This window comes from Lithobates pipiens, unplaced genomic scaffold (genome assembly GCF_037356315.1).
Source record: "Lithobates pipiens isolate NorthernLeopardFrog02 unplaced genomic scaffold, aLitPip1_a1.2 Scaffold_22, whole genome shotgun sequence".
In the NCBI taxonomy this organism is placed as follows: domain Eukaryota; kingdom Metazoa; phylum Chordata; class Amphibia; order Anura; family Ranidae; genus Lithobates; species Lithobates pipiens.
In genome coordinates, this window is record NW_027507784.1 from 301,783,689 (window position 1) to 301,912,000 (window position 128,312).

Here is a 128,312-nt window from a genome sequence, read left to right on the forward strand (position 1 = left end):
CGCTCGATTCATCACATCGCTGGGCTCCGTTCCCTGCGAGCGTTGCGACGCACGGGGACGGAGAACGGCACCAAATTCAAAAAGTAAAACACACACATTACATACAGTATAATATAATCTTACCGATTACATTGCTGCATGTAATTATTTCACATCCCCTTTGTCCCTAATGGTCTGCCCAGTGCCCGGCATGCAGTTTTATATTATAAAAATTGTTCTCCTGGAAACAGGAGATTGTCCATAGCAACCAAAACTGTCCCTTTACATCAAAAGAGGTTTTAGACCAGCTAGAAAACAGCGATAATAAATTAGAATCACTCGCAGAATTGAGCGATAGTGATTTGTGGGGAGATCCATCATCAAATCCTGAAAAGTAATGACAGCGACAATTCTGCAACTGAGCAAATTTCAGTGTTTTTGATTTGATTACATTATTGAATAATTTTTATTATTATGATATTATTATTTGGTATAATTATTTATAGTTATTTATTATATCATAATTTATGATTTCATTTTTCAAACCTTATCATACGCGGAATGTCTGCTAGACTCTGGTTTGGACAGATTTAAGTAAGTTATTCCTAAGCCCTTGTACACACGGTCGGAGAATCCGTCGGAATGTGTCCTATCGGACCGTGTTGTCGGATAATCCGACTGTGTGTGGTATGCATCGGACTGATTCTGTCGGAATATCCGTCGGACCCAATTTTCCAACTTGTTGGAAATATTTCCCGACCAACTGGGCCGGTCGGACATACTCCGATCATGTGTAGAGAATTTTGATAGGACCAAGTGCCACGCATGCTCAGATCAAATTCCTACATCAAAGCTATTGGCTACTAGCCTGAATGTATTCCCATCGTAACAAAATAACGTCATCACGTTCTGAAAGATCGGATTTTTCGACAACTTTGTCCGACCGTGTGTATGCAACAGTTTCGGACAAGATCCGACGGACAAAATTCGTCGGACAAAATCCAACGGATTTGGTTGTCAGAATGTCCGACCGTGTGTACAAGGGCTTACAGTTAATCGGTAAAAACCTAGGTAGACAGGAGCAGAGTCAGGAACTAGAACAGAGAATTATAACACAAAGACAGATATCTAGGATGACAACACTCACTAAATGCACTGTATCTGTGGAACATTGTCACCCGAGGTTCTCCGACGGATTTGGTTGTCGAAATCTCCGACCATGTGTACAGGGGATAAAAATTACAGGAATACAATATAAAACACCAAATTTTCATGCAAAATAATGGTACCGCTTTTAGCAATTTTAGTATGGCTTTAGTGGGTAAAATGTATATGTTTTTGACTGCAGAGACAAAAAACATTTGTAGGAACAAGATGGAAAATTTTTCTGGAATGAACAAATTCCTAACAGTGATTGTGGGTTTTGTTTGGGAAAGTCAGTTCACACCAATATAGAATGTTATTGTAGTACCTTCGAACTAGATTTGTCATGTCATCGATTGTAATAATGAGAATTTCATATGAATCTTCCTACAAATGTTTCTTCGCAAATCTATTAGTGTATGGTCAGCTTTACTTTGTTTTTTTCTGTTGATTTTAGCTGTCATGACCAGTCCCCCAAAGCTGCTCTCCAACCGATCATGTCACCACTTCTCTCACCAAAATCGTCATGCCCACCCTAAAACCAGTGCAACACCAGCGGCCACATTGTCGGGATGGAATGTGGCCACTGATAGGAGTGCCTGCTCATATTCCATCGCTGCAGAGCAGAGGACTGAATAGCTCACTGTCCCAATACTGTGGGGTGAGGAAGCATTAGTGTATGCTAGCCCATCCTCTACTGAAATATGAGCACTGGATTCTTCATCGGGAAAAGGTGGGGAATAAAAAAATTCTTCGCCCTTGTACACACGGTCGGAGATTCCGAAGGAATGTGTCCGATCAGAGCGTTTTGTCGGATATTCCGACTGTGTGTGGTCTACATCGGACTGTTTCCATAGGAGTATCCGACGGACCAACTTTTCCAACTTGTTGGTAAAATTTTCCGACAAAATGCTCCGATCATGTGTAGAGAATTCCGATCAGACAAAGTGCCACGCATGCACAGATCAAATTCCTACACCAAAGCTATTGGCTACTAGCCTGAACGTAGTCCCGTCGTAACGAAATAACGTAATCACGTTGGATTTTCCAACAACTTTGTCCGACCGTGTGTATGCAACAGTTTCGGACAAAATCCGACAGATTTGGTTGTCGGAATCTCCGGCCGTGTGTACAAGGGCTTCCAGTCTGACAGCATTAGTAAACCGTGGCTGGCAAGAAAAAACAAAACCCTGCAAAGGCAATTGCACAATGTGCTAGTATGCATCTCATACTAGCACATTATGAAATACCATAGAACCAAGCCATCCAGCGGAGCACTGTCACCGCTGAGGGGGCTTCCATCTTTAACCCGGTTTTCCTTCTGGGTTCGTGGGCTCCAGCTGTATGAGTGGTTGGAAACGCGTTGACTCCTGCGCATGCATGAGGGAGCTGTCGGCTGCTGTATGAAGCTCTGAAGGTCTGGCATGGCATGCCCGATCTTCAGAGCGCATGCACCATTTACATCAGAGGCTGCGTCCATTAGGAATATCTCCTAAACAACGCAAGTATAGGAGATATTCAATGTACCTACAAGTAAGCCTTAATATAGTCCAAAAAAAGACTTTATTACCACTTTAATGTCTGGTATTATAAGTTTATAGCCATCAAACAGTATCAGTTAAACTCCAAGCATTCCTCATTCATCTAAACAAACATTTGTCCTTTAGCCTCGTGCGGCATCGTTATTTTCCAACTAGTGTGCCATAACAAGCAATGCAATACTTTGGGAATGAGCTGTAAATTAAAAGGAGTAAGATCAAAAAAGCTTTTGGCAGTTAATATATTTATTGCTACAGATCTACACATCAGGCCTAAAAGAGGGACAGTTGGTGATGACAGAGTGACAGAGGGATTATGGTCCAGAAGAGGGATAGTCCCTCCAAGAAGGGACAGTTGAGAGCTATGTATAGGCCACAATGCTTCTGACCTCCCCCATGTCCTTAGCAGAACCTGTGGACTGTCCAGCCACAGTGAATGAGCACCATCAGTTCTCAAAGTGACTAGTGTACACTCATCAGCCTTTAGATGCTTTTCTCTTTTATTTTTTTTAGATGCTTAAATGTAACCCATCGATATACAAATAGGGGAGTGGTGATACAAATTGTTTTCCACAATGTTCAAAGAAGCTGTTATCCTTATTTATGCTTCATTACCTACTGCGTTCATGACATTGAGCAAGCATACAGTCATGCTGAGAGCCCTGACCTTCATACTTGTTCTGGTGCAAGGACTCAAAAGTACCAAAGCAAGGATGAGGATGACAACCTGGAGCTTTCACCTTTGAAGTGACCCTGTTCCGAAAATGTACTTATGTACCTACCTCTCCCACTGTCCATTCCACCAAATGCCACTCTACTGAAGAAGGATCCTTCACTGCACTTAGTGGTTCCTCCTACTGAGCCCAACATCACTACAGAACACAGAAGTGATGTCATAGTCACATGGAGAAACCAAAGAAGATTGACACTACCAGAAGTGTCAGTACAAACACATAGCTCCCAATTGTTCCTGATTTCAAGGGACTGTCCCTCATTTGGAAGAAAGTCCTTCTATCCCTCCTTCCTCCTTGTTTGTCCCTCATTTTGGTCTGATCTATATAGTTGTATATAAAATGCACTTTTTTTTATCTATCAAAAAGGGTTTTTCAGCACTAAACCTTTCATCTAATTTCTAAATTGCTGCATTTGTAAATTTCAAAAGCCACTATAAAGGAATAGTAGTATTAAAAAAACACTTGTGGGTTTAACAAATAATTTTTTTGGGGATAATTCTCCTTTAAGGGGGCATGGCAGGGGTGCGTCCTATGGCTGTATAGGTTTGCTAATAGGTGTCCCTTGTTCCCATCTCAAAATGTTGGCAGATATGCAAACATAGCCCATTGATTCTTTTTCAATGGAGTGGTATTTGGAGGTTTGGGAAGTACTTACTCTCTTTACAGAGTCACTTTAAGCACTTGCTGACCATCCTATAGCAGACCACCAGATCATGTATATATATATATATATATATATATATATATATATATATATATGCGATCCTGCACTTCCACCTGTGGGGGGTGTGCATGCCTGCCGGTGGGTCGCTTCTGCTGTGATTATTCACGGCAGCAGCTGATCTGCGCGTGCCGGCCACTCGATGTCCGCCAGCACCCACCAATTGTCAGGCAGAGACTCAGAACGTAAAGACAGAGTTCCATTCTGACAGAGGGGGGATGGATTCTGTGTTCTAAAATCCATCTCTTCTCATAAAAACAACACGCACTGTAAACACAAACACTGGCTAGGCACACATTTAACCCTTTGATTGATCTAGATGTTTAACTCCTTCCCGGACAGTGTCATTAGTATAGTAACAGTGCATATTTTTAGCACTGATCGCTGTATTAGTGTCACTGGTTCCTGCAAAGTGTCAGTAATGCCGCGTACACACGATCAAACAATCGGGTGGAAAAGTCCGGCAAACTCAAGTCCGCCGGACAATCCCCCCGTGTGTAGCCTCCGGCATACTTTTTTGACCCGAAAGTACGGCGGACTTAGAAAGTAGTTTTGCACTCCAATCTTCCCGCCGGACTCGCATTTTGGCGGACAATCCGGCCGTGTGTATGCCAGTCCGCCGTACTTTTGAAATGAACGGACTTTTCCCGCCCGGAGAAAAGTCCGCTCATTCGAGCGGGTCTTCAGGTAGGCGGGGCCCGCGAAGGAGACGTCGCTGGCCCCGCCACCTGGTATGGACTTAAAGGGGAACCCCAACGCCAAAAAAAATCGGCGTGGGGGTCCCCCCCAGGTCCACATCAGACCCTTGTCCGAGCACGCTACCCGGCCGCCCCCCCCCTCCGAGCCGTACCAGGCCGCGTGCCCTCAACATGGGGGGTGCCTTGGGAAAGGGGGGGGCCGCAAGCACCTTGTCCCCATGTTGATGAGGACAAGGGCCTCTTCCCGACAACCCTGGCCGTTGGTTGTCGGGGTCTGCGGGCGGGTGGCTTATCGGAATCCGGGGAAGCCTCCTTTAATAAGGGGGCCCCCGGATACCGGCCCCCCACCCTATATGAATGAGTATGGGGTACAACGTACCCCTACCCATTCACCTGTGAAAAAAGTACAAAAAAAACACAACACAGGGTAAAAATAGTTTATTGCACAGCTCCGGGGGTCTTCCGTATTCGGGGGTCTTCTCGCCGGACTCCTCCGCTATCTTCTTCTAGCTCTTTTGCTAGCGGAAGAGCCCGGCTTTCTTCCTCGCTGCTGCCTCTTCTTCCGACTTCAGGGGTCTTGTCCCCCTCTTCGGTTCTTCTGCCGGGCCACCACGCCTTCTTATAGCTCTTTTACAGGCGGTGGCCCGGTCTTCTGTCGCCGCCACCGCCGCCTTCCGTTCTTCTTCTTCTCCTCCTTCTTCTTCTTCTCCTGGAGATGTTGACTCGACGCTCTCTCCGGCCGCAATGCCAGGGATGCGCTGCGCGGCGACTTATATAGGGACAAGGGGCGGGGTCATCGGTTGATGTCACATGGGTTGATGTCACAGGGTGACCCCGCCCCCGTACAATGTCACAGTCCCGGAGGATGCTGGGACTGTCGCCATGTGACATCAACCCATGTGACATCAACCCATGTGACATCAACCGATGACCCCGCCCCTTGTCCCTATATAATTCGGCGCGCAGCGCTTCCCTGACATTGCGGCCGGAGAGAGTGTCGAGTCAACATCTCCAGGAGAAGAAGAAGAAGGAGAAGAAAAAGAACGGAAGGCGGCGGCAGCGGCGACAGAAGACCGGGCCACCGCCTGTAAAAGAGCTATAAGAAGGCGCGGTGGCCCGGCAGAAAAACCGAAGAGGGGGACAAGACCCCCGAAGTCAGAAGAAGAGGCGACGGCGAGGAAGAAAGCCGGGCTCCTCCGCTAGCAAAAGAGCTAGAAGAAGATAGCGGAGGAGTCCGGCGAGAAGACCCACGGAGCTGTGCAATAAACTATTTTTACCCTGTGTTGTGTTTTTTTTTGTACTTTTTTCACAGGTGAATGGGTAGGGGTACATTGTACCCCATACTCATTCACATAGGGTGGGGGGCCGGTATCCGGGGGCCCCCTTATTAAAGGGGGCTCCCGGATTCCGATAAGCCCCCTGCCCGCAGACCCCGACAATCAACGGCCAGGGTCCTTGGTCCTCGGGCCCTTGTCCTCATCAACATGGGGACAAGGTGCTTTGGGGTGGGGGGGCCGCGCGGCCCCCCTTTCCCCAAGGCAGCCCCCATGTTGAGGGCACGCGGCCTGGTACGGCTCGGAGGGGGGGCGCTCGCTCGTCCCCCCCTTTCCTGGCCGGCCGTGTAGCTTGCTCGGACAAGGGTCTGATGTGGACCTGGGGGGGACCCCCATGCCGATTTTTTTCGGCGTTGGGGTTCCCCTTTATGTCCTACCTGGAGACGCACTCGAAATGAGCGGACTTTCCTCCGCGTGTGTGGGCGAGTCCGTTCATTTCAAAAGTAGGACGGATAGTACGGCGGACTTAGTACGCCGTATTAGTCCGCTGAAAAAGTGCCGTGTGTGGGCAAGTAGCCCGTTCGTAAAGTCCGACGGACAGTCTGGCGGGAAGTCTGCCAGACTAAGTCCGTCGGATAGTCGGCTACGTGTGTACGCGGCATTAGTGTCCGATTGGCCACTGCAATATCGTTGTCTTGCTATAAGTCGCTGATTACTAGTATAAAAACAAAATAATTAAAAATTCCAGTATATATCACAGTTTGTAGGCGCTATAATGTTCACATAAACTAATCAATATATGCTTATTGGGATTTTTTTTACCAAAAACATGTAGCAGAATACATATTAGACTAAATTTATAAAGCAATTAGATTTTTTTTATTGGATATGTTTTATAGCAGAAAGTTAATTTTTTAATTTTTTTTCAAAATTGTCGGTCATTTCCTTGTTTATAGCGTAAAAAATAAAAAATGCAGTGGTGATCAAATACCTCCAAAGAAAGCTCTATTTGTGGGAAACAAGCGGCATACATTTTATTTGGGTACAACGTTGCATGACTGCACAATTGTCAGTTAAAATAATGACGTCCCATATCGCAAAAAGTGGCCTGGTCATAAAGGGGTGTAAATTTTCCGGAGGTCAAATGGTTAAAAACCAGTCAGCAATGGCAGCTCCCATATTTCTTTCTGATAGATTCCTATTAAGGTTCTTTAAACTTGCTATTGACCTCTGTATAGCAGGTCTAAACATGTCTCAAACAGAACAAATAATTGTGATGTATGCAGACTTTTCTTCTTCCTCTCCAATCCTTATTCCGCCCTCCCTACCTTTTAAATCTATTTAAAAAAAAGAGACCTATCCAACTTTAGTTATAGTAAATGTGAGGCACCTAATGTTACCCTTCTGAATGACATGGTGCAAACACTGAAGGAGACATTTTCATTGGGCACACTCACATCTTAAATATTTTGGCGTTAAAATTGTTAAAAAAGTTGACATTGACACATGTTGCAGGTCAGAGCTGTTCCAAGTATATGCACAAGATGATTATTATACAGGATTTATATAGCGCCAACAGTTTGCGCATTGCTTTACAAAATGAGGGCAGACAGTACACTTACAATACAATTCAATACAGGGGGAATCAGAGGGCCCTGCCCGTTAGAGCTTACAATCTAGAAGAGAGGGTCAAATTATACAAAAGTAAAAGGGGTTGTAAACCCTCGCCGTTTTTCGCCTTAATGCATTCTATGCATTACGGTGAAAAACATTTTTTAATGCAGCAGCGCTCCCGAGCCCCCCTTATACTTACCTGAGCCCCAAAATTTGCGCGACGGGAACGAGCACACCAGCACAGCCATTGACTCCCGCTGCTGTCAATCAAATCCAATGACGCAGGTGACGAGGGGCCGAGTCATACATTCGGCGGCTATGGTCGCCGAATGCTGGACTCGGAAGCGCGGCCACAAGGTAACCCCCTCGGGAGAATGCTTCTCCTAGGGGGTTATCTGATGTGGGGAGGAGCCGCGAGAGCCGCTGGGGGACCCCAGAAGAGGATGTGCTGCTAACGGCGATCAGGCCGTTAGTGGCGGCTCCCGCGCACATGCGTTGGAGTGACGTCATCGCGGCTCCAGCCAGTCACAGTGCCGGAGCCGCGATACTCAGAAGTCACTCCGGGATAGATGGCAGAGGTGGAGGAGGACAACGAGGGTTGCTTCGGGGGCTTCCATCTCAGGTAAGTTATTCATAATGAGCTAGTATGCTATGTATACTAGCTCATTATGCCTTTGCCTTGCAGGGTCTATTTTTTATTTTATTTTTTGTATTATTTTCGCTTTACTTCCTCTTAAGTTGTTGTTATTTTTATTTATTTAATTAATTGGGTGAACGGAAGCCCGTGGAGGGATTGATATAGAGAAGTAGCAGGCACAAAATGGTTGGTAAGGTGGATGACCCTGGCAGCAGTATTCATGATGGACTGAAGGGGGGATAGCCTATGTAAAGGTAAGCCAATGAGGAGGGAATTGCAAACCCCCCCCCCCCCAAAAAAATAAATAAATTGGGCACTCATCTGCATGATTACCACTTAAGCACATATCCCCCCTAATCCAAATCCAAATCAGCCCCCCTTCTGAAATCTGCCCTCCCAGCACAAGTCTTTGACCCCCCCATCCCCCAAATCCCCCCAGCACAAATACCCCCCTCCCAAATAAAAATCACCCCTCCTAATACAGAGCCTCCACCCCCATCCCCCTCCTAGTACAGACATCCCCCAATCATCCCCTACTAGCACAAATCCACCTCACAAAAAAAAAATCTCCCCCTGGCACAAATCCTCTTCTCCCTCTACCTTATCACCTCTTCTAGCACAGGCCTCCCAGATCCCCTCCTAGCATAAATCCTCTTCTCCCACCCCCTTCCCAACACAAATTATTATTATACAGGATTTATATAGCGCCAACAGTTTACACATCGCGTTACAATATAAAAGGAAGACAATACAGTTACAATAAAATAAATTACAAGAGGATTAAGAGGGCCCTGCTCAGAAGAGCTTACAATCTAATACCACCACCCCTAGCACCCCCCCCAAATTTCCCCATCTAGAGCAACTATTTTCCCATGCTGCCCCCCAAATTCCTCCTCCCAACAGAAATTGTTATTATACAGGATTTATGTATTTATGTAATGCCAACAGTTTATGCAGTGCTTTACAATATAAAAGGGAGACAATACAGTTACAATAAAATAAAATTCAAGAGGATTAAGAGGGCCCTGCTCATAAGAGCCTATTCTCTAATACCACAGCTCCTAGCACCCCCCCCCCCAGAACAATTCTTTTCCCATGCTGCCCCCCAAATTCCTCCTCCCAACACAAATCCTCTCCCCCCTCAATCTCCTTGTGGTTCACCCCCCACCTCACATGACACCACAGTGCCCAGGGCAGCCGACCCTCCTTCCCACCCCTTTTACCGGCCCTGCACCCACCTTGCTCCATGCCCTCAGTGACACCTGGCATACTTTGCATAGTACATGTACTATACTACATGTACAGAAATCTGTCCCTACCATTAAAGGGACCTTAAAGGTTTGCAGTCCTCCTCTGGGTGGACTGATCCTTTAACCACTTGCTTACTGGGCACTTAAACCCCCCTCCTGCCCAGACCAATTTTCAGCTTTCAGCTCTGATGCACTTTGAATGACAATTGCGCGGTCATACAACACTGTACCCAAATTACATTTTTATAATTTTTTTTTCCACAAATAGAGCTTTCTTTTGGTGGTATTTAATTACAACTGGGAGTTTTATTTTTTGCTAAACAAACAAAAAAAGATGCAAAAAAAAAAAAAATCATGTTTAATAGTTTGTTATAAAATTTTGCAAACAGGTCATTTTTCTCCTTCATTGAAATGCACTGATGAGGCGGCACTGGTGGGCACTAATAGGCTGCATTGGTGGGCACTGATAGGCTGCACTGGTGGGCACTGATAGGCACGGTTAAGGTGGCACCGATAGGCACAGATAAGGCGGTACTGATAGGCACAGATAAGGCAGCACTGATGGGCACAGATAAGGTGGCACTGATGGGCAAAGATGGGCACAGATAAGATGGCACGGATGGGTGGCACAGATGGGTGGCACGGATGGGTGGCATGGATGGGCACGGATAGGTACCACTGATAGATGGGACTGATGGGCACTGATAGGTGGCACTGATAGGTGGCACTGCTGGGCACTGATGGGCGTCACTGATGGGCACTGGTAGATGACGCGGATGGGCACGGATATGTGGCATATGAGGTGCAGCAGTGTTGTTGAGGCAGATTGTGGGCACTTATAGGTGGCACTGTGGGCACTGATAGGTGGCACTATGGGCACTGATGGATGGCACTATGGGCACTAATGGGTGGCACTATGGGCACTAAGGGGTGGTACTGATGGGTGGCACTTTTACTTTAATTAGGTTGCACTGGCAGGGGGCAGGTGGGCACTGATGACTTGGCGGTGATCGGCTTTTTTTTTCTCCTCGCGCTGTCAGCGCGAGGAGGAAAAATAGCCGATTACCGGCTCTGTTGTGATCACATGATCAGCTGTCATTGGCTGACAGCTGATCACGTGGTAAGGGGTCGGGATCGACCCCTTGCTCCAAACTGTGATCAGGCGAGTCTCATAGACTCACTGATCACAGAGCGCACCGCGCGCCCCTCAGGGGGGCGCGCAGGCCGCTTGTGCACGGGACGACATCAATAGACGTAGTCCCAGGAAAGAAGGTCCGCGCTGTAGCCGTCATGCGGCTATATCGCGGATCTCGAACGGTTAAGGTGTGTTTATGTAGCTTTATGTGTTTTCTACAGAACTATCCGACCAAAACACATTTACTTTCTTCATTTGCAATGGAGAAAAAGTGTTGCACATAGACGTATGAATTTATTTACATTTCTTAGTATTATTAATATACTTCAGTACATTGCACATTAATGCAGGTACAGAAAATGTGGTGCTCATGTGAATGGGGCCCAATGAATTTTCTGTAGGGCCAGTCACTTACAGACAGACACCTGCTCCCCCAACCTGACAAGCACTGTATTCAGACAAGAATACATAAAAAGCCCTGTCTTTGCACGTCGGTCACAGCTGAGTTAATAATCTGGTCACTTGCCCTAAATTCCTAATAAGGGTCACAAATGGTCAGAACTGTCCAGTGTGTCAGTGGCTTGTGACCACCTGTGATTGAGCCTGCAGTGACGTGGGCGTGTGTGTCGCCTGAGCCCCTCGCCGTCAGCTGCAGCATATATATAGAGGAGCTAACCGTCCCAAATTTCCTGGCTTGACACCATGAGAGGACCAGGGGTTTTGTTCTGCTGCCTTGCGGCTTTTCTTCTTGTGAGAGCAGGTAGGAGACTCTTGATCCTTCGGCATATGCTTCTTTTGTTTTTATTTTTTCGTTTTTTTGTATTGCTTTGCGGCGAAGATAGGTTTACACATGGCTCTGGCTGCTGAGGAACTACAGGTCTCAGCATTCCATTCAGCTGACTAGCCAAACCAGTAGTCAAAGCCAGGCAGCTGACCGGGAGGCCACTTCCCAATCTGTTTATTATTTTAGATTAAGGCTAATGCAAAAGTACCATATACAGCTCTGGGACACTGGGAGATAAATCTAAAACTTATTAGCGAATACCTAATTCATAATTGTATATTCATTCATTAAAGAAACCGTACAACTGTTCCTGACCCCAAAGGACTAAAGGTACCCAGGTTATAAGGGCTTGCATTTGGAACGGGGGAACAGGAGTGATCAAACCCATAAACACTCATTTCTACATTAAGGAATATACAGAGTACTGGCAAATCCCTGTTAATCAAGAAAGAACAACAGGAATCAGCCCAGTCATTTTTCTGCCTGTCTAGTTGACTTGCTGACCCTCAGTGCTGGCCTGTATGTAGCAATCCATGGTAATAGTGTCCTGTTATTGCATCACAATGGTTTAGATTCTACGAAATCTCCTCTTGTATAAATTGCCTAACTTGGGCACCACTGTACAACATACATGACGCAAATAGAAGTCATTATACAAATTTTAATTTTCAACACTTTTACATCAGGATAAGGATCTTTATTTTCAGTCCAATAAGATTTAATATTTCAATACAAAAAGATTTCAAAATTCCAGTCGCATGGCTAAAATAAAAATCCTTATATTTATGTCAGAGCTTTGTGAATTTAATATTTTTTCAACATAAAAAGGGTTTGGAGAGAGAACCACATTCTACCATAGAAATTAGAACTTGAAAGCATTTCTGGAAGTGAACGAATGAAATTAAATTATTGCAATGCCATCTGGTTGATTATAAATAGTTACATAGTTGGTAAGGTTGAACAAAGATACTAGTCCATACTGTATTCTGTTTGTTGCTGTCTCTAAATTGCAAAGGGAAGACCTAGATTTTCGAATTTAGACCCTTGTAAGTATTTGTACCTTTAAACGATCCTCGGCAAGAAAGAACCAGTCCACCAAAAAGTGATATTTAACTAGAGGTGGATCATGGTGAGCTGAACCATCCACTGGCTTTTTATATGTCTTGAATACTCCTATAGTGAAATCTCCCAGATATAATTCCTGATTCTGAACCAGACCAACTGGGGGTCTTGACCACTCGGCCTTCCTGACAAGACCCAATTGGGGGTTTTGACCACTCGGCCTTCCTGACAAGACCCAACTGGGGGTTTTGGATTTCTTCACCCACCTCTGTGTGGTCCAGCTTGTCCTATTGCATTTTTCATAAAATACATGAAAAAAACAAACAAGGAGAGTGAGAACCCATAAAAATGATGGCAGCAGGTATGCAGACCTAGCAACCTAGCATAGAGATTTCACTAACAGAGTTCCCAAGAGATATAATAAATAGTCAGGTAGTTTAACTCTCCAGGGTCTATTGTACAAACTGTGAACTATCAGCATTGGGTGGACTGTTCCTTTAATATAGATCACCTTCACCATAAATACCCTATTCTGGGAATGTTATATATTCTTCTTATCTATTTGTTGTATCTTGGCCTTTAACATTTTGAACTGCTGGTTTTAGAATGCAAAGAAATGCAAAGAAGTCTAATATATATATATATATATATATATATATATAAAAAATATGCAATGATGGCATTGGAGTTCTAATTATATCTTATCATAAGTATCATGAGTCACTTACTCAGGTATAATGTCCTTGGATATAATTTGAACATGTTGGCAGCTATGGCGTGTAGAAGCTTAAAAAAATGAAGCAATGGCTGGAATTCAATGCATGTATTTCACTGAATCCTAGCGATAATGTGATCCCAGGGACTCTTCTGCTCCAAACATTATTAGGAGCTGAGCATTGGAACGGGCTGAGGGTGTTGAATAACAGAAAGCTTTTAATGATCCAAGAGGACTGCAAGTTCCCAATTCAATATCAAAGGGGTCATTGCTCATTGCCTACTTTTGATGAGGTGATCAGCATGTGACCTTAGAACGTCACCATGAAAGTTAATGACTTTACAGTAATAGCAAATTAAATTAAAAAACAATGTTAGCACTTATATACATGGGAATTTGTGAGTTTTGTTGCATTTATTGTACCTGCTGAAAGTTCATAGCATTGACCTGTGTTTTTTACAAGCTGTGTTAAAGAAGAACCCCAAGTCAACAAGAACTTGGGATTCAGAGGAGGGTAGTCATGTGATTACCAGTTATTTCTTTGCCACTAATCCAGACAACTGCAGAGGTGAAACTCTGGCACACTTCTGCCCACCATATGCCAATCTGCAGCTGGACAGAAACAGCTGAGAACCACTGAAACGATGCACACAGGGCAGAAGTATGCCAGGACCAAACCTTGCAGTTGAAGATCTCAGGACTGGAGGTGTGGTAAGTGTAACTACACTCACCTCTACATTTTACATTAAAGTTCGCAGTATTTTAGATGTCAACGATGACTCTTCAAACAGTATAGGTTCTAAAATTGTCAATCCTTTCTTTACTTTACTGCTTAGAGAGTCACTCACCTTTCCAAGAATGCAACCAATAAAGTTTCTTGTTCTGCATTCTAGTTCCAGGTCAGTGACTTAACAGGTAAGGAACCCAGAATCAGAATGACATAGTTACAGTATATCTTGGCAGAGACTAGTAACACTTTTTGGGTACCTCAGGGTAATTGGCATAAGGTGCAAGTGTACACCTTGCACTTTAGGGCACACTTACCAACTACCATGGCCCCCTCCAGCAATCACAAGTCCTCCTCCACTGCCATTTTTTTTTTGCAAACTCTTTATTTACTTTTTTCTAGGGGGCACAGAAAAATGGGGGGGGGGGGGGCACAACCTTTTGAGAAGACATATCAAAAGATACAGGTGTAACATGCATTCTAACAAATACATAGATTCCCAATACCTATGTGACCATAACGCACATGTGTGGCCATAGTGGGCTTCCCATGTATTCTTTAAGTGAATGTCTAGGGGGATGCATATTACTCTTGCAAATACAGTATGCCAACATCAGTTGAATGGGTGACAGGGCAAGTATAGTCATATGGCTTTAATGGTAAACATAGGATGGGCCTTTTTGAATTGGGGCAAAAAGGAGGGAAGGGAGTGGAGGTTATTGCCTTTATACCAGACCTTCTTGGTCTGGTGTGTTCCTCTTTGTCCACTAAGTGGCCAGTGATGACATAACTCCTGCATATGTGAGGTTAGGTACAGTTACATCCTGACACTTGGTCCTATTCTTGGCATACTACAGATGTTGGTAGTGGGTGGGGGTAAACTACAATGTGTATGCACAGCAGGTGGTGTACCCAAGAAAAAGTTTTTACAAAGTCTCTTCTACCAAAAACTCTACCCCGTAGCAATTTGTTTTTCAATTTAGTTTCACTTTAAAGGAGACTGCTACATATTAAAGCATATCCCCAAATTTGACTTTATTTAATGGAATCCCTGTGCATTGTGGGGATATACTCACCCTATCATCCCCACAGCTATTGGGATGTCATTACATAAAATGTTACCACCGCTTTTGTGAAAGCTGTATGATGTAATAGCTGTTACAGTGATGTCATTCATAGGTGTACATATAAAGCCTTGTTAGTATGGCTGATATGAGATGGATCTCTTTGGGAGGATGTAGGAACAGAATGTGTGTTATGAGTGCAAACAGTGCTCTCTGCATGTCTATCCTTGGTGGCAACTGGGATCAAAGGATGACAGCTGACAGCTACAGAAATATGAGGTGGCCCTGGGGTGTAAAATGACAGCTGGACCTAAGAGTGTAACAGTTAGAATTCCGGGTGGAAGGGCGGTAGAAGGAGTTAAAAGGCTATTGTACTTTCTTGAACTATCCAGGTTAAAGGGTTACTAATCTTTTAGTTTATGGTACAATTCTTAGGACTTGACCAACATCTACTGTTTCTCTCAGGAGCTGTGGTTGTAGATCTGTGTTGGGGTTTGAAGGGGGTCCTGTTCTTCTTGCATGTTATTTTATCCCATATGATATACTATATTAAAAGGAGACACTCAGTTAGTGAGGGATACCCTACCCACACCCTTTTACATGGCAACATTCAGCGTTCACAATAAAACTAGCGAATGTGTACCCATTCTGGCTGCGCCATATGTTATATTCCCCAAACTACCGAAAAGCTGTGTTGTACTTCACATACTCCAGTATGCCCCACCCAGCACACTGTGTTGTACTTTATATTTTACAGGTTGCCCCACTTTAACGCTGTGTTTTACTTGACTCCAGGCTGGTCCACACTGTACTCTGTGTTGTACATGACATATTCAGGCATGTACTGGCCATCGGGACTACCGGGAGTTTCCCGGTGGGCGGATGGCTCAATGGGCCACTCTGATGTAAGGGGGCTGGTGATGGGACACTCTGATGTGAGGGGGTGCTGATGGGACACTCTGATGTAAGGGGGCTGGTGATGGGACACTCTGATGTAAGGGGGCTGCTAATGAGACACTCTGATGTAAGGGGCTGCTGATGGGACACTCTGATGTAAGGGGGTGCTGATAGGACACTCTGATGTAAGGGGGTGCTGATAGGACACTCTGATGTAAGGGGGTGCTGATGGGACACTCTGATGTAAGGGGGCTGCTAATGAGACACTCTGATGTAAGGGGATGCTTATGGGACACTCTGATGTAAGGGGTGCTGATGGGACACTCTGATGTAAGGGGGCTGCTCATGGGACACTCTGATGTAAGGGGGTGCTGATGGGACACTCTGATGTAAGGGGGCTGCTGATGGGACACTCTGATGTAAGGGGGCTGCTCATGGGACACTCTGATGTAAGGGGGCTGCTCATTGGACACTCTGATGTAAGGGGGTGCTGATGGGACACTCTGATGTAAGGGGGCTTCTCATGGGACACTCTGATGTAAGGGGGCTGCTGATGGGACACTCTGATGTAAGGGGGTGCTGATGGGACACTCTGATGTAAGGGGGTGCTGATGGGACACTCTGATGTAAGGGGGCTTGTCATGGGACACTCTGATGTAAGGGGGCTGGTGATGGGACACTCTGATGTAAGGGGGTGCTGATGGGACACTCTGATGTAAGGGGGTGCTGATGGGACACTCTGATGTAGGTGGGTGCTGATGGGACACTCTGATGTAGGGGGGCTGCTCATGGGACACTCTGATGTAAGGGGGTGCTGATGGGACACTCTGATGTAAGGGGGTGCTGATGGGACACTCTGATGTAAGGGGGCTGCTCATGGGACACTCTGATGTAAAGGGGGTGCTGATGGGACACTCTGATGTAAGGGGGCTTCTCATGGGACACTCTGATGTAAGGGGGGTGCTGATGGAACACTCTGATGTAAGGTGGTGCTGATGGGACACTCTGATGTAAGGGGGTGCTGATGGGACACTCAAAATGTAAGTGGGCCGGTCTGGATGAAGTCCAGGGCCAAATTTCTGTCCCAGTCCAGCCCTGGACATATTCCAGGCTGGTCCACTCTGTACTCTGTGTTGTACATGACATACTCCAGGCTGGTCCACTCTGTTCTCTGTGTTGTACATGGCATATCCAGGCTAGTCTACTCTGTTCTCTGTGTTGCACATGAAAACCCAGGCTGGTCCACTCTGTTTCCTGTGTTGTACATGACATATAGAGACATACTTATTTTGTACCCCACATGGTATGTTATATATTTCAAACCTCCCAACTTGAAATGCGTTGTTGCTTATTTAATTTATATTACTATCACTGTATAGTTCAGGAGTACTACACCTGGGGTATACTTATATCTTGGGGATGTGGGAATCACATGATGGGGATATGGGACTGAATAATGTAAAAACAGGGTCCTCTGCATTACCGAACCTGAAATTACATGGAAAAAATCAACTTGTGTCTAATAACATGCAAATACCATTGTACCTAGACCTCAGTTAATTGCACAAAAACAGCAAACAATCTTACTAGGTGTGGTTAGTTGGTGTATTTGTGATTTGCTATTTTATACACATTAATATGATAAATGTTGAAAAAAAAGTGTAAGCTCTTCTGTTCTTAGCTAACCTTATGTCAAGTAAATTTGATATCTTTTGAAGTCAAACTGTCCCTAGTGCAGTATGGAATGAATAAAAGGTTAGTTGCCATGGGCAGAATAAGCAGCTCTTGTCAGTTAGTCCACCCAAAAACAATATTCAGTGTATAGTAGGTGCGGCAGAGTTAAACTACCTGATGGTATCCTATATCCATCAAGGGCTCTATTGGTGAGATTTCTGGGCTTTGGTTCCTAGGTACACGCACCTTCTGTGGCCATTATTAGGGATTCCCACTCTGTGTAATTTGTTTTATTGATTTTATTACAGAGAATGTAGCAAGAAGAGCCAGAACACACAAAGGTGTTGGCAGGGACTCCAAAAATTCCCAATTGAAAAAAAAAAAAACAGGGAATATGGCAGGAAGATCTTATTGATGTAGCATCCAAGCCAGGGGCTGACTCTGCCCACCAGGCACCACCTATGACCAAAGCACCACTTTTTTGGTGGAGTAACTTTTTCAAGTTGAACCCTGGGGAACTGAGAAAAAAACACCCTTATTGGGGATCTTCTTTTACTTTTTTTTTGGGGAAGTGTTTGTTTTTGCCCAGGGTACCACTAAAAATCTATATTTACTTACCTTACCCTTCACATGCTCCTCCTTCCATGCCACTGGTCCCCCAAAGCCTCTTTTCTTTAGCGCTCCATCCAGTGGCCACAGCCCTGATGTCATCACATACAATGCAAGTCCAAGAGTCCTGCATTGTAAGGGAGGATGTCGAGGGCCAGTCTACAACTTGGAGCATCAGAGAAAGAAGGTGAGTGCCGGTTGCCCCGGGAGCAAGGGATATGGTGAATAAAAATGATTTTTCCTGGTACCCTAGTCAAAATGAGCATTTAACCCTTGCTGTGTGGATAGCCCCAATGCAAGGGTAGTTTATTCAGTTCCCCTGGAGTTCTGTTTAATAAATATGGCTGCATCCAGTGGTTCAGGCTTAAGATTCAGTTTCAGCCAGGGAAAGAGAGGATTTGAATATATCTCTGTAACAGCGCCAAGAAGGGCTGAAAAGTGAAAGTAAGATAGAAGGGGAATTTCGATATAACAATGTCATACAATATCTGCATTATATCATTGCTTTATGAGACAACCATGTGTCCATTTCTCCCACAGAGTAACTGTTAAATGTTTGGGGAGGCTAGAATTACAAAAATAAAGTGTTTAGTGCCTGACTGTCCCTTGTGTTATTTGGGATTCCCTAATGGTCTGCTTAAGGCTTGACAGCCCAAATCATCTACAATGACCAGAAGTCTGCCAAAAAATGTTGAGCTTATGAAATGGAAACCATTAAGGGGGAATTTATGTGGACTGTAATACTCGGGTGTGTTCGGCGGCTCTCAGATGCTGCATGCACATGTGTAGAGCAGACTCCGAGAAGTTGAGGACCTCTAGTTCTTAAGTAAGTCCTTCTCCTGGTCCTAAGTGGTATTGCACATGTTGTTTTAGCAAAAAGGTAGAGTTTTTTTGGCTTTTTTGATGTTTTATTTATAAAGGTTTTACCATATTGGGAAAATGTGATAGTCAGTGATGCCCCCTTTGCTATTTCAAGTGAACTATGCAGGGCAAAGCAATAGGTTCTGTAATGCCCTCATCCTCAGCAGCACCTATTTATTTTCCTTTTTGCTCCTTCGCCCCTCCATTCAGCAGGGTGAGGAAAGACAGTCCTGTGTAAACTCAAATCAGATTGCCAGTTAGAACTTACACAGGGGTGACTGTCTACCAGTTGGCATGTGACAGTGCTGGGCCAGTTAGCAAGCACTGGCACTGTGATATGGGCTGAGATGATGTTCCACACTTGGGAGTCTCCATTTTTTTCCATACTCCCGATGGCTGAGCAGAACAGTGGGGGAAGCTAAGTGAAGGGGAATATATGCTTATAGGTTTAATGAGTTTAAAAACTATCACATTGCTTTGCCAGAAATTAGAAGAAGTTAAAAACCAGGCTGCTTAAAGCCCATCTTTCTATAATGACTTTACTTTCTGTACCAGTAATCAGAACTGCACAACACAGTTCTAAAAACACTACAGAAAAAAAAAATGTTCTGCTAAGTGCTGCTAAATAAATCTTTAAGGCCCCATCCACACAAGACGTCAAATGCTTTTACAGGCGTTTTGCTTTTTTCTGCCTCTAAATGCCCCTCTATGTTGGCCCATGCGTTTTTGCACACATAGGACTTTACAGGCATTTAAAGGCAGAAATTAACCCATCACTTACGTGTTCAGAAGAGGAATATTTGGGCAAACGCGCATAAAACGCGCAGTAGCCATAGATGTGTTTAGGTGTGTTTGTATATTAATACATTTTAATGGCTAGAAAAAATGAGTATTGTGGCCAATAGAATGTATTATTACCAAATTAGCAAGCTTGCATAAACACGCATGCAAAATGCGGCTTTAGGTGCATATTTTTAGCTGTGCTTTCCTCCCCAGGAGCAAGGGAATCCAAGGGGAAAAAAAACGTCCTGTGTGCATGAGGCCTAAAGAGTTCTGAAAGGATACGTTCGCCTTTAAAAAAATGAAATAAATGCACAATTATAATATTAATGTAATATAATATAATAATAATAATAATGTTTACTTAGGAGCATGGAAAGCATAGCACCAGTGATCAGAAGATCACTGGTGCCATGCCGGGCTCCTACAGACTGTCGGAGAAAGCTGTCTGCCCAGGGGGCGGCCCAACCATTAAGGGCACACAGGCACCACCCCCTCTATCCACACCACCCCCTATATAATTAATAGATAGATTCATGCATAGCACGAATCTATTGACGGCCGCTGCGGCCACCCCCTATTCATATGTCCGGCCCCTTTCAGGATGCCGGGTGCATGAATTACAGGGGTGTTTTTTTGAAGCACCTGATTAGGGCCATAGGCTCTAATAGGCTTCAAAATAGGGTAGACTCGTGGCGCAGATCATTGCACTCAGAGCCCACCCAGGTGTGTTTGAAAAGCAAATTAATATTCGCTTTTCTAACATTGAATGGCCTCTCCGCCAATCAGGAAGTGCAGGTCTGATACCCATTTCCCGATTGGCTGAAAGGTCAGACGATCCTATTGGATGCCTAGAAGGAGGGGGATGCAGCTGCCAGACATGCTGCCCGCCTGCTTCCTAGATAAGGTAAGTGCGGGGCTTTGATGTCCCGACTGTCCTCTGGGGGTGGGGGGGTGGCTGTTTGCCGCCCCCCCCCCAAAAGAAAAAAACACCAGCCGCCACTGTGTCTGGTTAATTGAGAACTACAAGACGACAAGGATGTTGATACTTGCAGTTCATTCATTCGCAGGACTCTGTAAATGAATGATGCATCCATGTGGGAGGAGCCCCACAAGGCCACGTTCTCTTCAAAAAGGGACAACTGGTACGGGGAACTTCTCCCTGTACTGCTGTCACACAGAGGCAGTGGATCGCCAAGTGGCTGCAGGAGAATGTTACATGTGCCACCCTAAAACTAGATGGAACATGTAACATGTTCCCAAAGGTAAACTTATCCTTTAAAGGATAACTAACCGAATGACAAAAATTTTATTTATGGGTTTTCCCATTCTGTAAGCTGGACTCAAACCCATGGAAAGGGAAGGGTTAAGTAAAGACCCGGCGACCTACCTTGTAAAAAATATGCCAAGAAAATTCTATGAGAAAGGCTCCCAAGAGTATCAGACATGGTACCCAAAGACCTGGCCCATAGAATTGGCAAGTGTTGAATAACACATACCCAAGAGGCTTGTGTCGCTCCATCAGTTTGCTGGGCCACTGGATACGTGGAATGGTCACTGGGGATTGCGGTGTTGGTGACCGGGAATTTTATAGTAGTTTTATATGAAGTAGACTGGTGTTGAATGGCATTCCAAAGCACAGTTCTTTGAGTGATGACCTAAAGATAGCAATAAGGAGCTGAAATAACATCTTTAGTCTTCTGAGCGTCTGTCACAGGTGTTGTCACATGTTCTAGTGTACAAAATGGCTGATGCTATAAAGAGCCAACAACCATAGTTATGTAACCCAACGAGCTATGTGTAACTTTACATTCTGGGCAGTCCTAAACTGGTACATCTGTTTATGTATGCTGTGGGTCGTCGTCCCACTGGGGGCCCATTAAAGAAGAACTCTGCTATGCAGTATATCTGAATTAGCAACACAACATTGCATATTGCCCTAGGGCATCCTGCAGTCAAGAGCACATTAATTCTGAGTGACTTTAGCTGCTTTTTGTACTTGATACATTGTAAAAAATTGTAAAAAATAATAGGTGTATTCTAAAATAAAACATCATATGTGTTACATAAAAAGTGCATTGGTAAAGCTGTAACTTTTTTATGATTGTTTTACAGTTCTGACATCTCAAAGCCCAATAGATATTAGCAAATGTGCTATATGTAAGAGGGATACCAGTGATAAGCAGCTGGATTCTGGAGATCGGAATTCTTTATTAAGCTGAACTTCAGCCTTACCTTCAGTTTTGCACAGATGTACAGGCTTTTTACCTGTACTGGAATTGCTTTCTCTGATTTCACTGCACACTGTGAGCTTCTCACAGTGTGTATTAGAAGCTGCTGCATGTCAGATAGCGCCCATCTCATTTCCTAGCTGAAGGACATCCAGCATCATCTAGCAGCTCTGGTCTCTCCAGGCTAACTGTCTCTGGCCCACCCCTTCATTCATTGAATTTCATTTTTTTTTAAATTATGGATGATCAGCATCAGATGTGGGCATTACCTAGGGCAGTCTGCATGCAAATTCAGTCTGCCTAGGGACTCTCACTCCCCCAGACTGACATCTACCCATCAAGACATTTTGATATTCGCATAATCCTTCCCAGGAGCCAGCATACTGCTTGCTCTGAGGCTGGTGGTTCTGGAAGCAAGGTACTGTGCCATTTTCCAGGAAGCTATGTACAGCCCCCTCCCACCAGCCATGATCTGTCTACATTGCATAAAGAAGCACAGAGACCAAGCAATGTCTAAAATAAGGTATTTTATAAAAACAAAAAGATTTTAATAAAAATTTTCATTATCGCATTGATAAGGGGAGAAAGGAAAAACCAGGAAAGGTGGAAAATAAGCAGACTAAGCTTCAGATTTAAATCTCTCTGAGGCCTGGGTTCGCACCTATGCAAATTGGATGTGGGTTTCTCTGCATCCAATTCGCATAACAGAAGATTATGACCAGCTCTCTATGGAACCAGTTCACACATCTCAGCAGCGGCTTTGGTGCGAATTGCACTGGAGCCCTGTGCGTCTTTTGGTCAATTTCAGGTCCAGATTCTACCCAAAATTCATGCTGAAATCGGACCTGAAACGGTGAATGGAGACACACTGGACTCCTGCTGTGAGCGGGATCTATTGTGAACCCAGCCTTACATATTATCCTTTTGTTATGCCCTCTGTGGTAATTAATCAAATGGACCCCCTTGAGCAATTTTGGGATGGTCGCAATAATAGATATGATATTGATTCTACCACACATTTTCCCAAAAATATTGAATGTTTCCATTAGGTGTGTAAGAAGAATGGTGCAAAGGTTGAACATACAGCTTGTAGGTCAGATGTGCATGCGCAGTCTGATGGTCTACAGGCACCAGAATAGGGCAATAGGATTATAAACACGAACATATGGATAAGTGGGAATGTGTCATGAAAAAGGGGAGGTGGAAGAGATAAGTGGTGATGACAGACAGTAGTGTCCAGGAAGGGTTTTCTAACCTGCCCAATAGACCAGTCCCCAGACAGTGGCTGACTGGCAGAGTTGGGGGCCTCCTTCAAAACGTGAGATCCTCTCTGGTGGGTATAGCTACATAGCAATAGATGTAGTGCCTCCACTGTACTCTTCATTCAGATCCACCCAGGACAAACACTACAATAATAACGAACAACTATCATTCCAAGCTCCATAAAGATATTCAGTAAATGTATCCCTTCTTGGGTTCCGCAAGCTGTGGTAGTGCCCCGAGTTGATGATTTCTCACAGAAGGGTATGCATACCTCCCAAAATTTTTAGATGGGAATGAGGGACACCTACTAGCAAACGTATGTAGGCATAGGGCCTGCCCCCTGCCACACCCCCTTAAAAGGAGAGTTAAAGCGGAGGTCCAACCTAAAGTGGACCTTCCGCTCATTGGAACCCTCCCCCCCCCTCCGGCGCCACAATTGGCACCTTTCAGGGGGGAGGGGGGTGCAGGTACCTGTACAGTACAGGTATCTGCACCCACTTCCGGCGTAGATTCTGCAGAAGGTATGCCCCTTTCCGCAGAATCTACGCCCCTTTCCGAAGGTCCCCCGCTGCCTGCTGGGAAACACATGGATCCCAGAGACAGCGGGGACCATCCTTATTGCGCAGCGCGACTCGCGCATGCGCAGTAGGGAACCGGGAAATGAAGCCGAAAGGCACCACTTCCTGATTCCCATACTCAAGATGGCGGCGGCAGCACCCGACAGACGATCGAGAGATCGGCTTCGGGTGCCGAGATCGCGGGTGGGCTGGGCGGACTCCCTCTTTAACCAAAGAAAAGTTTAATTAAATCTTCGAGATTTTATTTTTACCACTAATATTCCTTTATATTGGCTCTTAAAATTTACAAATGCAGCAATTTAGAATTTGGATGGAAGGTTCCAGCACTGGCAAACATTTTTTGAAAGATAAAAAGTGAATTTTATATACAACTATATGGATCAGACCAAAATGAGGGACAAATGAGGAGGAAAGAGGGACAGAGGGAGATTGCTCCAAATCAGGGACAGTCCCTCCAAATCAGCGACAGTTGGGAGCTATGGGTATGTGTCTACACAATATCCATTTTATTTTATGGTACATTTATGCTTCATTTCCTTCTGTAGGCCCTATTTTTTTTGTTTGCCAAATGATATGTCTCAAAACCTAATGCCACGTTTCCATTTACAAGCTTAATATTCATTGTGTCCTGCCTCAGTTATACATTTAGTGATGGCATACAATAAAGCCAAATTTAAGTAAAAAGTACAGGCCCACGATATCCTGAACAAAGGACAGGGGGAAAGCCTTCGAGAGCCTGATGTCTTCCCTTACAAGCAGCCTGGATTGTACCCTTGCTCGCCCTTGGGTAAATTTAGGATGCCATCCGCTCCCTCAGGCTCAGCGCTCGTAGCTGATCATTCTAGTCAGCGTGCTAAGTATGGAAACACTGCTGTAATTGTATACCGACTGGCTCAGCACTGCCAGATCCCTATTCTCTCCTTCCAGCAGCCATTCTGCTTTGCTCTGTCCCTGCATGGTCAACTGGTCCTGAACCCCCCTCCTCCTTCCTGCGCACTGTCACTTATGCAGCAGCTGCTCCCCTCTCACACAGCACAGTTGTGGATGGTGGCTGTCTCCTTTTAAGGTTATATTTCAGCCTCAGACCTCAGTCCGTCAGGCAGGAACCAGCTGTGACTTAGACTGAAGACTCCACAACTTTCTGTGGAGCCGAAAATGCCTTTGCGCTTAAAGGGGAATTTTCTTCATTTGCATTGTGTACATGTTCACCTTTACAACAGTTTGGGGTTGTAAAATATCATTCTTCATAATTTTGTATTATATTTTATGACCACTCCTCTCCACTTTTATAAATTGTATACTTTGGCGTGCTTCTGCTTTCTCCACTATTCTCTAACAGTAAAATAAACGAATTCATAACGTGGAACTTCACTACCCCGTCTATACCTTCCTCTGCGTTGCCATCTTCAAAGTTCTTGCACGTGTGCAAATATGCTGCTGGTCTAAACCAGGTCCCAACTACCTGGCAGACTCTGGGGGCAAATCTGCACAATGTGCATGTGTGTGAGTTTTTCTGCACATGCACACATCACCACCAGTTCAGGTATGTGAGCACTCTATTTGCCGGCAACGTTTTGTGCGCATGCACAGAAAATGATGCGCATGCGCATATGTACATACCTCCCAACATTTTGAGATGGGAATGAGGGACACCTACTAAGAAACGTATGTAGGCATAGGGCATGCCCCCTGCCTCACCCCTTTAAAGGAGAATAAACCAAAAAAAGGGTTAATTAAATCCACAAGGACTTTTTTTTTACCACTTCTATTGCTTTATATTGGCTTTTAAGATGCACAAATGCAGCAATTTAGAAATTAGATGAAAGGTTTAGCACTGGGAAACACGTTTTGAAAGATAAAAAGTGCATTTTATATACACCTATATGGATCTGACCAAAATGAGAGGGAAAGAGGGACATTGCTCCAAATCAGGGACAGTCCCTCGAAATCAGGGACAGTTGGGAGGTATGGATGTACAGTACACTGCCTTCTGAGATAGCTGTGACCTAGCAAACCCAGGAAGCACTAAAAACACCCAAAAGGTACACATTTTGATACATTTTGTTTGAATCTTTGTTAAAGGGCGGTTGGAATGATCAAAAAAGAAAATTGTGGCTATAAGGATTTAAAGTGGTTAAAGTGTTACTAAACCCAGGAGCCTGCATTCACTATCTCTGGTCCCCCACAGTACCGTATATACTCGAGTATAAGCCGAGATTTTCAGCCTCTTTTCTGAGGCTGAAAGTGCCCCCCTCGGCTTATACTCGAGTCACCGCCGTCTGTCTACCCGATCAGCGTGTCGAGCAGACAGACGGCGGCCATTCAACTATTCAAAAGCCGCGCCTCCCTGTCTGTGATAGGCGGAACACTCAATTTCCCAGCAGTCAGTGGTCCGCCTATCACGGACATCCGCTCATCCTCATACTACGGACGTGGATGAGAGGATGTCCGTGATAGGCGGAACACAGACTGCTGGGAAATTGAGTGTTCCGCCTATCACAGACGGAGGCGCGGCTTTTGAACAGTGGAATGGCCGCCGTCTGTCAGACGAGAAGAGGTGCGGCGATCCTGGTCGCCGCATGTGCAGAAGCACACAGGCTCGGGACGCAGGCTCGGGACGCAGGCTCGGGACACAGGTAGGCTGGACACACAAGGCTGCACACACAGGGATGGACGGACACACAGGGATGGATGGACACACAGGGATGGACGGACACACAGGGATGGACAGGCATGTCTCACCCTCGGCTTATACACGAGTCAATAAGTTTTCCCATTTTTTTTGTGGTAAATTAGGGGCCTCGGCTTATATTCGGATCGACCTATACTCGAGTATATACGGTATACAGAACATGGAAATACAATTGTTTTAGTAAATATAAACTGCTAAATACCTTTCCTCAACCGCAGTATATAGCAGTTGTCTGACTTCTGCCAGTGTCTGGTTAAAGCTTGCAGGAGGAGTTTTCATTCTCCTCTGACTGTCCTATGAGGCTGCAGGACCCACTGTCCAGACAGTGCTGATTGGCCCTGTGCTGATCACATGCACTCTCCCAAGAAAAAAAGACCTCTTCACCAATACACACCAAACTGAGCATGTGCAGAGTGCAACCCCAAGGCTCTGTACTATCAGGAGATGGATTGGGGACTAGGGAAGAAGGGGAGGATTGGAGAAGACAGGATCAAACTGCCTTTTTACACAATGCGGAGGATTAACCCCTTAGGTTCCACAATGAGGATAAGAAGCATGCTTTACTGCATATACAGACTGATTTAGTGTTGTGGGTTTAGTAACACTTTAAGGCTTAAGGCTTTTTACCTTAATGCATTCTATGCATTAATGTAAAAACCTTCCATGGGCAGCACCCCCTAAATCAGGGGTGCCCAACTGGTGGCCCTCCAGCTGTTACAAAACTACAAGTCCCATGAGGCATTACAAGGCTGACAGTTACAAGCATGACTCCCACAGGCAGAGGCATGATGGCACTTGTAGTTTCGCAACAGCTGGAGGGCTGCCGGTTTGAGACCCCTGCCCTAAAGACTTACCAGAGCTTGATCTTAACCCAGTGCTGCTCTATCTCTCTCTCTCCCCTCAGTGGACATGGAGGCAGCAGTGGGAGCCATTGACTCTTGCTGCTGTCAGTCAAGTCCTGTAAGGAGGGAGAGGGGTGGGGCTAAGCCACATTGAATTTTCCAATAGAGGCACACAGCCCGGCTGCTCTGCACAGTGAGCAGACAAGAACCTGTGAATGACATTTAGTTTGCCATAACCTAATATGAATAAAAAATAAAATACTTGTTTTTTTCCTTGTTTATCAACCTTTGTTGCCCCTCTGTGCTGCTGATTTCCTGCAGCCTCTTTGCAGCCACTCTTCATCTACATGCACTTCGCGGTGGATGTATGGAATATCCAAGGGAGCATTTTCTGTTTGGTTGACAACAATGGACCATGCCTGCATAATGTGTGGTAAAACAGCCACTTTGTTGTCTCCATTGGAAGCCCATGTGACTGGGTGACAACACAGGAGCACAATGTGGGGACAAAAGGCAGAGCGTTGTCACTGTAGAAAAGGAAGTGTCTGAACAAAGACCTTCATGGCAGGATAACAAGGTATTATTTTATTGAATCCTGCAGATTTAAAACTAATAAAATGTACTTTTAATATTACATTAATGTGCTAAACTTTAAAGTGGTTGTATACTCCATTTTTTAACTTTTACCTACAGGAAAGCCTATAATAAGGCTTACCTGTAGGTAAAAAAAATATCTCCTAAACCTGTACGGTTTAGGAGATATTCCCCTCGGTATGCGCCGCTGACTGCAGCGGCGCATGCGCACAAGGGGATTCTCGGCCTGAAAATCCGGCAGTGGCCGGCTGGCCGGAATGAAATCTCCCGCGCGCATGTGCGGGAGTGACGATATCGCGGCTCCGGCCACTCACAGCACCGGAGCCGCGATATCCGGAAGAAACGCAGAGGGAGCATGTCAGCTCCCTCGGCGTGGATCGGGCCAGATGTCGGGGCCTCGTTCTAAGGTAAGTATTTCATAATGAGCTAGTATGCGGTGCATACTAGCTCATTATGCCTTTTGCTTTGCAGGTTTAAAAAATTTTTTTTAAAAAATGTGCGGGTTTACTACCGCTTTAAATATACTTTAAATACAGCTGCACAGTGAATAGGTTTCATTTTTGTTTACCCACGTGACCACTGGACCACTGAAGCACCCTAAATCATAATGCATATTTGCATTAAATCATGAGAACATATGGTTCTATTGGTCCTTTAAGGTATTTTTCTATCTGAGTGTATGCTGAGTAGACATGACCAGAGTAAGTGAATTGACCTCGCTTCCACTTACTACTGCTGCAATCTGACCAGGGCAGTGGGGTTATAGGAGGCCCCTATCATATGCCACCATCTTGGCAAGGCAACTAAATGAGGTTTCGTCATACTGATGACACACCATTTTCAGATTTGGGTCCACAAGACCATTACATAATAACAAATAAGCGTGCAATTAATTTTGCTCTGCTTAATTTATTGATGTAAATTTTTAAAAGCAAAAAATGCAAGTTAATTTAATTAGAAGGACAGCAAAAATTAAAAACATGAAAGGTAATTGTAACAACAATGCTAATACTTTTTTTTTCATTATTATAATTGCTATGATTTACTTTTGAATCACCAACCTATAATGCACTTCTGCACATCAGAAAATAAAAGAATAAAAATGTAAATCATTAATAAAAACATGCATTGGAGCAGAGCACAGTAAAAGAAGATGGATCTGCCTGAATACGCTCGTAACGTGTGAGATGGGGAAGACTATACCATATGTAAGGGCAAAGGCAGACGGTCAAGGGAATATTCATTGGTTGGTATTCACTGATTGGGATAGAGAGGACTATGAGGCAGTTCCCATGAGGTTGGTTTTGAGTGTTTATTTTTTCTCTTGACTTTTAATGGTCCTTTAAAATACCATATGTGGAATGGGTGGGAATCTCTGTAGTGGCTAGTTGTTAGCAGGAAAGAAACCTTCTCTGCATGTAATTTTCATATCTACAAGTATCTAAAAGAAGTGGAAGGCAATTACAGAGGAATTCAATGCTTGATTTTGGGGAATGTTTACACTATTCAGCATGATACTTTGCTGCAGTTAACTAAGACCTTCCCAATATTCTATGCACTTAGTCGTTTTAGGCTGCATTGGGCTGAAGATGGTCGCTTGTAGTGTCCCCAACAAATATTACTAGAGGACATCGGTTCAGGAAATAGTTGCTTTAAGGATTAAATTTGTATTTCAGTCTACCATTATGAGTAATTTCTGGAAAAAAAAAAGCTGGCTCAACTTGGTGCCTTGAGTCACTATAATATCTCTTCTGATACTATAAGGTATTGTTTATTTCTTATAATGAATGTAAGGAATGTCATTGAGAATACATACTATGACATGCTTTCTTCTTCCCTCCCATATGTAAGCAGCCTTGTGAACAACATTGAGATCAAAGGCATAGGGGAAGGGGAATCAGATACGGTTACCACCCATGGACATTGACACCTAATAGTAATGGTCAGTTGGTCAGAGAAGGCCCCCTACCCTATCTAAGTTTGCTGCACAAAAAAAAGGTTAGGTAAAGAAAAGGTGATGTCCCCATCCTTAAAGGGAGATCATTTCACAGGATTTTGGATGCTTGGTGCACTCCCTAGGAACTCATCAGAAGGATGGTGACTTTACACGCAATATGGAAAACAGAGGAAAGGTAAATCTAGCTATACATGTAAAAATTTCTCTCATTCAATCCAAGTTGAATAAGAGAAATCCATAGATACCCCCATCCACGCCAAGCAGTGTGGATGGACGAATCTCTTGTTGCCAGCTATTGTTTACTAACAGCTGGTACCCGTCAAAATACCTAAACAGTCAATCTTCAGTTGATTGGCTGCCATCACTTTTTGGATAACTTTTTTCATCTCCTTTGATTCCTTAGTCGACATTTGTTAAGCCAGGTGCTGCCAAGTCTCAAAATTGGTCCAATTAGTAAAACAGCTGCTGCCCCTTTCTTTAGAGCTCTGCCTATCTCCACATGCTGATTATAAAAGGGGGGAGGCCTTTGCCCACTCAGACAGGTGCATGGAAGAGAAGACACAGACAGGGCACAGCATATACGGTAGTCTCCAGCCACATCACAGAGCTGCTGCAGCTACCAGAGAGTGCATTTCCTGTCTCTAGTAATATTCCACATGTAGAGAGAATTTTGTGTATGGGCTCTTACCTGTGCAGGTATGCTATGGCAGCCAAAATCCTGAGTTCAGGATTAGTTTAGAGAGAAGACTGAGCACTTTGTTTTGGAACTTTTATGCTGAGAGTTTCCAGTAAAGCTTTTGAAACTTTGTCCTTGCCTGGTCTAAAGTTACTTAAAGGGGGTGCATGGTGGTAATGATCCATGGAAGAATAGGGCCTGTAATGCAAACACACAGGGTGAATTTGTGGCATGTCATTGCTAGGGGCAACAAGTACAAGAGAAGGATGATATGACAGCCAGACAGCAGGAGAGTAGTACTGGCAGGGGTGACGGGTCTCATGTATAGAGAGGGGAGCAGTTCATAGCCTACCCCCAAGCTGTCTGTGCCCCAGAAACCGGGACTGGACCCACATGCCGGAGACCCTAGGGACCTAGCCCTGCGGTACATAAGAGAAAAGAGTTAATTGTGCACACGCATGGGGTCCACGCTAGTTCCTGGCGGGACACTGTTCTGTCACTGGGAGGGAGGTGACAGAGTCAAGTTGGACTGGTGGAATGGGACACTGCTCTGTGGTCTCTCCTTCAAAATGTCACATCACAAATATGTGTATGTATTGTGGGAATGGGAGGCACCTGTATGACAGCTTCAGGTTATGATACAGAGACACCGGGATGTGTATGGCTCGCTTCTAAGTTGATGTGCTGCCCATAATATTGATGCCACATGAACACGGCCCTGCCTGTTCTTGTGCATTAGCGAGCACATACACCAGAGAGCCTGGAAGATGATGTTTCTGTGTCAGGGGTATAGCTATGTGTGATATTGACCCATCGAAATATCAGTTGTGGCCCTTTGACTTTTCTCCATCTTAAAGACAATCCTGCCATTTTGACCTATGGTATTTTAAAGGTAAGTATGTGCAGCTGATGGGGCCAAAATTAAAGTGGACCTATTGCTTTTTTCTACATAGGCAAATAAAAAATTAACTTTACCTCACCTACCTTGTGCCCAAATGCACATGGGAGGCTTATAGGCTTGTTGTCAGAATCTGCCAAAGTTCATGACCTCAATAGGCCTTCTACTTATCTAATGTCTGTAGATACATTTAGGTCATATGGGGAGGTTTGTAGCATGCCAGGAATCTTGAGAGAACCTCTAGAATAGTTCTATTTGAAAAAAATGTATAATTGTATTTACCTATTAATTACATAGTTACACAGTTAGTAAGGTTGAATAAAGACACCAGTCCATCCAGTTCAACCTGAGTGAGTGTCTACAATTGTCCCTATCCCTGTACATTGCACTCTCATTGCTCCCTACCCTCAAGGAGCCCACAATGCAAGGTCCCCATTCATATACTAGGGCCAATTTTTGACAGAAGCCAATTAACCTACCTGCATGTCTTTGGATTGTGGGAGGAAACCAGAGTACCTGGAGGAAACCCACGCAGCCACAGAGAGAACATGCAAACTCCAGGCAGGTAGTGTCGTGGTTTTGAACCAGCGACCCTTCTTACTGCTAGGTGAGAGTGCTAACCACTACACCACTGTGCCGCCCGAAATGCTCCATGTTGTCTCATGAATTAAGGTTGGTCTACCCAAACACTGAACTAACTGTGGGCAAGAGACAGATCCACTTTACTAGACCCAGGACTAGATTTTCCACCCCTGGCTATAGTTTTTTTTCCAGGTCTGGATTTTTTCCAGAAGGCCTGTGCCTATACATGACACAAAAGTCAGCGTTTTCTGTACAGTTATTATCCACACATTTAAAGTGTTTGTTAACCCCCTAGAAAAATAGAGATCCTGTTCCCTTAAAGCAGATTAAACAGCACAGTGCTCTTGCTGTCTAATTTGCCCATCTCTAAACTGTAGAAAAACCTGACTGATCCTGCCACTTCCTGTGTCCCTCACTCTGGGCTGACCACGGTAATCAGGGCTGCTGAGCCCTGACCACTGTAGTCAGCGCATGTCCCTCTGTCATCCGCAGCCCTGCTCTGTTCTCCTCTCTCCCCCTCACCCCCTCCTCCCTGCCTGTCAGCTCTGTGTTCTGTGTCTCTATCTCCTCCCTCCCCCTGCCACTATTAGTATAAATTAAAAATTAAAAATGGTCACTGGCAGCCCCTCTATTATAAGCATGTATAGCACACTGTATAAATCTTGTATAAAAACGAGGTATGTAAAAACCTTTTAAGAGCAATCTTCAGGCCTGTTCTGTGACTCGTGGCCGATCTCTAGGGCTACTGCAGGAGGGGCTGAGCGGCCATGTGACCTCCCCGGCTGACCTCAGATGGAGATCTTGGCCCCCACTGCAGTAGCCCTGTTTCAGAGCTGTACAGCGGCTGTGAGTCACCTCACCAGCCTGAATATCTAAGGCTGGGTTCACATATGAGCCGTATACGGCTCACAGCCGGGGTCTGGTGCATCCTGGTTCACTGTTTCAGGTTGGATTTCAGCCCGAATTTTGGGCTGAATTTGGACCTGAAATGGACCAAAAGATGCACAGCGCTTTTCTGCAAAACACACCAGACCTGCTGCAGAGATATGTGAACCAGCTCCATAGAGAGCCAGTCAACATATTCTGCTATTGTGAATTGGATGCGGGGGAACCCACATTCAATTCCCAATGGTGTAAACCCAGCCTAAAATGGTATTTACATGCCTTGTTTTTATAAAAGACTGTGTGCTATGCCTGCCTATAATAGAGGGGCTGGCAGTCCTTTATACTTTTGGGTTAACAACAACTTTAGGCTTATTTACACATTTCTAACATTTTGTAAGGTGGTTCTGATTAGTAAAATTTAAAATTGTTCTGCAAAAGAGATTAACCTAGCAGAGGGTGTTGTTTTGGACTCCAAAGGCTGTGTGCCTACAGGTTCCAGTGAATAAAATCTGGCCCACACTTCAATAAAGCTAGCTAGAAGACTAGGTGGTAATGACATGTTGTGTCCAATGAGAAATAGAGAGAACAAACATGTAATTCATCACATCCCATACAGGATAGGAATCACGCTTTTAATGAGTGCTAATTTACAGATGACACCATTATCCACATGTTTCAGAAACATCCAAGCATCAGGCACACCATGGTAGATCAAGGAAACATTTGATCTACAATGTGAATATAGGCCGCAGTCACATTCCTGTTGCATAAACAAGTTAAATACTTTGTATATCTCCAAAAGGAACCATCACCGTGGGACTCCTCCAATCCAAGCTCAATTGGATAACAATAATACAAGATACGGATCACTCCATTTTCATAGCAACATTTTGGACCATCGACAGGTCCTTTCTCAAGCCTGGACAACACTGGTCACTATGAAAATGGAGTGATAGTTGACTTTTTATGATCTGACATATACACAACAAAAGAGCTATTTTAAACGTATACTGGGAGAACCCCAGGATGCAGATTAATTTTGGAGATATATGTCGTGAAATAACATGTCATCGTTTTCTACTATCAGTTCCAGTATGTAGCTTTGTTTAGTTTGTATCACTCGTGCTGCATGATTAGCGGTATCCCCTTTCTAAATTTCAGCATCTGTTATTATAACAGTAATTATGAAACATGATCTGAGGAATATCCTCTAGAAATGAGAGAGATCAGCATAGCTTGGCACATCTTGGACATGCTCAAGAAAGGGCATTTCCCTGTGGCACTTGTCCTCTCAGAGTCACACTGGGAACTGGGCCTGGGAACAATCTTCAAACATACAAAAGGGGATTATCATGTCAATAGAACTTGGAGAAACTCTTTTGGAACCTATATGGTCCTCAAACTCTTCATCATCAGCTTTTTGGCTGTGCGTTTTGACTTTCTTTTTTGAACCTTATTTTGTTTAGTAGATAATATGTAAGCATTGTTAGATCAATTACAGAAATATGTGAGTTTAGAACAGAATTTCTGCTGAAGACATTTCAAGGACATGCATCATTCAAAAAAATAGCAAATATTTAAGAATAACAATTCAATTATTTATTTTAAACTATTATTTAGTTTTAAAAATGAGTGGAAAATACTACAGGAGTTGGGACACATAGCCCTTGTACACGCGGTCGGATGTTCCGATGGACAATGTCCGATAGGACCGTGTTGTCGGATAATCCAACCGTGTGTGGGCTCCATCGGACTGTTTCCGACGGACCAAGTTTTCCAGCTGGGCTATAAAATTTTCCAACAACATGATCCGATTGGACTATGTCCAATTGTGTGTACTGAATTCCGATCGGACAAAGTGCCACGCATGCTCAGATCAAATTCCTAGACCAAAGCTATTGGCTACTAGCCTGAACGTAGTCCCATCGTAACGAAATTATGTCATCACGTTCTGAACGATCGGATTTTCCGACAACTTTGTCCGACCGTGTGTGTATGCAACAGTTTCGGACAAAATCCGCCGGACAAAATCCGTCGGACAAAATCCAACGGATTTGGTTGTCAGAATGTCCGACCGTGTGTACAAGGGCTTACAGTTAATCAGTAAAAACCTAGGTAGACAGGAGCAGAGTCAGGAACTAGGATAGGGAATTATAACACAAAGACAGATATCTAGGGTGACAACACTCACTAAATGCACTGTATCTGTGGAACATTGTCACCCGAGGTTCTCCTGATTTTGGACAACAAACAGTTCCACCTCTCCTAATCTCCGCTGCATAGACAGTAAGTGTTCTGTAGTTCACAGAAGAAAGCTGATAACATTGTTTGAGATTTACATTCACTGCCCAGGAAGTTGCAAAGACATTATTATTATTATTATTATTATTATTTTTATTATTATATAGGATTTATATAGTGCCAACAGTTTACGTAGCTCTTTACAACTTGGGGGTAGGCAGTACAAATGCAATACACTTTAAAGTGGTTGTAAACCCTTACAACACACTTTGACCTACAGGTAAGCCTAGATTAAGGCCTACCTGTAGGTCCAAGAAATATCTCCTAAACCTACACGGTTTAGGAGATATTTGCCGAAAGACAGGCACCGCTGTCTACGACGCATGTGCCATAGACATCGGCGCGCAGGCGCACTGAGCTCGCCGCCGTCAATGGCGATATGCCACGCGTTGCGGCTCCCATGCGCATGCGCGGGAGTGACGTCATTGCGGCTTTGCCGAGCAGCGAGACCCACCGAGAAGATGGATGCGCCGAACCACAGGGGACAGCGGTGACACCGCTGGCTCCTGTGTCAGGTAAGTGACACATAATGGACTACTATGCGATGCATAGTAGTCCATTATGCTTTACCTTTGCAGGGAATGAAAGAGGAAGTAAACTCATCAGGGTTTACTTCTTCTTTAATACAGTAGGAATCAGAGGGTCCTTCGAGCTTACATTAGAACTCTAACAAGATCGAAATGATTTTTCTTGCAGAAAATTTACTTAGCCCCCCAAAAAAAGAAATCTAATACAGCCGCCACATCTAGAGACAGGTAAACTGCTTTTCTTGAGATAAGATATATTTTAAGTTTTTGTTTTTTTTCAAAATAGGATATGATTTTGTTACATAACCATGGCAGTTCTACATTATTTTGGCTCACCCCTTGAGCAGCTAGTTTAGTTTAGTATTTAGTAGCATTCTTTATTTCCTTTTTTGTAATTCCTTTATTTTGTTTTCAAAAATTGCCAATTCACAAACGACAAGAAGAAAAGGGTTGCCCAGAGTGTACAGTGTGTTCAAATAAAAGCAAAAAGACCAATAACAATTTCAAAGACAATGCAACAGATCAGAAACCACTATGAATTACAGAAGAATTGTTGATCTTAAATATTTTGCTTTTAGATCATTATCAATGCTAATCTATAGTTCAATGGATTAGCATTGATAATTATCCAAAAGCAATAGATACAGAACCAAAATTATTCTGTAATTCTAAGTGGTTTCTGCTACTACCTACGCCAGCTACTATCTTCCCATACCATTTGTTATTTTTAAATGTGTCTTTGAAGCTAGAGGCTGGGTGTCTTTAATATACATTGATTAGAATAACCCTAGAGGCTGTTTATCCTGACACCCTATTTATTGAGATCTTTAGTGACCTCATGGGAGAAATCTATGCTAAGCAGTAGCAGAAGACAGCTCTGAGATGAGCCCGCAGTGGCAGCACCAATGTAACCCAACCCCTCTGAAGTCTTACTATTATAGGTTTTGCTTACTAAATGCCAAGTACCTAGGCTGACGCCGGGAAGAACTATTTTAAGCAGGAGGACTGTACTCTGCTAGTGTGGTAGGAGACACCTCTATTCACTGACATATTCTGATTCCATACCTAATGCCCCCTTCACGCGGGCTGATTTTCCAACAGAAAATGTTCTATGGGAGCTTTATGTCGGAAATTCCGACCGTGTGTAGGCTCCATCGGACATTTTCCATAGAACTTTCCGTCACACAAAATTTGAGATCTGGATCTCAAATTTTCCGACAACAAAATCCGTTGTCGAAAATTCCGGTCGTGTGTACACAATTCTGATGCACAAAGTTCCATACATGCTCGGAAGAAGAGCCGCACTGGCTATTGAACTTCATTTTTCTCAACTCGCTGTACGTGTTGTACGCCACCGCGTTCTTGACGTTCTCAATTTCCGAACAACTTTGTGTGACCGCGTGACAAGTTTGAGCCAACATCTGTTGGAAAAAATCCATGGATTTTGTGGTTTGGAATGTCCAATCATGTGTTTTCGGCATAACATACATTAGATGAGGGGGAGGCTGTACAATGGGAGGCTCGTGGCTTCTTATATGTCTTGAATTCTCCAAAAGCGAGATCTCACTGGCATGATTTCTGAGTTTATCACTGTACAACCTCATGTGTCATGATGATTCAAGTGGTGGTAGTTCTCAAAGGTCCAAGGGGTGAGACGGAAAAAGCAGATTGGAGACCCAATAAAAGCTTCAAGGTATCCACCAGAAAAAGAGAGGAGAGAGGCTGGAGGCATTTACAGTGTAGCATGTATCTAAATACACAGTTATTTCCTTGATTAAGAGAAAAGACAAAAAGAAAAGAGAAAATGATTTGCATTTGGTAAAGCTGTGGTGACCTAGACAGGTAGAACCAAGCAACCGTCCACGAATGCAGGTGGAGAAAAGGCCCTGTCTGCACACAGGTTAAAATTGATAAGTCTCGATGCCGCAGGGGCAGGGCGGTCTTTAATATTGATTGGAACCTGGGCAAAAAATTTCTTGGGCCCCCCCCACCCCCCAATGCGATTCCACCCTCCACCTGCTCTGAAACATACAATAAATAGCAGCTAGACTTAAAATCAATTTACTGTATCAGATCAGGTAGCAGTTGCGATTGGTTGCCAGCTGTTACAGCATATCATTACTGCTTACTGACTGGTTGCTAGAGGTTACAGGACACATCATGGCTCACTGATTAGTTTGCTAGAAGTTACAGCAAATGATTTCTGCATGTTAATTGGTTGATAGAGATTACTGTACAGTAATACTGCTCACTGACTGGTTGCTAGAGGTTATAGAACATAATTCCTCACTGCAGGGGGCATGATATACATATGAATGTCGTCTTTATTTACATATCAATGCCACCAGCCACAGCTATTTACATATGAATGGAATGCTGGTTATTTACATGTAAACACAGGGTCTGCGGGTGAGTCATCTGTAAACAACAATAGGGCAGAGCAGGGCAGCAATAGTACCAGCACTTCACACTGAGATATCGGAACACAGCATGGGACAAAAACTTCAAGGGACAAGGGAATTTAAACTGGGATAGTTGGCAAGTATGAGGCAACTGCTTTGGGCCCTACAACAATGACAGGGCCCAGGGCAGCTGCCCCTTTTGCCCTGCCTTAAAGATGGCCCTGCGCAGGGGTCCCAATCCTGGACCCTCTATGGGTTCTCAGGTGGGTATTGTACTGGTAGGGTAAGAGAAGGGGAGGTTGGGGGGAAACAAGTCCTGTATGTGTTACTTTACTGACCAGTAACTGGTACTGAGTTCAACATGGAGACTGCCATTGCTGATATCCTGCTGAAAATGCAAATTCCATTGCTGTCATGTGAATCCAGTACTTCAATACTTTCTAATTCCCTGACCCTAGCACTGACTTTTGTCTGTTTACACTTGCTGCATACTTGTTCTGGAGTTGTATTGATGCCAAAGCCAGTCAAGCAACTAGTATTTCTAGGAGTTAGCAATTGAGGTTTCAGTATTTCTCACAGTAAAGGTTTCCTTTGAGGATTTCACTTGCTATCTTGGGTTGTTCCCATAAATAAATGTATTACAATACATAAATGTGAACGAGCAGTTTTATGACTGAACTGCCTTGGCCTTTGCTAAGGAGCACTGGTAGAGCATAGTAAAACAATACTGAAATGGCTCCTTGGGGAAATTTTAATGTTGATCAGTGCTCTTGGCTACTACTGAGACAGTAAGTAGAAATAGCCTATATTTTAGAAGGAAACCCATATTTGATGGTGAGCAGGATATTTGGTGGTTCTCCTTCGGCCTCATTAATCAATGTCTTAAGGAGACTAATTGTCACAGTTTGTACTGTAACAACTAATCAAATTCTCACTTTTATCCTCCTATATTACAATGAGAGAAAGAAAGGGAGAACCTGATTGGTCTCTATGATAGTTAACATTAGATTGTCAGAGGCAAAGGTTTCTTCTGGACTCTGATAAATTAAGCTTATGTAACTTACTTATTCCAACATTTTCTTTTGGACAGAGCAGAGAAGGGTTAAAACCCTGCCAGGTTTTTTGCCATGTTTGTCCAACTGGGGGTTTACATCCACTTTAAGATGGCTTATATGCCTCACCCAGCTCTTCTCTGTGGACTACAGAAAAAAGGAGATGAAAAGAAGCTTCTCAAACAGGGGGACACATAAAACAATACACATCAGACAGGGGTTCTGAATCTTCCTTTCTCTGCAATTTATTGCTCTGTCTCCGATACAGGGATTCCCCTAAATCCCTGTTCCGGATATTTCACAGGAAGTGAAGGGAAATCTCAACAGGGAGCCAGCCACAGATAAAGTTTTGACTTGAGATCGTCCTACATAAGGCTAGCATGTGCTGTCCCCGCTCAGCGATGGTCTGTTGTTTTAAAATACACTGCTCTGAAAGCTACAGTCAGCAGAATTCATCGTAGAGCTAGTATCAAGTTCCAGACAAGTTTGCTATGTGACATGTCATCTAGTTATAATAATTCCTTAAATATAGGGTAAGTCCGTACTGTACCAATATAAACTATGTTTGTAGTCAAAGCAAAGTAGAACAAAATGTCACATCTTCACACATACAACTGAATACAGTTGGTTGATGTAGAAGAAGTGTACCATGACTAAATGACCTTACTGTAGAACAGAGCAACTACGATATCCATTAAGAACCAATGTAAGGGATATCATTATCATTATTAATATTATTATGCAGGATTAACAGGATCTCACAAAAGTGAGTACACCCCTCACATTTTTGTAAATATTTTATTATATCTTTTCATGTGACAACACTGAAGAAATGACACTTTGCTACAATGTAAAGTAGTGAGTGTACAGTTTGTATAACCATATAAATTTGCTTCCCCCTCAATATAACTCAACACACAGCCAATAATGTCTAAACCGCTGGCAACAAAAGTGAGTACACCCCTAAGTGAAAATTTCCAAATTGGGCCCAAAGTGTCAATATTTTGTGTGGCCACCATTATTTTCCAGCACTGCCTTAACCCTCTTGGGCATGGAGTTCACCAGAGCTTCACAAGTTGCCACTGGAGTCCTCTTCCATTCCTCTATGATGACATCACAGAGCTGGTGGATGTTAGAGCCCTTGTGCTCTTCCGCCTTCTGTTTGAGGATGCCCCACAGATACTTAATAGGGTTTAGTTCTGGAGACTAGGGATGGGCGAACGGTTTGGCCCGAGCATAAGTTCAGGCCAACTTTGCTTGTTCGGATGTTAGGAGAACAACAAACATTATGCAGTGTTCCTGCAAATTCAAAAGCCGTGCAACCCGTTAAAGTCTATGGGACACTAACATGAAAAACCAAAAGTGCTAATTTTAACGGCTTATATGCAAGTTATTGTCCTAAAAAGTGTTTGGGGACCCAGGTCCTGCCCCAAGGGACATGTATCAATGCAAAAAAGTTTTAAAAGCAAAATTTCTTTGCGGGAGCAGTGATTTTAATAATGCTTAAAGTGAAACAATAAAAATTAAATATTCCTTTATACATCATGCCTGGGGGGTGTCTATAGTATGCCTGTAAAGTGACACAGTTTTTCTGTGTTTAGAATAGTACCACACCAAAATGACATTTCTAAAGGAAAAAATGTCATGTAAAACTGATCTATATGAATCAATATAGATAAAACTCATTGACAAAAATGGCAGGCTTCAGGAAAAGAGGGGGGGTGAGAGAGCGCCCCCTCATAAACAGTACCAGACCACATGCCATCAACATAGGGAGGGTGCTTTGGCTTAGCCCCCCAAAGCACCTTGTCCCCATATTGTTGGGGACAAGGGCCTCATGCCTTGCCCGGTGGTTGTGGGGGTGTGCGGGCAGGGGAGCTTATCAGAATCTGGAGGCCCCTTTAACAAAAAAAGGAAAAAAAAACCTGCAACAGCTCCACCTCCATGGGAGGCTCCCGCCGAGTGAAGCTTCTTCACAATGACAACTGTTATATAGCTGAGGGCGGGGCCACTCGGTGGCGTAAATGGGCAACCCTCGCCTTGTTCTGACATCATGTGGCTTCAAAGGGGGCGAGGTCTCCCGTTTACATCACCGAGTGGCCCCGCCCTCAGCTATATAACAGCTGTTACCGAGAAGAAGCATCACTTAGCAAGGCAGTAATCATCTTGGAGGTGTGTTTGGGATCGGTATCACGTTAGAATGCTGCCCTGCTGCCCAGTCTCCCAAGGGATGGGGATCATGCTCTGCTTCAGTATGTCACAGTACATGTTGGCATTCATGGTTCCCTCAGTGCCAGCAGCCTCAGAACATGACACTCCCATCACCATGCTGGACTGTAGGCAAGACACACTTGCTTTGTACTCCTCACCTGGTTGCCGCCACACACACTTGACACCATCTGAACCAAATCAGACCACAGGACATGGTTACAGTAATCCATGTCCTTACTCTGCTCGTCTTCAGCAAACTGTTTGCAGGCTTTCTTGTGCATCATCTTTAGAAGAGGCTTCCTTCTGGAACAACAGCCATGCAGACCAATTTGATGTAGTGTGCGGTGTATGGTCTGAGCACTGACAGGCTGATCCCCCACCCCTTCAATCTCTGCAGCAATGCTGGCAGCACTCATACATCTATTTCCCAAAGACAACCTCTGGATATGACGCTGAGCACGTGCACTCAACTTCTGTGGTCGACCATGGCACGGCCTATTCTGAGTGGAACCTGTCCTGTTAAACCGCTGTATGGTCTTGGCCACCTTGGTGCAGCTCGGTTTCAGGGTCTTGGCAGTCTTCTTATAGCCTAGGCCATCTTTATGTAGAGCAACAATTCTTTTTTCCAGATCCTCATAGAAACTTCCAGTGACCAGTATGAGAGAGTGAGAGTGATAACACCAAATTTAACACACCTGCTCCCCATTCACAACTGAGACCTTTTAACACTAATGAGTCACATGACACCGGGGAGGGAAAATAGCTAATCGGGCCCAATTTGGAAATTTTCACTTAGGGGTGTACTCACTTTTGTTGCCAGCGGTTTAGACATTAATGGCTGTGTGTTGAGTTATTTTGAGGGGGACAGGAATTTTACACTGTTATACAAGCTGTACACTCACTACTTTAAATTGTAGCAAAGTGTCATTTCTTCAGTGTTGTTACATGAGAAGGTATAATAAAATATTTACAAATAATGTGAGGGGTGTACTTACTTTTGTGAGATACTGGATATAGCGGCAACAGTTTGCACAGCGCTTTACAATGTAGAGGGTGAACAGTACAATTATAATACAGTTCAATACAGTAGGAATAGGAGGGCCCTGCTCATGGAGCTTACAATCTAAAGAGAGGGGGAGATGGTACAAAAGGTAATAGCTACGGGGATGATCTGACAGTGGTGACCTGGGTATAGTTCTTAGGTGGAGGTGGGGTAGACTTCCCTGAATAAGTGAGTTTTCAGGGATCATTTAAAGGTGGACAGGGTAGGGACTGACCGGACATATTGGTTCAGGGAGTTCCAGAGGATGGGAGGGGCTCTGGAGAAGTCCTGGAGGGAGGAGGTAACAAGGGAGCTAGAAAGCAGGAGGTTTTGGAAGGAGCGTAGTGGAAGATTTGGGCGATATCTGCAGACGAAAGAAAAAAAAGCCCCCTTGAGATTGGGATTTTGAAAGTGACTGGAAACAGCGGAGTATGTAAAAAAAATAATTTAAGTTTATTATATATGATACAAACAATCATGAATTAAAAATAAATCATGTGGAATATACCAATCCAATTTGAATGTATATTGAATACATAAAAAGTGTCTCTTTGTAAGACCCATATAAACAAATAAATATTCTGTGAATATGGGAAAGAAAAATGTGGTATTGAGTATTTGCTAACCTAATTATATAGAAAAGAAACCCACTATTCACAGAAAACAGCTGGTAGCAGTCACCACATCCCGAATACAGGGAAAATATATATATAAAAAAATAATAATTTTTTACAAACTCCGCTGTTTCCAGTCACTTTCAAAATCCCATTCCCAATGGGACTTTTTTATTCTTTCCATATAATCGGGATGTGCTGACTGCTACCAGCTGTTTTCTTAATAATTAATAATATGTAATAAAACATAAATAAATTATAATTAACCCCTAACTGTAAAAAACATATTAAATTATTGGAAATAATAATAATAATAATAATAATAAACACCCAAACCCAAATCAAAAAAAAAAAAAATAATAACAATATATATTTTTTGTGTTAGGGTGTTTGATTGTTTATTATTTTTTATTTTACTGAAACTTATTGAATTTTTCAATAGTAGAAAAGGTATAAACATTACATTGTCAAAATGGTGACACACACATTGTATCAATACACATTGAACAGATAATCTTCCCTAAATTTAGGGCTAGGATGGAAACGAACATGTAATACAGCAGGGATATGCAATTAGCGGACCTCCAGCTGTTGCAAAACTACAAGTCCCATCATGCCTCTGCCTCTGGGTGTCATGCTTGTGGCTGTCAAGAGTCTTGCTATGCCTCATGGGAGTTGTAGGTCTGCAACAGCTAGAGGTCCGCTAATTGCATATCCCTGTAATGCAGTAAAACTGGATTAGAGTAAAGTTTATGAGGAATCCATTAATAAGAGGTAAGCAGCAATTTGAAATGTTGAAGGCGAACATTTGCAGAAAATGCTAAGGGGACAACTTCAGGGAAATTGAGTCAGTATCATGCTTACCACAGTTTGCTAGCATCCTACTATTTCTGTAACCCAAAGAAAATATTTGAGCAAGAGGCCAATGGAGGAGTAAAAAAAAAGGGGGCCCCCCCTTTTAGGGAGGGGTGGGGACAATAAATGGGCAAGGCCTCTGTTGCTCATCTGGAACCTATAGAGACCCTACAAAAAAAGGGGATTTGTGCAACAAGAAAATAGAAGAAGAAAAACAAGGAGAAAGGGAGAAAGAAAAGGGAGGCAGGGAAACGAGTACCCCAGGGGTTCTTGGCTGTGTCACATATCAAGGAATTATTTTATTTTTTTAAGGGTTAGGGGTTAATTATTTGTTTACTATTAGTTAGTATTCATTTATTGAATGAATTTATTATTTATTTATGATTATTTTTATTTATTTGTGTATTTATTTTATATTTATTTATTCATTATTTATTATTATTATTATTAGTAGTAGCAGTAGTAGTATTAACACCTTAACCCTAATAAAAAATAAATAACCCAATTTCAGGTAGCTAGTTCAGCTAAAACTAATTCTCATACAGCTAATGCAAATTCTTCTGCAGCTACTGTTCATTCCCTAATGTTCAATCGCTAAAACAAATTCTCATGCAGCTAATGCAAAATCTTCTGCAGGTAAAGCTAATTCTTCTACAGCTACTGTTCATTCCCTAATGTTCATTCACGAAAACGAATTCTCATGCAGCTAATGCAGAAAGATTAGCATTAGCTGCAAAAGAATTTGCATTAGCTGTATGGGAATTAGTATTAGCTGATCTGGCTTCCTGACATAGGGTTATTTATGTATTTTATTTTTGCGAGGGTTAAAGCGTTAATACTACTACTACTACTACTACTACTACTAATAATAATAACTAATGAATAAATAAATGTAAAATAAATACACAAATAAAAATAATCATAAATGAATAATAAATAAATTCAATAAAAGAATACTTAGTAATAGTAAATAAATAATTAACCCCTAATCCTAACCTTAACCCTAACCCTAACCTAACCTTAACTCTGACTCCTTACCCTAGCAAAAAAAAAATAATAATAATCATTAATAATATTAATTTAAAAATAAAGAAAGCAGTGCTTTGCCTCGTTAGCGTTTAGAAGTGTTTTAAAAAAGCCTTTTTTTTCTTCAAAATAGCCAAAAATGAAAAACGCCTCTAAACAAAACGTGGCTAAATGCAAGTGGAGTTTTTGCAGCAAGAAAAAAACTAGATCCAAAAAATTCTAAATGAATGACATTTAGTTAGCTAATCAAACAATTGCCATGAGTTGTTTTTTTCTTAAATACTGTTTTTACCATTTCTTTCTCTTTGTTCATCTTGGTGCTGCTGATCTCCTGCAGCCTCCTTCTGTCTACAAGCACTTCAGTACCGCCCGTAAAATTGTTGCTCAGCACTGGCATCCTGGTCGTGACAATGATGAACAATGTGTGTTGGATGACAATGGAGGAGGAAAAATAAAAGACAATTGTCACACCATAACAGGAAATGCCTAAACTTCATGTCAGCATCCCTAACTGTCATTTAAATGTAAGCTGCAGATTTTAAAAGAGTAAAACAGTTAAATACACAGATGAAATATACCGTATATAAGGCAGCTGTTAATCTGCCAAAGCATTTGCATTTCTGTCCCTACAGTCCAGAGATTTACACAACTCTGCCACGCAACAAAACCCTATCCAACAGGGGAATGGAACTTTCAATGCTGCAGTTTTGCTTTCACTTACAGGTCTCCACCCTACCCTGTGACTAGACAGTGAAAGGAGAAGCAGCGCACTGATGAGCCCATCTCTCTGCTCTCTCCTCCTTTCACCATTGTAACACCTTGCTCCTTGTGCTGCTTCTCCCAATCCGAACTCTACAATAGACTGATACCAAGCCATATTCAGATACTTACACTGCTTGAATTAAGTAAAAAAATACATTTATTGACATACCAATGATTATGGGGCTGTATTATTTCAAGACTTCTACACCTGCCTGGAGTTCAACTTTAAGCTTATAAGAAATTTCACTGGCTGTGTTTAGATGCACTTTAACTGCCTGCCAACCATATACTGTATATATATATATATATATATATATATATATATATATGTATATATATATATATGGCAGCAAGGCAACTCTCCTACTAAGTACGTGATCCTGCACTTCTGGGTTCATGGAGCATGCACGCACCGCCAACGGCCCACCTCCTGCTCTGATTAGACACAGTGGGAGCTGATTGTGGGTACAGCAGACTCGATGTCCACTGGCACCCACCTTCAGTACAGTGACAGAACTGCGGACTGCCTATGTAAACAAAGCAGATCGTCGTTTTGTCACGACAGAAGACATGGATCCTGTGTCTCTTGCTAAGCAGGGGCACTGGTGCGTGCCTTCTCCCAGTACAAACACCTCCTCCACAGTAAGTAAGCACATGTCAGGCACACATTTATTTAACCCTTTTATTGCCCCTGGTGGTAACCCCTTCTTGGCTAGTGTCATCATTAGCACAGTGACAGTACATATTTTTTAGCACTGATCACTGTATTAGTGTCACTGGTTCCCAAAAAGTGTCCGTTAGTGTCTCAACTGTCCGCCACAATATTGCAGTACCGCTATAAGTCGCTGCCACCATTACTATTAATATTTATAAATAAAAATATTGCATAGTTTGTAGATGCTATAACTTTTGTGCAAAGCAATCAATATATGCTTATTAGGATTTTTTTTTTAACCAAAAATATGTAGCAGAATACATATTGGCCTAATTTTTTTTAATCAACATCCAATAAAATATCCAATAAATTTTTTTTATTGGATATGTTTTATAGAAGAAAGTAAAAAATGTTTTTTTTTGTTTCAAAATTGTCAGTCTATTTTTGTTTATAGTGCAAACAATAAAGGCCGCAGATGTGGTCAAGTACCACCAAAAGAAAGCGCTATTTGTGGGAAAATAAGCATATACATTTTGTTTAGGTACAGTGTCACACGACCGAGCAATTGTCAGTTAAAGTAACGCAGTACTGTATCGCAAAAAATGGCCTGGTTTTAAAGGGGAGGGGTAAACTGCCCGGAGCTGAAGTGGTTAACCATACTTAAAGTCCAACTCTGCAAGGGTTAATTGCTCATTTTGTGTAGTGAAGAGGAGATACCATTTTACTTACCTGATCCCCCCCCCCCCCGTCCCCTGACAGATGGTGCTCCCTGGACTGTCCTGAGATATCCTCACATCCACTGCAGGACTATGGACCCTGCTCTAGTCTTGATGATGCCAGGGCCCTAAACTGATGGAGTGTGGGGGTGCAGACTTTGCAGGGACCAGTCCAGCTGCGGAGAGGAGTGGGGGATCAGGTAGGTAAATGTCCTTGGGAATAAATGAGCAATTAACCCTTGCGGTGTGAGCACAGCCCCACAGCCACAATACTAAGACCACTGAAGCAAAGTATAGTTTACCTAAATAGATTACAGTGAGCAACGCTGCAAGCTTCAGCTAGGATTACATCCATGTGCTAAGTCACTGTAACAGCTGCTTGACTGCACACTTGCTAAGTATATAATGAGAAATGTCCTTTCAGAAATATGCTGTAATTACTTTTTTTAATTGCTCCCTTATTTAAAATGTTTTGCAATTTAGTGCATCTGTTTCTCATTACCGTTTCACTTACACTGCATGTTCTTCCGATCTGTCTTACCTGCTTATTGCTGCCAGTTTGGTTGTTGTACTTTGCATTCCCTGGTAACAATCAATAAGAACACACGGTATGTACTGTGGCCATGGTCTAGTGAATTCCAGTGTAGCAGAGTGCCTATTGACTCACCATGCCCAAATGCAGATCCATTTCCCAAAACTTTCCAAGTTCCTAAACATGCCAAGCAGGGCCGTCTTTAATATTGATTGGACCCTGGGAAAATATTTTCTTGGGCCCCCTCTTCCATGCAATTTCGCTCTCCACATGCTTTGAGACATACAATAAATAGCAGCTAGACTCAAAATCAGTTTACTGAATCAGATCAGGCAGCGAATGCGATTGGTTGCCAGAGGTTACAGTGTATCATTACCGCCCACTGACTGGCTGCTAGAGGTTACAGCACACATTATGGTTATTTTCTAGAGGTTACAGCACATGACATCTGCTTGTTGATTGGTTGCTAGAGATTACTGTACATCAATACTGCTCACTGATTGAATGCTAGAGGTCACTGAACATCCTTACCACTCACTAATTGGTTGTTAGAGGTTACTGCACATTGTTACTGCTCACTAATTGGCTGCAAGAGGTTAGTGCACAGCATTACTGCTCACTAATTGGTTGCTAAAGGATACAGCACATCATCTCCTCACTGCCTGCCTGTATTCATATGCACCAAAATTCTGGGTGCTGCAGCACCATGTTATTTTGAAGAAGGGTTCCACCTCCAATTTACTTACTTTTGCAGAGCATGATGTGAGGCTTAATGACTACAATTGTTGTACAATGATGGGGCCCAGGGCAGCTGCCCTTTTTGCCCTGCCTTAAAAACGGTCCTGATGCCAAGGGAAGATATGTTTTTCTGCTTTCCTCCTTCAGTAGCCCTGATGAGGCAGAGGTAGCTGGACAAGTGATCTGCAGCCTGGTGAGCGGACCTCCACTGCCAGTACCACCAGGCATGCAGCCAAGTAGGAGTCTAATACCCTGTACCACACAATCGGACTTTCCGACAAAAAAAACATGTATTTTTGTTCGAAGGATATTGGCTCCAACTTGTCTTGCATACACACGGTCACACAAATGTTGGACAACAATTACGATAGTGACATACAACACATACGTGATATCTCCATTACAAATGCTAGTTATATCTCCGGCTTGTACTTGATTCTGAGCACACGTGAACTTTTGTCTGACGGTCTTGTGTACTCATGATCGGAACGTTCAACAACAAACATTTGTTGGTGGAAAATTTGAGAACCTGCTAGCCAACATTTGTTGGTGGAAAGTCCGACAACAAATGTTCAATGGAGCATACACATGGTCAGACTTTCAGCCAACAAGCCCACATCAAACATTTGTTGTTGGAAAATCCGAGTGTCTGCATTTATACCTACGAATAGCAGTTTGCGTTCAGGGCAGATCACTCTCATGTGATCACTGCATGAGCGAGTGGCTGCAATTAAGTGCGAGCCAGCAGCCTCCCATAGCTGGGGTTCCCACATCTAATTGGAATGTGGGTCCATTCGCAGGTATAAATGCACCCTTATAGCAAATAGCTTCTCCAGAAGACCTTATTCCTGTGGAGAGCCTCTCCCTTATTGCTGCCAAAGTGCTCCAGTTCCAGTGGGGTAGCCCATTTGTCCTTGGACCCCTCCAGCAGACCTTCTGTGTTACCAGAGCTACCCCGGACTTCACTGAGAGGCATGACGTTTATATAACACCAATTAGCTGTTTTTATCCTGAAGTGTTTTACTACTTATTGATTTTCAGCTAGACTCCGTTGTTATGGAGTCTTGTAGAGACTATGATAAGCAGCCACATGTTTCCCTGATTGAGCCACAGAGACATTACTGTGAAGAGTCCATGTTTGTGCAACTTTCATAATCCGTTTTGTATTATTTTGCTTAGTCCTTACCATCCTGACCCTGTTTTGCACGATTGCTTATAACTTTGCACCTGCTTAGTAAACTGTAAGTTACAGTTAGGCCTCATTTACACTAGCAGTTGGGGGCAGTAAAACCATGCGGTTGGGGGGCAGTTTTATCGCACCCAACTGCTCTCCCTTATTCTGCAAATGTAGATGTTGGGGGTGCACAAATGCAGAAAATGATCCCCACTGTCAGGCATTACCGCCTGCCGAACATAACCCATAGGTGCTCAACCTGTGGCCCTCCAACTGTTGTGGAACTACAAGTCCCATGAGGCATTGAAAGCCACTGACAGTTACATGCATGATTCCCAATGGCAGGGGCATGATAGGACTTGTAGTTCCTCAACAAGGCCACAGGTTGAGCACCCATGGCATAACCCATTCTACTGATTGAGGGAGCCCCATAATTGCCCCACAATGCATACAGTTGTGGCGAATTAGTGCAGAGTTCAAAGCAGGTGGTAAGGGGGCAATACAAGGCCTCTTCACCACCTGTCAACTGCTGTCTTGAAGAAACCGGATCACTCTTCAGAGAGCTCTGCTGGTGTAAATAAGGCCTTACTCTCTTTTTCATCATTTGGTCGATTACTGATCTTGTTACACTCTCAAAAGAGCATTCAAGATCTATGAGGCGGTACTGGATATCATTATTTGCTATACTACAAATAGTCTGACAATAAACAAAGGCAATAGATTACAATACTAAACTCATGTCAGCCGCTGAGGATACCCAACAAACAAACAGGCAGCACTACCTATTTAGTGCTCTGTCAGCCTTTTCACTCAGCAGCAGGCTCCTACAGCAACAAGAGTGACCTGATCATCATTCAGCTCACATATATAGAGGTCTCTGGACAGCTTGGATGAATAATGTGGTCTGACTACCAGGTAAGATGTGGATCAAGAAATAGAGGATTTATCTCACCCAAAGCTCTACAAAGCCTCCAGGCTCCAGGACCTACAGCAGAACTTTCAGAAGATGAGAAAACAAAAGTTTATTTTCTCCACATTGGTCAAAAACCCTGGAGCCCTTCACAATTTGCAGTTGAGAACCTAGGTAACGCATATATACTTCCCATACATATATTTAAATATATATACTGTATACACAGTATGTGTATTTCAGTGCAAAAAAACAATCCTATTTTCCCATTTGCCCTTTATCCTCGTTCGGGTTATAAGTATAGGGTCCATTTCCATTTTTGTGTTAAAAAAAACCTGTATGCATAAAAGGAAAAAAATAAAATCAGGGAAAATTGGATAAAAAATACATCCCACATTGTGCTCTCTGCAACCCATAGAAACAAATCATTGAAAACTGCGCTATTGAATACAACGATATAGTTAAAGTGGAACTATAGCCCAATTTTTTTTTTTCATTTTGGATAGCGTATGGGAGGGTTATAACCCCTGTAAGGTTCATTTTTGCCATCTTTCTGTCCCATAGCCAAACAGGAAGTGGGAGGAAATCCCTGGGGAATTAACCACTTCAGCCCCGGAAGGATTTACCCCCTTCCTGACCAGAGCACTTTTTGCAATTCCGCACTGCGCCGCTTTAACTGACAATTGTGCACCCAAACAAAATTGACGTCCTTTTTTTCCCTACAAATAGAGATTTTTTTTTGGTGGTATTTGATCACCTCTGCGGTTTTTATTTTTTGCGCTATAAACGAAAAAAAAGCGTCAATTTTGAAAAAAAACGCATAATTTTTTACTTTTTGCTATAATAAATATCCCCCAAAAATATATAAATATAACATTTTTTTTTCCTCAGTTTAGGCTGATACATATCCTTCGACATATTTTTGGTAAAAAAATTCGCAATAAGCATTTATTGATTGGTTTGTGCAAAAGTTATAGCGTCTACAAAATAGGGGATAGATTTATAGCATTTTTTATTAATAATTTTTTGTTTTACTACTAATGGCGGCAATCAGTGATTTTTATCATGACTGCGACATTATGGCGGACACATCGGACAATTTTGACACATTTTTGGGAACATTGGCATTAATGCAGCAATCAATGCTATAAAATTGCATTGATTACTGTAAAAATGTCACTGGAAGTGAAGGGGTTAAGTGTGTCCTGGGGGCATGTTTCTAACTGTCTGGGGGATGGGCTAGCAGTGACACAACACTGATCACTGCTCCCGATGACAGGGAGCAGATGATCAGTGTCTTGTCACTAGGCAGAACGGGCAGATGCTGTGTTTACATTGGCATCTCCCTGTTCTTCAGCTACGTGACACGATCGCGCGTATCCTCATGGACATCAAGTCCGCGGGTCCCGTGGGCACGGTCACGGAGCTCACGGCAGGCGCGTGCATTCACACAGTGGGAAATTCAAAGTAACGTACGGGTACGTTCATTTGCCCAGCCGTGCCATTCTGCCAACGTATATATATACAGGTGGCGGTCGGCAAGCGGTTAAGGGAATCTCATGGGGACCCCCAGGTCACCAGAACTAGTGACCCCATTCGAAGAGTTCCCCTATATTACTTTTCTGGGGACAACCCAAAATTTGGAATTTCCGTTCACTTTCACTTTTAGTGATAATAACAAAAACAAGACAAATAGAGAGGGTGATTCTCCTTAACAAGGGGCACAGACAGCAATAAGAACCTGACAGGTGTTGTAATCATTCTTCACTCTATCTAAAAACTAAAAGAAAAAATGTTGGCTTTAGTTATACTTTAACGCTTACCTCCAACTAAAAATATTTTTTTAAGTTTAGTAAGGGAAAGGGTTAGAACTGCTCAGATTTTATTGCTCGCTGGAGAGATTTTCCCTAACTTCCTGTCCCAGGGCTGGGGTATTGCAAGAAAAACAAATGTGGTGGTGCATCTCTCTAATGGGAACAGAGTCAGAAACAAAATCAGTCTTGGGATTTTACTGTTCATTGCGTCCTTCTGCTTCAGTGTTTTGGTGACACATGTTCCCCTTACTATCTGTCCGGTTGTCACAATGGCAAGAAAAATGAAGAAATTTCCCCAATGGGGATGCAAACAGCAATTACTACAGTTATATGTTGGTTTAGTGTTGAGGCTATGATTGTCAAATCTGGGAAAACTATCCATTACTATTATAACCCAAGGTCCACCTTTCCTGTCAACTTTATCTACTGCACAGTTCATTTTTGTATATTGCAGTACATAGTAATAATATTAATAGTAGCTTATTTGCAAACTACCCTGCATGAGGCCACATCACAACCCAGGAAGACCAAAGTATTTAAATGTACATGACCTCTCGTCATTTTTAGGGCGTCTTGGAGGAGGCAGAGCAGCTACTGAATATAATTGTCCAAGCTGCGAAGGATATTAGTTGGATGTGACACGTCCCCCCCCTCATTCTTAGCCAGGAAGTTAACCTGACAAGGGCAATGTGTTGAGAAGGCCTGGGACAATTATAACCAGCCGCCTGTGCCCTTTCCCTCCTAATGGCTGAGAATGTAAGCTATGTAACTTACGCTGCGTCAGCTTTGACCTCAGAGGCATATTTTACCCATAATCCTTTTGTGCCAGGAGACTAAGTATCAATGACACAAAAGTGATAGTGCCGGTGGAGGGATGGCTTTAGTGACCCTATCATGTGGATAAGCTTTCTGTACAAGGCCGGGCCCTATTTCCCTTATCAGCAGTATAGCAGAGGCCGTATGCTGATATAGACAAGAACATTAAAAAAGACATTTTGTGGTACGGTCTTGTTTTAAAGGACATCTGACTCTTAAAGTGGTAGTAAACCACAGTTTTTTTTTTTTTTGTCACCTACAAGGCAATGTCATAATGTGCTAGCATCCATCGCATACTAGCACATTATGTGAAACTTACCTTAGAACAAAGCCTCCCAGCGACACACTGTCAGTACTGAAGGCGCTTCCATCTTCACCCGGTCTTATTACTCGGGTTTGCAGACTCCATGTCAGAAAGCATGAAATCAGACCAAGAAAGAAGTACAGTTAAAACACACTTGTTTAATAATAAAAGTAAATAGAACAAAACATAGTCAAAACATAGCCAGAGTTCAGGAACCGGAACAGATAGTCAGACAAGCCAAACATCAGGGAGCTGGAGATGTGCGTAGTAAAACAGCAAGCAGGATCTGGAGCCAGAAGGGATGTCAGCCAAGCAAGTCTTTTAACAGGAATGCAGGAAAGCTTCTCTGTAATGTTGACCAAGGTGACGGCAAAAGATCATCTGGGCTGGACAGCTTAGGTAGGCAGGACTGACGAGCAGGATATCAGCTGAGTAGCTGGGGAGAGATAAGAGCTGGCAATTCACTGATTGCTGAGCGGCCAGCTCAGAGAAGGAAGGGCTGAACCCAGCCCTGACACTCCGGCTGTGTGGGTGGGTGGAGCCACGATGATGTCACTCCCACGCATTCCACCATTTAGGGCACAGGACTCTGAAGGAATGACCCAGGTGTCCGTTCCTTCAGAGCACATGCGCTCCTATGTCACCGGCAGCATGTACAGTAAATATCTCCAAAATGGTGCATGTTTAGGAGATAGTTACAGTACCTATAGTATCGGTAAGCCTTATTAAAGGTAAAAAATTATGCATAGGAGTTTACTCCCACTTTAAAGTGTATGTAAGCCCTAACAATGCACTTCTCTAATTTTCTTCCTTTTTTGGGGGGGGCTACAGAATGGTTAGTTTCTATGTTGAGAATATATTAGGGGGTGGGTACTGCATATGTTTTTGTTTTAAACATGGTACCCACTCAGAAGGAACCACACACACACAAGGCCCTTAGTGCCCTAGTAGTTTTGTAATAATTGCTCAGAGTTCCAGCAATCACACTGGAGAAACATTATGGCACACTGATGAACAGTGGTGGTACCTTGTATAACCCCAATGTACTGGTTCACTGGCAGGAATATTTAGAAGGTTCCTACAGCATTAAACAGTGTCCCTGAGACCCCTTTCACACTGGAGCATTTTGCAGGCGCTATAGCGTTAAAAATAGCCCCTGCAAAACACCCTAAAACAGCTGATCCATGCACTCCAGTGTGAAAGCCCAAGGGCTTTCACACTGGAGCGGTGCGCTGGCAGGGCATCAGAAAAAGTCCTGCCAGCAGCTTCTTTGGAGCGGTGAACTCACCGCTCCTCCACCGCTGCTCCCCATTAAAATCAATGGGGCAGCGCTGCGATATCGCCGGCAAAATGCCACGCCGGCAGTGTTTTGTGGGCGTATTTAACCCCTTTTTGGCCGCTAGCAGAGGGTTAAAACCGCCCTGCTAGTGGCCCAATAGCATTGCTAAAACGACGGTAAACTGCGCTAAAAATAGCTCCGCTTTACTGCTGACGCCGGTGGTGGCTCAGTGTGAAAGGGGTCTTACTCTGTTTCTACCCACCAGGAACCTTTCCCTGCATTGTCCCTAAAAATTCACCCATGATGTAAGAGATTTAAAGGCTCCCTCATTCAGATGGTTGCCTGAACTCTTACCGAAATTTGGCATCAAATCAGATACATATTTTCCCAGAGAGAACTGACAGAGTCAGGGGGTCAATTCACTAAGAGATAAATACTGCATCAGTTTTTGAGTTAAAGCGGAGCTCTACCCAAAAGTGGAAGCTCCACTTGTTTGCTTCCTCCCCCCCCGCTGCCACATTTGGCACCTTATTTTTGACAGGTACCCGTCCCGACTTCAAGAATACCTTGCCACGTCAAGGTCCCCCAGAAGTTCGTCCCCCTCCTCCTTCCACCCCTGCCAGGCCATTCAGAATGCGCAGCGCGCTTCACTGCTGGTTTCCTCGAAAAGGAATGGCGGCGGCAGCACCCAAGCGCAGATTGAAAAATCGTCTGGGGTGCCGACATCGCGAGATCCCTGGATAGGTTAGTGTCTTATAATATTAAAAGTCAACCGCTACAGTGTTTGTAGCTGCTGATTTAAAAAATTGGGCGGGGCAGGAGGTTCGCTTTAAAATAACTCATGCGGTATTTATCTCAAAAGTAGTCAATTCATTAAATAAAAATGCGTTATTTAATAAGTGCTTTAAATATTTATGTTTTGCGTTAATTAGCATTTAAATGTTGCATTATTTTTGTTGTTTTTTTGGCATTGTTTTTATTTATTTTTTATTTTTGCAGGCTTAGGCCCCATTCACACATGCGGATCCATTTTCACAGCAGGGATCGCTCCGCTGACGGGTCCACCTCTGCTCACTGTGCAGGGACAGACCTGTCAGATCTCCGGGAGATCGGATGAAAACGAACCACTTGTGCATTTTCATCCAATCCGATCCGCTAGACGGGTGGAAAATAGGGTTTCCATCCATCTGGATTTAGCGGATCGGAGCGGATGTCAGCGGACATGTCACCGATGACATCCGTCACTCCATAAAACTGCATGGAGCGTAGGTTCAGGTCCGCCAGAAAAAAACTTACCCGAACTGAATGGTCCGCATGTGTGAGAAGGACCTAACACTGCACCAGAAGGCACACAGCAATATTGTAAAACTATCAAAATATTCATTGCTTTCATTCACAATCTCCCTCTGATGAAATGTTACAATTTATTTCATAAATAAGCTCAGAGGAGAACATTTTCACACTGATACATTGTATACTTTTCACTTCCTGGTCAGTGCAGAGTCCTAACATTCACACTTCAGCGTTTTGAATCAGGGGCAGATTCTGCCCACGATTTTAAAGCATCGATGTGTGAATGACAAATGGCGGGTCTCACATTTGAGATGCCATTCATTTGAATGACACCTAAAATTTGCAGTGCAAACCTGACGCAATTGTCACGTGATAAATCACGCTGCAATTTAAGGCAACCTGCATCACGTTAAGCATGTCCCCTAAAAGTAGCTCCTGAACTTTTTTTGGGGTGACAAGCTTCACGCGATGCGGGTTGCTGTGATTGCTGCGTGATTTATTTTGCAACGTTTGCGGCAGACCCGCACTGCGATTTTTGGTGTCATTCAGAGTAATGGCACGTATACAATCTGCCCACGATTCAAAATACTGAAGTGTGAATGCAGTCTTAAGCCTCATACACACGGTCGGACTTTGTACAAACTTTTCCGTGGACTTTTGTACAAAGGGCGTGGTCCACAAGTTTCACGGTCGGACTTTTTGACAACAAACACGAACGTAATGACGTCACAACGTACTGACGCCGCTTCAAAAGAGGACGTTCAATGACTCCAGCGCCACCTTTGGTGAACTTCTGTATTGTAGCCTGATCTTTTGCATTGGTTCTGAGCATGCGTGTTTGTACCTTGTACAAAAGTCCGATGCTTTTGCGTACACACGGTCGGACTTTGCTCCATCGGACTTTTGTTGCCAGAAAGTTTGTCCGTTCGCACAGCCAACAAAAGTCCGATGAAAACAGAAAAAAGTTTGTCCGATGGAGCGTACACACAGTCGGATGTTGCTCCAAAACAGCTAATTTGCATGTTTGTTGTCAAAAAGTCCGACCGTGTGTACGGGCCTTTATGCCGTGTACACACGATCGGACATTCCGACAGCAAAGGTCCAAAGGAACGAATCCGTCGGACAATTCGACCGTGTGTGGGCTTCATCAGACCTTTGCTGTTGAAAAATCAGACGGACTTTAGATTTAGAACATGTTTCAGATCTTTCCGATGGACTCGAGTCCGATCGAAAAATCAGTTCGTCTGTATGCTAGTCCGACGGACGAAAACCGAAGCTAGGGCAGCTATTGGCTACTGGCTATGAGCTTCCTTATTCTAGTCCAGTTGTACGTCATCATGTTCAAATCCGTCGGACTTTGGTTTGATTGTGTGTGGCCAAGTCCATTCGTTTGGAAAGTCTGTCGGAACTCCGCCGAAAGTCCGTCGGGAAGACCGTCTGACCTAGTCTGCCGGAAAGTCCGGTTGTGTGTACACGGCATGAGGCCTCATGCGCACTGGACATTATAAAAAAGCCAGTAACGTTAGCTGTAGAAAGCTGTAGCTGTATAATTCGTTTTGCAGTAGCGTTTTTCACAGTTTTTTCGTTTTTTTTTAATTTTTTTTAGCAAAACTATACTCTCACATAAGTTTATGGCTCAAAAACGTGGATAGATGCCAAATAGCTGCGTTTTCAGCATTTATCAGCATTACAGCGTTTTTACAGCTGAAAAACTCCTCTTAACCACATGCCGACCGCCATGCGGCAGAATGGCTCAGCTGGGTGAAACGGCGTTATGTAACATCACTTCGCCATGTGGCCACTAGGGGGCACGCACGTGCTCCCCCCTCTCGCCCCCCAGGCTGATGCGAGTGCCCGGAGGCCGCGATGGCTGGGGGCACACGGAGAACCCGGAACTGTAAACACATAGTTTCCGGTTTTCTGAGGGGAGAACTGACCGATCGTCTGTTCATACAGAGTATGAACAGACAATCTGTTATCTTACCTGCAGGGTCCCATCCCCCCTTCAGTTAGAACACAAACTAGGACACACATTAACCCCTTCACTGCCCCCTAGTGTTAACCCCTTCACTGCCAGTGACATTTTTAATCACAATGATCGCTGTATTAATCTCAATGGTCCCAAAAATGTGTCAAAATTGTCAGACGTCCGCCATAATGTCGCAGTCTCGATAAAAATTGCTGATTTTACTAGTAATTGCCATTACTAGTAAAAAAATAAAAATATTAATAAAAATGGCATAAAACTATCCCCTATTTTGTAGACACTATAACTTTTGCACAAACCAATCAATATATGCTTATTGCAATTTTTTTACCAAAAGTATCTAGAAGAATACATATCGGCCTAAACTGAGGAAAAAAAATGTTTTTATATATTTTTGGGGGATATTTATTATAGCAAAAAGTTTAAAAAAAATTGTTTTTTTTCAAAATTGTCACTCTTTTTTTGTTTATAGCGCAAAAAATAAAAACCGCAGAGGTGATCAAATACCACCAGAAGAAAGCTCTATTTGTGGGGAAAAAATTACGTTGATTTTGTTTGGGAGCCACGTCGCACTTGTCAGTTAAAATGACGCAGTGCAGAATCGCAAAAAGTGCTCTGTTCTTTGGCCAGCCAAATGGTCCGGGGCTTAAGTGGTTAAAACCCACTAGTTCTAGGGGTCTTTTCCTGAAAAAAAAGGATGATAACAGCCTATGTGGACACATAGGATAACATGTTGGGGAGTTTACTGGCTGCAGAAAAAATGCCTGAAGCCAAATACAGCAGCTGTAAAAACGTCCAGTGTGCATGAGGCCTAATTGTTATTTTGTACTTTTCTAAAATACTGCCAGCAAACACCAGGTGATTAATAACCAATGTGTATGTTTTTTAGTGGATTGATTTTAATGATTTATATCATGTTCTTTTTTGCAGTATTTACCTCATTATTTTAACAAATGTACGCTATTTACCTCACATTCAATACTTTACTTTGATGAATTGACTCTTTTATTATCTCATGCGATATGTTAAAAAAAAAATTAGTCACATGACCTTCATATCGCATGCGGTAACCTTTTGTGAATTGACCCCAGTTTCCCTTAAGGGCCGGTTCACACTGCAGGCGATGCGAGACGACACTGACTTGCCTCGCCGCGACCTGCCGCGACCTCAGCGGCAACTTGCAGATGACTTCTGTATAGAAGTCAATGCAAGTCGCCCCGAGGTCGCCGAAAGTAGTACAGGAACCTTTTTTCTGAGTCGGAGCGACTCGAGTCGCTCCTCTCAGAACGGTTCCATTGTACAGAACGGGGGCGACTTGTCAGATCGAGGCGAGGCAAGTCGTGTCGCCTCGCATCGCCCGCAGTGTGAACCGGCTCTAAAGGCGAAGTTCACCTTTTCGGAGCAGAATTTCACTTTTTCTATTGTTATTTTTGGCCCAGCCATCCCAATGTGCTAATCTCTCACCTCATTCATGGAAGCTTTAAAATTTCATATGTGTTTGAAACATTTTTTTGCTTCCATCACTTCCTGTAGGTCATGTGACATCCAGGAAGCATTGCCTTGCTGTATCATAGAAGAAGGCGTAATAGGGAGTGTTCACCATTCTGGAACACACTTTCCTCATTACTATACCCCCTTCCACCCATTTTCTATACATAGGAAGGAGTGGATAGGGGCATTCAGCTGTCAGACCCCGTTTACATCTCCGTGTAGCGGGAACTCGCATTCCTGCCTGCGTTTTTTGGAGAGATTTTGCTCGTCCCACATAGGGAAGTCCATTTGCCTAAATGGGCTGCCCTATGTGCAACAATCAGAGTTGCAGAGTTTAGAGCAGAGTGTGGTGCATTTTTTTACTGCGCTTTTTGGTGCGTTTTCAGCATGTTTGTGAAACGCAAGGCAAAGCGCGCATTTTCTGTGCAGCTTGCCATGCATTTGTAAATGCACAGATGTGAATGAAGCCTCATTGTTCTTGTGTAAACAAGCCAATTTTCATTTCAGCCCTCATTCACACCTAGCGTAGTGTGGGAGCGCTTGTTTTTTGGCTATTTTTTCCGTGATACTTACAGGGCAGCTCGTTGATTTCATTGGGCTGCCCTACATGTGACAAAGTAGCTCAGAAACATTTTGGAGTGTTGCAGTTTGCACCTTTTTACTGTGCGTCTTGCTGTGTTTGTCACTCATTTTTTCACGTGGTAAAATGTGTTTGCTTATGCGTTTTGTGTGCCATTAGCAATTATTGACAACGAAAGTACAACTAGTTAATTTTTGGTGTATAAGGTAGAAATACACTATACAATCTGATTGTATAATCTCTGTGCAATCTCCTTTAGATTTACCAAAACTATTTATTAGGAAGACACACCATCTATCCAATCACTCTGTATCCAATCAGGCAGGCCCTTGCACTACATAGTTGATGGTAAATCTAAAGTATATTGTACAATCAGATTGTATATGTGTATGGTGAGCTTTACAGAACCTATCTATGGTGAGTGTATGGTGAGCTTTACAGAACCCAGGACATACTTCTGTTTTCAATACTACGACTCTGATCCACATAGGCTGTTATCTGATCGCTCAGCTCCTGTACACTCTGCCAAATGAACAATATAGGCAAAATGAAAGTAAGGTAGAAAAATAAAAAAATCAATGCCTGTGTATTTAGAGAGAATGGTGATTACTGATTGCATCGAAAAACCATGCACCTGAAGGGGTGGGAGGGAGCCATCTCCTGGTTGGGGAAGGGAACTGCAGGGTGTGTGCTAAAGAGGTCATCTGGTGAAGTCATTCCTGTGTCTTAACAGTTTTCACATGCTAAGGTCTGTCCAGGAAGTAATGAGAAGTTTTTTTTTTATACAACAAGCTGGACACTGAGGCAAGTGCTGTGTAGAATAAATGAAAGCTTTTTCTTTTCTGCAAAATAAGTACATTAAAGCTATATTGGTACATAAGGGAGCTGGAATTTAGAGAAAAAAATGGTGACCTTATCCTTTAACCACTTCAGGTCTGAAAGATTTACCCCCTCCATCCTGACCAGTCCATTTTTTGCGATATGGTACTGCATTACTTTAACTGCCAATTACCCAAATAAAATTAATGTCCTTTTTTCCCCCACAAATGGAGCTTTCTTTTGCTCACCTCTGAGTTTGTTTGTTTTTCACGATATAAACAAAAAAAGACCGACAATTTTGACAGAAAAAACAAACAAACATTTTTTGCTTTCTGCTATAAAACATATCCAATAAAAAAATTTTTAAATCGAATTTCTTCATCAAAGCCAATATGTATTCATAGGTTAATATGTATTCTGCTACATATTTTTGGTACAAAAAATCCCAATAAGCGTTTATTGATTGATTTGTGCAAAAGGTATAGCGTCTACAAACTATGGGATTTATTTATTGAATTTTATTTTTTTACTTTTTTTTACTAGTAATGGTGGCGATCCGCAACTTATAGTGGGACTGCTATTTTGTTGCGAACAATCGGACACTGACTGACATTTTTATGGGGACGAGTGACACTAATACAGTGATTAATGCTAACAATATTCACTGTGACTGTACTAATGGCACTGGCTGGAAGGGGTTACCATCAGGGGTACTCAAAGAGTTTACTGTGTGCCTAGCATGTGTTTTATTACAGTGTGGGAGGTGCTTGTACTAGGGGTAGACATGGATCGATGTCCCTACTTTGCAGACACAGGATCCATACCTTCCTCCTGTCAGAACAGCAATCTGCCTTGTTTACATAGGCAGACTGCCTTTCTGCCTCTGTATCAATCGTTGGGGGCCGATGGATATTGAGTCCACTGTATCCGCTGATCGCCTCCTGCTGTGTATAATCACAGATTGAGCTAGCCGCTGGCGGCAAGCATTCACGCCCCCTCCCCGGAAGTGCAGGATCACGTGTATATATACAGTATCTCACAAAAGTGAGTACACCCCTCACATTTTTGTAAATATTTTATTATATCTTTTCATGTGTATACACAGCGGGAGGCGATCAGCGGGTACCGTGGACTCAATGTCCATCGGCCCCCAACGATTGTTTGGTACAGAGGCAGAAAGGCAGTCTGCCTATGTAAACAAGGCAGATTGCTGTTCTGACAGGAGGAAGGCATAGATCATATATATATATATATATATATATATATATATATATATATATATATATATGTATATATGTATGTGTGTGTGTGTGTGTGATCTTGCACACATTGGTGCGCCTGTAGCAGTGTGTACTGGTTGGTTGGCAGGTTGGCAAGTGGATAATGTTGACCAGGATATGGCTCGCTTGTCACTTGTTGTTAATCATAACACAGTGTCTAAGTATTTTTACATGTCCAGCAGTTGAATGTGGGATGCAAAAATTGCTCCTGCCCTGGGGACCCTTGGTGAATTTGTTCACAATTTTGTGCAGCATAGAGCAAAGTGCTCACTTGTAAAAGTGTGGAGCTAGGAAGCAACTGCTGTCCTGCAAAGCTCACACCTGTTAAAGAATGTCTTCCTCTGCTGGATCAGATTTGAAATTTATGGTGAGTGTTCGTTTAAGTGCCATTTTTCTTCAGGGGCCAACAGCAACAGTGTGACATCAGATGTTTGGAGACAATAATGAAAGGTCAGGATCCCATCTGAAATAGCTGCACAGATTAATCCCCCTGCTGTCCCCACGGAAATTCCTGGCACCCCACACATTGCGTGCGGGGCACACTCTCGACAAGTTAGCAGATTTCAGATGTATTTTTACCACAGTAAAAGGGCAGGCACCTTCACACTAGATGTTTAGGAAGAGGGACTGGCGCTTTTTCCCACCAATGTACTTTGCCGTGGTTTTATTAGACAGCAAAGCCCAAGGAAAATACAAGGATAACAGAGGGTGGGTTTGCAGTTTTGGTTGTTATCAAGTCAAATTCTGATAATTAGTATGATCTGCATTTGAAATACCTTTTCTTTTTTTTTTTTAATAACATGTATACAAGGGCAAAAGTTTTCTTTCTTTGTTTTGGATAGCGTATTAAAGTGTTAGACCCTCTGTCAAGTTTATATTGCTGTCTCCGTCCCTGCTGGGGAGATTCACCCATTGTTCTGTCTTGTGATCATTGTCTCTGAGACAGAAAGTGGAAATCCTAAATGTTAGAATTTTTATGGGAGCAAACAGTGAGGGGAACCAATGAAGACACGGGTTCTTATGACAACTTGTAGGCAGGTGTCCTTATGTTATTTCTGTGTGGTGACTTAAGGGTTAATGGGCACAATTCACTAAGGGCTAGTTTACACTTTCTTCAAAACTTGGCTTCGGGTAAGCTTTGTTAAAACTCTCTGAATGCCAGTCAAAGCCCCTATCACTAAATAAAATGGTTAGCTTACAGTGCTGTTTACACCTTGCTTTTTGCTTGGTGCTTCCATGGGGCTTTGGTGGCGCTTCAATGGATCTTCAATGAGCTTTTGGTGGAGCTTCAGTGGAGCTACGATGAGCCTTTGGTGGGGCTTCTGTGAGGCTTTGGTGGAGCTTCAATGGGTCTTCGATGAGCTTTTGGTGGAGCTATGATGAGCCTTTAAGTGGGCCTTTGGTGAGGCTTTGGTGAGGCTTTGGTGGGGCTTCAGTGGGGCTTTAAGTGAGCTTTGCCATAGACTTCTATGGAGGTTTTGAAGACGCTCTGAAGCACCATTAAAGCTACATGGGGTATAATATCTGAAGCGAACTCGAAGCAAAGCAAAGCAAAAGCAAGGCGTGAACAGGACTATAAGCTAACCATTTTATTTAGTGATAGGGGCTTTGACTGGCATTCAGAGAACTTTAACAAAGCCTGTCCGAAGCCTTGTTTTGAAGCAAGTGTAAAGTAGCCATTAAAGAGGAAGTAAACCCTGATGGGTTTACTTCCTCTTTGATTCCCTGCAAAGGTAAAGCATAATGGACTACTATGCATCGCATAGTAGTCCATTATGTGTCACTTACCTGACACAGGAGCCAGCGAAGTCACCGCTGTCCCCTGTAGTTCCGAGCGTCCATCTTCTTGGTGGGTCTCGCTGCTCCGGAGCTGTGATTCGCCGGAGCAGCGATGACGTCACTTCCGTGCATGCGCACGGGAGCCGACACTCGCGGCATATCGCCGCGATCTGCGGCTTGCCCAGTGCGCCTGCGCGCCGCTGTCTACGGTGCATGTGCCGTAGACAGCGGTGGCTGTCTTCAGGTAAATATCTCCTAAACCGTATAGGTTTAGGAGATATTTCTTGGACCTACAGGTAAGCCTTAATCTAGGCTTACTTGTAGGTCAAAGTGGTTTGTAAGGGTTTACAACCACTTTAATGTATGTTGAAGACGAAACAAGTGTAAATTAGCCCTAAAGGTTACCGCATGCGTTATGAGGGTCACGGACCACTTAGCGCATGTGATAATAAAAATCTCAATTCACTATTGCTTGTATGCGGTGTTTAGCGCAAACACTAAAAATGCTTGTTAAATACCCCATAAAAGGTAATTAAAGTCAATTCATAAATAAATAAATGCATGCGGTAATTAAATACTGGTCCAGGCTTGTGATAACTATGATAATGGTCAGATCCTTGAGGTAAATGATTGGTTTAAAAAAAAATAGGCAGGAAAAGTACAAGCTGGAGCAAGTGTTAGCTAGATTCTACTCAGGAGTTGTCTTTGGAGGCTGGCAGATGGCAAAGCACAGAGGATGGAGCCCTTTGAATCCAGTCTTTTGGAATTTAGAGTAATGCCTTGTGCACACGGTCGGACATTCCGACCACAAAATCCGTCTGATTTTTTCCAACTGATTTTGTTCGAAACTTGTGTTGCATATACACGGTCGGACAAATTTGTTCGGAAAATTCGAACGTTCGGAATGTGGTGACGTTCATTGCGTACGACGGGACTACGTAGAGGCTAGTAGCCAATATCTTTGGTCTCATAATTTGATCTGAGCATGCGTGGCACGATCTAAATTCTCTACAAACGAATGGGAAAATTCCGATCAGATTTTTTTGTCGAAAAATTTTAGATCCTGCTCTCAAATTTTTTCCGTCTGAGTTTCCGACGGAAAAAGTCTGATAGAGCCCACACACAATCGGATTTTCGACAATATAATCCGATCGGACCTTTTCCGTCAGAATTTCCAACCGTATGTACAGGGCATAATGCACAAGAGGAGGAGGAGGAGGAGGAGGAGAAGATCCCCAGGGGTCCCTTTAAAGGAAATTGCTGGATAAATTCACAGATGCTGATACCCTGAAGAAGTTCCGCTTATCCACGGCTGTATTCCCAACTCATAGGGCACCTTGAGCCCTCAACCCAGAGCAGCCATGCCATACCAGCCATGATTAAACTGTTGGCTGCCTTACACTTTTACACTTGCACAAGCGAGATGCTTGTGATAACTTACCGCACATTTTCATACGGTATTTGAGGCTTAATTCGGAAATATATAACGCATGCAAGATTTTAAGGAGAGTTCCTTTGTGATTTTTTTTTTTTTTTTAAACGATGTGTGTTATTTTACCACATACTCGGATGCAGTAAAATATTGCTTAGTGAATTGTGCCCAATGTGTGCCATAGAACAACTTCCCCCTGCGTATGCCATTTCGTATTTTGAAGGTAATATATGGAGGAGGAGGTTGGGCCTTGCTCTTTTTGGCCTGTGGGAAGTTGTGAGAAGGACCATATACTACAGAAGTAATTGTTGGACTTAGTTTGAGGTCATCGAGGAGCAGGACCCTGATACAGGACTCTGAACTGAACTTTACTGACCAATTTGTGGAAAACAAGTTTATTCACAAACGTATGGGACACCACAGCACCGCCCTAGCACAGCACTTAAGGAAAATCGGAGAATGTCATGGTTGCCTTATTGTCTTGCCTTGTGAATTGTACTGAAACGTTGATGCTGTATGACAACTAATTCCTTCAGTAGAAAAGGTTACTGTCTGAGTTATGCCACGTACATACGTAGCAGACTATCCGGCGGACTTAGTCTGGCGGACTTTCCACCGGACTGTTCGGCGGACTTTCCAAACGAGCTACTTGCCCACACACGGTACTTTTGCAGTGGACTAATACGGCGTACTAAGTCCGCCGGACTATCCGCCGTACTTTTGAAATGAACGGACTCGCCCACACACACGCGGAGGAAAGTCCGCTCATTTTGAGAGTGTCTCCAGGTAGCCGGGGCCAGCGAAGGAGGCATCGCTGGCCCCGTCACCTGGTATGGACTTAAAGGGGAATCCCTACGCCGAAAAAACGTCGTGGGGGTCCCCCCCGGGTCCATATCAAACCCTTATCCAAGCACGCTACCCAGCCGGCCAGGAAAGGGGGTGGGGACGAGCGAGCGCCCCCCCCTTCCTGTGCGGTACCAGGCCGCGTGCCCTCAACATGGGGGGGGTGCCTTGTTCCCATGTTGATGAGGACAAGGGCCTCTTCCTGACAACCCTGGCCGTTGGTTGTCGTGGTCTGCGGGCGGGGGGTTTATCGGAATCCGTGAGCCCCCTTTGATAAAGGGGCCCCCGGATCCCGGCCCCCCACCCTATGTGAATGAGTATGGGGTACAATGTACCCCTACCCATTCACCTGTAAAAAAAAAGTAAAAAAAACCTACAACACACAAGGGTTAAAATAGTTTATTGCACAGCTCCGGGGGTCTTCTTCCATCTTCAGGGGATCTTCTCGCCGGACTCCTCCACTATCTTCTGCTAGCTCTTTTACTAGCGGAGGAGCCCGGCATTTTCTCCTTCGCCGCCACCGCCCTCTACTTCCGACTTCGGGTGTCTTGTCCCCCTCTTCGGTTTGTCGTGCCGGGCCACCGCGCCTTCTTCTAGCTCTTTTACAAGCGGTGGCCCGGTCTTCTGTCGCCGCTGCCGCCGCCGTCTTCTGTTCTTCTTTTCTTCTGTTCTTCTCTTCTCCTCTTCTGGGGATGTTGCCTCGTCGCTGTCTCCGGTCACTATGACAGGACATGCGGCGTGCGGCGACTTATATAGGGACATCACCGGATGATGTCCCCGCCCATTATGATGTCACAGTCCCACCTGTATAAACACAGACTGAATATACAGGATGCCATGCATACAGAATCACCAAGAAGCACTTTTTGGATTTTGTGGCCATGCCAATATAGGAAACTCAGATTGCTTGCATGAATAATAGGTTTATAATACTAAGGCTCCTTTCACACTTGTGCGACTTGAAAAGTTTTACTGCATTTATGATGCAATTTTGACTCAACCGGAAGCAATGTCTGTGTAATTTTGAGGTCTATTGACCTCAAGTCACATCAAAGTTGGACCAAAGTAGTGCAGGGACTACTTTGAAGTCACTGCGACTTGAAGACACACAGATATGATTGATACTCATTGGAAATCATGGGGTAGGACTAGTCATGCCACTTTGCAGTCCAAAGTCGCAGGACAAGTCGCACAAGTGTAAAAGGGGCCTTACTGGTTGAAAATACTAATAAAGGGCAAGTATGGGAAAAATATTATTATGATAAGGAAATATTATATTGCTATTTTTGTTTTGGGTTGACTTTTTACACTTTTTTTTTACACTTTTTAGTGTAAGAACAGCCAGGACTTTTTTTTATGCTTTGGATAGAGCAGGGAATATTTCGAACCCCTGCCAGTTTTTTTTATTGCTGTCTGTGTCCTTTCTTGGGGGATACACCCTACTCGGTGACCATTGTTATTGTGACAGCTGTTTCAGTGACAACTGTCTAATGCTGGCCGTACGTGGTTGCTATAAAACAGAACGATCATTGGATGATTTGACAAAAAAATGAACAAATCAGACATCGATCAAGTGGGACAAAATGTCATATTTGATCGATTGTGTTTAAAAAAATACCACCGTACAGGGCCAATCAATGGCGTTTTTCACGCTCTTACATGTAGATAGATCATAAGTGATTCACAAGGGTGCAAATTGGCTATATGTGATCATGTTTTTTTTTCACCATAACTGATCAACTTGGGTCGAGAAAACCATCACTTTCTGTTGCTCATTGCTTGATCAGGCTCACTCAGTTAATGTCCGAGTCAATCATTTTGCTTGTACTGTTTTCCTCTAACTTAGGGGCCATTTAGACTTGGAATTGGGGATTTTAGTATCCCCAACCGCCCCCCATTAAGCTGCAATGGCAGCGGATAGGAATGTTCACATGCTGCAGTTGTAATGCTTTGAAAAAATGATCCAACAAATTGTGCTTGGCTGGTATGCATTGTGCGTGGTTGTAGTGCATTTGTGCACCAACAATATAATAACACATTAAGAATGCTGCTCTCCCAACCTAACCTATGTATGGTGAGACGTTGGGCGGTCTAAGCCAGTGCTACTCCACAAACCACACACCCCGGCACGTTTCGTCCCTTCCGCTGGGACTTAGTCATAGAGGAGGGAAACAAGTAGAGCGGAGATTTTTATGCATCATCAGCCAATGAAAGAACATGGGGAAAATTGATTCATGTGAAGTAAGTTAGGTCTAGTTCACACTGGCATTGAAAGCAGGTGTTTTAGGAGTGTTTTTAATTCTCCTCAAACACTTATACAAATGATACTATGATACACATTTGTTGGCACTGCATTGCTTCAAAATGTAAGCCTCATGTCAAGTTCAAAAAGGAGTTGAAGCACTTCAACTCTTTCCATTCAAGTCTATGGTAACATGCTGCAACCGTGCCGGCATGCGGTTACAGCGCAGTGGTACATTCCAGTTAATAATAGGTGCGGTTTGCAGTTTTAACGCGGCAAAAACACGTCAACTGTGCTGCAAAGGTGCATAGGGTGTTTTAGGGAGCGTTTTTAAAGCTCATTAAATGCTTATCAAATGCACCTATTAACCACTTAAGGACCGAAAGATTTGCCCCTTAAAGACCAGGCCATTTTTTGCGATACGGCACTGCGTCCATTTAACTGACAATTGCGCGGTTGTGCGACACTGTACCCAAACAAAATTGATGTCCTTTTTCCACAAATAGAGATTTCTTTTGGTGGTATTTGATTACCTCTGCGATTTTTATTTTTTGCTCTATGAACAAAAAAATACTGACAATTTAAAAAAAATACTATATTTTTTACTTTTTGTCATAATAAATATCCCCCAAAAAATGTAAAAAAATTAATTTCTTCATCAGTTTAAGCCAATATGTATTATTCTAAAAGGACTGACTGGGAGTAGAGAGAGATCGCTATTCCTCCTCACTAGGAACAGACAATCACTCTGAACTCCCGTCAGAATGAGGATCTGTTTGTTTACAGATCCTTGTTCTGGCTCTCTGTGGGTGAATCGTGGGTGGCTGTAAACACGTGCATCTCCTCCCCTGCCGGGTGCACCCACTGTAGCTGTTAAAGGGACCACCGTACAGCTACGGCGATTCGCGGGAATGAGCCGACCTGCCACCGTATAATGACGGTGGCTGGTCGGCAAGTAGTTAATGCACATTAATGCTATAGGTGCGTTTGATAAGCGTCAGTGTTTTGAGCAAGTGTGAGTAAGCCCTTGTTGTAATTAGTGACATGAAACGTGAAATAAAGAAATAAAATGTGAATGAAAAGAATATAAAAATAAAAAATGAAAAAGATAATGAAGTAAAAAAAAAAAATATGAAGGTGAAAAACAATAAATAAATAAAATGGGAATGAAAAGAATATAAAAATAAAAAATGAAAAAGATAATGAAGTAAAAAAATAAATGTGAAGGTGAAAAACAAACAAATAAATAAAGAAATAATAAGAAGTGGAAATAAGAAAATGTTTTAATTAAATAATAAACAATAAGAAAGTAATGGAAAAAATATAAAAGAATAAATGTAAAAAATGTGAATGTGAAAAAGGTAGTGCGGTAGTTATGGGGTAAAACAGGAGGTGAGGAGGTGTCACATCGCCTCCTCATCACCTGAATGCAGATCGCTTTTCAAAACAGTAGAGGTTAAAGTGGTTGTAAACCCTTACAACACACTTTGACCTACAGGTAAGCCTAGATTATTGCCGAAAGACAGGCACCGCTGTCTACGGCGCATGCGCCGTAGACAGCTGCGCGCAGGCGCACTGAGCGCGGCACCGTCATCGGCGAAGATGCCCCGTGTGGCAGCTCCCGTGCGCATGCGCGGGAGTGACATCATCAAGGCTTTGCCGAATGACAGCGGCGGAGCAGCGAGACCCACCGAGAAGATGGATGTGCCGGACTACAGGGGACAGCGATGACATCGCTGGCTCCTGTGTCGGGTAAGTGACACATAATGGACTACTATGCGATGCATAGTAATCTATTATGCTTTGCCTTTGCAGGGAATGAAAGAGGAAGTAAACTCATCAGGGTTTACTTCCTCTTTAATGCCCTGTACACACAGTCGGACATTCCGAACAAAATCCATCAGATTTTTTCCGACGGATTTTGTGCCAAACTTGTCTTACATACACACGGTCGGACAAAGTTGTCGGAAAATCCGATCGTTCTTAACGAGGTAACGTAAACCTCGTATGTCAGGACTATAGACGGGCCAGTAGCCAATAGCTGTGATTGGAATTGTCTACACACGATCGGAATTTATGCGATCGGGTTTTGTTGTCGGAAAATTTTAAATCCTGCTCTCAAACTTTGTGTGTCGGAAATTCCAATGGAAAAAGTACAATGGAGCCCGCATACGATCGGATTTTCCAACAACACGATCCGATCACACATTTTCCATTGGAAATTCCGACCGCGTGTACAGGGCATTAGACGTAGACAGCAAAACAATAAAATGAAGGGGTTAATACCATCCCCTTATTCTATCTAAAGCCCCGTACACACTATCAGATTGTCTGCTGAGTTTTTCCTTCAGATTTACCAAAACCATATAATATGAGGTCAAACCTTAGGAGTTTCAATGTGTATGCAATCAGGCAGGCCCTTCTACTACATGGTTTTGGTAAATCTGAAGGAAAAACTCAGCAGACAATCTGATAGTGTGTACGGGGCTTAAGGCTTCATATACATATGGCGTTTTTTTCTTTGCCAAATCCCCTTAATGCAACCCCATGGGGCAGAGACACAGTCATGCTGTGTATTCTCCATTTGGACTTTTCTTTTCATTGTTTTGCTTTTACATCCATCTGGTTCTGTATGGTGGTCTCAATTTAAAAACTGGAGCAGTAATTGAGTATTTAAAGTGGCATTAAACCCAAAACCAAAAAAAAAACAATCATCAGTTTTCTTTTTTTAGGCTTTTCCCCCCTCTATTTTCACTTGGTGATCTGGCCAGTAACACATCTCTTGTATTAAAGTGTCTCCACTCCAAGGAGCACAATGGGCAACTTTGGACAGCACCATTGTCAATCCGGGGAGGGAAATGTTACTAGCAGGTTTAGCTACACTAACATATTGATGCTGAACTCCAGCTAAGACTTCATAAGCAGTTACAGCAACTGTTAAATAAATAAAAGATGATCAATGTAACTACCCCTGTGAGTAGAAAATGGTTTGTATGATCCCTGCAACTGCAAGAGGGCTTATTCTTTTGAAAAACAGACCTACTGACCAGATCACAAGGTGAGAATAGAAGAAAGAAAACCTAAAAAAGGAAAATAATGCAGCCATCACATCTAAGAATTGGTAAGCTGTAACATAAGAAATTATTGTTTTCGGGTTTAATACTTCTTTGTTTAAAAGACAAATCAGATTGAAGTAAATAATCCTTATAAATATGTTTTCATTTTTAAACAACCTTTTTTAGGTGTGTGATCTGTAACTATATATGTATACACATGAGGGCAACCCTAATTGTTCATTATATACTCTGCTTCTTGCTTTTTACAGAATGCTTAAAGGCTGTGCTTTGCTGCTTATTTCTCACATCACAAAAAACTAATTGAAACCAATGCACTCCACGTGTGGTTGATACACTATGTTGTCAAAAGTATTGAGACACCTGTATTTACACACACATGAACTTTGATGGCATCCCAGTCTTAGTCTGTAGGGATCAATATTGTGTTGACCCACCCTTTGCAGCTATAACAGCTTCAACTCTTCTGGAAAGGCTGTCTACAAGGTTTAGGAGTGTGTCTATGGGAACGTTTGACCATTCTTCCAGAAGAACATTTGTGAGGTAAGGCACTGATGTTGGACAAGAAGGCCTGGCTCGCAATTTCCACTCAAATTGATCCCAAAGGTGTTCTATCGTGTTGAGGTCAGGACTCTGTCAAGTTCCTCCACCCCAAACTCACTCATCCATGTCTTTATGGACCTTGCTTTCTGCACTGGTGCTCAGTCATGTTGGAACAAGAAGGGGCCACCCCCAAACTGTTCCCACAAAGTTGGGAGCATGAAATTGTCCAAAATGTCTTGTTGTGCTGACGCCTTAAAGCCCCGTACACACGAGCGGACTTTTCAACATCCAAAGTCCGACGGACTGATTCCGTCAGACTATTCGATCGTGTGTGGGCTGCAACGGACTTTTGACTCGCCAAAGTCTGAAGGACTTTAGAATATGGAACATGCTTCAAATTTTTCCGAAGGAACTCCGCCGGACCCGGTCCCTTCGAAAAATTTGCTCGTGTGTATGCTATTCCGACGGACTAAAACCGACGCTAGGGCAGCTATTGGCTACTGGCTATGAACTTCCTTATTTGAATCCAGTCGTACGTCATCACGTTCGAATCCGTCGGAGTTTAGTGTGATTGTGTGTGGCCAAGTCCGCTCAGCCGAAAAGTCCGTCAGAACTCTGTCGGAACTCCGGCAGAACTCCGGCAGAACTCCTTCGGAAGTCTGTCGGACATAAGTCCTCTCGTGTGTACGGGGCTTAAGAGTTCCCTTTACTGGAAGGAAGGGACCAAGCCCAAACGCTGAAAAACAACCCCACACATAATCCCCCCTCCACCAAATGATTTGGAGTGGTGGCCGAATACTTTTGGCAATATAGTGTGAATGAGCGAGTTTGGGGTGGAGGAACTTGACTGACCTGCTCGGAGTCCTGACTTCAACCCGAGAGGACACTATTGGGATGAATTAGATGGGAGACTGCAAGGCAGGCCTTTCTGTCCACATCATGGTGGGCCAACTCTATATTGAACCCTACGGGTGAAGACCGGGATGTCATTAAAGTTCATGTGCGTGTAAAGACAGGTGTTCCAATACTTTTGACAATATAGTGTATCTCTTCTAAACAGTTGTTAAATAGACCCTGTCGCCGGAACATTGTCCCATAGGATTATATGTACATTTAACATATAATGCATGTGTTTTATCTGTAAAACACATCCCTTATGTAGGCACCCAAAAGCCCTGATATTGCTGCTGGACGCCACCATCTTGAATGTGATGTTGGATTCCCCAACAGACTGAGAGCTGTCATTCAAGTGACACTTTGTAGTATACCCCTTCTCCCCACCACCCAGCAGTTAGAGAAAAGGTTATATAAGAACGTGAAGGGAAGTGTGCAGGAGCTGGGTCAGCAGAGAAAGTAATTTGGCACCTACAGAAGGAGGAGAAGGCTATGAATTGCTAGAGGGAGAAGGGTCTGCGTTAGGGAGTTGCAAGTGAATAAACACTCTGTTTATAGAATTGAAAACCACTGCAAGTAAGCATTTAAAATATATTGGTGACAGGGCCTCTTAACCAGTTTGTAAGTGCTCCCTCTAGTGGAAAATATACAAATCTCTATAATTAAAACAGTAAGAAATATATGGAATTGCAAGCTTGTAGAAAGTGAAAGTCATATACCCTTACTTTAAGTTAATCCCTGCAGAAAAAAAAAAAAAAAAAAAGTTTTTAAAAAATTCTAATTGCATATACCTCAAGATGCAAGCTATTAACTTTAGCTGGAAAATCTTTATCTGTGTGCCTCTCTGAAACCAGTTTATGTTTTTTTTAATCTTTTTTGTTGATGACCTGACTTTCTCTTATCTTTGTTTTATATGATTCTTAAACCACTGATATCCCCCTTGTCCAATGGGAGTGTCCAAATTGGCCACTGTTATTGGACAGGAGGCAGTTGATGGGGCTCTGAGGTTAGAAATGTCAGGTCCCCAATACAAAGCAAAACAATTTTTTTGGAAGAGGTGCACAGAGGGGATTACCAGCTAATGATGGCAATAACAGGCATCTTATGATCTATGCTCTTAGGTAAGACTTTTATCTTTAAACATTTCAAATGGATAAATGCAAGCCCTAACAGGATAAGATTTAGTTTGTTTAAATCCCTGAGTATCATAAACAGTTGCCATTTTTTTTAACAAATACTTAAAGTGGATTTAAGTGAGGGGGGCTCTCTGGGGACCCTGATGTAAGTGGGGGGTGGGGCTCTCTGGAGACTCTGATGTAAGTGGGAGGGGCTCTCCGGGGACCCTGATGTAACGGGGAGGCTCTCTTGGGACCCTGATGTAAGGGGGAGGCTCTCTGGGGACCCTGATGTAAGGGGGAGGCTCTCTGGGGACCCTGATGTAAGAGGGGTTCTCTGAGGACTCTGATGTAAGTGGGGGGCTCTCTGGGGACCCTAGTGCAAGACGGGGCTCTCTGGGGACTCTGATATAAGGGGGGAGCTCTCTAGGGACTATGATGTAAGGGGGAGGCTCTCTGATGTAAGGGGGAGGTTCTCTGGGGACTCTGATATAAGGGGAGGGCTCTCTGGGAACCCTGATGTAAGAAGGAGGCTCTCTGGGGACCCTGATATAAGGGGGAAGCTCTCTGGGGACCCTGATGAAAGACTGAGGCTCTCTGGGGACTCTGATGTAAGTGGGGCTCTCTGTGGATCCTGATGCAAGACTGTGGCTCTCTAGGGACTCTACTATAAGGGGGTGGGGTCTCTCTGGGGACTCTGATATAAGGGGGGCGCTCTGGGGAATCTGATGGAAGGAGGGCTCTCTCGGGACCCTGATGTAAGGAGGGGCTCTCTGGGGACCCTGATGTAAGGAGGAGGCTCCCTGGGAACCCTGATGTAAGGGGAAGGCTCTCTGGGGACCCTGATGCAAGACTGAGGCTCTCTGGGGACTCTGATGTAAGGGGGGGGCCCTCTTGGGAATTTGATGTAAGGAGGGCCTTTCTGGGGACCCTGATGTAAGGAGGGGCTCTCTGAGGACTCTGATTTAAGGAAGGGGCTCTCTGGGGACCCTGATGTAAGGGGGGCTTTCTAGGGACTCTGATGTAAGCGGGAGGCTTTTTTTGCGCAATTGGGTATAGTTTATGTGCTGTTTTTGTGCGTGTTTGCAAAATTAAAGTGGGCCAGTCTGGATGAAGTCTTTTGAGAGCCTTTGGCCTCTGCTTCTGTCAATCACAGCCAGTGAGCCAATGAGGAAAGAGCAGGGTGTGGGGCCGAGCCACACTGTGTGTGTGAATGGACAATGTCCATTCACAGGAGCAAGGTTGCAAGGTTGCTTGATTGCCCCCATAGCAAGAGGTTTGCTACTGGGGACAAGGTGCAGGAGGAAGTAGCTAGGACCCAAAAAAAAGAGGATTGGGGCTGCTCTGTGCAAAACCATTACACAGAGCAGGTAAGTATAACATGTTTTTTTTTATTACAGCCTTTGGAATTGTTTTTAAATACTTGTTTTCACCTTTTGTCCATCCTTTGTTGCATCTCAGTGCTGCTGATCTCAGGCAGCCTGTTTGTGACAACGTCATATCTACATGCACTCTAGCAATGGCTGCAGGGTATTTCCCAGGGAAGGTTTCCTGATGGTGACAACAGTGAACCATACCTGCATAATGAGTGCTGAAATGGCCACTTGTAGTCTTCAAAAAAAAAAAAACATGTTAGCCCTTGTACACACGGTCGGACAGTCCGACGGAAAATGTCTGATCGGACCGCCTTGTCGGATAATCCGACTGTGTGTGGGCTCCATCGGACTGTTTCCGTCGGAATATCCGACGGCCAAAGTTTTAGAGCTGGGCTATAAAACTTTCCGACAACATGATCCGATCGGACTTTGTCCGATTGTGTGTAGAGAATTCCGATTGGACAAAGTGCCACGCATGCTCAGATCAAATTCCTAGACCAAAGCTATTGGCTACTAGCCTGAACGTAGTCCCGTCGTAACGAAATAACGTCATCACGTTACGTACGATCGGATTTCCCGACAACTTTGTCCAACCGTGTGCATGCAACACAAGTTTCGGACAAAATCCGTCGGACAAAATCCGACGGATTTTGTTGTCGGAATGTCCGACCGTGTGTACAAGGGCTTACAGGTTAAAAATGTAGGCGCACAACTGAATGCCAGAGATAGAGCGTTGTCACCCTATAACAGGAAGTCACTGAACAAGGATCTTCAGAACATAATCTCCAGGTATTATTTTAATAAAAGCTGCAGATTTTAAATGATGGAAAATGCCTTTTGAAAAAACATATAATGCTTATATGAGATTTTGGTGAGAGGGTTTACATTCACTTAAAGCAAATATATTGTATGTCTTGTCAAACCTCGTACAGTTAAAGTATAGCGAAATTGGGTCATGAGATAAACAGTCATTACCTGAGTATCTTTTATTAGAATGTAATTAAATAATGCCTCCAGCAGTTGATTAACATAATTGCACACCTCAAAGCCACGAATAAGTTACTATAAATTTTAAAATCTTGATCATCAAGGCTTATTTAATGAAGATAATTTATTTGCTGACGTAACACAAAAATAGCTTATAAAAAGCAGCAAGAGGGGGTCTACTCACTGCAATATAAGTTATTTTAATTCCTGTTTGTCAGGAACAGTTGAACTTTTGAAGGCTTGGGGTGTTTAAGGAATGCATAAATAAAGATCTACTTACATGAGGTTGGACATGACATGGACTAATTTACATAGAGAAAACACTTGCCGCAAATACTGCACTTTGCAGCAGCTGAGCAGAAATGTTTGCTGTGCTTCTCCTGAACCCAGTGCTCCAATGACACTGACTGATGGTCTTCTAACTGTTTAGAACTTCAAGTCTCCTCTCCTGATGCCTCTGAGGATGCTGGAAACCTTGCTGATGGCCATCCAGGTTCTGTGGACCCCACTTGGGATGACAAGTCACTTAATGCTGAACAAATCCTTATAGAGAAGAGTCGGGAATATGGAAATGTGGCTTCAGAGGCCAGGCAAGAGAAACAAAATGTTACTCCTGGTGCATCCCTTTCTGAGACTGTTAATATTACACTAGAAAAAGATGATGCAGGCGTGGAGACTGTTGTTGCAGAAGGCCAAGACAAGGACAGAGAAGAATTAATTGGTGATGAAACCAGTAAAATTGAAGAAAAGGCCGGCTCACAAGAGCCTGAGACAGAGGTGGGAGAGGAAGATCATTTAAAAGAACAGGCTGCAACTTTGCATACTTTTGAGGAAAGTTCTGAAGCTGAGGAGGAAGAACCGGTCCCTGACACTACTGAAAATGAGCAAGTGCTAGCTGTTCTTCAAGAGGAATCCGAGTCGGATGTGATTGAAGATTCTGGCCATGTGCCAGAGGAAAATCTTGAATCATCAGAGGAAGAAGATCAACATTCTGAATCAGAGGTGGACTCGACATCGGAAGAGGACGAGGAAGAACCAGCATTAAATCTCAAGGATGATGTACCTGAAGACAAGTCATCAGAAGAGGAAACACATTTAGATGAAGAAAATTATGAGAATGGAGATGAATCATCAGATATAATAGTTGAAGAAGAAGAGGAAGAAGTTGAGTTAGAGGCTGAAGGGAGATCATCCGAACAAGAAACTGAAGAGCATGGACCAGACTTTGACAGAGAGGGAAATGAAGAAGATGAAGAACTTGAGACAGGGGCTGAGCATGACATAACTGGCGACGAGTCTTCAGAAGTAAGTAGAGATGAAGAAGATAAACCAGATGTACCTTCTAAGGATGATATAGCTGAAGAGGAGATTTCAGAACAAGAGAAACAAGTAGAACAAGAATTTGATGATAAGGATTATATAGCTGAAGAAGAATCCCCGGAAGAGCTAGCATCTGAAGGAATTCATGAAACCAACATTTCAGAAGAAGATGAAGGAGCACAAGTTGTAAATGCTAAGGAGAACATTGACATTTTAACAGACGTTAAAGAAGAGCCAGATGTTGATGTTGATGAAGACAGCCATACAGAAGATGGTAATATAGAGAATGTGTCAGCAGAAGACTCTAAACCAGAAGAACTTGTTCTATCAGATGTAGCTGATAGCACAGAGCAGGGTATAGAACCAACACTCACAGCAGAGGAGGACACTGATGAAAACAACATCCATACAGAAGACAGCAATGTAAAGAACGGGTCAGCAGAAGACCCTAGGCCAGAGGAACATGTTTTATCAGATGCAGCTGATAGCACAGAGCAGAATATAGAATTAACACTCACAACAGAGGAAGCCACTGTTCAGGAGGACACTGATGAAAAGAACATCCATTCAGAAGACAGTAATGTAGAGAACGTGTCAGCAGTAGACCCTAAACCAGAAGAACTTGTTCTATCAGATGCAGCTGATAGCACAGAGCAGAATATAGAATCAAAACTCGCAGTGGAGGAAGCCACTGGTCAGGAGAACACTGATGAAAATAACAACCCTATTGTTGAACCAGCATCACAATCACCTGCTAAACCATCTCAAAAACGAGCTGTGAGGACAAAGTCAAGAAGGTTTAAAGGTAGACATTCCAGATATCTAAACAGGCTAATAAAATAGCTATGATTTGCAATGGCCTTTTTTATGGTAGGGAAAAAGCTTAATAGTTTATCAATATTATGACTTTCTTTTAGCATAAGGCATATGGTGAGGCGGCAGATTTAAACCGTAAATTGACTCATAAATATGTTTATATATATATATATATATATATATATATATATATATATATATATATATATACATACATACACTCTGTATATTAGAAATAGTGGGAAAAGATCATGTGTCCCATTGAGGAGATTTTTCCCCACTTCCCCCCCCCCCCAAGAGACACAACAGGAAGTTAGAGGAAATCTCTCTAAACTGTCCCATTTTTGGCAATTGGTCACCACAGTAGGCGTCCCCATTGTAAGATTTTCATTCACATCCTTCTCCATTGACAATTGCAACATTTTGGATCTTCCGTTACCTTTTTCCCAGAGACAGTGGTTACCAGGACAAACAGGTAGGGTGAATCTTCCCGGCAGGGACACAGATAGCAATAAAAACCCGACAACAGTTCTATCTCTTTCACTCAACTCCACAAAATAAAAAATGTTTTGGCTCAGGGTATGCTTTAAATGAAAAAAGAAATAAACACAGCATATTATTAAAATGAATGAAAAAATTATGTGGTGTACAACTTTAATTAAAACTTACGTGATTACAAAACAAAATGAGAGACAAAGCAAACAGAATGTGAAATATTCTATGATAAGTGTAAACTGATTCATAAAATTTAATTTTCAGTATAACAATCTGAAGGGTCTTTGAAGGAACAGCGGGTGATGGTGGAGTAGAATGACAAAAATATATATAGCTTTGGGTTATAAATGATTTTGTTTCAGATTTTGACCGTACAATTTATTTTCTCTGAAAAAGCTGAATGTTTTTACTTTAAAGGGACACTCCAGGCAAGGAATGAACTACAAGTTTAATACACATACACTATTTTGTCAAAAATACTATGATGTCTGCTTTTACATGCACATAAACTTTAATGGCATCCCAGTCTTAGTCTGTAGGGTTTCATATTGAGTTTGCCCACTCTTTGCAGCTATAGCGGCTTCAACTCTTCTGAGAAGGCCGTCCACAAGGTTTAGGAGTGTGTCTATGGGAATGTTTGACCATTCTTCCAGAAGCACATTTGTGAGGTCAGGCACTGATGTTGGATGAGAAGGCCTGGCTCGCAGTCTCACTATAATTCATCCCAAAGGTGTTGTTGGTTATGGGGTTGAGGTCAGGGCCAGTCAAGTTCCTCTACCCCAAACTCGCTCATCCATGTCTTTATGGACCTTGTTTGTGCACTGGTGCTCATTCGTGTTGGAACAGGAAGGGGCCATCGCCAAACTGTTCCCACAAAGTTGGGAGCATAAAATTGTCCAAAATTTCTTGGTATACTGACGCCTTAAGAGTTCCCTTCACTGGAGCTAAGGGGACAAACCCAACTACTGAAAGACAACCCCACACCATAATCCCCCCTCCACCAAATTATTTGGACCAGTGCACAAAGCAAGGCCCACAATAACATGGATGAGTGAGTTTGGGGTGGAGGAAATTGACTGACATGCACAGAGCCCTGACCTCAACCCAATAGAACACCCCCAGGAATTATTTTTTTCTCTCTCTACCTGAAATTTGTCTTTATGGTAAAAATGTATGTAAGTACAGCTGTTGAGCAAAAACATAGAGGTGGATTTACTAAAGTGCAATTGCAGTTCCAAAAGCTTAGTAAATGAGCATAAGCTCTGCTGACTTCCATCATCTAATCATGTACAGGCAAAAATGCATTTTTTTCCCATTGAATGTGATTGGGTATTCTTGGCAAAGTGAAGCTTTACCTCATGTACTAAGCTCTGGAGCAACTGCAGCTGCAATTGCACTGTGCAAAGTGCATAGTCTATTGGCCTTTAGTAAAGCAACCCCAAAATCTTTCATTAGAAATGTATCTTTAAAATATAAAAAAGTTGTATGTGTTTGCATCTCTCTCCATCCTTCATCTAGAACAGCCTTTTTCAACCAGGGTTCTGTGGCATCCTGGGAGGGCTTCTAGGTTCTACAGGGGTGCTTTGGCACAGTGCCCATAAATTGTCAACAAGCCAATGGGTGGCTCAAGCCTGCATTTTTTGTTACTCAAAGCATGGGTACTCCGAGGGCCTGCCACTGACATACTAACAACCAATGATGTAATTGGTAGATAAGGAGGATGTTGGAAGCTGTGCCCTTCTCTGTCAGCACCGGGGTCACATTAGCTGAGTGAAGGAGAAGAGAAATGCTGGAATACTAGTCAGTACCAGTGCGCAGAGATGTGTCTACTTTGTAAGAATAATTCACCTCTAATTTTGGGTGTCTTATGTGTGTCGGTGCTCTTAAATGATGTATTCGTTTTATTCTTGAAATTTTAGAATGGGTGCGTCGGGATTGTGCAGAACCTCAAAAGGGTTCTTTTGAGTGAAAAAACACTGATCTAGAGGAGGACAGTCATTTGTCAGATGTTAAGTTTTGGCATTCAGGATTTTGATCGGCTAATGTTTTCCTTCTTTCTTGTGATTTTTTTACAGATGACTTGGGAGAAGCAGAAGAGTTCACAAGAAGGGACAGAAGCCACATAGATAATACCTTGAAACTTGCTGACGAAAAACCAGCAGATGACTACACAGGTAATCAAATGTGTCAAATAAAAAGTCAAAAGGCAATATAATGGGGGTTATTACAAGAGCCTTTGCCCAATGGTTGAATACGTTCTTACTATATAGTTATACCATGTTTCCCCCAAAATAAGACCTAGCGTGATTATCGGTGATGGCTGCAATATAAGCCCTACCCCCCAAGTAAGCCCTACCCTGTTTCCCTGAAAATAAGCCCTACCCTGAAAATAAGTCCCTACCCTGAAAATAAGACCTACATGGACTTTAACTAAGGGCTTATTTGGGGTGGGGTAGGGCTTATATTGCAACCATCACCGACAATCACGCTAGTTCTTATTTTCAGGGAAGCAGGGTAGTAAACCTGTCAGAAATAAGACCTCGTGCACACTGGACGTTTTTAGACTTTTTACAGCTCCTGTTTTTGGCTTCAGAAGTTTTTGTTCACAGTCAATAAACTCCCCATCATGTTATCCTATGTGTCCATGCACACATAGGCTGTTATCAACTGTTTTTGGCTGGGCCGTTTTTTTGGTTGTAAATTTTTTTTTTTTAAAAACCTAGTGGATTCTAAGAAGGGGTTTTTCAGATGTCTTTAGCTGTCAAAACGCTCTAATGTCACACTTATAAACGCTCAAAAATGCGGCTCACCAGCATTTTTTAATGTTCTTGATCCATTAAAAAACAAATTGCTGGCTCTTCCAGTGGGCTTCTCACCCTCAGAATTACACCACCTTCGACAATCCTTCTCTTTTGTATGGACTGAGACCCATCTCCCATACTTAGGGATTAATTTAACCAAAGACTTCTTTAAACTCTTTGAAGCTAACTACCTCCCAATGATTTCTAGACTCAAAAACACTCTCAAATCTTGGTCCCCCCTCCATATCTAATTCTTAGGTAAGATCACCGCCCCTTAAAATGAACATTCTCCCTAGGTTATTGTATTTATTTGATCTCTCCCAATCAGACTCTCTAAATCATATTTACTTAATATCCAGGCCCACTTTAATAACTACATTTGGCAGAATAAACCCCCTAGATTCCCGAAGGATGTCCTATACCGCTCCACATCAAGAGAAGGCCTCGGTGTCCCCCAGATATGGCTTTACTTTTTGTCAAGTCGATTTGCACAACAGGCCGAATGGAGCATTAAAAACTCTAAGGTCCCATGGGTTCGGTTCGAATAGGACTAGATTATACCACTATATCTTCCTGAGCTGAAGTGGTCCTCCACTTCCCTTAAATTGGATTTGGGCTCTAGGAATCATACTGTTAGGTTAGGAATGAGGTTATGGAACCAATATAAAAAGAAGTACAACTTAGTATCAGAGCCGTCCCCAGGGGCCTCTTTCTTGGGAGATGCTAGATTCCCGTCGGCCTACGACCGGAATCGTTTGAGGACTGGGTTGGACGTGGCCTGACCACGCTAGATAATTTTTTGGTAGACTCACAATTTGCCACGTTCCCCCACTTTAAAGATCAGTATCCGGTACCTGAAGGGGAATATTACAGATTCCTACAAATTGGGCATTTCTTTCAGCAACACTATGCTAAACCCTCTCCTGACCCTTGCATACTTTTTGAGGACCTATGTTACACATCCCCCAGACAAAAAGGCCTGATTTTGATGATATATAAAATTTTAGAATCTACGGTTGAGAAACCTAATTTGAAATACACATCCCAATGGGAACAGGACCTTCAACTAGAGGAGGGTGACACAGGCTGGGCGAAGGGTTGGTGGAATATGCGCAAGTGTACCAAGTCACTGAAATCAGGGAAACCGGTATAAAATTAATTACGCAATGGTATTATACCCCCCTGCGCCTCAGTGAAATTTACCCCCAATCTTCCCCTCTGTGCTTTAGGGGCTGTACCCAACAGGGCTCCTAAAGGCATCTCTTCTTGGATTGCGAAAAGCTACAGCCCACCTGGAATGAGGTCCAGAAGTTGAGCGATAAACTGACCGGTGGTACAGTGACCCTATCTATTCAACTTTGCCTACTATTTCAGAGTCCCCCGGACACTCCTAAACCCCTTATAAAACGAATTCATTCATTTAGCGTAGCCATGCTGTGGGCCGTAGCACTACACTGGAAAACAGCCTTGGTTCCTTTTGTGCAGGTGATTACACGGATAGACCAAATAATGTTAGCGGAAAAAATCTTCCACGCTTTAAATGATTCTATCCCAGAGTTTGATGCAAAATGGAACCCTTGGTCTTTATTTAGACTCTCAAACTGACCAAAAGCCCCCCTCCCCCCCTTTTCTCCTTGTTTCCGTTGCTTATAGTTTCTTCTGCTTTTTCTTACATTCTCTGGTTGAGTTGCACATCGGACCATTTATAATTACTATACCCTGCTAAAGTACTATTGTCGGTTTTTCTTCAATGAGCATGTTGGTACATTAATTAATTATAGTTTATTGCTTTTATTATATTCATGTGCCATTTACAACATGCCTGATATTACTCTTGTACAAAAGATGGATATGTGCATACTTACTGTATATTGCTGACTTATTTTTGTCCTCAATAAAACTTGTTTGAAATAAAAAAAACAAATTGCTAATGTGGAAAAACGCTAAAAACCGCCATTGCATAAATGTTGAAAAACGTATTGTAAAAGCTACTGGTGTTTTTATAACGTTATTTTAACGTCCAGTGTGCATGAGGCCTAAAAAAAATCCATACTGGTGTCTATTTTGTTGGGAGCAATCACAGGAGAAGGGCGACATTGCTAAGTTCAGGCACCAAAAACCTTTTCTTTTTTATGACAAGATAGGCAGTTGCACTGACAGCAGTGTATTTTTGGTACTTTTTGTACCTTTACTCTTCTCTAGAAGTACACAGCCCTGCTTACATTGTTTGGCGAGCCGGCCACAATATTATATTTTTTATGTTTGCTTATTCTTCAAAAGAATTGTTGTGGTAGTCCTTAGGGTGACAGAAGGCATAATTGCAAAAATATGTATGCTCATGGGTCACAAAGAGCAAGTGAGTGAATTTCTATGCATATTTGCTGATATATGCAGATGCCCAATCTAGTGGCACCCTTTTGGTTTATCTTTGCTTTTATTTTATTTCATATATTTTTAAGTTCAAACAGGATTTTTTTTTTTCTGAATCTCATTGAATTAATTTCATGTTTCTCTACAGCGGTCCTACAGAGGCTAAAGAAATTATATCACTCTGCTGTAAAACCTTTGGAACTCTCCTACAAATACAATGAACTGAGGCAGTATGAGATTACAGGTAAGCATACTGTACATTGAATGGGGCTTACAAAAAAGTGCCAAAAGGTTATGTATGGAGAGGCATAGAGATAGAAAAAAGGAAGATTTATTTAACCGATTTCCGACCAGCCGCCATCGGCGGCAGGTCGGCACGATCTCGCGAACTGTCGTAGATATACGTCGGCTCACAGGATTGGGATAGAGATAGGGAAAGCAGCAGGGGTGGACTGACCAATCGGCCACTTGGGCACTGCCCGAGGGCCCCATGCCACTAAGGGACCCCATCAGGATTGCCAGCCTCATTAAAACCAGGGACAGTATGTAAAAATCTGTGTTTTAAAAAAAAATCCCAAGATTACAGCTGCCCTGCCTCTCCAGTACCTTTTCAGTGTGTGTATGTGTATTCTGTGTGTGTATACTGTGTGTCTGTGTGTGTATACTGTATGTGTGTGTGTATACTGTGCGGCCCCATAATCTATTGCCTGGGGGGCCCATAATCTCCTATTGCCCGGGGGCCTCATAATCTTCTCCTATTGCCCGAGGGCCCCATAATCTCCTATTGCCAGAGGGCCCCATAATCTCCTATTGCCCGGGGGCCCCATGAGTTGTCATTCCGCCTCTGGATAGCAGGCACGCGCACGCGTGCTGCACTGTGGGGGTGCGATGCTTGTGCCGGACGGTCGCGATGACTGCTGGCCACGAGCGAACGAACATGGAAGTGTGTGTTTAAACACACACTTCAGTGTTCTGTTCTGAGAGGAGTGACAGATTGTGTGTTCCTGTTAGCTAGGAACCACAATCCGTCACTTCCTCTAGTCAGTCCCCTCCTCCTTCAGTTAGAATCACCTCCCAGGGAACACAATTAACCCCTTGATCGCCTCCTAGTGTTAACCCCTTCAATTTTGTTTGGGTGCAGCGTTGCACGACCGCGCAATTTTCAGTTAAAGTGACACAGTGCCAAATCACAAAAAATGGCCCGGTCATTCAGCAGCCAAATCTTCCAGGGCTGAAGTGGTTAAAAGTATGGCTAAGTACATATGGGGGACTCCAGCTTTTGCCATGCATAGTCATCCAAACGATGCAGCTTTATGTCTTCATGCATTATGCCTAAACAATATGGCATTCTGGCCATGGATTGTACTAATCACTATACTTTGCATGACAACAACAGAATGTTGGTGAATTAGCAATAACTAAACTGGAAAATACTAATGTATACTATATATGCATGCTGATCCTCTGCTCTTAGCATCCAGAAATTTTAAGGGGTTGTAAACCCTCATGGTTTTTTTCACCTTAATTTATTCTATGAATTAAGGTGAAAAACTTTTTTTTTAGTGCTGCTGCCCCCAGCCCCCCCCCCCCCCCCCCCCATTTTACTTACCTGGAGGCTGTCATCCTCTGTCCCGGAACGTGCACACCATCTGTAGCTGGAGTCTCATGTCCCAATTGTATAGATTGATTGCAGCGCAGCCATTGGCTCCCACTGCTGTCAATCAAATCCAATGACACGGGGGTGGGGCCGAGTCCTGCATTCCTTGTAAATGGACATAGATGCGGGACTCAGGAGTGAGCCCGCATTGGGTGTCCACCAAGGAGAGTGCTTGTCCAAAGTGGACACTTGATGTTGGAAGGAGCCACCAGTGCCGCCGGGGTACCCCAGAAGAGCAGGTTTGGGGCCACTCTGTGAAAAACGAACTGCACAGTGGAGGTAAGTATAACATGTTTGTTATTTTAAAATAAAAAGACAAAAAAAAATGAGGGTTTACAACCCCTTTAAAGAGGAACTGCAGTCTGCTCACATCATTTGTAATAAAAACATGTTTGCCATTCTGAAGCTTCCTTCCAACCGCTTTGCATATTATTTTATATATACTGTGATTCTGTACTTGCCAAATATGCTTCAGAAATCTCCCTCCACTAAGTCTGGCTGCATCCATTTTAACTGTGGGCACCTGAAGCTGCTGCCTGTTCACTTCCTGGATTTACACAGACACACAGAGGCACACCTCCAGCTCTGAAGCCCTGCAGGTCTCATTGGCCCTCTTATGACTCACCCCCTCCCTTCCTGGAAAATTCTCACAAGACTGAGAGAGAAAGAGCTGTGCATGATGTCATAAGCCTAGGCTAATGACCAGACAAGAAACAGGAGGTGGGCTGTATAAAGTATTTACTGGCAGAAAAAAATGTTTTACTATCAAAAATTAAAACAAGGGCAGAAGATTTAATAGATGGAAAGTTGAAAAAAGGTCCACTTTAAATACAGTTTGCATGACTAGAGGTCTGGCTGAAAAGTGTCATTGTGGTATATACTGTATAATCACATACTGTATAAGATGGTACACTAGAAAAAAGTGAGACTGTAAAGTCACTTTTATTCATTGTATTTCACATGCAGATTTGCAGATACTCCATATACAGTGCCTTGCGAAAGTATTCGGCCCCCTTGAACTTTTCAACCTTTTGCCACATTTCAGGCTTCAAACATAAAGATATAAAATTTACATTTTTTGTGAAGAATCACCAACAAGTGGGACACAATTGTGAAGTGGAACAAAATCTATTGGATATTTTAAACTTTTTTAGCAAATAAAAAACTGAAAAGTGGTGCGTGCAAAATTATTCGGCCCCTTTACTTTCAGTGCAGCAAACTCACTCCAGAAGTTCAGCGAGGATCTCTGAATGATCCAGTGTTGTCCTAAATGACTGATGGTGATAAATAGAATCCACCTGTGTGTAATCAAGTCTCTGTATAAATGCACCTGCTCTGTGATAGTCTCAGGGTTCTGTTGAAAGCGCAGAGAGCATCATGAAGACCAAAGAACACACAAGGCAGGTCCGTAATACTGTTGTGGAGAAGTTTTAAAGCCGGATTTGGATACAAATGATTTCCCAAGCTTTAAACATCCCAAGGAGCACTGTGCAAGCGATCATTTTGAAATGGAAGGAGTATCAGACCACTGCAAATCTACCAAGACCTAGCCGTCCCTCTAAACTTTCAGCTCAGACAAGGAGAAGACTGATCAGAGATGCAGCCAAGAGGCCCATGATCACTCTGGATGAACTGCAGAGAACTACAGCTGAGGTGGGAGAGTCTGTCCATAGGACAACAATCAGTCGTACACTGCACAAATCTGGCCTTTATGGAAGAGTGGCAAGAAGAAAGCCATTTCTCAAAGATATCCATAAAAAGTCTCGTCTAAAGTTTGCCACAAGCCACCTGGGAGACACACCAAACATGTGGAAGAAGGTGCTCTGGTCAGATGAAACCAAAATCAAACTTTTTGCCCACAATGCAAAACGATATGTTTGGCGTAAAAGCAACACAGCTCATCACCCTCAACACACCATCCCCACTGTCAAACATGGTGGTGGCAGCATCATGGTTTGGGCCTGCTTTTCTTCAGCAGGGACAGGGAAGATGATTTAAATTGAGGGGAAGATGGATGCAGCCAAATACAGGACCATTCTGGATGAAAACCTGTTGGAGTCTGCAAAAGACCTGAAACTGGGACGGAGATTTATCTTCCAACAAGACAATGATCCCAAACATACAGCAAAATCTACAAAGGAATGGTTCACAAATAAACGTATCCAGGTGTTAGAATGGCCAAGTCAAAGTCCAGACCTGAATCCAATCGAGAATCTGTGGAAAGAGCTGAAAACTGCTGTTCACAAACGCTCTCCATCCAACCTCACTGAGCTCGAGCTGTTTTGCAAGGAAGAATGGGCAAGAATTTCAGTCTCTCGATGTGCAAAACTGATAGAGACATACCCCAAGCGACTTGCAGCTGTAATCGCAGCAAAAGGTGGCTCTACAAAGTATTAACGCAAGGGGGCCGAATAATTTTGCACGCCCCACTTTTCATTTTTTTATTGGTTAAAAAAGTTTCAAAAATCCAATAGATTTCGTTCCACTTCACAATTGTGTCCCACTTGTTGGTGATTCTTCACAAAAAATAAAAATGTTATATCTTTATGTTTGAAGCCTGAAATGTGGCAAAAGGTTGAAAAGTTCAAGGGGGCCGAATACTTTTGCAAGGCACTGTATTATCTCTCTGTGTATCAAAGACTGTGGAAAGGGTTATCTTAAAGCTTATCTCAAAAGCAAAACATTTATTTATTACAGGTACTTATATAGCACCCATCAATGTACACATACAGTGTATATTGTATATTCACATCAGTCCCTGCTGTCAGGGAGCTTACAATCTAAGACCCCTAACCCACATTCATAAATAGGTCCAACTTAGACAGGAGCCAATTAACCTACCAGTTTGTCTCTGGAGTGTGGGAGGAAACCCACGCAGGCACAGGGAGAACATGAAAACTCCAGGCAGGTAGTGTTGTGGCAGAAGTGCTAACCACTTAGCCACTGTGCTACATGTAATATATTGCAGCTTACCAGTCTTTAGAAGTGGTGCCTGCAGTAGTTTTCTCTTATATCAGACTTTTTCACTTTATTTTGATCTGTTAATTCTAAGGCCGCGTACACACGTGGCGGACTGTCTGGCCAACTTAGTCCGTCAGACAATCCGACAGACAGTCCGTCATATAGTCCGACAGTCAGTCCCCTTTCCTGGCCGGCCGGGTAGCGTGCTCGGACAAGGGTCTGTTGTGGACTTGGGGGGACCCCCACGCCGATTTTTTTCGGCGTTGGGGTTCCCCTTTAAGTTCATACCAGGCGGCGGGGCCAGCGACGTCTCCGTCGCTGGCCCCGCCTACCTGGATACCCGCTCGAAATGAACAGACTTTTCTCCGGGCGGGAAAAGTCCGCTCATTTCAAAAGTAGGGCGGACTGGCACACACACGGGCGGACTGTCCACTGAAATGCGAGTCCGACGGACAGTCTTTCCAACATTCCGAAAGACTTAGTCCGCCAGACTGTCCGCTGAAAAAGTCAGCTGAAGCCCACACACGAGCGGACTGTCCGCTGAAATGTGTTTCGGCGGACTAAGTTGGACAGACAGTCCGCCCGTGTGTACGCGGCCTAAGAATAACAAGCTTCCTGTCCCTTTGTGGTTACATTCATTTCTCCATTGTATCTATGGAAGCAGCCATAGTTGTCATTCAGGCTGTACTTGAAACAAGTGTGCCCTTCTTCATCCCTGGTACATGGTGGAAAAATTAGACTAGTGGTTTGCACAAAAAAGACAATGGGGGTTATTTACAAAAGGCAAATCCACTTGAAATCTTACTTGGAAGTGCAGTCGCTCTAAATCTGAGGGGTAGATCTGAAATGAGTGGAAGCTCTGCTGATTTTATCATCCAATGATGTACAAGCTAAAATGCTGTTTTTTATTTTCCTTGCATGTCCCCCTCGGATCTACAGTGTCTTTACTTCCAAGTGCACTTGCAGTGCAAAGTGGATTTACCTTTAGTAAATAACCCCCAATGTTCTTTGTGCTTTCCTTTAGACCCCTTTCACACTGAGCTGCCACCGGCGTTAGCGGGCGGATTTAACCCCTTTTCGGCCGCTAACGGGGGCTAAAAATAGCGCCACTTTACCGTCGTTTTAGCGGCGCTATTCAACCACTAGCAGGGGCAATTTTAACCCCCCCGCTAGCGGCCGAAAAAGGGGTTAAATCCGCGGCACTGCCCCATTAATTTCAATGGGGTGCAGCGGTGAAGGAGCAGTGAGTTCACCGCTCCAAAGAAGCTGCTGGCAGGACTTTTTCTGATGCCCTGCCAGCGCACCGCTCCAGTGTGAAAGCCCTCGGGCTTTTACAGTGGGGTGAATGGAGCAACTGTTTTAGGACGTTTTGCAGGCACTATTTTTAACGCTATAGTGCCTTCAAAACGATTCAGTGTGAACGGGGTCTTAGCCCTTGTACACACGGTCGGAGATTCCGATGGAATGTGTCCTAACGGACCGTTTTGTCGGATATTCCGACTGTGTGTGGTCTGCATCGGACTGTTTCCGTCTGAATATCCGACGGACTAAGTTTTCCAACTTGCTGGTAAACAAAACAAAATGCTCCTATCGGACATACTCCGATCATGTGTAGCCTACTCCGACGGACAAAGTGCCACGCATGCTCAGATGAAATTCCTAGACCAAAGCTATTGGCTACTAGCCTGAACGTAGTCCCGTCGTAACGAAATAACGTCATCACGTTATGTACAATCAGATTTTCCGACAACTTAGTCCGACCGTGTGTATGCAACATCACTTCCAGACCTCTTCCAGAATTAATCCGTCGGAATTACTCTGACGGATTTAGTAGTCGGAATCTCCGACCATGTGTACAAGGGCTTAGGGTCACAAAGACACAAGAAACCACTTTGGGATATATTTGGTCAAATACCCATTTTGCTAAGCCAAACCTGTTTGGGGTCTGAAAAATGTGACAGTGCCATCAAAATATGGAGGGTTAGGCTGTATGGTTTACCCCTATCTTCTTTGTCCACGTTATGACATTTCAAAGCTGGCTGCTTCCTTGGCTTCACTTCAGTGTGGTTTGTCAAAGTTTTCATGTGCCCCGCAGTGGTGGATTTCCTCTGATAAATTAGCCTGCTTTAGACCCATACTTCCTCCATACCCAGGGGCAAAGTATGACCTTCTGCAGATGATTAAAGTTGTTGTTAAGCCAACAGTATAAAAACTTGCCTCCTCTGTAACATAACATTATGTGCCCCAGTTTTATATAAAAAAGCTGCCAATTTGTACCTAATATCAGTGTCTCCCAGTGCTCACATGACTCCTCAGCTCTCTGCACGGCTGGCAGCCATAGCGGGCAGGGTTGAGCACTCCTGCTGACGTCAGCCAGGAGGAAGAGAGAGAAGAAAGAGCAGAGGAGTCACGTGAGCGCCGGCAGACACTCTGATGTAGGTACAGATCGGCATCTTGTTTATATAACACAGACACAGGGGCACATAACGTTATGGTACAGAGGGGATGGGAGGTTTTTATTGCAGTTTTGGTAGCAGCAGGAGGGGAGGGGGCGGGCACTGACACAAAGCAGACAGTCTGGGAGGAGAGGGGAGAGGAGGACAGAGGAAAACAGGAGACACAGCGGATGACAGAGGCACGTAAACTGACCCCGGTGTCAGGACTCAGCAGCCATGATAAACCGTGGTCAGTTTACAGTGGGGAGGGCATAGCCAGGCAGGATCGTCCAGGTTTTTTGGGTGAAAGAAGGAGCCGAATTACACAGCACAAGCACTGTGCTGTTATTCATGTTTTAAGGGAACAGGGTGTACGTCGTGTCAACATTGGAAGAACAGAAGAGGGAAGAAGATGATGATGGAGAAGACCGTGCCAACGCTAGTAAAAGAGCTGGAAGAAGATAGCAGAGGAGCCCGGCAGAAGAGGCCGGAGAGCGCAGAGAAGTCGGAAGAGACCCCCCAAGTCGAGGACCCTCGGAGCTGCTTAATAAATGACTTTAACCACTTGACATCCGCGCTATGGCCAAATGATGGCCACAGAGTGGACCTGAATTCCCGGGAGGCTATCATATGATGGGCTCCCCTGTGCATGTTCCCTGTGATCACCGAGTCCATGAGACTCGGGTGATCACCGATCCGAGTAAGGGGCTGGTCCTGGCCCCTTACCATGTGATCAGCTGTCAGCCAATGACAGCTGATCACATGATCAAAACAAAAGCTCGGTGATCATTTTTTTTCTCTCCTCGTGCTGACTGCGGAGGAGAAAAAAAAAGCTGATCACCGGCTCATCTTAAAGGGACATCGGTCCCAAAAAGGAAGAGACAATTATGCCCCATTTATGCCATCTAACAGTGCCCACAAGTGCCACCTATCAATGCCCACAAGTGGTACCAATCAGTACCACCTAGAAGTGCTGCCTATCAGTGTAACCGATCAGTGCCCATCACTGCCACCCATCAGTGCTCATCACTGCCACCTATCGGTGCTCATCAGTGCTGCCCCATCAGTGTACATCAATGATGGACAAAAATTACACATTTTAAAATTTTATAACAAAATAAAAAAATAAAAAAATAGATATTTTTTTAAATTCGGTCTTTTTACCTTTTGATCAAATACCCCCAAAAGAAAGCTCTATTTGGGGGAAAAAAAATTATAAAAATTTCATTTGGGTACGGTGTTGTATGACCGCGCAATTGTTATTCAAAGTGCATCAGCGCTGAAAATTGGTCTGGATAGGAAGGGGGTTTAAGTGCCCAGTAAGCAAGTGGTTAATTTAATTTTATGAGTACAAGAATGCTTTTGTTTTCATTTAACAATGCCCCTTTCAGCCCATCCCAATGCAAATTGGCAAACACTCACTGTGGCGCACTTAGCTCGCTGCGTTACTACTCTCCTTGAGGAACTCAATGGTGTCTCAGGTCTTTTACAATCCTATAGTGTATACTGGAATAGTTTGACAGTACATGTATTTAATTCACATGTGTTTACATACCATACAGCATAATGGTTTGTCTAATGCAATGTCTGTTTTGAGTACACTTAAATCCTAAAGTGAACCTGTGAAAGGGGTGCTGAATTTGAATCAAAGAACGATAGGCCTGTGTAAGCTCTGAGTTGCAACTTTGATCCCTTTCCCTGCCAGGTCAGATAGATAGTTCAGGTGTCAAGTAGATAGTGCCTTAAGAAATGGGTCATTTTGGGCAGTTTTTAGGTCTTAAATTCCACAGAACATTATCAGAGTTTCACTCCTTAGGTGACAATTTATGGAGGACATACAGTATTGCATTTTGCATGTGAGTGGTTACTGTACCACACCATCCTTTTTAATTTTGCAGTGACTTGCTAGGGGGCACAGAATTCCCTTGTCTTGTGATTTGATGTTTGACATGTCATTTCCCTCCCCTCTGCTAACAGCTTATCATGGACGTACCCTTGCTGACTCGGCCACAGGTGGGTAGAGTTGCCTGAGGTACTTGTATCCTGCCTGGCCTACTCAGCTTGTGAGTCTGCTAACCCAGGCCTCAACGCAGCCTCGCTTGACATGGCTAACCTGCCTTTGATTAATCATCCACTAGGATCAGCTCCCTAACTTTATCTACACAGCTAGCTTTTTTAGGAGTTGGCAATGCAGAGAGTTTGGCACATTATTACTAATAAAAATTGGCTTATTATGGAATTGTGCAAATTGAATTCAACATAGTTCTGGTCAGTGGTGGCTGGTGCTCAAGATTTTTGGGACGGGCGCAAACAAACTGAAAAATACTGCCCCCCCCCCCCCATCAATTTCAGCCTCACTGTGCCCATCAAATGCAGCCATTGTGCCCATCAAATGCAGCCACTGTGCCCATCAAATGCAGCCACTGTGCACATCAAATCCAGCCACCGTGCCCAATCATATGCAGCCACTTGTGCCCAATCATATGCAGCCACTTGTGCTCAATCATATGCAGCCACTTGTGCCCATCATATGCAGCCACTTGTGCACATCATACCCAGCCACTTGTGCCCATCATATGTAGCAACTTGTGCCCATCATATGCAGCCACTTGTGCCCATCATACCCAGCCACTTGTGCCCATCATATGTAGCAACTTGTGCCCATCATATGCAGACACTTGTGCCAATCAAATGCAGACACTTGTGCCCGTCATATGCAGCCGTTTGATCCCGTCAAATGCAGCCACTTGTGCCCGTCAAATGCATGTGTTGGCTGCTAATGGTGGTTATTCATTGTTTTCACTGTTAGGCAGATTTTCCTGGAGAACCTTGCTGACATTCAACATGTCCCTTAAGCATGTGAACCGTAATCTCGAATTAAAGGAGAAGCATAGATAAAGCTATTCTGGCTATACTTCCCCTGGGGATCACACGAGTGCAGTTTATTCTGCACTCCTGTGATCCGTTGTCAGCTGTCAATGTGCCAAAGCCCGCTGTTGGCTGACGTCACTGTGACAGTCCAAGGTCGGGAAAAATCCAGACTTTACAATTGGGATTCACTCAGAAGCCTGGATCAGCAGCTGGCTCAGGCTCTCGGCAGTAACCTTCTGAGAGCCTGAGCCAGCCGCCCCCATCCCCTCCACAACTTGTGTTCCAGTGAGTGCTTAGTGAAGACTCAATGGAGACTGATCGCTCAGTTTTCAGTCTTAGAAGCGGCGGGGGACAGAAGCAGCACTCACCTAGGTGAGTATAAATATTTTTTTTGTAAAGCCATACTTCTCTTTTAAGGCTGAACTCCAGGCGAAAAGCTAAACACTAATGTGAAATACATATATGGGAACTGTTTTACCTGCCAAAGGATTTGTATTTCTGTTTAACCAGTTCAGAGATTTGCACAGCCCTGGCACACAGCAAAACCCTGTCTGACAGGGTAGGAAGCCTGCAGTTAAAGCAGTATTAAATCTAAAAGCAAACATTTATTATATTGCAGCTTACCAATTCTTAGATGTGATGGCTGTATTCGTTTTCAGACTCTTTCCCTGGTCTAGACCTACACACTGCCAAAGCTAACCAATGCAGACATTTTGTACTGAACTCAAATTTGCGAGAGCTTTTAGTCCTAGTGAGAGCCACATGCACATACTGATATGGTTCTTGTACAATTGCTTATAGCATCTTGCAATTTTATTGAATTCAGGACACTCCTAATAGGGCTATGTCAAATTGCATCATACTTGCAACCCAGCTGACAATGTCATGGCTGCCTCTGAGAGACACAGCCTAGATTATTAAGGTCATGCCCTGTTATGTATACATGGAGATTTAGCAAGACCATTACCTACCATAAGAAAGAGCAACTGTGTTGATAATTACAGTATCTCACAAAAGTGAGTACACCCTTCACATGTTTGTAAATATTTTATTTTATCATATCTTTTCATTTGACAACACTGAAGAAATGACACTTTGCTACAATGTAAAGTAGTGAGTGTACAGCTTATATAACAGTGTAAATTTGCTGCCCTCTCAAAATAACTCAACACACAGCCATTAATGTCTAAACTTCTGGAAACAAAAGTGAGTACACCCCTAAGTGAAAATGTCCAAATTGGGCCCAAAGTGTCAATATTTTGTGTGGCCACCATTATTTTCCAGCACTGCCTTAACCCTGTTGGGCATGGAGCTCACCAGAGCTTCACAGGTTGCCACTGGAGTCCTTTTCCACTCCTCCATGACAACATCACGGAGCTGGTGGATGTTAAAGACCTTGTGCTCCTCCACCTTCCATTTGAGGATGCCCCACAGATGCTAAATAGGGTTTATGTCTGAAGACATGCTTGGCCGGTCCATCACCTTTACCCTCAGCTTCTTTAGAAAAGTAGTGGTCGTCTTGGAGGTGTGTTTTGGGTCGTTATCATGTTGGAATACTGCCCTGCGGCCCAGTCTCTGAAGGGAGGAGATCATGCTTTGCTTCAGTATGCCACAGTACATGTTGGCATTCATGGTTCTCTCACTGAACTGTAGCTCCCCAGTGCAGGCAGCACTCATGCAGCACCAGACCATGACACCCCCACCACCATGCTTGACTGTAGGCAAGAAACACTTGTCTTTGTACTCCTCACCTGGTTGCCGCCACACACGCTTGACACCATCTGAATCAAATAAGTTTATCTTGGTCTCATCAGACCACAGGACATGGTTCAAGTAATCCATGTCCTTAGTCTGCTTGTGTTCAGCAACTGTTTGCAGGCTTTCTTATGCATCATCTTTAGGAGAGGCTTTCTTCTGGGATGACAGCCACGCAGACCAATTTGATGCAGTGTGCGGCGTATAGTCTGAGCACTGATAGGCTGACCCCCCATCCCTTCAACCTTTGCAGCAATACTGGCAGCACTCATACATCTATTTCCCAAAGACAACCTCTGGATATGATGCTGAGCATATGCACTCAACTTCTTTGGTCGTCCATAGTGAAACCTGTTCTGAGTGGAACCTGTCCTGTCTACCCGCTGCATGGTCTTGGCCACCGTGCTGCAGCTCAGTTTCAGAGTCTTGGCAATCTTCTTATAGCCTAGGCCATCTTTATGTAGAGCAACAATTCTTTTTTTCAGATCCTCAGAGAGTTCTTTGCCATGGTGAACTCTGAACTTTGAACTTCCAGTGATCAGTATGTGATCAGTATGAGAGAGTGAGAGCAATAACACCAAATGTATCACACCTGCTTCCCTATCACACCTGAGACCCTGTAACACAAACGAGTCACATGACACGGAGGAGGAAAAATCGCTAATTGGGCCCAATTTGGACATTTTCACTTAGCGGTGTACTCTCATTTGTTTCCAGCGGTTTAGACATTAATGGCTGTGTGTTAAGTTATTTTGAGGGGACATTTACACTGTTATACAAGCTGTACATCCACTACTTTACGTTGTAGCAAATTGTAATTTCTTCAGTGTTGTCATATGAAAAGATATAATAAAATATTTACGAAAATGTGAGGGGTGTACTCACTTTTGTGAGATACTGTATATATGTACAGTAATTTTACATATACAGTGCCTTGAAAAAGTATGCATACCCCTTGAAATGTTCCACATTTTGTCATGTTACAACCAAAAAGGTAATTGTATTTTATTGGGATTTTATATGATAGACCAACACAAAGTGGTGCATAATTGTGAAGAAGAAGGACAATGATAAATGTTTTTCAAAACTTTTTACATATAAATATGTGAAAAGTGTGGTGTACATTTGTATTCAGCCCCCTTTACTCTGATACCTCTAACTAAAATCTAGTGGAACCAATTGCCTTCAGAAGTCACCTAATTAGTAAATAGAGTCTACCTGTGTGTAATTTAATCCCAGTATAAATATCACTGTTCTGTGAGGTTTGCTAGAGAGTCTTAGTAAATAAACAGCATCATGACGTCCATGGAACACACCAGACAGGTCAGGGATAAAGTTGTGGAGAAGTTTAAAGCAGGGTTAGATTATAAAAAACTATCCCAAGCTTTGAACATCTCACGGAGCATTGTTCAATCCATCATCCAAAAATAGAAAGAGTATGGCACAACTGCAAACCTACCAAGACATGGCCGTCCACCTAAACTGACAGTCCAGGCAAGGAGAGCATTAACCAGAGAAGCAGCCAAGAGGTCCATGGTAACTCTGGAGGAGCTGCAGAGATCCACAGCAAAAGTCCCATTTGCATTTTGGGAGAAGCCATGTGGGGGACACAGCAAATATGTGGAAGAAGGTGCTCTGGTTAGATGAGACCAAAATTTTACTTTTTGGCCTAAAAGCAAAACACTATGGGGTTGATTTACTAAAGGGGAAAAGACCGTGCACTTTGCAAAATGCAATTTCACTCGGCAAGTGCAGTAGCTCCAGAGCTTAGTAAATGAGCAGAAACTGCTGCCTGCCATCATCCAATCATGTGCAAGCAAAAATGCATTTTTTTTTATTTACTTTGTCATGATTGGTTACTCTTTGCAAAGTGAAGCCTTACCTCATTTACTATGCTCTAGAGCAACTTCACTCGCAGAGGGCAACTGCAACTTTGCAAAGTGCACAGCCTATTTGCCTCTAGTAAATCAACCCCCTATGTGTGGTGGGAAACTAACACTGCACATCACCCTGAACACACCATCCCCACTGTGAAACATGGTGGTGTTAGCATCATGTTGTGGGGATGCTTTTCCTCAGCAGGGACAGGGAAGCTGGTCAGAGTTGATGGACTGATGCACTGAGCCAAATACAGGGCAATCTTAGAAGAAAACCTGTTAGAGTCTGAAAAATACTTAAGACTAGGGCAGAGGTTCACCTTCCAGCAGGACAACAATCATAAACATACAGCCAAAGCTACAATGGAATGGTTTAGATCAGAGCATATTCATGTGTTTGAATATCCCAGTCAAAGCCCAGACCTAAATGCATTTGAGAATCTGTGGCAATACTTGAAAATTGCTGTTCACAGACACTCACTATCCAATCTGACAGAGCTTGAGCTATTTTGCAAAGAAGAATAGGCAAAAATTTCACTTTCTAGATTTGCAAAGCTGGTAGAGACATCCCCAAAAAGATATGCAGCTATAATTGCAGCGAAAGTATCTTCTACAAAGTATTGACTCAGGGGGACTGAATACAAATGCACACCACACTTTTCAGATATTTATTTGTAAAAAAAAAATTAAAAACCATTTACCATTTTCCTTTCAGTTCACAATTATGTGCCACTTTGTGTTGGTCTATCACATAAAATACATTTACGTTTTTGGTTGTAACATGACAAAATGTGGAAAATTTCAAGGGGTATGAATACTTTTTCAAGGCACTGTATATTTTGGATTTAAGCTGTATTATTAAATCACAAATGTAAGGTACAGGGTGTATTAATTGTGCATCCAAAATATTTTTCCTAATAGTTCATGACCCATAAAAAAATTATTGTTACGTCATATTTGCTCTGTTCCTCCAGATGGAGAGATCACTTCTAAACCGATGGTTTTATTTTTGGGACCGTGGAGTGTTGGCAAATCCACCATGATCAACTACCTCTTGGGGTTGGAAGAAACACCCCATCAACTGTACACAGGTAACCTTTGTGGTATTTTTGCTGTTATCACAAAGTTTATGGGGTCTTCTGTAGACATCAAAGCAATAAATCCATATTGTTAATTTTTGGCAGGTGCTGAGCCCACAACTTCTGAATTCACTGTCCTTATGCATGGGCCAAAGCTAAGGACCATCGAAGGCATCGTGATGGCTGCCGACAGCAGTCGTTCCTTCTCTCCACTGGAAAAATTTGGTCAGAATTTTCTGGAGAAGCTAATAGGCATTGAAATTCCTCACAAACTTCTTGAGAGGGTTACATTGGTGGATACCCCTGGAATTATTGAGAATCGCAAACAGCAAGAAAGAGGTTAGCATACTTATTGGAAGTGCCAGCGCTGGCTGTTAATATTTGTACTCTATTTTGCTTTTTTTTTTTTTATAATATAGTTTAAAGAAACTCTACAATGTTTTGCGTTTGCAGCAATTCTTTTTTACAGTAATCACTTAGCTCAATTCTGCCAAGCTGTGAGGTCTCACACTTGTTTGTCAAAACACTATGAAATTCATTAGGTTATTATATTTTACCATTTAATGATCAAAACATTCTTTTGCAGGTTACCCATTTAATGATGTCTGCCAGTGGTTTATTGATAGAGCTGATCTCATCTTTGTGGTATTTGACCCTACCAAACTGGATGTAGGTCTCGAGTTGGAGATGCTCTTCAAACAGTTGAAAGGACGTGAGTCTCAGATCCGTATTATCCTGAACAAAGCTGATAATCTGGCAACACAAGAGCTCATGAGGGTATATGGAGCTCTCTTCTGGAGCTTGGCTCCTCTGATCAATGTGACTGAGCCACCAAGAGTCTATGTCAGTTCTTTCTGGCCACAAGATTACCAACCTGATACACACAGAGAACTGTTTCTTAAGGAAGAGATCTCTCTTCTAGAAGATCTCACCCAAGTCATTGAAAACAGACTTGAAAACAAGATTGCCTTCATCCGTCAGCATGCTATCAGAGTCCGAATTCATGCTTTGTTGGTTGACCGCTACCTTCAGACCTACAAGGACAAGATGACCTTCTTCAGTGATGGTGAATTGGTCTTTAAAGACATTATTGAGGACCCCGATAAGTTCTTCATTTTCAAGTCTATCTTGGCCAAAACAAACGTCAGCAAGTTTGATCTACCAAATAGAGAGGCCTACAAGGACTTCTTCGGAGTAAACCCAATTACTGGCTTCAAGCTTCTATCCAACCAGTGCTCATATATGGGCGGCTGTCTGATGGAGAAGGTTGAGAGGGCCATTACACGTGAACTGCCAGACCTTCTTAGCAGCATCAGCAAAAAGCCTCAAAGCCTTAACTGCGATGTGACCGGATGTGGGGAAGCCCCAAAGAACCGTTACAAAAAACCTTAACTTCTCTCCATCCTATGCATTCTCATATTTAAAACCGAAAAATAAAAAAAAACACAGCATTTCAACAAAATATGAAGGTTCTGCGATCTTTTAGTGATGGCATTAATTATCATGCACTTGACCTGTCAAGGAATAAAGCAGAAATGATAAAAAACAATTCTTCTTGTCATAGAAGAATGAATTCACTACTAGTCACTCTGGTGCTGAAGGAAGTTATAAGTAAGAAAACTAAAAGAGCCAATACCACTGGTATTACTTTAGCAGTGCAGACAACTGTTATTCCAATTTTACCATGTTGGGTTGACCTTTACCATACAATAACAACACCATACCGATTATGAATGTACAAGGTTTACGAGGAATTCCAGTTACCTGCAAAACTCTGTTTAACACCTGTATCATAACTATACTGCCACGTTTACTAGTGGCTTTATCTTTAAACTGGAACTTTATTTTGTAACCTGCATCCTATCAAACCCTGGGGATGTATGTTAAATAATCCAGATGGTGACAGGCATTCTTGTTCCACAACATCAAGGCTTCCTTAAATCAAAACCCACAATTTTACTCTTTCCAGCACCACAGTGAAGTACAAAAAATGTCAGCAGACAAGATAGTGGGATGTTAGCAAAATGGCTGCCATGTGCTGTCTCAGAACTCACAATACATTGATCATTACCTAAAATTGTATCAAAATAGTTGAATTTGATTGGATAAGTTGATGTTTCAATAGTTAAACAATCATACAACTATACCTATGTCAACCCTGCCAAGTGTTGTTCATATAAAATAGAATTGGTGCAGAAACAAAGACCATTGCTAAGAATGCCTAGGTCTCAACTTTTTATAACAGTTTGATTACAGCTTTACCTCATCCCACTTTATTGGTATACTTCCAAATCCATCCTTGTCCCGAGCTTCAAAATGAGCAGGGTTTATCAACAGTAGGCTTGGTTTTTCCAAATATGTGAAGATTGGCTAAGGCCAAAAATATCTCAAAGATATCACAGATATAGTTACAAAGAAAAAGATAGTAAAATAAAATGTTGTTTTATTTATTAGCTTGAGTTTGGTAGTGTACAAGTGACCAGTCCTGTCCCAGTGTCTGATTTTGTATTTTTGTCCATTACATTAAATATGCTTGGCTAACATCTGACAGAATGAAGACCTGATGAAGGGGCACCACCTGGGATATGTACACTTTTGACCTGAAAAAAAAAAAAAAAAAAAAAAGCACATAGGCTCATTTAGATAATAGTTAAATATCAATACAAATTCCAGTAATGTTGACTTAAAGGAAATCGGTGAGTTTCCTGTCTATCTGTCACTGTGTACTTCCTGTTGTGTGTTAAATGCAGCTAACAGTTATAGGTATTGGGTTAGTTGGACTCTGTATTTCAGGATAACATAAAAAACATAGCCATACAGAAATCTAGTGTGAAAGAAAGGAAGTTAGAAAGCCAGATGGCTGACAAGGGTAATGGAAATGTGTTGTTAATAAAAAAAAGTGCACACTTCCTGTTAGCTGTGCATGGTTGAGGGAGCCATTTTGTTGAATACCGATGTTCAGTTCTTTCAATCGTTTAAGAGGAGCCATTTAAGTCAGGAATACTACACTGATGTTGACTGAATGAAAAAAAATAATGTTTGCCCAACTCACACAAAGGCTGCCATCTTTAATCATAACTGACCAAAAACTTAAAAAAAAGGTAAAGGTAAAGTTGTTCTTAGAAAAGTATTAAATGACTAGGTGAATTGTGTATCAGAGCAGAAATATAGTTAAAGGAGGCTGTTGATATATGAAAAACCTTCTTTATTGGAACAATTCTGACTTTGAGACTCTTGAAGGATAGGGCTTATGGTTTTGCCTATATGTGGATGAACATGGGCGACATGTGGATGTTCTGGACAGATCTTAAACCTGTTCTGAATTTCGTTTTTAAAGTATTTATAGGTATAATGTTTGACAACATTGAGTAACACTATAGGTGCCTACTTATAACAATGTCTTTAAACCCCGCAAAGGTACTCCTACCTCCATAAGCATTTTATGGCCTATTCATAAAATGCATGCTATTGTATGAAGCCTATCTTGAATCACTCTTTTACAGTCGATTCTGTGACTGGGGCTGGAGCTGGCCACATTACTTACAGATCACAGGACTGGGCTTTCCTGCAAGCTTCCTTTTTTAAACTGCATTAATATTATAATCACCCTGCTAGTTTCAATATTCTTAAGTCATCAGAGTGCTAAGCCCATGTGTAAAGCATTGTACAGCTTGTTTTTTATTTTATTTAAAGCCTCTGATAAGACCATACTGCTGTTTTAAATGGACCCTACATTTTTAGAATATCCTGCCCATGTAGGTCATGATGCTATACATTAGAATAGGGATGGCCCTGTGACTGAAAGTGGCTGAAAAACTGTAGATATCAACCATTAAGCAGCTCCCTTTCTGTGTCCAATAATGATCAAACATAATAGGCTAAAGCAGATGAACAGGAATGAGTGCATTGATTTATGGGGAAATTACATTCATTGCAAAATTAGCAATTTCCCTACTGAAAAAATACTGGGTGAAACTTGCTTGAAAAAAAGAAATGATATGGATTTCCTTTTGCAGGGTGTTTTTAAGGGGCTGTATTTTGAATATTTTCTTTAATTTAGTGTTCTTTCCCCTTTTTTGTGTAATTTGTGTACTGTTGTTTCAGTTTTTTACATTACTTTTCTTGCTGTCTTTTTTTCTTCCTGTGAAAAAAGTAACATAATGAAGCTAATAAGAAGCCGCATTTTTGGCACAAGAACAGATCCAAGATAGGTGAAAGAACCTTCTGTAACCCTCAGCAGCTGTATAAATCTCATTGCCCCCTATACTACCAGCAAAAAACTAAATTTTTATCTTCCCCGTTCATTTCAATGCAATTTGACAAAATGGCAACATTTTGTGAAAATGTCCCAGTTTTTGAGGAAGTGTTTGGGAAAATTAAAGCTCTCAGTTTCACTCATCCCCGCAGATAACAGAAATATTTTCTACGATATTCTTCCAAGCTCCGTTTCCTTGCTAACCTGCCCTAAAAATAATAAAGACAAATCCTCAGCTTGTGTAAGCTGTGGTTTCTTAATGTCTGTGTCTTCCACAAAATGGCTGCCTCTACTGTGTATATAAACAATGGATTCAGATATTAGATTTGCAGTTGGTGGATACAGCAGGTGCCATTTCAATGGTCCAATAAATATAGCTGTCTTTTTTTATTCTATCATTACACTTCTTTGCTCTATTATTAAAGTCCTCTCAGTGATCACTTCCTCTTAACGTACAATAAAAATGTTTGTGCTTGTTAACAAGAGTCTCTCAGTGATCTATTTTCCTTATCAGACAATGCAGGGTTTGTGTGGCTGCAAAGTATACCATGGGCGCTTCTTGTTTCAAGGGAAACTATCGATCAAACTGAAGTTGAGTTTACATGAAAGAGCACGTTGTACAACTGGACCATCCATATGGGAAACGCTTCATGCTTTAAAAACACTTTAGATAGCACTGCTGGCATGTGGATTTTCCTGTTTATGCTAGGTGGGGGCACATTCATTTGTAAACCCTGTCAGTTAAGTGACCACCGTTGTTACATTTGATAGCTCAGATTTTGTTTTATATAATCAACAATGAAAAGAAAGCCAAGGCTTAAAGGGGTTGTAAATCCTCGCCGTTTTTCACCTTAATGCATTCTATGCATAATTTAATGCAGCAGTAAACCAAAGCCATGGAATACTATGCTTTTTACATGACCTGCAAATCTGTGTGTTCCTAAACTCATCAAACCTGCTGTAAATTCGCATCAGTGTGAACCCAGACTTAAAGTAGAAATAGATAATAAGAAAGGAGTGCCCAGTGTCCAGAGAAATGTGACTTCTAAAATATGGTTCATGGACCTTTAATGAAAATTAGCATGTACACTACCGTTCAAAAGTTTGGGGTCACCCAAACAATTTTGTGTTTTCCATGAAAAGTCACACTTATTCACCACGATACGTTGTGAAATGAATAGAAAATAGAGTCAAGACATTGACAAGGTTAGAAATAATGATTTGTATTTGAAATAACATTGTTTTTACATCAAACTTTGCTTTCGTCAAAGAATCCTCCTTTTGCAGCAATTACAGCATTGCACACCTTTGGCATTCTAGCTGTTAATTTATTGAGGTAAGCTGGAGAAATTGCACCCGACGCTTCTAGAAGCAGCTCCCACAAGTTGGATTGGTTGGATGGGCACTTCTGGCGTACCATACGGTCAAGCTGCTCCCACAACAGCTCAATGGGGTTCAGATCTGGTGACTGTGCTGGCCACTCCATTACCGATAGAATACCAGCTGCCGGCTTCTGCTGTAAATAGTTCTTGCACAATTTGGAGGTGTGTTTAGGGTCATTGTCCTGTTGTAGGATGAAATTGGCTCCAATCAAGCGCTGTCCACTGGGTATGGCATGGCCTTGCAAAATGGAGTGATAGCCTTCCTTATTCATTTATTTAATGAAGATGCCAGTTGGGGACCTGTGAGGCGTCTGTTTCTCAAACTAGAGACTCTAATGTGCTTATCTTCTTGCTTAGTTGTGCAACGCGGCCTCCCACTTCTTTTTCTACTCTGGTTAGAGCCTGTTTGTGCTGTCCTCTGAAGGGAGTAGTACACACCGTTGTAGGAAATCTTCAATTTCTTTGCAATTTCTCGCATGGAATAGCCTTCATTTCTAAGAACAAGAATAGACTGTCGAGTTTCAGATGAAAGTTCTCTTTTTCTGGCCATTTTGAGCGTTTAATTGACCCCACAAATGTGATGCTCCAGAAACTCAATCTGCTCACAGGAAGGTCAGTTTTGTAGCTTCTGGAAGGAGCTAGACTGTTTTTAGATGTGTGAACATGATTGCACAAGGGTTTGCTAATCATCAATTAGCCTTCTGAGCCAATGAGCAAACACATTGTACCATTAGAACACTGGAGTGATAGTTGCTGGAAATGGGCCTCTATACACCTATGTAGATATTGCACCAAAAACTAGACATTTGCAGTTAGAATAGTCATTTACCACATTTGCAATGTATAGAGTATATTTGTTTAAAGTTAGGACTAGTTTAAAGTTAGCTTCATTGAAAAGTACAGTGCTTTTCCTTCAAAAATAAGGACATTTCAATGTGACCCCAAACTTTTGAACGGTAGTGTACATCAAGCCAACTCATTCTGGGGGAGTAGACTCCTCCTTCTTCAGGGCTATCAAACAAAACAAAGAATGGATAAAAGATAGATATAGAAATATATATATATATATATATATGTGTGTGTGTGTGTGTGTGTGTGTGTGTATGTATGTATGTATATATATATATATATATATATATATATATATATACATACATACACACACACATACATATATATATATATATATATATATATATATATATATATATATATATATATATACACCGTGCCTTGAAAAAGTATTCATACCCAATACCCAACACAAAGTGGCACATAATTGTGAAGTGGAAGAATAATGATAAATGGTTTTGAAAATGTATTACAAATAAATATCTGAAAAGTGTGGCGTGCATTTGTATTCAGCCCCCTTTACTCTGATACCCCTAACTAAAATCTAGTGTAACCAATTGTCTTTAGAAGTCACCTAATAAGTAAATAGAGTCCACCTGTGCGTAATTTATTCTTAGTATAAATGCAGCTGTTCTGTGAAGCCCTCAGATGTTTGTTATGCCGCGTACGCATGACAGGACTTTTTGACAGCAAAGGTCCGACAGAACGAGTCAGTCGGACAATTAGATCGTGTGTGGGCTCCATCGGACCTTTGCTTGCCAAAAATCCGGCGTCCTTTTGAAATAGAACATGTTTTAAATTTTCCCACCAGAACTCCACCGGAATGAGAAATCCGTTCATGTGTATGCTAGTCCGACGGACAAAAACCAACGCTAGGGCAGCTATTTGCTACTGGCTATGAACTTCCTTATTCTAGTTCAGTTGTATGTCATCACATTCAAATCCATCGGACTTTGGTGTGATTGTGTGTGTCCAAGTCCGTTCATTCAGAAAGTCCGTCGGGAAGACTGTTGGACGTAGTCCGTCGAAAAGTCCAGTCGTGTGTACACCGCATTAGAGAACCTTAGTGAGCAACTAGCATCATGAAGGCCAAGGAACACACCAGACAGGTCAGTATTAAAGTTGTGGAGAAGTTTAATGTCCAGACCTAAATCCAATTGAGAATCTGTGGCAAGACTTGAAATTTGCTGTTCACAGATGCTCTCCATCCCATCTGACAGAGCTTGAACTATTTTGCAAAGAAGAATGGGCAAAAATGTCACTCTCTAAATGTGGTAGAAACATACCTAAAAAGACTTGCAGCTGTAATTGCAGTGAAAGGGGGTTCTACAAGGTATTGACACTACAAGGGGCTGAATACAAATGCACGCCACACTTTTCAGATATTTATTTGTAAAAAATGTTGAAAACCATTTACCATTTTCCTTCCACTTCACAATTATGTGCCACTTTGAGGTGGTCTGTCACATAAAATCACAATAAAATACATTTATGTTTTTGGTAGTAACATGACAAAATGTGGAAAATTTCAAGGGGTACGAATACTTTTTAGGTATGTATAGCGATTTTTTTTTTTTTTACAGGGTTAGTTATATTAGTTTTAAAATGTGGCTGTAAGTAGATTTAGAGTTAGAAGGTTTTTTTTGTTCAACCCAGCGAGCCGAATGATAAAAAAATGGAACGATCGCTGTACTAACACAGGCAATGTTAGTGCGCTGATCTCCCCGGCTGTGTTCTGACAGCAGGACTACCCCCCAGCTAGAACACACTGGTCAGGGCTTGCAGCCATTGGGTACCAGTTCTGACTGAATAAGGGTCAGATGCTAGTTTTCCAGCATGCCCATTTGACAGAAGTTGGTCGAGAGACCTGCTTCTGTAGAACAGACAGCTGTAGATTTGGGCTGAAAGTCAGCCAGTTCCTGCCGAACTGGACAATTTTCGACCTGTGTGTACAAGGCTTTATCCTCCCTCAGCCTGTATCTGGACAGTGAAAAGTAAAGCAGCGTACTGATGAGCTCATTTCTTTGTTATTCTCCTATCAGCATGTTCCTTGTTAGCTCATGAACACTGCACCAAGTGATTGCCTCTTTGTGATGAGACTCCCTCTCCCAGTCTGAGTTCTGCTGCACAGGGACCATAAAAGACAGATGCCAAGCCAAATTCATACTTATATCGCTTGCATTCAAAAACAATACAATAATTTGTGTCTTGTATATCTGCCTGGATGTACAGCTTTAAAAAAAATCAGAAATATCTCCTTGTCCAGTGGCTGAAAGTTTTCAAACATAAGATGGATTAGAAATGGTTTTGCATTAGAGTGCTACCTTAGCTTATGGGAGAATAAAATTGCTTCTCACACATTCCAGAGATCAGACATAGGGAAGGAAATCTATATTCCGAGACAGATCTGAATATATAAGGTTTTATGGATCTTTACTAAAATGTGTACAAATTTATACTGAGTCTAGAATGCTGGTGATCCAATAAATTCAAAATGATTATGGTTTAGTTGGATAGGGTACTGATTTCAAACAAGGTTTAGCATTTGAAATAGTAAAAATGGACTAATACCGCGCTAATGTAAACACAAAAATAAGAAAGCTGTGGCTCGTGTAGGATACACAACACAAAGAGTAGATATAAAAATGGAGAGCGGGTTAGATAGTCCAAACTAATATATGCAAAATCCTTGCAAAGAAAGCATAATAAATAGATAGCATGAATCTGTGTATTGATAGTAATTAAAGATCTATCTCTTGGTAAACACCACAGTGATTCACATCATAAAAAGTGCGCCGCCACCTTAAGAAAAACTTGCTTATCAGAAGGCAAGCAAACCAGGCATATGGGTATAGCCCAGCCAAGGCCTTTGAGCTTGCGCAGATGCTTGTATAGGGATTTGATTGCAGGGTGGATTGCTGCTGTAGGATCTCTTACACCTTACAACCACCGTGAATTCGGATTTCGTCCCAGTCAGCAGAGGGCCTAAAAAGAAAAACGAAACATAGTGTAATTCTGCCTTGGCTTTATTAAGTAGAAAAAGTATTGCACTTACTTCATCATAAAGTGACATCATCCTGGGGAAAGGGCAGCGTGCTGACTTACCACCTTATATAACACAGCCACGCCTCATTCTGGGCGCCATTTTATGTATGGGCATCCCTCTTCCTATGGAGATCACACCAAACAGACATTATCTAAGATTATATTAACACAAATGGATCACTGATAGAAATTCTGGTTGAAGGATAAGCCAAAGCACACAAAACAAAAAGGGGCTGGATAATAAACCCATATTCTATAACAAGAACCTATGTCTCACATATTAACCCCTTGATCAGACAATAGGTTCGTTAGTTAAATTAAACCATCTTAAACTCTTGTATTGACCTCAGAGGAAAATTATAGGTTTCAAATTGCCCCAACCCCATTATAGAACCCCCTATACAGGGTAACAAAACATACCCATACGGCGCCCCTGGTGGGCGTGGATTATATTGAATAGATTACAAATTACTAGAAACCCCATTAGTCATATATGGGGGATAAGAGATGTAGCACTAAAAAATGGTGGTGATAAACAAAAACTTCATCAATAATATAAAATTGATATATCAGTCAAAACATAGTCCATCAGGAATGCTCAAAAAACTGAAGAGAAAGAGCCGTCACCAACACCCGATATAACTGACTCTTACCGCCAGTGCATTGGATATACACAGTGAATAGATTTATAGTTGGTCAAATCCACGTTTCTTCCTACTCATCAAACAGTCCACTTAGTTACAGCAAGAGGTCCTTCTTCCACTGACCCACCATAAAAATCATATATTAGTTTCTCATGTGAATAGATGTGGAAAATACATCTCCAGTTGTCCCTATTGGACCATTAAAAATATCAATAAACAAAATTAGCAAAGATTGCATTAACTAAAAGTCAAATTACCACAATTAAAATGAATTAAAAGTAATTAAAAGTGCATTTAGTATTAAAGGCCTACACACGGGACTCAGATCAAGTACACAGATACTGATCCTATGAATTGTCAATAAAAGCCTTTACATCAACATCTATATTGAACCCATATGCAACATAGGTCTTGAGCTTATGGATCCAGGACATCTCTAGTTTAGATATTTCCCTTACCAATGAACTTCCCCTCCAATGGGGATTGCATTTATCAATCCCCAGAAAAATTGTCTTGGAAGGGTCTTTGTTGTGCATAAGCAAATATACCTAGACACCGAATGAGTCCTGAACATAGTTTTGATATTGGTAATATGTTCATTGAGGCGAACCTGTAGGGAGCGTTTAGTCCTCCTTACATATTGGAGCCCACATGGGCACTGTAATAAATAGACCACCCCAACTGTAGAGCATGTGATGAATGGCTTGATAATATGTTGTATCTGAGTACTAGTAGATACAAAACTGTTAGTTCTTCTATGGACACACCCACTCAAAGAACACACTCTACACCTTCAGCATTGATAAAAAACCTGTTTTATAAAAGACATACAGCGAAAAAAAGGGAAATTGAAACAACACCCAGTCACTCACACGGCCAAGCATGGCCCAACAAGTTACATATAACAGTCTAACTAACATGATAATGAATAAGCATTAGGGTAATGCTTAAGCACGAGATGTATGTGTGATACATATCTGCATGACCACAGTTTGGTGTCTTTGGTGTTATCCTTGTGAAACAAAATAAAAGGCAATTGGAAGTTCTGCATGTGCAGCCATTTCTTTCTTCTTTCCAAGTTTCCCACGGAGGCGGGCCGGGGCTAGCACTCTGCAAAATACTCCAATCAGCTTTATCTTTACACACCTGGAGCAGCGGTTCTTTTTCTTGTATGGTAAGAAAGGCAGAAGTCCTTCCACACCATCTGAGAGGTGGTATTGACAGTTTGGTCATGGGTTGGTACTGTCACTGAAAACTACTGGTAAAGTAGCCCACCACAATGCGAATGTAATTGTATCCTTTTTGTAATATATCGAATGTAAGAAAGTCAATTGCCAGTACTTCAAGTGAGACAGAAGTGTGTTCAAAGGTGGAATTCTTAGAACCCTTTTTTGGAAAATTCTTTTTATTAATTTTTTTAAAAGACATACAGCGAAAAACGTGACATTGACACAACGCCAAGTCACTCACACGGCCAAGCATGGCCCAACAAGTTAAATATAACACTCAAACTAACTAACATAAACTCTGACTAAAATTCTGAGAATTCTTAGAACCCTTGACACAAGACCACATAGTGTTGGCAGACTTGTCCAACAACTGGAACCAGGTGAACGTTTTGTGGACACCCCAATATCACACTTTCACATGGATTCTTTTTTGTCACAGCACAGAGAGGGCCCAGGCCCTTGATAGTACAGCCTGCCAGATTAACAAGTCACATAGATACATTATTCTGCAGTACAGTACACCATTCCTCAACATTTGTTGACATTGCTCAGCAGTTTGTTAGTTTCTGGTAGTGGCTTTAATCTTTTTCTTGGGGAGTAGGCCACTGCCAGAACTGTAATTTTATTGTAAGCATGGCAACCCCTGGATCTTTTCTCTGTGTCTCTACCTAGGTATACTCTTTCACTACTTGGTTGAGGTTCACCTGAGACCTACTCTTGGGTCTTCATCCACTCAAGCCCAGGATTTATATCTATTCAACTTCTTCATCCATATTTCATTGAGGCCTGACTACTGGGTATTGTGAGGGGTCAACACAGCATCTAAGTTTACAACATCATGAAGTACAATAAAAAGAAAACCAGTGTTCAATGTGCCAAACATGAAGTCTTTTTTAAATCAAAGTATATTTTCACATAAAAAATATCTTTCACCATCCAGCAGATCCTTGTAGTGTAACGAGAACACCAAGTACCACATTAATCAAATGCACACTCACCAGACCATAAGCTGTAGCAATTACAACAGGCACAGCATGTTTCCTGGTCACAGATCCTCCCCAGGTGTATGCACTTCCACTCTGGAATCACTCCTCTTCGGCAGCAGCAGCAAAAAGGCAACTCCCACTGGAACAGATAAAGTTCACCAAGGACCCAACAGAAAGCCAGTGACAGTGTAGTAAAGTAAAAGTAAAGTTTATTGTAGAACAGAGCCAGTTATCCAGATAAAACAGTGTGACAAAAAAAAAATTGCAAAAACTCACTAAGAAAGCCGTTGACAATCCGGAATCAAGCGACGGCGTCATATCAGCACTGAGACAGTCCCAGTTGATTAATATTTATTTTCCACTTCTATTTTCTTTAATACTTCACTTTTTATTTTTTTTAATTTTGGATAAAGTGTGAAAGCGTTAGAACGTTTTTATTGCTCTCTGTGTCCGTTCTTGGGTGATTCGTGCCTTCAGCATTCCGAAATTTGAATGGGCTTGCTCCTGCCAGCCTGGCTTGAGAGTATTAGGTGGTGCATTGTCATGCTATTGCTATGTTAGGTGAATGTACAATAGCAAAATTTTGCACTGGATTGGGTATTATAAGTATTCCATGTTCCTCTCTTCACTTGCAACATTGCAATTTGCATTTTAAATTCTTCTCTCCCACTTACATCCTGTGCTCAACCCTGCTACCCTCTAGGTGTGGATCTGATAACTCAGTTTTCCTTCAGTCCGCCAACATAAACTCAGCAGGGTAAAAATTCCAACTGTCTGCTGCCGTTCAATGAGTTCTTTGTTTGTCTTTCTGGGACTTTGGATAACCCACACATGCTTAGCAGATGTGGCTGACAAATGGGAAGACAAAGTAATTACCTTCCGACAGGTCATCAGCTATAAAGAGCTTCTATCAATGCTTCACTATCCAAAACTGGATAGCTGTGGACTTTTGCCAGAACTCGTGAGAAGCATGAGCTTTAAAGGTCACTGCTGCACCTAAAGGAAGAAAAACACCTTATATTTTTCCTATATATGCTCCATTTCCACAACCTCATATGCATCTAATGACATTTAGTTTGCTAAGCCGCTGTGTTTGAAACAATTGCTATTTTTTTAAATTAAAATACTATATTCCTTTTTTATCCTGTGATGCATATTGGTGCTGCTGATTTCCTGCAATCTCTTTGAAGTCATGTTTTGTCTACATGGACTTTAGAGATGGCTGCATGGCATTTCCCAAAGTAGGTTGCCTGGTTTTGATATTGTGCCATGCCTGCATAATGTGTGTTGAAACAGACATTTGTAGTCTCCATTAGAAGCCTGTGTGACAGGGTGACAAGGCACGAGTATAACTGGGAGACAGGAAGAGCCTGAAGAAGGACTTTCATGCAAGTTCATCAGGTATTATTTGAATTAAAATATTGACATTATATTTTTGAAATTATATTAACACGTTAAAGATTATTTGAGATTTTTGTGATTTTCTTGTACTGATAATACACACTTTGAAACTTTAATATAAATATCATTGTACATATGCACTTTACAATATAACATCATATACCGTATGTACATGGGCACATCAGAGTTTTTTGGATCATATTACACACACTATTTACCAAAAGTATTGAGAAGCCTGCCTTTACACGCACAAGGACTTTAATGGCATCCCTGTCTTAGTCCCTAGCATTCAATATTGAGCTGGCCCACCCTTTGCAGCTATTACAGCTCCAACTCTTCTGGGAAGGCTGTCCGCAAGGTTTAGGAGTGTGTCTATGGCAATGTTTGACCATTCTTCCAGAAGAGCATTTCTGAGGTCAGGCACTGATGTGGACAAGAAGGCCTAACTCGCAGTCTCTGCTCTAATTCATCCCAAAGGTGTTCTATCGGGTTGAGGCCAGGACTCTGTGTAGGTCAGTCAAGTTACTCCAGCCCAAACTCACTCATCCATGTCTTTATGGACCTTACCTTGTGCACTGGTGTGCAGTAATGTTGGAACTGTAAGGGGCCATCCCCAAACTGTTCTCACAAAGTTGGGAGCATCATATTGTCCAAAATGTCATGGTATGCTAATGCCTTAAGTGTTCCCTATACTGGAACTAAGGGGCCAAGCCCAACCCCTGGAAAACAACCCCACACCATAATCCCCCCTCCACAAAATGATTTTGTAGCTGCAAAGGGTGGGCCAACTCAATATTGAACCCTTATGGACTAAGACATGGATAGCATTAAAGTTCACGTGCGTGTAAAGCAGGGGTCTCAAACTGGCGGCCCTCCAGCTGTTGCAGAACTACAAGTCCCATCATGCCTTTGCCTATGGGAGTCATGCTCGTAACTGTCAGTCTTGCAATGCCTCATGGGAATTGTAGTTCTGCAACAGCTGGAGGGCCACCAGTTTGAGACCCCTGGTGTAAAGGCAGGTGTCCCAATACTTTTGGTAATATAGTGTATATTTATTATTTATTTATTTCACTTACTTAGCGCCGTCAATTTATACAGTGCTTTATATATACATTGTACATTCACATCAGTCCCTGCCCTCAAGGAGCTTACAATCTAAGGTACGTTTATGATCTATTGTGCATAGGGTGGAGCTAGCGCTGCACTCATTTGGACTAATCGTCTTCCACCAAGGTGACCGATGCGATGTAGTTGTATATATGATTTGGGGGTTGCCAGCAAGATGAGGAGCAGGAAAGCCAGAAAAAGGAAAAAAAACTGTATTTGAAGCTGGTGTTTTTTTTTTTTATTAAAGCAAAAACTGTTGATTTGTTCTACAACCTACATGGATGTCTTGAGGGTTATGCCGCGTACACATGACCGTTTTTTCCATCAGAATAAACTCTGACGGTCTTTCCGACGGAGTTCTGCTGAAATGAACTTGCCTACACACGATCACACCAAAGTCCTTTAGTTTAGAATGTGATGACGTACGACGGGACTAGAAAAGGAAGTTCAATAGTCAGTAGCCAATAGCTGCCCTTCTGTCGTTTTTGGTCCGTCGGAATAGCATACAGACGGACAGTTTTCCCGATAGGAATTGATTCCGTTGGAAAGATTTAAAACATGTTCAATTTCTAGGTCCGTCAGAATTTTTGAAAAAAAAAGTCAGATGAAGCCCACACACGATCGGAATATCCGATGAAATTATTCCGTTGGACCTTTTCTGCCGGAAATCAAATACTTATTTTTCCCCTCACTGTACATGACCTTAATGTGCTTCTTCTTGAGCCACTCCTTTGTTCCCTTGGCTGTTTTTTTTGCCTTTTTTCATGCTGGAATACACATCCACGACCCATTTCCAATGTCCGGGCTGAGGGAAGGAGGTTCTCACCCAAGATTTGATGGTACATAGCCCCGTCCATCGTCCCTTTGAGGCAGTAAAATTGTCCTGTCCCCTTAGCAGAAAAACACCCCAAAGCATATAATGTTTCCATCACCAAATTTGATGGTGGGGATGGTGTTCTTGGGGTCATAGGCAGTGTTCCTCTTCCTCCAAACACGGCGAGTTGAGTTGATGCCAAAGAGCTTGATTTTGGTCTCATCTGACCACAACACTTTCACCCAGTTCTCTGAATCATTCAGATGTTCATTACGGTCATGTCTGTACATGTCCTTTCTTGAGCAGGGGGACTTTGCAGGGGCGCTGTAGGATTTCAGTCCTTCACGGCGTAGTGTGTTCCTAATTGCTTTCTTGGTGACTATGGTGCCAGCTGCCTTGAGATCATTGACAAGATTCTCCCGTGTAGTTCTGGGCTGATTCCTCATCGTTCTCATGATCCTTGAAACTCCACGAGGTGAGATGTTGCATGGAGTCCCAAACCGATTTTGTGTTTCTTCTATTTGCGGATGTCACCCTCTCACCAAGCTGCTTGGCGATGGTCTTGTAGCCCATTCCAGCCTTCTGTAGGTCTACAATGTTGTCCCTGACATCCTTGGACAGCTCTTTGGTCTTCACCATGGTGGAGAGATTGGAATCTAAATGATTGATTGCTTCTGTGGACAGGTGTCTTTTATATAGGTAACAAGCTGACTTGATATACAAACGATGTCTTGATATGCATGTACTGTATTGTCATGTCACAATTGCGTATAAAAGAGAAGAGAGGCACCTCCAAATGTAGCAATGCGATTACATTTAATGAAGCTATAACATTTAGTAACTCATATGGTTGATGATTTAAAGCGGCACATCTAAGTGTGCAGGCATCTGAGGTAAAGCTGTCCACATAGACCATCCTCCTCATGGCTATCTACGTCGTCCCTTCCATGCTGCGCTTCATGAGTGGTTTAATCGCTCTACTGCAGGGTAGTCTTTCCGGTCACGATTGCAGACTGACAACGGTGAGAGTCAGTGTTCCATTCTGACGAGAAAGGTCCCCCATCGGATAGTGCCCCCCTGTACTGCACCAGTGCAGCATTTGCGCAGAACGGAGGACAAAGGAGATGCCGAAAGTCTCTGAACATGAACAGCTGTTCATGAGCTATACATGGGGCATGCACAATTAACAGTACATTGTACCACATGCTCCTGATGCTCGTGCAACTCCGCAAGGGGAGGGTGTAGGGGCAGATGCATATAGAAGATGGCCAGAGCTCATATGATGGTGGTGGATTTCTCAAATGGGCGGATGCCATCTTCTGTATGAATCCGCCCCTGTACCCACCCCTTGCAGAGTTGTACGAGCATCGGAAGCACGTGGCACAATGAAGTGTTAATTGCGCATGCACCCTGTACAGCTCATGAACAGCTGTTCATGTTTGGAAACTTTCTGCGTTTCCTTTGTCCTCCATACTGCGCAAGTGCTGCGCCTGCGCAGTACAGGGCGGACACTGTCCTATGGGGGACAGTTCTCGACAGGACACAGGCGGTGTGGGGGATGGCCTATGTGGACAGCTTTACCCCGGATTCCTGCATACTTAGATGTGCCTCTTTAAATCATCAAGCATGTGAGTACCATCATTAAATGTAACCACATTGCTACACTTAGAGGTGCCTCTCTTCTCTTTTATACTCCAGCAGGAGCTTGCTTCTAATCCCTTTGTGGAAGCTTCCATTTGTAGATGGAAATGTCATGTTTACACAACCTATCACATTGCCATAATCTTTTTATATGGACTATAAACTGAAGGACTTATGAATAAATGGTTGTGCAATGAATTATTTGAGTTTCCATTATTTCTTATGGGAAAATGTGCTTTGATATACGAGTGGTCTGGATTACAAGCATGTTTCTGGAACTAATTATGCTCGCAATTTACTGTATTTGGTCTTTGTGAAAGTTATAGAGTCTACAAACTATGGTGCCAATCTCTGAAAATTAAACACCTGATGTACTGATGGCCTGTCTCATTTCTTGAGATACTAACAAGCCAGGAAAGTACAAATACTCCCCAAATGACCCTTTTTGGAAAGTAGACATTCCAAGGTATTTAGTAAGAGGCAAAGTGAGTTTTTTGAAGTTGTAATTTTTTCCCACAATTCTTTGCAAAATGAAGATTTTTTTCCTTTTTCTGTTTCACAAAATTGTCATAATAACAAATTATTTTTCACACACAGTATGTGCATACTTCCAATTACACCGCAAAATACATTCTACTATTCCTCCTGAGTATGACGATACTACATGTGTGAGACTTTTACACAGCTTTCCCACATACAGTGGCCCAACATGAAGGGAGCACCATCAGGTGTTCTAGGAACATAGATTACACATTTAATTTCTTGACTACCTATTACACTTTTGAAGGCCCTGGAGCATCAGGACAATGGAAATGCCCAAAAAATGACACAATTTTGTAAAGAAAACACCCCAACATATAATCTATGAGGCATAATGAGTCTTTTGAACATGTCATTTTTTTCCACAAGTTTTTGGAAAATGTGGAAAGAAAATGAAAACGTAATTTTTTTTACACAAAGTTGTCCATTTATAAGTTATTTCTAACACATAGCATGTACATAGCAAAAATTACACCCCAAAATACATGTTGCTATTCCTCCATGTGTATGCCACATGGAGGAATATCAAAACCACATATACCACGTGTGAGACTTTTACGCACCCGGCAACATATAGATACCCAAAATGCATCTAATTTTACTACCTATTACACTTTTGTGAGAAACTGATGGGCACTGTAGCAGCACTGATGGGCACTGTAGTGACACTGATGTTGCATGGATGAGTACTGATGTGGCATAGATTTGGCACGGATGAGCACTGATTTGGTATGGATGTGCCACGGATGAGCACTGATATGTCTTGGATGAACACTGACGTGGTATGGATGTTGCACAGATGATCACAGATATGGCATAGATGAGCACGAATGTGGCATGGAAGAGCACTAATGTGGCATGGATGAACACTAATGTGACATGGATGAGCCATGAATGAGGCATGAATGAGCCATGGAGGGACACGGATGAGCCATGGATGAGCCATGGATAAGCACGAATGGGGATGGCTGAGCATGGATGGGCATGGATGAGCATGGTTGGGCATGAATGGGCATGGATGAGCATGGTTGGAGCATGGATGAGCATGGCTGGAGCATGGATGGGCATGGCTGCAGCATGGATGGGCATGGCTGCAGCATGGATGGGCATAGCTGCAGAATGGATGGGCAGTGATCAGCGCTATGGGCACTTCAGATACAGTCCACAGCGCACTGCACCCGGCTCCTTCCTCTCCTCACACGCTGTACCGATCGGTGCGAGGAGCTTAACCGGACATGCTCCAGTCTTTTGACAACTGATCGCTTTGTCATAGAACGGAGTGATCACGTGGTAATGGGCCAATGTCATTGGCCCTTTACCCCATTCTGTGATGCACTGGGTCCTCTGATCACGGCTATGGCCCAATGCAAATGAATTAATAATTTTTTGAAATGCGTTTTTCTGGATATTTTTGTTGTTATTCTGTCTCTCACTGTTAAAATAACACCATTAAAAGTGTAGACTGATCATTTCTTTGCAAGTGGGCAAATGTACAAAATCAGCAGGGGATCAAATACTTTTTTCCTCACTGTATTAGTGCTAAAGGGAACTTGCCCCACCACTTACCTTTCTCCCACTCCCTTGTAGCCCTGTTCGCCTGTTTGAGCCCTAAGTTAAAAGCTCTGTGACGTACTTGCACTTCATGGTGCCTACCCTTGCGAAATACATTTTTGCATTTATATTTTTTTTTTTCCATCACAGGTTTACTCAGACATGTGCTGCTCATGTGAATGAAAGAAATCATCGCAGGAACTCAGTCTCAGACCAGAAGCCTCCTTGTAAACAGAAAGAAATGCTTTAAGTATAAAAATAAGAAATCTACAGGGGGGCAGCTGCAGTCTGGGCAGCAGATGGTCACAGGAGTGCTGAACAAATACTCCGTTTATAGAGGCTAAGTCTGAGCTTCTAAAGTAATTATTATCTCTTGTAAATAACAGGAATTCACCAAACTAAGCCAGGAATGCTAAGGTTATCCAGCCAGAAATGGATAGACGGGGAAGGCATAAACAAAAACTAAAATGAAACAGACACACATACAGCAGGTAAAATAAGTATTGAACGTGTCACCTTTTTCTAGGTAAATATATTTCTAAAGGTGCTATTGGCATAAAATTTTCGCCACATGTCGGTGACAACCCATGCAATACATACAAAGAATCCAAAACAAATAAGTTCAGAAATTAACTTATGTGTAATAAAATGGAATGACACGGGGAAAAAGTATTAAACACATGAAAAAAGGGAAGTGCACAAAGCCATGGAAAGCCAAGACACCAGCTGAAATCTGTCAGTAGTTAGAATGCAATCCTACCCCTTGCCAGTGCACATTAATATCAGCTGGTTCAGCCTCAACTGATGACCTATAAAAAGGTGTTTCACTACCAAGGTGTCACGAGGAACATCTCATGATGGGTAAAAGCAAAGAGCTCTCTTAAGACCTTTGCAACCTTATTGTTACAAACATCCTGATGGCATTGGTTACAGAAGAATTTCTAAACATATGAATGTTCCAGTGAGCACTGTTGGGGCCATAATCCGGAAGTGGAAAGAACATAATTTTACCATAAACCAGCCACGATAAGGTGCTCCTCGCAAGATTTCTGAAAGTGGAGTGAAAAGAATTATCAGAAGGGTTGTCCAAGAGCCAAGGACCATTTGTGGAGCACTTCAGAAAGACCTGGAGGTACAATTGTTTCAAAGAAAACCATAAGTAATGCACTCAGCCGCCATGGCCTGTATGCGCGCTCACCATGCAAGACTCCATTTCTGAAGAAGAAACATGTTGAAGCTTGTTTAAAGTTTGCTGCACAACATTTAGACAAACCTGTGAAATACTGGGAGAATATAGTCTGGTCAGATGAGACCAATATTGAACTCTTTGGATGCCATAATACACATCATGTTTGGAAGTCTATCATGTCCGCAGCCTCTGACCCCATTTCCTGCATCATTTCAGCACACTCTCTGACCAACTCCTGTATCATAAAGATATATTTTATTGAAGATTAACAAAAAGTTTTAAAACAGGAATTGTGTATACAAAGTACCCTATTTAGTTTGTGTTATTAAAACCAAATATTCGTCTGGTATCACCAAAAACTTTGGATTATGAATTAGGAGCCCCCAAGTGGTTACAGTATATGCAAGATACTACAAACAACCGTATACTCCTAGTTGTCAGGTAGGTATCCAGAGGTGGCTATCTGAGGGGTGGTGATGTCCAGCTAGAGAAGTTCCTTATTGCTCAACATGTTTTGCCTAATATACTGTACGCTTCTTCAGGAGTTTTTAAGAATTAAAATTGCTCTAGTCTACAAAGGTAAAGACAAAATAATCTCACATGGAGAGAGCGGGAATGGTGGTTCAGGCCCCCCTATAGGTAGATATCGGGACACACCTAAAGATAAACTAAAGATAAAAGTGCAGAGCTAATATAAGAGGGGTATAAAATATATATATATATATATATATATATATATATATATATATATATATATATATATATATAAATATATATTGTGAAGTCCATTAGGGGATTGGGTATAGTAATGTACTTACTAGAGTATTGGGTGTGTCCCAGACAGGAGTGGAGATGTACATATCCTATTTGAAACTGACTAGGGGTATAATAATCTACATTGGGGATAAAGTCTTGGGTAAGGCCACTGGACATAGTACATGTTGGGTGGAAATATCAAAATACACATGGCCAATATATATAGAGGCTAAATTGATCTATTTCTCTTACCTTGGTTCAATTTTACAAGCTTACGTCTGGTATTATGTAGAGGACGTGTATCCAGTGGAGTACGGTACCAACGGGGGGGCGGTCCCCCCCGGGTGCCACACATTGGGGGGGTTGTCAGCTGGGCTCATGGAGAGGTGAGCTGTGACAGGGTGCCCAGCTGCGGACCGTGCCCAGGTGGCTGACACCCAGGGGTAGCCGCCGGATTCACTATGTGCTGCTCACAGCAGGGGAGAGAGACAGTGAGCAGTGCCAAATAAAGGACAGCAAATGCTGAACTTAACTTTTTAAAAATAAAAAAATAAAAGAAATAGAAAACTACTGACACCATCAACTGCTCTGCTCACCCCCAGTTCCCTGCCCTACTGACACTGTCCACTTTTAAAGTTATTGTAAAGGTATGTTTGTTTGTTTTTTTGCACAGAGCAGTCCCAATCCTCCTCTTTTGGGGTCCCCCAGCGGCACTCATGGCTCCTTTCCTCAACGAGTACCCCCATGGAGAGCCGCATTCCATGGGAGCACTCATGCGGGCGCGCCCTCGAGTCCTGCTGCTGCATCCATTGACACAGACAGCAGGACTTGGCCCTCTCCCCTGTCTCCCATGTCACTGGATTTGATTGACAACAGCTATCAATCTGCCCATTGAAGACCTGAGAGCGGCCGGAGCTACTGGGCTTGTTCTCATCACTGGAAAGATTGGGGTCAGGTAAGTAAAAGGGGGCTCGGGGGGGGGGGATATCAGCTGCACCACAGAAGGCTTCTCACCTTAATGTATAGAATGCATTAAGGTTAAAAATCTTGAGACTTTACAACTCCATTAACCGCTTTGCACCCAGACCAATTCTGACATTTCTCTCCTACATGTAAAATTCATATTTTTTTTGCTAGAAAATTACATAGAACTCCCAAACATTATATATGTTTTTTTAGCAAAGACCCAAGAGAATACAATGGCGGTCATTGAAACATTTTATCTTGCACGGTATTAGTGCGGCAATTTTTCAAACATTTTTTTGGGGAATAAAAACAGTTTCATGCTTAAAAAAAAAAAAACATTAAATTTAGCCCTATTTTTTTTGCATAATGTGAAAGATGAAGTTACGCCGAGTAAATAGATATCTAACATGTCACGCTTCAAAATTGCACACGTTTGGAATGGCACCAAACTTTAGTACTTAAAAATCCCCATAGGCGACGCTTTAAATTTTTTTACCGGTTACATGTTTTGAGTTACAGTGGAGGTCTAGGGCTATTCTCTCACTCTAACATTTGCGGCGATACCTCACATATGTGATTTGAACACCGATTTCATATGTGGGCGGGACTTACGTATGCCTTTGCTTCTGCATTCGAGCTCACAGGGACAGGGGCGCTTTAAAAAAATGTTTTTGTTTATTTTGTTAATTTAGTTTGACACTTTAAAAATATGTGATCACTTTTATTACTATTACAAGGAATGTAAACACCCCTTGTAATAATAATATAACACAATCTGTTCTTTTTACAGTGAGATATGGGGTCAATAAGACCCCATATCTCACCTCTAGGCTGGGAAGCCTACAATAATAAAAAAAAAAAACTATTACGGCCTCCCAGCTGTGGCAGCGCCATTTTTTCTAATGCAGAGGCCGGGCGTGACGTCATAACATCGCGTCCGGTCTCCGAACGATCATAGAGACTCCGGCGACCATCTGGTCCGCCGGAAATCTCTACATACCTCCCAACATTTTGAGATGGAAATAAGGGACACCTACTTGCAAACGTATGTAGGCATAGGACACACCCCCTGACAAACCCCCTTAAAGGAGAATTAACCCAAAAAAAGGTTAATTAAATCCACAAGGACTTTTTTTTTGCCACTCCTATTCCTTTATATTGGCTTTTAACATTTACAAATGCAGCAATTTTGAATTTAGATGAAAGGTTTAGCACTGGGAAACACTTTTTGAAAGATAAAAAGTGCATTTTATATACAACTATATGGATCAGACCAAAATGAGGGACAAATGAGGGGGAAAGAGGGACAGAGGGACATTGCTCCAAATCAGGGACAGTCCCTCGAAATCAGGAACATTTGGGAGCTATGTCTCTATCGTCACCATCCGAGGCCGGCAGATCCGTTCTCCGACTCGCCAATGGAAGCGGTGAGACGGTAGAAGCAGCTGAGGGCAGCAGGGGGATGTCCTCTTCCGCCGCCCGTAAGAACAATAAAGCGCCAGAACAGTCAATATGATCGTTCTTATGGTGCAGGGAATCGCTGGCTGAAAACTGCAATATCTGAATGATGTCTGTAGCTGCAGGCATAATTCAGATATCACTGCACAAAGTCAAGGACGTTCCTGAATGTCCTATGAGGGCGAAGTGCTCAAGGTGGGTTAAGTTTATATTTTTACAGTGACATTTGTTTTATTATATTATTCTAAGTTTTTTCTTATTATTTAGTTAGGCCTTGCTAGTTAATTTCGTAAAAAAAAAAAAAAAAAGTGCGCCGAACCCTGGTGATCTTTGATCTCTTTCATGTTGTTCTCCACCTCTCAAAGGTTGCCTACCCCTGTTCCAGAATATTCAAATGACTTGGAAAGGTATTTCAAAATGTGGACAGTTACTCTAAAATCTTTTGAATTACCCTCTTAATGTGAAAATAAAGATCTGAAATAACTCTTTAGCCACTTGGAGTATATTGCTATGCGGTGGAAGTATTTTGGCATGTGATGGAAGCAGCAAGTGGTAGTGGAGGGGCCCCAGGTCAACTTTTACATCAGGGCCCACAAGCTTCAAGCTATGCCTCTGCTTAGTACAGATTCACTTTCATTATCATTTATCTGTTTATGTACCATATTGATCCTACTTTCATTTTCACTTTCGGCCAATAAGAACAGCAAATTTAATCTCGATTCTCCATCAGGCATGAGGACTATGACAGGGCCTGTCAGTCATCATAAATGAGCTTCTAAAGCCTTAATCTCATTATGTTAAGCACAAGGGATAATCTGTAAATATTACAGGGATTATGTCTAGAATCAGAGGCTGAAGAAAGGATAGAAATTTTCCCTAATATCTGTGCTGTCCACAGACTGAATTTGCAATTTCTTTTTCCGCGTGGCGTGGTGGTGGATTGGCATTTGGCACGGTTGCCTTTTGGTAGTGCCATGCTGGGTTCAAGACCACTAACGGTCCCGTAGACACTGAAATCCTTTGTTTTGTGTGGACTTCCTCTGCCTTCTTTCCAAGAAACAAGTCAACAGATAGAGAAGTGACATCAGGCAACAAAATATATTAAACATAATAAATAAATAAATAATGCTACAAGAAGCATCGCAACTGTACTGAAAAAAAAAAACCTCAACCAAATTTGCCTATTATATTTAACAGGGTTTAATATAATCTTTTGCAGTGCCAAGACAAGGTCCTCCAGCACTTAGGGCAAAGATGCCAAACTGCTCCACCCCCTACCCATGGATAAGTAAACCTGATCGTCTCATGCAACTTGAATCCCACTCCCATATTTGCGAATGGATTTGTGCTTGTAAGCAAATCCATTGATAGTTCTGATCTCTCATGTGAGTACAACAGTGAGTCTCCAGTGTCCTCACTTCAGCTTTCTATACTCATATAAATGGCTTCGATTATTTTCAGACCCGTTCATTATGTATGAATGGGTTTGAAGGTAAACAAAGGCATTCATACCTGTGATCCCCAGAGGCTGCTGCTTTGCAAGTAATGCCGCGTACACACGACTGGACTTTCCAGCAGACTAGGTCCGACGGTCTTCCCGATGGACTTTCGGAGGAGTTCCGATGGACTTTCAGAACGAACGGACTTGGCCACATACGAACGGACTAACGCTGTTCAAAAGTCCATTCATTTTGAAGGTGATGACATAAATGGGACTAAACTAGGAAGTTCAATAGCCAGTAGCCAATAGCTTCCCTTGTGTCGTATTTGGTCCGTCGGACCAGCACACAGACAAATGATTTTTCTGATTTTAGTCCATCTGAATTGAGTCTGTCAGATAGATTTGAAACATGTTCTATTTCTAGGTCCCTCTGATTTTTTTTCAAAAAACTATCGGACTAGCCCACACATGATCGGATTGTCCAATGGGCTAATCCCTTCGGACCTAGCCTGCTGCAAAGTCTGGTCGTGTGTATGCAGCATTAGAGAGAAATGCTGTCAGAGGGGGAAAGCACCACTGCCTAATGAATACAGGAGTGCAATTAGATCTGGACTTTTAGCATTTGTTTACCTGCCCCCTACCCACATTTCCTGCTGCCGGGACAGGAGCACAGGGATGTAAAATAGCAACAGAAGCATGTGGGTAAGGGGCAGGGGAGGGCTGGGCCAGGGGGCAGGGATGCAATTGCCCCCTGGGCTGCTCTGATATGCGGTGGCAAAGGCTGCTGTGTTGTCAGCTCAAAACCGCAACATGCACAGTTCTTGAGCTGGCCGAGTCCAGTACTGTGAGCCAGCAATGTCTTCATGTCAGGGCTGACAGTCTGTGTTACACAGCACAGCCCCGCCCAACCCCTCCTTACTCCACACCATTGGCTGGCAGAGGCTGGACCTGCTCTCTGCTCAATCTGAACAGTTGGCTGGAATCCAGTGAGGCTCCTGGGCGGCTGGGACCATCCAAGTAAGTGAGCTCCTCCTCTCTCCTCCTCTCTGCAGCCAAAGAGTTTTTTTCTAGCAGCCTGTGCCAGTACCTTGCCCTCCTAGGGCTAGGTGGTATGATGAGGGCTCTCACTGACATGCTGCAGTTTGGCTGCAGTGCTGGTGTACTGGCAGTTATCCTGCATGTTGCCCCTGGGACATAGAGGATGCCATTTTTACTGCATGTTCTGCAAGTGCACAAAACGTCCTGCATGCTGCATGTTTGGTGCACTTTCAGAACATGCAGCAACAATGAGTAACCTAAAAGAAGTCTGAGGGGGTGTGACATCTGCCAGTACACCCGCACTGCAGCCAAACCGCAGCACACCAGTGTGAGCCTAAATGCTTGTATTCACTTGCAGCAGCCACTGCCACTCCTCTGAAAAGTGATCCATGCTCAGGTCACTTTTTAGAGGCATTTGACAGGCAGTGAATAGTTGATATCACATTTCATCCCTGCCTGCTTTAACCCCCCTAAATGCCAATCCCTGCAGGTAATGACACAGTTCACTTTGAACTCCACCTTATTTCCATTACTCTCTGTAGGTATTAGATGTGGTCTCACCTTTTTGTTTGCACATCTAATACCAAAGGGTACTTTCACACTGGGGCGATGTGGGCGGTAGTGGTACAGTGCTGCTCGTTTTAGTGGCGCTTTATCATTGTTTTAGTGGCGCTAGCGGGGCACTTTTAACCCCCACTAGTGGCCAAAGAAAGTGTTAAAAACGGCCGTGTTGCATTCATTTCAATGGGCTGGGCACCTCTCCCAAACCGCCCCAATAATGCTGCTTGCTGGACTTTTCAGAATGTCCTTCAAGCGCACCGCCCCAGTGGGAAACCTGGGGTGGCATAAGAAGCACTTTACATGTGCTATTTTTTAGCACTAAAACGCCTGTACAGCGCCTTCAGTGTTAAAGGACCCTAAAGAGAGTTCTGGAAATAAGGTGGAGTTCAAAGTGAATTTCTACAACTAAGTGGAGCCCCCCTTTCAGAAGATTTGAGGATATTATTAAACCCAGAGACTGGTGGACTTAGGCCACAATAGACAGATTGAAATTCTGCCGGTTCAGCAGACATTTCAATCTATCTCTGTGCAGACTGGTTGTACAGAAATTGTCTTTATGTTTTTTAGCGATCAGTGCTTGCTGCTATAGCTGCCAGCAGTGATCACTGTATTCTGATGGCTTGAAAACTTTCACCTCAGTGCACACACCGACACATGGCTCTTACGGAAACTTGGTAATTCAAGTTCTGGGCTTCCCTAACATTACAGCCCTGTGGGGCTGTGACCAAGTCTGGGCAAGAGCTGGGATATGACATTACTTACCTCATATCCCTGCCAATCGTAAACCTGCTCCACTGCAGCACCAGGCCCACAATGCCCTTAATCTGGCCTGTGCTCCGGCATGCTCCTGCATGTGCATTTCTTACTACCGTATATACTCGAGTATAGGCCGACCCGAGTATAAGCCGAGGCCCCCAATTTACCCCCAAAAAACTGGGAAACCTATTGACTCGTGTATAAGCCGAGGGTGAGATATGCCTGTCCATCCCTGTGTGTGTGTCCATCCATCCATCCATCCCTGTGTGTGTGTGTGTCCATCCATCCCTGTGTGTGTGTGTGTCCATCCATCCATCCATCCCTGTGTGTGTGTCCATCCATCCATCCATCCCTGTGTGTGTGTGTGTCCATCCATCCATCCATCCCTGTGTGTGTGTGTGTCCATCCATCCATCCATCCCTGTGTGTGTGTCCATCCATCCATCCATCCCTGTGTGTGTGTGTGTCCGTGTGTGTGTGTGTGTGTGTGTGTGTGTGTGTGTGTGTGTGTGTGTGTGTGTGTGTGGCCTTGTGTGTCCAGCCTACCTGTGTCCCGAGCCTCCGTCCGGTCCCGAGCCTCCGTCCGGTCCCGTCCCGTCCCGAGCCTCCGTCCGGTCCCGTCCCGTCCCGAGCCTCCGTCCGGTCCCGTCCCGTCCCCAAGCCTCCGTCCGGTCCGGTCCCGTCCCGAGACTCCGTCCGGTCCCGTCCCGTCCCGAGCCGAGCCTCCGTCCTGTCCCGTCCCAGGATCACCGCTCTTCGTCGGCGCCCATTCCCCTGTTCAAATGCCGCGCCTCCCTGTCTGTGATAGGCGGAACACAATTTCCCAGCAGCCTGTGTTCCGCCTATCACGGACATCGTCTCATCCTCGTCCGTAGTACGAGGATGAGACGATGTCCGTGATAGGCGGAACACAGGCTGCTGGGAAATTCAGTGTTCCGCCTATCACAGGCGAAGGCGGAGCCGGAGGCGCGGCTTTTGAATTATAGAATGGCCGCTGTCTGTCTGCTCGACACGCTGATCGAGCAGGCAGACAGCGATGACTCGAGTATAAGCCGAGGGGGGCACTTTCAGCCTCAAAAAAGAGGCTGAAAATCTCGGCTTATACTCGAGTATATACGGTATCTGCAATTGAGACAGGAGGAACCTGCACCCTGGTGAATCTGGTGTTCATGCCGGGGAGACAGCAGGACTTGTGTGTTTAGCCTGCTGCGCTCACTGTGACTCTCAGCTACTCTGCTTGCTTGGCTTGCCCAGTGGTGTGGTGCTCACTCACCAGAGAAGCTCCGGACTCCACAGGTAGTGCTTAGTGTGGTGGCAGTGACAGCACAGTCTTTAGTCTTCATCTTCCTGAAGTCTCATTGGTCTGTGTACTGGGTGTGGGGAAGGGGCCAGCTCTTTTACCCAGTCTCTCTGGGGGCAATCATGCAGTCTTTTTCTGAGAGACTGCTCCATTCTCTGAGAGACTGCTCCACTTCACACTGCCTGTACAGAGACTGACTGCTTCAAAGTGCCTGCACAGAAAGTGACTGCTCTCTCTGTGCAGGCAGTGTGAAGCGGGGTCTCTCTCTGTGGAGGCAGTGTGAAGCGGGGTCTCTCTCTGTGCAGGCAGTGTGAAGCGGTCTCTCTCTGTGAAGGCAGTGTGAAGTGGGGTCTCTCTCTGTGCAGGCAGTGTGAAGCGGTCTCTCTCTGTGGAGGCAGTGTGAAG

General features: G+C 43.0%; 1 protein-coding gene across 2 annotated transcripts; it reads left to right on the plus strand.

The window, feature by feature from the left end:
* The first annotated feature begins 11,347 nt into the window (after positions 1-11,347).
* On the plus strand, positions 11,348-103,734 carry SRL (sarcalumenin). 2 transcript variants are annotated; one of them, XM_077449263.1, is made up of 8 exons: positions 11,348-11,483; positions 76,990-78,684; positions 81,266-81,364; positions 84,510-84,605; positions 93,392-93,427; positions 98,892-99,008; positions 99,102-99,335; positions 99,583-103,734. In XM_077449263.1, exons 1-8 carry the CDS (start codon positions 11,426-11,428, stop codon positions 100,386-100,388), a joined length of 3,141 nt encoding a protein of 1,046 aa, XP_077305389.1. In that variant the 5' UTR covers positions 11,348-11,425; the 3' UTR covers positions 100,389-103,734. The 2 variants fall into 2 exon arrangements, with proteins under 2 accessions (XP_077305389.1, XP_077305390.1); XM_077449264.1 differs by lacking the exon at positions 93,392-93,427.
* The last annotated feature ends 24,578 nt before the right edge of the window (positions 103,735-128,312 follow it).

Excerpts from the sequence above, each read along its gene's own strand:
- SRL (XM_077449263.1), top strand. The coding sequence starts at position 11,426 with ATGAGAGGACCAGGGGTTTTGTTCTGCTGCCTTGCGGCTTTTCTTCTT. Across the intron at positions 81,365-84,509 it reads ACCAGCAGATGACTACACAG|CGGTCCTACAGAGGCTAAAG; the intron begins GTAATCAAATGT and ends GTTTCTCTACAG. Across the intron at positions 84,606-93,391 it reads GAGGCAGTATGAGATTACAG|CTTATCATGGACGTACCCTT; the intron begins GTAAGCATACTG and ends CTCTGCTAACAG.